This window comes from Abramis brama (genome assembly GCF_963993115.1).
Source record: "Abramis brama genome assembly, chromosome: 15".
In the NCBI taxonomy this organism is placed as follows: domain Eukaryota; kingdom Metazoa; phylum Chordata; class Actinopteri; order Cypriniformes; family Leuciscidae; genus Abramis; species Abramis brama.
Window position 1 is genome coordinate 23070794 of NC_139977.1, and position 144179 is coordinate 23214972.

General features: G+C 38.3%; 4 protein-coding genes across 6 annotated transcripts; 3 read left to right on the top strand and 1 right to left on the bottom strand.

The window, feature by feature from the left end:
• Positions 1-1388: 1388 nt before the first annotated feature.
• On the top strand, positions 1389-22914 carry gsna (gelsolin a). 2 transcript variants are annotated; one of them, XM_084138286.1, is made up of 17 exons: positions 1415-1545; positions 10768-10965; positions 11280-11434; positions 11927-12088; positions 12174-12323; positions 12405-12494; positions 12586-12718; positions 12805-13109; positions 13211-13344; positions 13474-13564; positions 15552-15578; positions 16779-16949; positions 17021-17195; positions 18149-18270; positions 18378-18455; positions 18623-18683; positions 19869-22914. In XM_084138286.1, the coding sequence occupies exons 2-17, from the start codon at positions 10773-10775 to the stop codon at positions 20036-20038; spliced, it is 2217 nt and encodes a 738-aa protein (XP_083994412.1). In that variant the 5' UTR covers positions 1415-1545; positions 10768-10772; the 3' UTR covers positions 20039-22914. The 2 variants fall into 2 exon arrangements, with proteins under 2 accessions (XP_083994413.1, XP_083994412.1); XM_084138287.1 differs by lacking the exon at positions 15552-15578 and having other exon boundaries at positions 1389-1545.
• A 75-nt stretch (positions 22915-22989) lies between these two features.
• On the bottom strand, positions 22990-48538 carry stom (stomatin). Of its 2 annotated transcripts, XM_084138288.1 has the most exons (8): positions 48324-48538; positions 47357-47389; positions 46878-46987; positions 46230-46302; positions 42053-42135; positions 33017-33220; positions 29438-29572; positions 22990-25863 (listed from the first exon to the last, which is right to left on the bottom strand). In XM_084138288.1, the coding sequence occupies exons 1-8, from the start codon at positions 48382-48384 to the stop codon at positions 25675-25677; spliced, it is 888 nt and encodes a 295-aa protein (XP_083994414.1). In that variant the 5' UTR covers positions 48385-48538; the 3' UTR covers positions 22990-25674. The 2 variants fall into 2 exon arrangements, with proteins under 2 accessions (XP_083994414.1, XP_083994415.1); XM_084138289.1 differs by lacking the exon at positions 47357-47389.
• Positions 48539-73951: 25413 nt separating this feature from the next.
• barhl1b (BarH-like homeobox 1b) lies at positions 73952-86182 on the top strand. The gene is made up of 6 exons (XM_084136867.1): positions 73952-74028; positions 75937-76057; positions 77421-77534; positions 80791-81932; positions 83471-83693; positions 84725-86182. Exons 4-6 carry the CDS (start codon positions 81479-81481, stop codon positions 85014-85016), a joined length of 969 nt encoding a protein of 322 aa, XP_083992993.1. The 5' UTR covers positions 73952-74028; positions 75937-76057; positions 77421-77534; positions 80791-81478; the 3' UTR covers positions 85017-86182.
• Positions 86183-116188: 30006 nt separating this feature from the next.
• Positions 116189-123995, top strand: gtf3c4 (general transcription factor IIIC, polypeptide 4). Its single transcript, XM_084137941.1, has 5 exons — positions 116189-116567; positions 117688-119430; positions 119716-119846; positions 120765-120853; positions 121882-123995. Exons 1-5 carry the CDS (start codon positions 116262-116264, stop codon positions 121944-121946), a joined length of 2334 nt encoding a protein of 777 aa, XP_083994067.1. The 5' UTR covers positions 116189-116261; the 3' UTR covers positions 121947-123995.
• The last annotated feature ends 20184 nt before the right edge of the window (positions 123996-144179 follow it).

Sequence of the window (144179 nt, forward strand, 5' to 3'; positions counted from 1 at the left end):
ACATCATCGGTTCACTTCATCGGATCTCTCATCATTGCGAATCGGACTCTCGGTTCAGTGAATCAAGAACCGCTCTGTCAGATTCGTTAACGAGTCTTTTAAAACGGTTTTGTAAACAAGTTCAGCCGCGTAATGATCCGACCAATGTGATTCATTATGTTCTTGTATGATTCATAGTTAATTCCTTCTGACAGTCAACTTCTCCTGAGTAAAAGGGACTAAAAGAGACTACTGTTGAGAAAACTGGCTTATTTCGATGTAGTTTTGATGCGACATTCATCCTCAAACAGAAACTAAAGAGAGGCATTCATGCTAGTCGGGGTCATCGTCGAGGTCAGGGATCAAAGGTTCAGGCAAATTCAGCTTTCACAGAAAGATCCTACATGCTGGTGAATGTCTCCATCTAGTGGCTAAAGACAAAACAAGAGGAGTAAGTGGGATTCAACAAGAAATCAACATTTTTAGGTTAATGTCTTATACAGTATTACCTAGCTAATTCACACAAATGATTAAATTGAGGAACAATACTGCAACCACAGCAGAAATAAACTTGGACTTTTTTAAATTGTTAAATTGCTCCGTCCCTTACAGCTATTGATTATTTGTATTCCCCCAACCAAAGGGAGACTGACCATATTGTAAAGACAATAATATATAAGTTATCAATAATACAAATTATAAGGTGCACGCTCTTGAGTCAATAACATTCTTTAGTCAATAAAATTGCAACAAAATTTCAGTTGCACATCCTCGAAAATTGTTACAGTGCAGTTGACCCTTAATTGTGACATATTGCAACATTTAACTTATAATATATATTATAATAAATATGAATATTAATGTAAATATTATAATATAATATCATATATCAAAAACAAACAAATATCTTTAAATAGCTTTGCCTTTGGCCAACCTTTCACACACACCTAAAGAAACTAACCTAAAGTAGCCTAATTATTATCTCAGCTGTATTGCACTGAGCTACTGTATACTGTTGTATTAGGCTACTGTTGAATATTATTCATTCAATTATGTATTAATTATGTATTTATTTAGTAATTAAGACAGTTTTATATATATATATATATATATATATATATATATATGTATACATATATATAATAGTTCTATATTGTTTAGCAAGTGAAGAGATTAGGCCTTTGACATGTTATTTCGCAAAGCATTCAGTCACAGAAAATCCTTGAAAAGACCGACTGGAAAGTAACACGCAGAGAAGTGAGTATAATAAAACTACATTTAGCTGAATGTAGTAGGCTAACTGTGCTATGTTGGAGGAAAACAACGGTTACCACGGTAAACTTGTTGTGGGTGTGTGAGCGTAGTATCTGAGGGGCGCAGTAGGTGGCAGTGATTTGCCTTGTCCCGTTGTCGGAGGGGTGTGGTTTAAATGCCAGGATCACCCCCTGATGAGGATTATTTGAGTATAGTCTGTCTGAAACAGAGGGGTGTTGTCCTGTTCAAACCATTCTGCAATACCATTTACTGAATCTCCGCAGTAGACAGACTCCAGTCGTCCAGCTAAAGGTAAGTCTATTATATTTGATTTATTTGAACTTTACCCCAACCTCCTCATCCACAAAATAATGTAGTTAACTGAAATGTAACGATTTACTTTACTGCAAACAACGCAGAACTGTTACTTGCCACACAAGCGTCTCTCTCTCTCTGTGTGTGTGTAACGGAGGGACACTTTCTTACGGGACACGCCACGAACTCAAACACACTGCAGATTGAAATCGTTTCAGCAAGTGTAGGCCGTGCATCATATCGCGTATTTGACAAAACTGCTGTTTTCGTATCAGGCGCTGAAAATGCTCATCAAACAAAGCCATATATGGAGAGATTCTGAATTCTGAGATGCGCCTTTTAATTATGCGGCATACGGGATCTTTAAAAGTGCGGAGTCTGCAGGACGTTCTCTGCCCTGCTGTCACATATGCATTTGAAAGAGTAAGTTAGGCCTATTATTGATATTTCAGTCGATTGATCCTTTGCTGTAAAACCAAAGCAGAGTGGAGCAATTTATGGTTTTCAGCCTTCAAGTGGCTCTCAGAAAGAACTAATATGACTAAATAACGAAAGCAAACATATTGTTAACATCATTTTTATTTTATTTTTATGGCCATTACAGGGAACTTTAAAGATTTGGATTGCATGTCATGACTCATGTGCTGTATAGTTCCACTTTTGATTACTCATCATCAGTCCCTTGTGCACATTTGTCAACTGTTACCATAGAAACACACACAACTGAGACAAACATTAACTTTGTGGTAAAGATGCTTTAGACAAAAAAGGAAGCACTTTACATTACCTCAGGAAACAACTTCAGTGCTTGTGAAAAACTACAGCAACCTTCCAGCATAAGTCATGGCAGAAATCATGTTTATGACTATTTTAGTATTTTATGCACATATGTGTACAGTTTGATTGGTGCAGTCTGTAGCCAGGTAGATAACTTGCACAAAGACTAATAACATACTAGCTTTTTTCCATGGGTGTTCTAATCCAAACACGCCTATACACACACATACCTAGTGATTAAAAGAATAACAGAGGTCTGTGAGAGTAGGTTACACCGTGCCTCTGCAGGAAGAACAGAAAAATTGTTCTCTTTGATTTTATTTACTTCATGCAAGTTACTCAGAAACACATGTAAACATCTACAAGAATAAGACCAGCAACACAATTTTTTTGTCATTTGTAATGGCAAGTGATATGTTGTTATCATGTCATAACATTACAAAACCAGTGACAAATTTGCATGTGTTTGCTTTCATGCAGTTCTTAAAGTCAGCATGAAACGATATTGCGAGTTGGATTTTGTTTCCCTATTGTGTGACGTATATCCGACCAATCCGACCAGAAAAGAGAAGAGATGTCACTGCAAAAGGGAAGGGAAATTATTTTGATTAAAGATTATTATTATTATGATTTTAAAAATAATAATGATGTGCACAGATAAATCTTTAAAATAAAAAATAGTGCAGTACTTCATAAAAAAAAGAAAGAAAGAATTTGTCCATTTTAATTTTTATGGGGACTTTAGGAACAGCGTTCTGTTTGCTGACTGTTCAACATTACATCGGTTGAAATAGTCAAGGAAGTATCAGCCACATCAATCTGATAGAAAGGTCTTACACCTTTTATAGCTCAGACTTTGAACGTCTGCATGTTTATCTGTAAACTAAATAACAATTCTCAGAGTTTTGTGTTTTAATATGGGGCCTGGCTATAAAACAGTCAGTGCAGTCACTGTTTTATCTCTGGGTAAACACTGGGTGCAGTCAAGGGCTTAAACAAGACTTTGAATCAGACTCTGTGCTAAAATATTATCTCAGGAGCATTGTAAAATGTGAAGAAATGTCTAGATGGAAAAACTGAGTCACACCAGGAGTTCATCTGATTCAGGCATTTCTCCAGGAAAACGGAAGATGATTTTGTCAGTTCTTCCAGACTGAGGATTATGTCAAAATACATAAATTATTTTATACTACCCAGTAGTTAGGTTAAATTCAAGTTGGAGGTATATGCTGGTCATTTAACAGATTTAGGACCATCACATGTATCCATTTCCACTTCAGATTTATATTCTTTCCGACAACATTTTCCGAGGGCCACTGTGTCTGAACTTTCAGATCGGTTCAGATTACAGTCAGAATTCCGGACTTTAAAAACTGAGGAAATGCCAGATTTACAATGCTTTCTGAAGTCAGTGTCAAACTTACTTCACAACTATTGAAGTATGTATTTTAGGTATGCAAGTGCAAAGTAATCGTGCAAATTAATCCATGAGAAAGATTTTTTTTTTTTTTCTTGGTACCACCGACTCTTTTTCTTTTTTCAAAACCGATGGCTCCTCAGCTTTTGGGGTCATAAGATCATGATAAACCAGAAGTAGTACATCTGAGTAAAAACATATCAAAATTATATAAACTTATATTATAAACTTATTATTAACAAAACAATGTAGGATGTTGACTTGGTTCTTTCCATCAGATGTTGATTGAATGGAGGCAGTTCTGAAGTTCCTGGAGTTCTGGTTGTGACATTTTGTTTAGGGATGAATATGGACCAATATGAACATTTTGGCCAATATCGATAATAACCGATAATTATTTTTATTTGAAAGCCGATAATCGATATTTTGGCTGATATATCTAAATTCAAGTTTTTTTATAATTTTTGAGAGCCTGATTACAAAAGCAAAAGTCTCACAATTAAAATCCATATCCCAAGGACACAATTATAATGATGTTCTCATTATAATTTTATGTAGCCTATATGACAGACTTGCTCTGCTCATGTAGTACTTAACTGTATTTTACTTTTTTAAGTGATTCCAATCATAAAGCAATTCCAAACAGTGTCTCAGTGGAAGGAAAAACACATTATTTATCAGCTTTAATATATCGCCCACATTTCTTTATTGGGCCGATAACATTAAAACTGTACATATATTGGGCGATACCAATATGGTGGCCGATATAGTGCATCCCTACTTTTGTCAAAGGGGACATATCATGAAAATCTGACTTTTTCCGTGTTTTGGTGCTATAATCAGGTCCCCGGTGCATCTACCAACACAGAAAACGTGAAAAATGACAACCCAGTAACTTGGTTTTGTTAAGCCTTTCTCTGACGTAGGAAGGGAGTCTTATTATAATATTACCGCCCCTTAAAGGGATAGTTCACCCAAAAATGAAAATTGCCCCATGATTTACTCACCCTCAAGCCATCCTTAGTGTATATGACATTCTTCTTTCAGACGAATACAATCAGAGTTATATTAAAAAATGTCCTGGCTCTTCCCAGCTTTATAATGGCAGTGAATGGCCGTTTATGTTTTAAAGTCCATCAAAGTGCATCCATCCATGCTAAAAGTGTTCCACACGGCTCTGGGAGGTTAATAAAGGACTTACATTTACATTTATTCATTTAGCAGATGCTTTTATCCAAATCGACTTACAAATGAGAACAATAGAAGCAGCTAAACTAACAGTAGGACAACAATATGCAAGTGCTATGACCCCTCTCAGTTTAATCTAATGCAGTACATGTTAATTTTTATTGTTTTTTAATAGAAAATGTTTTCCTTCTGAAGCAAAGCGATGCGTTCGTGTAACAAAAATATCCATATTTAAAACTTTATCGACTTAAATAACTAGCTTACAGCAGACGGCCGTACGCAAGTCGACTTACGCCAAAAGAGTAACACTTGATGATGTATGGCGTAACCGGAGTAGCGTAAGCTTTAACGCCTCTCGCAGTTCAAACAAAAAGGTCTGGGCAACAAACTCAAGCTCCCCCGAGACTTAGACAGACTTCTAATTCGTGACTGGTGTTTTGTTTTTCCTCTATCCTCTTCGCTTCTGCGTTCGTCAATGCGTCATGTCAAAGGTTACTATTTCGCTGTAAATCGATGCGTACGGCCACCTGTGGGAAGCTAGTTATTTATTTTAGTCGATAAAGTTTTAAATGTGGATATTTTTCTTACACGAATGCATCGCTTCACTTCAGAAGGCCTTTATTAACATATTAAATGTATGCACTTTGATGGACTTAAAAACATAAACGAATGTCATATACACCTAGGATGGCTTGAGGGTGAGTAAATCATGGGGTAATTTAAATTTTTGGGTGAACTACCCATAGATATCATATATAAACGCTAGATGTCTTATGGCGCAGTCACTTCCGGCATCACCGTTCGGCCATCTTGTGTCAGTGCTCTGTGCATTAAGGTGAGTGATCAGCATGCACACAAATCCTCATATCTCGCTGAAATATTGACGGATTTACAAACGGTTTGGTTTCTTACAAACGTTATTAACGTGGCTATAATTCCGAATGCTTGAACATGTATGTTATAATTTTTCATATGTATGCAGTGTATGTATGTAGTGTCATAACTACATCTCTGACGTTTATAACAAACCAAACCGTTTGAAAATCGGTAGAAAATTGGGCAAGTTATGGTTATTTAAAAGTATTTGCACCATTAAACGAGTGAGCGAGCGCACTGCCGCAAGATGGCCGCCACGTGCGGACGTCGACCTCCATTGGCCAGCAGCGCGCACGAGACATCTAGCCTTTATATATGATATCTATGGAACTACCCCTTTAATCTGCACTTTTCCACCCACAGCGCCACCATTTGGTTTTCGCAAGCGACAACAGTCGTGTAACCAGTTCTAACGCAATGGCAAAGCTCTGTCGTTGGCTGCACAGATGAGCACAGAACACTATTTGACCAAAAAATGTTGCAGCTGTCTTATAAAGACTTCAGGGATCTGTGTCAACTTGTGTAAAAGTTAAACATGACGGTACATGCAAGTCGATTAGATGAATCAATGTAACTCCACACCACAACAACTACATAAACGTATCCACTAACCGTTCTGAAACGTCCAGGTGCAGTCTAAAAGTTACAACCTCTTCCTGAGTCTCTCCGTAATGCTACACTCCTACTGGTTATTTCTGAGATTTTGGATGAGTGAGATTATTTGCGTGTTTTGTTATTGTTGGAGTATCCGAAGCTTGTGTAAAGGATCATCCCTCTTCAGAACGGGGGCGGGAAGCAGCAGCTCATTTGCATTTAAAGGGACACACATGGCGTGTTTTTGCTCACCCCCCAAAAGGGGCAAATTTGACAAGCTATAATAAATGATGTGTGGGATATTTTGAGCTGAAATTTGACAAACACATATTGGGGCCACCATATATTTATATTACATCTTGTGAAAAGGGGCATAATATGTCACCTTTAAAAAAAAGAAAAAAAAGAAATGTATGCATGGATGAATCGTTCATAGTAAGATCAATAACATGCATTTACAAAATAAATAATAATAGGGTATAATTTTCATTCCATGTGCCTACTGGGTGCATACTTTATAATTCAGCAAATGCAGTATATATTGTACACCTGTTTTCATGCATCTTACTGCTTTTTGCAAAACTGTATTAAGGCCTATTCAAAGGGACTGACTGTATACAGGCGCTTCCCAGAAACAGCTCCCTCCCATTTTGACCCATAAGCAAATGTCACATGACCCTAGGCTATTTATAGTCTCCTGTGGGTTAGCAGCAGACGTCGGCAAACTCATCAGCTGCATCAGACAAGATGTTTAGTTAAGAATAGGCCATTGTATGTTAAAAATTTCATGCAATTCTCAAGAGAGAAACCCGGAGCAGTAAATTACAGACTGAGATCAGTCGTTTGCGTGAAACAATATTCTGTTTAATTAGCCTTTCTGTCGCACTGATGCTATGTCTTCAGAAGAGATGTCAGAAGATACAATGTACTTAGGCACATCAAAACATTTGGAAATCAGTTCTAGTTCACACGACATAGACTTTGGTGTACATGCTGATAAGACAGCAGCTGATGTAGAACAAATGGAGGCCGCATGTCTATTCAAGTTCATCATCAAGTGCTTGTTTCGTAGCAGGCCCCTGGTTTAAAATAGAAGCCTGTTTGTGAAGAATGTGTTGCCAAATAGCGATTTGATCTAATATTGGAGGTGTCAATGAATGCATGGTGACAACTTTATCTTGTACAGTGTTAATTCAGTGTTTAATTGCACATTGCCTTATGTTGTGTTATGAGTGTAGAGAGAAAAATAAGATCAGAATATATGGTGGATTTATGGTTTAATGTTCTTGGAAATGATGAGAGATAATGTGCATGCATAATAGCTATGATTTTATTCATGATATATCATGATATCTCTAATCAGTTGATATTCGATGTATCAGTTTATATTGCATATTTGATTGTGCACGGTCACCTATTTCCTATATTTTTACATTAAGATTTCCCACACTCACTTAATGTTAATCTTTAAAAATGAAAATCCATTTTTCACACTGCACATTGTAATGTTGTGATGCCTAAATTTAGTTTTAAAATGATCAACATTTCAAATGATATTTTTTCTTTTTGTTAAATCTTTATTGTTTAATTTGTTGAAAACATGTTTAGACAAAATGGTATAGAATTTTAATATGAAATTATTTAATAATATAAAATTAATTATTGTATGGTCCACAAATTTAATATACATCCCTTGATGCATGTTCACTACCGTTCAAAAGTTTGGGGTTGGTAATAATGCACCAAGTCTGCATTTATTTGATCAAAGAGGCAGTAAAAAGAGTAATATCGTAAAAAATTATTATAAATCGAAATCACTTTTTTTCAATTTTAGTATATTCAAAATGATGGCAAAGCTTAATTTCATCATCATTACTCTATTCTTCATGTGATTCTTGTGAACTCATTCTAATATGCTGGTTTGGTGCTCAAGAAACATTTCTTATTACTATCAATGTTGCAAACAGGTGTGCTGCTTAATATTTTTGTGGAAACCATGATCATTTTTTTCAGGATTAATTAGATATGATTAATAGAAATTTTAGAAGAACAGAATTTATTTAATCTCCTTACTGTCACTTTAGATACATTTTAATGCATCCTTGCTGAATAAAAGTATTAATATTTAAGAAAAATCATACTGACCCATAACAGGCCCTACTCATCCATTCTTTGAAAAATTACATAAGTGCTTTAAAATTGTTTGGCATTGGAACCAGTCATTACATTCCCTTCCTGTGGTTTGGTTTTTCATAATGTTAAGAAATCCTAAACCACAACATCTCCGAGTTAATTCTGATGGATGATTGGTGAATATTGATCCTTAGTAAACACCACTCCCTTCGTGGACTTTTTTTTTTCTCTGAGGAATGTCTTGTGGTCTGTGAAGAGACTTACAATGCTACCGTCTCATTTCTGAATGACTCATGCCTAAAACATTCCAAACTTCACCATGTCTCCACCCCACAAGTGGGCGGTAAGCTCAGCTGACATGATCACCATCTCAGAGGCTCTCGCCACATTAAGAGCTGGTGAGTGACTGTAAGTGAGGGCTGGTGGTATGAATGATCTGGCCAGGCTGTGTCCACAGTTGGCATTGTCACTCCAAAAGCATGACTCACAACGTTTCCGTTTTCCTGCATCCAACCCAGTTCTCTATCACCACAGAAGGAAACTCCCAGCCACTGGATTTTTATAGTTCAGAGTTTATTTTGCAGTTTGTCTACAGTGTCTACAATGATACAGTACCATTGTAACACAGTCCACTGGAGGCGAGCTTACTGAACCCAAGTGCGGTTTTTTGCAGTTTTTCCAAAACATGAGTAGAAACATAAAAACAAAGGCTTGGCAAAACAAAAAACTTAAGTATGAACAAACTCACCAACAGCAGGTTACACATAACAAAGATAAAGAAAACACAAGACCTATAAATACTAACAGACTAATGAGCTAACAAGACACACCTGAGAGCAATGAGACAATTTTCAGAGCCTGATGAAGTCGGTATAAATATGTGTTTAATACTACAAAATATGCCCGATGTTACAGTTACTGCACTTGCCGCCCAGAACAAAAGAGAACATCCCAATCGAGTGAAGGGATTGCTGAAACTGAAATGGAAGCACACATCTTACCTAATTCAGACTAAAATACATCTATTTAGCCTCACATAGCCTACTGCCTTTATTTGTAGTTCATACTGTTTTAATACCCTGTATTTTCTTTCTCATTTTTAGGAAAAGCACTTAATTACCATTGTTTATTTCTATACCAAATGTCATACACTTGCAATGAAGCTAAAAATATAAACAACTACATCATTATGTTGATATCTTATATTTTTACAATAAAACTTACGACAAACATGTCTTCTAATATCCTCAGTTGTTGCGTATACCGAGCTGCATCGAACACATTTGTAAATTACTTTCCTTGAACCCATTGTGCGAGTTCACTTTAATACAGCGTGCTGAATATACATGTTGCTGCTGATTGGACTGCAGTTCTGACACACCTACCAAACAAGAGAAAACGTATCTCAAACCCTTTTGCACACCGGTGCACGCCGTTTCCAGGAAACATGACGTTCAACCCGGAAACCGTAGCAAAAAGTTGCGCACCGTTTTGAACTTGAACGTGCCCCAGAACTGACAAACCACATGACTAAATCAACCAATGATAACATGACACATTCACAAGGGGAGCACATGGCAAGAACACATGAGGGAAAGGGAATCACATGATAGGAACCATGATTAAAGGCAAATCACAAAATAAAAGACATGAAACTTAAACAAAAACCAAAACCATGTTACATCCATACCATTCACACATCAGTACCAAAATACCAGTAAACTCTGTGATGTCAGTCATCAGAAATCAAAACATGAGACACATAATAGTTAATATACAGTAGTACTGCAGCTTCTATAGTACAAAGAAATAGCAACAGAGCCACAGCGCTGATGAGCGGAAAAGAAAGCAGGGTCTCAAGCGGCAGACGTGTCACAGCGGTCTGTTATCCGTCTAGCGCATGTTTACATAGAAAAACAATTAAAAGCAGTGGAGCGTACCATAAACCGCTCCAACAGAGCTTAATGATTGGTCCAAAAGAAGCTTCTACATCAGCACATTCTGACCTCGTACATGCTCATACCAGTTCATGACCTATTCTTTGTTCACATAGGTATAGGATCATACCGGTAATTTACTGGTATTGTTGCAACTTCTCATGCCGGAAAATTGCTAGAACTGATTTACCAGTATTTTTGAAAAGGTTGGAGATCACACATGATCTCTAAATGGTCATTTAAAGACTGAAAATGTGAAAGGGGCTAATGTCTGTGTGTGTGTTTTTTTTTCTCTAGACAGCATGGTGTACCACCCTGAGTTTGAGCGAGCAGGCAGGGAGCCTGGCCTCCAGGTGTGGAGAATTGAGAAGTTTGATTTGGTGGCAGTTCCTGAGAACCTCTATGGAGGGTTCTACACCGGTGACGCTTATCTGGTCCTTAATACTATCAAACAGCGTTCTGGCAACCTACAGTACGACCTCCACTTCTGGCTAGGTAAGAGGACAATGCTTTGCTGAAGAGATTCTGAATTTCTGACTTGTATTTTAGTGCCATTGCAAAGTACACTCTAAAAAATGCTGGGTTGTTTCAACCCATGTTTGGGTCAAATATGGACAAACCCAACTGTTGGGTTTAAAAATGTAATTTAAAATTTTAAACCAACGGTGACCCAAACATGGGTTGTTACAACCCAGCATTTTTTAGAGTGCAAATATTCTGCCTAATTTAATTTGTAAGGCAAGCTAGATGGTTTAAATGTCAAATGCATCAGCTACATTTCTTATAGATGCTCTTCCCTCAACTGGCAGGTGACTTCTGCACGCAGGATGAGAGTGGGGCGGCTGCCATTTTCACAGTGCAGATGGATGACTATTTGGGTGGAAAGCCCATCCAGTACCGTGAAGTTCAGGGCTATGAGTCCAAAGCTTTCCTGGGATATTTCAAAAAAGGGCTCCAGTACATGGTGAGTGGTCCAATCGATGACAGGACAAATGGAAAAAGACTCTGAAGTTTACAAATATTTACAACTAAGGATGTTCAAATATGATCATGTCTTCAAACACATTTAAAAGTAAAAACACAAGTAACATTTCTACAAATATCATGAATTTTTGAAAGTTTTGATAGTTGAGGTTAGTTGATATTAGTCCTTAATTCAAAGTCATGTGGTTTCAACAACACTGACTTCCATTTGAATATAACTTTGTAAAACAATACTGCTTCACTACGTAATTTTTTAAGAAATAATATAATATTTTAATATTTAAAGTTTTAATATATATATTCAGGTCATTGACTGTTGAAATTACATTTATTTATAATTTTTATTAGAAATACTGACAAATGTCATTGTCATGTCACCATTAATTTCTTTGCTACAAAATATTAATGTTAAAATATTAAGGAATAATATTATCACCAGACATGAAATTTTGATGACATCTGTTTTTTCCAGAAAGGTGGAGTTGCGTCTGGATTCAAGCATGTTGTCACCAATGAAGTGACAGTGCAGCGGGTGCTACAGGTCAAAGGTCGGCGTGTTGTCAGAGCAACAGAAGTGCCAGTCGGCTGGGACAGCTTTAACCAGGGAGACTGCTTCATCCTGGACTTGGGTAATGTGAGTATCATATGAAGAGAGTGAGGGAGATTTGATATCATCAAAATCTCAAAAATAACCCTGCTCTCTCTGTGTGGTTTTACAGGAGATCTACCAGTGGTGTGGTTCAAAGAGTAACCGTTTTGAGAAGTTAAAAGCTACGCAGCTTGCAAAGGGCATTCGTGACAACGAACGCAGTGGACGCGCTCGCGTGTATGTTTGTGATGAAGGGAGTGAACGAGAAAAGATTTTAGAGGTAAGAAAGACAAAAAAAACAACAACTTCAAAATCAACTAAGAAAACACGCTAAAAATACGATCCATCTATCTGATGGCAGGTTCTTGGAGAAAAACCAGACCTGCCTGAAGGAGTGTCTGATGATATCAAGGCTGATGCCTCCAATAGGAAGATGGCCAAACTCTACAAGGTAGCCATTGGAAATAAACCATACCAGTATGATAAATAGCCCTTGTAGATCATAAATGCATTCAGTTTATTGGCGTTTTCTTGTACTTCAGGTGTCTGATGCCAGCGGAGACATGGCCATTGCCCTGGTGGCCGCTGAGAACCCCTTCTCCCAGAGTGCACTGGAATCAAGCGACTGTTTCATCCTGGATCACGGCTCAGATGGCAAGATCTTTGTTTGGAAAGGTAAATGGCATTGACTGACAAAACAAAAAAGGGGACTTTTTTCCTTTATAGAGTTCTTTGTTGACACGCTTATGTTCATTTTATAGGCAAAGATGCCAATGTGGAAGAGAGAAAAGTTGCCATGAAGGCAGCAGATGAGTTCATTAAGAAAATGGGTTACCCAAAGCAAACACAGGTTCAGATTCTCCCAGAGATGGGCGAGACGCCTCTATTCAAACAATTCTTCAAAAATTGGCGTGATGTGGACCAGACAGACGGCCTGGGCATTGCTTATGTCTCAAACAGCATCGCTAAGATCGAAAAGGTGCCGTTTGATGCTTCCACACTGCATGATTCACCAGCCATGGCCGCCCAACACGGAATGATCGATGATGGCAATGGAGAGAAACAGGTCAGCGTGTGAGCACACACTGCATGTAACGTAACCTGAAGTTACACAACATGTTGTGTATACATATACAGTGTATGTATTTTATTTTTGTGCAACTATAGATCTGGCGTATTGAAGGTTCAGACAAAGTTCCAGTTGACCCCTCTACTTACGGCCAGTTCTATGGTGGAGACAGTTACATTATCCTGTACAATTACCGCCATGGAGGCAGACAGGGTCACATCATCTACATCTGGTATGACTTGATCTCACACAGTCAATGTAAAGCTTTGTCATGTCATATACACTGGAGCACATGCAATGTGTTTTCATGTAACAATTCAGGTGTGTTGTCCTGACTATTGATGTGTGGTGTGTCTCACAGGCAGGGTAAGGACTCCTCACAAGATGAGATTGGGGCATCTGCTATCTTGGGCGCCCAACTGGACGATGAGCTTGGAGGTGGACCTGTGCAGGTAATGCTAACAAATAAACAAATAAACCTTGTTGGATCACTTAATCACAATCATATCCATATTTTGGTACTTCATGGTGAAATTGTCATTTAGGGCTCTTTCATTACAAGTGCAACATTGATTCTCTTTTTTTAATTTGTCAACATGAAAAAGCATTCACAAACCATTTTACAATTGTGATGTGGCGCATTTCTGAGTGAAACGGTATTCTCAGTAATTCAGCAGTATTCAGAAAAAATAACTTAACTTAAAAAATCATTTAATAACACTGTTATGTTTTTTTTAGCAAATCTATTAAACTTCACGTGTAGTATTTAAAATTATTTATTTTATTTTATTTTATTATGTTTGTTTTTTAGTTTTTAGTGTTTTATTTTTAATTAATTTTTGCAAAATAGTATAGAATTTTAATATGGTCTAATTATCAGATATCAGCCACAACATGAAAATAATTATTGGCTTATAGGCATCGTCTAGAATTTGAAAGTCACCATGAAATCTACATTTTTTACGGAATAGTTTATTATACATAATTTATCAGTGCACATCATAATAATTATTTTTTTTTAATTAATGTGCCCTCGTAATCTTTATTTAAAAACATTAAAGGTCCCGTATTATGCCCCTTTTCACAAGATGTAAAATAAGTCTCTGATGTCCCCAGAGTGTGTATGTGAAGTTTCAGCTCAAAATACCCAACAGATCATTTTTTACAGTATGTTTAAATTGTCATTTTTTGGGGCTCAGAAAAACACGCTGTTTTAGTGTGTGCCCTTTAAATGCAAATAAGCAGCTGCTGGACGACCCAGGGGGCGGAGCTTCATGAGCTCGCGCTCAGTCTCTCAGGACAATTTCATCTCACGGAATGATGATAATATCAGAAACTCTCAGTAACGGTGTTCATTTTGAGTCGGACAATAATGCCTACAGAGTCAGAGTGCTGTATAGAGATGGAACAGGTATAGTTTAGTAGTTTAATTACGGTTATTATAACGTATTTGTCATCTGCTTGTATGTATCCATTATTTATTAATAGCCTACAAGTCTGCTGTTTCTGACCAGGTCCGAATGATGATCAAACATATACTGATGAGTTTAATAAAGTTTATTGTACATCACACAAAAGATGAAGCGTCAGTTTTACTTCAGAAAATCACCGTAAGAGCTGAGTAAACACAGTAAGTTATAAGAAGTGCGCAAGTACATAAACAAATTGAGGGAGCATTCCTGTGGGCGGAGGTTAGTCAAAAAACGGTTCTACTGACGTCATTAAAGAAGGAAGTAGAGGGATGTAGTCCAAACGGGCCGTTCGATGTAGGCGACTTCTGTTAAATAAAATATCTCGCTTGGCATTGAACTTTGAGCTTTATAATTTTACAGATATTATTTATACTCTAACAACAACATTACACACTAACTAAAGTTTGAAACATGGGATCACGAAGAACGGGACCTTTAACTTCCTCTCCTCGCAACAACGTCTCTGATGATGTGTGGACTGGCGAGAGGGTGGGAAAATAATCCTCTCCTAAAACTTGTCACTCAAATGGGATCACAGCACTTAGCAAACGTCAATGATCCAATCAATTCTTGATGGACAAAATCAAGGGGTTTTTTTTCACTCGGATATACATCATAGTATGGAAGAAAAGACTAATGTAATTTCCGTTTCTTGCCAACTTTAATACCCGTGCATCCCTAATTTTGATGAAAGAGTATTAAAACATTTTTTTTTAATCATTGCTGTTGAATTACATGCACTGATAAATAATGGTAAATATGACTAATTTTGATTTCATGTTGACTAAGTTCAAGCACCCTTGAACTTGGTGCTCCTGGTTCCTACTGTAGCCTTTGAAAGCTTAGTTACGTTCTGCAGTTATTGCCGGTTGCATCAGCCTTCCTTGATTTTTCCATCTGTTAAATCAATTTCCACCTCTATGTCTTTCCTTCCTGACCGTTATTCATATCCGTCATCCTGCTGTAGATGGCTGGTGCTCCCCTGACCACTCAGGTATCCATATCTCAGGATAGCATGTCCCTGTACAGAGCCTTCTTCTCTGCCACTTTTACAAGCAAACAGCATTGTTTTTACTCAGTCTTTGAGTCACATTGATAAAGCAAAAATGATCTTACACAGCATTACACAAACAACAGTTACAAATCTGGAAGGAAATTCCTAGTCATGTTTCTCTAATGCCTTTTCTGTTTCCACAGTGTAGCAGCATAAAGTCCATTATATGAATTTATACAGCTTAAGGGTTTTAAACTCGTGATTTCATTGGTGTCTGCATAATCAATGAGAATGATCAATATGTACAAATATTATCACGCTTTTTTTGTAAGGCTCTGTACACTGACATACTATCCCTATACACCCGTGTCTTTGTCTCTCAGTGTTGTTATTTCGTCATTTTTGCACAAGTAACTAACTGTCTTCCACATTTACAGATTACTTGTGGGACTGAGCATGTGAACATTAACAGAAATGCTCCATCATGCATTCACATTTATTTTTTAATTGATTCAAAGTGTGACTATGATTTATATGTTTATCTGGATTTATGCATGCTGTCATGCACAGTTAACTAGACCTAACTAGCACATTTAGCATGCTAATGTAGTTAATGTGTAAAACGCATTAGACTACAGAGAATGTCCATCATCTTCTGTATTGGTCAAGTGTGTGTGGGTTGCATTACATTGATCAAAAAAGACATTTATAATGTTATAAAATAATTCTATTTAAAATAAATTATTTTCCTTTTAACTAAGATTTCATAGGAACATGAACAAATATTAGATTATATTGCAATGAATACAACCGTATGATTCAGCAGAGATTATCATGGGAACTCTAAATGTAATGTAAAACTCTAATGTAAGTTTTTGGGGCAGAAGGAGAAAATAACCCCTTTAGTTCGACCATTAATAAAGCTCTGCTTTCTCACAAAGTTGAACACCACACTGCACTGTCATCATGCTGACCACAAAGGATGCTGGGAAATTTTGGCATTAGCTCTACATTCCACACAGTGAGCTCAACAGTGCCACCCTGTGGAATTAAATGCAATTCTCAACCAAAGCCTCTTGAAAAACCAATAGGGCAAATATGACAGTGTTATCAGAATATCTTTTTTTCCCCTTTTCATTTTGCAGAAGAATGACTGCATGTTATCTCTGTTTAATGTCTACTCACTGTGTATTTTTTCAGGTGCGGGTGGTCCAGGGCAAGGAACCTGCTCACCTGATCAGTCTGTTCGGAGGGCAGCCCATGGTGGTGCACAAGGGCGGCACCTCCAGGGAAAGTGGTCAGACGGCGCCAGCTGAAACTCGGCTGTTCCAAGTGCGCTCAAACTCCGCAGGGTGCACACGAGCGGTGGAGGTCAGCATCTGAAGTTTACAATTGGTGGGAAGTTTTAAATATCCTCCTCTAATATTTGCTGTTTCCTCCAGATTGACGCAGTGTCCTCCAATCTGAACTCCAATGATGCCTTCGTCCTGGTGACCCCAGCTGCGTCTTTCATATGGGTGGGACGAGGAGCCAGTGATACAGAGAAACGTGGGGCGCAGCAGCTGTGTGACATCCTTGGAGTGTCGCCCTCTGAGCTGGGTGAAGGAGGAGAGGATGGTGAGAACTCGTTTGACAACTGTGTCATCATTTACTCATCCTCATTTTGTGCCAAAACTGTATGACTTTCGTTTTTTCATGGACACAAAGGGAGAAATTACGAAGATGGTCACTCTTTTCCATACAATTACAATAAATTGGGACTGAAGCTTCTTTCAAGATTTAAAGTCACCATGAAATCAAAAGTGATATTGCAGTATTTATTACTTAATCATAATCTTTACTCAAAATAACTTTCCCTCCCACTTGCACTTTCTTTCTTTTTCTGATGATGTGTTTACTGGCATGAGGGCGGGACAACCTGTCACATGACATCACAGCAATAGCAAACCACAACCATCCAATCAATTCCTGATTGACAAAATCAAGTCTCGGCCTACATTTTTTTCTTGTTCGAGAAGTCGTTTCACTCAGATGTACATCACAACTGGGAAGAAAAGACTATCGCAACTTCTGTTTCATGTAAAAAAAAAAAAAAAAGGGCAAAAAAATTATTTTCATTTTGGGGTGAATGTTCCTTTTAGAATGCATCAAATTAATATTTAATTCCCAGTTCATTCTCTTATGTAAACCATCAGTGACCTGATGGAGTTTTAGGACACCATTAGGCCGCTTGATGGAGTTTTTTCGGTTCCTTGCCACTGTTGCCTTTGGCTTGCTCAGTTGGGGATATTTTGGGGATATTTAATTTTATTCTATCAATCAATAAATTCCACTAGAAACAAACTTTGTTGTATTATTTTATTTTAATACTGTGAAGCTGCTTTGATACAATCTGTATTGTGAAAAGCGCTATACAAATATACTTGATTTGATTTGATTTGACCATTTTTTATTAACTATTTTTTTATTATATCCAATTTATTATTTTGATATTTATATTATTTGTTGCATTTTCTTCTTAAAAAATGTGATCTTCATAATTAAGCTCATTATACTTGCATGCGCTGCAGGAAGCTTCTGGGACTCTCTGGGAGGAAAGGTCGATTACCGCACATCCGCCAGGCTGAAGGACAAGATGAATGCCCACCCGCCACGACTGTTCGCCTGCTCAAACAAAACTGGCCGTTTCATCGTGAGTAACGCACACAGATTTTTTTGTCTGCCCTGATTTGAATGAGAATATTGTCAGTGTAGTATGATGAAGAGTCACTCAATATGGATGCGCTGATATCCATGCAGATTGAAGAAGTACCTGGAGAAATGACCCAAGAAGACCTGGCAACAGATGATGTCATGATCCTTGACACCTGGGATCAGGTAAACTGACTACATTAACAGGATTGTTCTACATCACAAGGAGTTCTCATATATCTGTTTTATGTTGCTTGCAAAAACTTCACAACTATTTTATTAACGTAATGACTGACATTTAGGGGAATAATGAGACATCACAGAAGTTTAATCAATCTTAATGTGTTTTGCAGGTGTTTGTCTGGATCGGTAATGAAGCTCATGATGAGGAGAAAACTGAGGCGATGTCTTCAGGTGAGAATCAACACTTAAAACTTATCATAATTATAATTCACTGCATAAAGTATAAAGAGTAAGTAGAATATTGCCATACTACTTCTACTATACTAGTATGCGTAGTGTGCCAAGTATGTATATTCAAATGACCTAGAGCACTTAATGGAATACTGTATCTCTATACACTGTATCTATTTATTTTTGATAAAACTGCCAAAAGTTAATGCATTTACTGTGCAACAATGTAGTATTGTACTGTTCAGTGTCTTTGGAATCGCATCTATTGTTTCACATGCCATTGTTAATAAACAGTAAGCAATACACAGAATTTACCTAGTATACACTAAGTCAGTATTTGGTTGAAATGTATAAGGTTAATTGCTTGGATGAAAAGATATAAAAAAATATATATAACGTATATGGAGAAGAATGCACTTCCATTCAAATGTTTGGAGTCAGTAAGACTTTATTTTTTTAATATTTTTGAAAAAAAGTCTCATGCTCACCAAGGCTGTATTTATTTGATTAGTATTGTGAAATATTATTACTATTTAAATGAACTGTTTTCTATTTTAATATATTTTAAAATTTAATTTATTCCTGTGATGGTAAAGCTGAATTTTCAGCATCATTACTCCAGTCTTCAGTGTCACATGATCCATCAGAAATCTTTGGCGCTCAAGAATTATTTCTTTAAATTATCAATGATGGAAACAGTTGTACTGCTTAATTTTTTTGTGGAAACCATGATAAATATTTTTTCAGGATTTTTTGGTGAATAGAAAGAACAGCATTTACTTGAAAAAGAAATCTTGGTCACACTTTAGATTAGGGTCCATTTTCACTATTAACTAACTATTAATAACTATGACTTTTGCCTAAATAAACTCTATTACTGCTTATTAATAGTGAGGATTGGACCCTAAACTAAAGTGTTACTGAAATCTTTTGTAACATTGTAAATATCTGAACTGTCACTTTTATTCAGAAAGGATGCATTAAGTTGATCAAAATTATTCATTTATTTTCCCAAAAACCACAGACTTTTGAATGGTAGTGTGTCATGAGGCATTTTTTCAATTAATAGTATCTAGAGTTCAGCAGGTGGCAGTAATGTGAAACATTTTAATTGTTTTGAAATGGCAAAAGCAGATTGTGTCCTTTTATGAATCCTGTATTAAACTTTTCTTTTTCTCTCTCCAGCTGCACAATACATCAAGACGGACCCAGCCAACCGTGACTCACGCACACCTATTGTGAAGATTAAACAGGGCTTTGAGCCGCCCACTTTCACAGGCTGGTTCCTGGGCTGGGACCACGACTACTGGAGCACTGACCCCCTGGAGCGGGCCATGGCTGAGCTGGAGATCTGAACTTGAGCTGTCACCCCTGACCTTTAGACCCCACTGCCTTACTGCAAGCTGATCAAAGTTGCTCTTAGGCTACGTTCACACTGCAAGCCTTAATGCTTAATTCCCATTTATTGCTCAGATCCGATTTTTTTGTTTAGCTGTTCACATTGTTGTTTTAAATGTGGCCAATATCAGATTCCAGTGGGAACAGATAATGGTCCCGAACTGCCCCGCATGCATAAAAAAAAAAAAACGATAAAAAGACGTCACGCAGCACACTGTCATACGGAAGTGGCATACGGAGGACATTAGAGTAAAAGATTACGCCTTTATTTATTCTGTGATCTGCCGCGGAACCCAGCGAATTTATGCGCAGGCATAGTCGAGGATGCAAAAAAAGAGAGCAGAGTTTTTAAACATTTATGATGTTTTTGCTTGTATATTGAGCTGTCACTGTAATACTTATGAGCTCTGACACATCACTGTCCTACACTGACTATCTTTCGCAACTGTCTTGATAACTTTGGCTATGTAAAATCTTTGAAGTGACCCCCATGAGCGCAGAATTGTGATGAATGTAGATCTAGAGTGGCATGAATTCTGATATGACTGTTCAGACTGAGGTCACATTGCAAAACATCAGACCTGTATCAGATTTAGGACCACTTTATGGAAGTGGCCCAAATCAGAATCGAAAAGATCAGATTCCATGTGGTTTGTGCTGTTTACACTGTCATGACAAAAACAGATCGGAGTCACGTATGAGCAAAGAAAATCGGATTTGGGCCACGTTTTCCTGCAGTCTGAACATAGCCTTAGATACACCAATTTGATGCTTATGAGGATTTAATCATGGATTCAAAAACCAAAGCTGGTCCTTGGTCAGTAAAAAATGGCTACCTTTAAATCAAGCACCTTACTGGCCTGGGCTTCAGTCACCAAACTTTAGGCAACTTCATAAATTCGATTAGGTTCCATTTGTGCGACTGCTTTGGGCTTTATACTATACATTTCCTCTTGTCTACTTGTTCAAATAAATGAGTGTATGTTGATGTGTATGCTCCCTGTTTATGTCGTCTTTGCTGTCATCCTTACTGTCATCTTTACTATCATCTATCTGTCGTACTTACTGTCGTCTCCTATTTCTCATATGAAGAGAACAGTGAAAGACCCCACGTATCTCTGAAGAGGACTGTCTTCAGAAAGGTTTCGATGGCATATTACCTCAGTATAATGCCAACAAAGTAGTCTTTTTAAGCACAAGGTTGCTTTGTTTAAAGTGGTAACATGGGAAACCACTATATTTCTGCTGTTCCATAAGCACGTCAGAGAGTGAATTTTCATTTTTACCGTACATAATTTTTGTTCAGACAAATGCGAAAATCGGATTAAAGGTTATTTAATGTGCGTTCTAAAAATCTACACGCATGAATGAATGGAATTATCTTGTATACTTTATTTTGCTGGCTGATAAGACTTTTATTTTGTTTTCTGTTTTATATCTGTACACATTGTGCCAAGACAAGGCGACAGAACAAGAATTTATCTGAACAAGGCAATGACTGTAGACAAGGACAAATGTATAGTACAATGCACAAAGCTGTCAACTCATTTTTGGTACAAATGGAACAGATAAAATCCTCACCTTGTTGCTTATGTATTTAAGTGTTTTCTCCTTCATTGAAGCTTTTAAAGCTTTTAGGTTGTTGTCTTCGTTCTGTACACCTTATGTTGCTGAAGTGCTTGAGCCTGTATCAGAAAATATACAAGGATATTCTTATCAAAGTCTGTCAGAAACCTTTTTTTATGTGACAAGTTGTAGGATTAGTTTTGTTTTAAAACTAAAACGGAAGTAAAATGAATTCATTTAAAATAGAACACATAAACTAAAATGAACACTGAAAATATAAAAATAAAAGCCAATTCAAAATATTAATAAAATGGTATATAAAAAAAAATACTATCATGCACTCTTGAACGTTCCCGAGCTTAATATCAGTATTAACAACCACATTTTTTAATTATTTAATCAGACCTAAGATCTGCCAAAACCTAAGGCATGATTTTAACCCAAAATTGGCTTAAAATGCAAAACTTCAAACAAGATGGCCACAATTTACTGCATTAAATGTGCATTGCGATCAGGCCATGTGACGATGATGTAGCATAATATGGTTTAAAACGTTCATTGTGAATTATTCATATATTAATATTAATTATGAATGCCTGTTTTACCTGCTATGTTTATTTAGGCAGTATATTTTATTTATCTTCGGTAAGCTTTTTAATAATTCCAAACGCAGCCATGGTCATTCTAAGTGAGCAATGACATCCCTCTACATGCAGAGGGCGCTGCAAGACTTTTTCAAAGAATCTAATGCTGCCTTTATCGAAGACATTCCCATTGTCTCAATTTAGATTTTAAATATCAAAGTTTAGATTCATATGCTGAGGATGTAAGAGGATTTATCCATAATCATCTCTGCATTACAGTTTTATCAGTGTCAGTATAGTGCACTTGATAAAAGTATTTGTTAAACCATAATCAGAATGTGGAATGGAAAAGGAGCTTGTCTTGTCATTGGTTGCATATGTTTTTTTCTTCTTCTTTTTTTTCCTACAAGGCCTACATGCAATGGAAAAACTAAATGGAAAAAGGCCTGCTGTTTATTTCTTGGGGGTTTTGGATTAGATGATTGTTAACATATTGGGTCAGTTGACTGCCTAAAGATGGTGTACGAAAGCCCACAAAATGCATCTACTCATATAGAAACTTATTTTATAAGGGTTATTCCAAACTATGCTGCTTTTGCAAATCCTTCTGTACCTGAAATATAAACATAAACATTATTTCCCAGTTTTACTTCTTGTACAATAAAGAACCACAACCCCAAAAAGGTTTCCAGAGTGTTCTTCAAAGATTGATTTAAGCAACAAAAATATGAATAGGTTTCTGGGAAAATAACAACACTTTGTTTAAAAGTAAAGAGTTTATTTACTTTTAAGTCATGAGAAAGATGACACTAAGAGAACGGGACAATCACACATGAAAAATATATGATATGCACAAAAATACAGTGCAAACAAAAAACATTCAATATTAAAATGCACATAAATGTGAGCTGGCAATAACAACATGTGATATTCAACATATATCAGTTAAAAGACAGAATAAAGAATTATATATACTGTATATAGACTTGTGACTGATACAGGATGAAAAAAATATTTGAGAAATACAGTCCTAAGCAGCAGTGCAAGTGATTCACATCTTTGATGAGTCTGTAATTCCATCCTCTGATATTTGAAGCTGCAAATACTAATTACAAACACAAACATTGACCTCTATAGCCTTAATTTGTTTTCAGCTGCAGACCGACGTTATAAAAAATATTATATTTCATGCATGAAAATGTCTGGCAGATAAACTATTAAGATAGAAGATTTTTAAAATCAAGTGATAAAATATTTATGAGAAATTGATGTATAAATGCTAGATCTCTAATGCATTGTGGTTTTAAAAATCAACCAACATCATGTAAACCTGTAAATATTGATTCAGTAGTTGAAATGGATATGGCTTAAGGCTTTTATACATTAAAAGTCAGCGATAATTAAGGGTTTGAGAAAGCGAGGAAAAACTGGTTTAGGCACAATAAGCATTGCTGTCATCTGATACTATTCAAATATCCCTTTAGACAGTTTGTTTTCCATTTGGCAACCAATCGGGTTAGTTGCACATGCTTGAACACAAGCACATGCACTCATATGACCAGGAGATGTTCCATAAACTATCAACCAAAAAAAAAAAAAAAAACCACACACTGCAATAATCAATGTCTAAAAGATCAGCCAGCTCTGGCCTGTACCACTGTTCTAACCTTGTAACAACCAGAGAAATTGTAAGCAATTTCAATTTCAATTTGCAAAGCATATTCAAAGTCCAAATTTTTGGTAAAAAAACATGAAAAAAAAAAAAAAAAACTTTTTTTTTTTTTTCAGGGGCATAAATGATTTGAAATCAGTTTATTATTTAATGAATATTTAATGAGTTTTATTTTCTTTAGCTGCATCAGATTTCCTTCAGATAGAGGTTTTTACTAGGAACATCTACAGATCATACATAAAAAAAACAGCTGTGAGTGTGTATGTGGCATATGTACAGTGGGGTCCAAAAGATCCAAAGCCCATCTTGAACAACTGACAGTCATATGATTACCAATTTGCTCATTTGATTAGTGACCTCAAAACTTAAATATTTCTTCTTCTTTTCATGTGATACTTTTTCTTAGGTTGCTAAAATGTTCAGGATTTTAAGGGTGCATTAAGTGACTCCTGAGAAATGCTACTGAAAGTGGATCGGACTGAGCGCCACGACTTACAGCCAATCAGCAGTAGGGGGCGTGTCCACTCATGACGGGAGAGGATCAAATCAAATCAAATCAAATCAAGTATATTTGTATAGCGCTTTTCACAATACAGATTGTATCAAAGCAGCTTCACAGTATTAAATTAAAATAAAATAATACAACAAGGTTTGTTTCTAGTGGAATTTATTGATTGATAAAATAAAATTAAATATCCCCAACTGAGCAAGCCAAAGGCAACAGTGGCAAGGAACCGAAAAAACTCCATCAAGTGACCTAATGGTGTCCTAAAACTCCATCAGGTGACCTAATGGAGAAAAAAAAAACTAATGGAGAACCCAGGCTCAGTCGGGGGCCAGTTCTCCTCTGGCATTTATGAACTAGAGGCCGGATTGTAGTTTGAACTGTAAGATTAAAAATATTATATGAATGCCTGGCCGAAAAGATGCGTCTTTAATCTAGTTTTAAACTGGGAGAGCGAGTCCGAGCAACGAACAGTATCAGGAAGACTATTTCAGAGTTTCGGAGCCAAATGTGAAAATGCTCTCCCTCCTTTGGTTGATCTGGATATCCTAGGTATGACCAAAAGCCAGAGGAGAGAAAGAAGAGCCAGAGGCAGATTTGAAGAAAGACTGTAGAAAGAGAGATGGCTGAGAGATATTACAAAAGAGACAAGGTCAGAGGGATATCACTGGAATAAAAAGGAATCATATTTAGGCAAGAGCTTTAGGACCCAAATTATTTTAGAAAAGCTTTCCAGTGCCTGAAAATGGACGCAGAGGTTGCATTGTTTCTGCTCCAAACATGAGTAACATTTGGTATGTTTCACAGAACCAAGATATGCTGTTGTTGTAACAGTTTTGAGTGTCATTGTTTGTCTGGAGCTGGTGTGCTGCTGCCGACTAACAATGAACTCTTGCTTGTATATACTCTTGTGTAATATAATTATGTTCAGTTTTTGCTCTTCCTTTTCATTCGTTCATCATCTTCGCTTTATTTTTCGAGAAGCATTATTTTGCTTTGCATCAGCTAAGATAAAGAAACATCTACTTTTGCATTGCGTGTTCGTGCATTTTGGGGGTGGGGCAATGAAGGGAGGGGTGTGTTTGTTTGTGTTTCTCAGAAATCGCTTACTGCACCTTTTAATAGCAGATTTCAATGTGGTCTCAGACTTCTCGATCCCGCTGTCCATTTTACTCACATGAGTGGATATTATGTAACGCCAGTCTGTTCATTTCTGCATGGATGCATCTGTTTGTGTGCATGTGTGTGTGGCTGGCTTTATGTGGCTCAGTGCTTCATGAAGGACTGCATCATGTCAATGGGCAGAGGGAAAATGATGGTGGAGTTCTTCTCGGCTGCGATGGTGTTGAGGGTCTGAAGGTAGCGCAGCTGCAAAGCTGAGGGAGATTCTGCGATCACCAGAGATGCCTCCTTCAGTGCCCGTGACGCATTCATCTCTCCCTCTGCGGCTATCACCTACAGACAGCAAAAGAGGTGTGAGAGAAAAAATTATTTTTGCAAACCACATATACCGCACCAAAATTCCACCCCTTAAACCAGATTCAAATTGACACCCACTCTTTGCTCTTTATGGCATTGCTCTTTTAACCAGCTCAACTGGTTTTGCTTTATGACCCAGATTGTACATTGGACATCAAGTGATGACCTGATACAGCACCCAAATTATTTAGCAAAAAAATAGGAATCTTAATATCAATACATTATTAATTTGATCACAAAATGTATAGGTCGAACACTATGTAAAATTTAAACAAAAATAGGAAAATTATTTACGATTAATAAAATGATCGTTTTTATATGCACAAATTTAGTAAATGATTCTAAATGCCTCTTAATGGTTTCACAAAACAATTTGTGATCAGAACAAACAATGCTTATGTTGCAATGCAAGCAAACCTGTATTTAATATATACTGGGTCATGTTGATCTTTGTCTTGCATAATTTTTGAGGATAACGTCATGACAAGCAACCAGTCCACACTGGCATCTGGCTAATATTTCGGTCTAAATATATTTCTACTAAGTGACATGAATTTGTGCCAAAATAGGGTGAGTTGAGAACCACTGCTGTACATTACTTCTTATAAAAGTCAAGTCATCTTCATTTATATAGCGCTTTTAACAATGTAGATTGTTCCAAAGTGGCTTTACAGAGATACAAGGATAGTTTAAAGTAACAGAGATTGTTTTGGCTTTCTAGCAGTTCTTGAATAAAGTTATTTTCCAGCTAAAGTTAAAAGTGTGTGCTATATAGACACATATCTGCATGTGTGTGCATGCAGAGAGGAACTGTTTACTAACCAGGACAGTGGTTCACCACTTCTAGCTGTGTGGTTGGTGTAGATAGGGGGACTGATTTGAAGAAACCATACTTGTATCTGAACTAAGCACTAAAGAGTAATTGTGCACCAAAAATAAACTCATTAACTTCCTTTCCCATGTTCTTCTGAGAGCATGTGTACATTTTTAAGCGGAGCAACTTCTATTGCACACAGAAGAGGTTAACCGAGCATACAGCTGGAAATGCCAAAATACAGACTCTCACATAAATCAACAGATAAATTAGTGGAAACAGGAAAGGAGTTGTCATTTCTGGATTTCTATGAGACTATTGCAGTAGTCTTGCCTCAGAACAGTGAACGTTTACAATCAGCTCCCACACAGTACAAAACTAATTTGGTCTACAGTATGTACATGCATGTACATGAAAGAACGATTAATATGTGTTTGCCTGCTAAATCCATCCGTTATCCTAGAGTATCTTTTGTGTGTGTGTAGTGTTATGTCCAGAGCCGTAAAGGATTGTTGTTGTGCCCAGTATTGCCACCTGGCTTTAATAATCAATGGCCTGTTGTGATTGGATGGAGAGTATTTAAACTGCAACCATCATCAGAGCTGTGTTGGTGGTGGCTTGACTGTGTGCAACCCCAGACTTGATGTTGTGTTAAAGCAAGTAGTTGGTGGCTCTGTGTAAATTCAACACAAATGAGGAAAAGTTTCTTTCCTTTGTGAAATATGTGGTTCTTATTCTTTTGTAATGTTCTTATTATTTTGTGAAATGTGGTTATTAGGGCCCGAGCACCGATGGTGAGAGGACCCTATTGTTTTTGCTCCGTTTATTATTCTTCTTCTTCTTCTTCTCCAAAGTGAATCGCTTTTTAGAGGGCCTAAACATGCTCGAAAACTCATGAAACTTTGCACACACTTCAGAAGTGGTGAAAATTTACGTGTGATATGGTTTTCAAAATTGGGTGGGGCAAATTCGGTAAATTATTGCCCCCACATTTTGCCCCGGGTCTACATTTCACGCACAGGTATGAAATTTGGTACATACATGTAATGACCCAATACCTACAAAAAAGTCTCTTGGACCATAGCCCTAAACACAACAGGAAGTGAGCTATTTTGAACTTCCTGTCAGATTTTGGGCTATGCTCCAAGAGACTTTTTTGTAGGTATTGGGTCATTACATGTATGTACCAAATTTCAAATTTCATTTCAGTGGTGAAAATTTACGTGTGATATGGTTTTCAGAATTGGGGGGGGCAAATTCGGTAAATTATTGCCCCCACATTTTGCCCCGGCTCCTGGTTTCACGTACAGGTATGAAATTTGGTACATACATGTAATGACCCAATACCTACAGAAAAGTATCTTGGAGCATAGCCCTAAACACAACAGGAAGTGAGCTATTTTGAACTTCCTCCTAGATTTTGGGCATTTTTAGAGCTATTTTGAACTTCCTGTCAGATTTTGGGCAGTTTTTGTAATTTCCTAATGTTGTACTTTAACGAACTCCTCCTACAGTTTTGATCTGATCCTCTTCAAATTTGGTGAGTGTAATCTTAAGGCCTTTGCGACGTTAAATTGCGAAGATCTTGAGTTTTCGTCGAAGGGTGTGCCCTCGGCGGCCTGACAAATGTTCACCCAATTTCGGCCTTTTGGTGATATATGCATGATCAGATAAGTTCTCTGTCAATGTTGCTTGCAGTTCCGATGTTGCTAGGCAACCACAGACAGCCTGCAGTAACTTAGGCATATGATTTCCGATCTGCCCCAAACTACACATGTTTGATAAGAGTCCTGTCCTGGACACATGACCATGCTCATTATGGTTATAGCAATAGCGCCACCTGCTGGTAGCAGGAAGTGTGGCAAATACAAAACATGCTCGAAAAATCATGAAATTTTGCACACGCTTTAGAAGTGGTGAAAATTTATGTGTGATGTGGTTTTCAAAATTGGGTGGGGCAAAATGGCTTAATAATTGCCCCTACATTTTGCCCCGGCTCTACGTTTCACGTACAGGTATGAAATTTGGTACATACATGTAATGACCCAATACCAACAAAAAAGTCTCTTGGAGCACAGCCCTAAATACAACAGGAAGTCAGCTATTTTGAACTTCCTCTCAGGTTTTGGGCAGTTTTTGCCATTTCCTGATGTTGTACTTTAACAAACTCCTCCTACAGTTTTGATCTGATCCTCTTCAAATTTGGTGAGTGTAATCTTAAGGCCTTTACTAAAGGCGCCGGGTGGCGGTGGCAGGGGTGCGAGGGCCCTTTTCATCGCTGCTTGCAGCTTTAATTTGGGTTATTGTTGTGAATGTCAGTTCTGGGGCTTGAGATGGGGTGGTTTCATGCTGTTGCACACTCATTCACCACCATCCATTTTTCTGTTGCATTCTTCCCCTAGAGCCTAGACCAATCAGGTAATCGTAACAATGCAATGAGGAAAATGGTACATCAGACTTTTAGTGATCTGCTATATATTACATTTTTCATTACTCTTGTAAAAAGTATAATTTTTTACAAGTCTTTCTAAGACTACAAACAGTATTTTCAAAAAGTATTTCTTTAGACAGTTCAACCACATATTTGTAACGGATGACTGGCACTGCATTTGATAATACCAATTTTCCTCCTGAAGTCTACTTATAATGTGAAGCAAGGCATTAAAAACAGTCCTGATTTGGTTTAATATAAACGTTTCCATCCTCTTTCTGACCTGCATATCAAAAGCATGTTACCTTAGCTCTGGCCTCTCTGGATGCTTCAGCTTCGGCAGCCATGGCCCTCTGGAGCTGCTGGGGCAGTTTCACATCCTTAATCTCCACACGTTCCACTTTAATACCCCAGTCATCTGTGGCATCATCTAGCGTGGACTGATGAAAAAACAAAATCATGTCTAAACACTTCTTCTCAGAGATTCCTTAAAGCTTCATGCTTCTCAGGATTTTGAGCGCTGTGCCAAGCTGTGCCTGCCATTAAAATGTTCACCATATTTTTTTAAAAGGATGTCAGATGAAATGAGCGAACATCGGGCCACGTGCAAACTGAAGAAGGCGCTAGCAGTGAAGTCGAGCTAGATATGTCAGCATCTCAGCTGAGCTACAACGACTGCACTGCCTGAAAACATGCAATGTCTAGTTGAGTCAGGTCTAGCTGAAACCAATTCAATGCGAGTTTAAAGGATTAGTTCACCCAAAAATGAAACTTCTGTCATCATTTACTCACACTCATGTCATTCCAAACCCGTAAGACTTTAGTTCATCTTCGGAACATAAACGAAGAATTTTTTTGATGAAATCTGAGAGCTTTCTGTCCCTCCATAGATGGCAATGCAACGACCACTTTGACGCTTCAAAAAGTTCATAAAGAGATCGTAAAACGAATCCATATAAATTGAGAGGTTAAGTCCAAATTTTCTGAAGAGACACGATCACTTTATACGCTGAATAGATTTAATTTAGTCTTTTATTCACATATTAACATTCATCAACTCACATCAGTTATGGTAAGTGGAAGCTCAAGCATGTTCGCTTGCTGTGCAAGAACCAATGAGGTTCATTCTCGTGTTACGCAGCACGTTTGAGCCAGAGCCATAGAGAGAGAGAGTTGCGACATCTCCATTGACTACAATGGAACGCTTTTTTTACAGCAATGGCGGCTCGTGGAGCCTCTCAATAGTTCCCGGAAGTAGCAGCAGCGCGGTAGAACAGACCGTTTGTGATGGACTTTTATAAAAGGTAAGACGTTTAAAGAATACGTTTGTATCAGTACATCTGAATAAAATTTACTTGTATTAAAGCATGCTAGTTGATTATTGATCTCTAAATTAGTAGTTTTAGGGGACGTTATCAGATAAAAGATAGGTCATTGGATAAAGTTAGTAGCGCATAACAAACCACGAACAGCCTATTAATGGTTAAACCCGTTCTATTAATGCAGTTTTATCCTTTGTTGTGTAATAAGAGGGAAAGGCTTCTAAACAGGGGTTAAATATAACATTGGGGAGTGTGATATGTGGAAGTGATAAAATGAGAATATCTGTTTCATTCCTCATTAAATGTACAACAACAACAAAATCCTTATTTTAGATTGCATTTTTGAGTAACAAAAACATATGGGTGGAGTTTTTTAGACATTGTGTTTCTGTTGACTATTAGGCTGTCTATATTATGTTTCAGCTCAGCTGATTTTTGGATTGATGGGAAAGGGAAATGGAAGTTTATTTGTGAGATTAAAAACAATGCTTAAAAGCAGCAAGCCATTTTAAAAAACAAATCACACTAGACTAAATGGGGAATAATACTAAATACCACAACATGTAATATATACTACTACTGTATATAATTTGTCCCGTTTTTGTCTCCTTTATCTCTTTCAACACAAGAAGCTCAAAGGGATTCAGTGGATCATGAAGACTCCCTGCACTGACGCTGTACCCTCACCTTCAGTTTCAGCATATTTTCTCCTCTCTGTGTCAGACACCACAAGAACAACATAGAGGAAATGACAGACAACATGCTTGACGTGCAGTTTATTAGACATTAATAAATCCCATTGTGCTAAATCAATGCAAAAGTATATATAATATATAATAATATATATATATATATATATATAGTTATATATAGTTATATATATATAAACTGATGTAATGTATATTTTTGAGTCATGAACTTTGACTTTTTGAAATTTAAACAAGTTTCAGCTGTAAGCATTTCTAAGTGTTTAAATTCACCTGACATGGAAAGTGTACCAACCTACCCATACTTGAAAGCAGTTTTTACCAGTATTTGAGAGAGATCTACAACCCTTTGCACTCATCATTAAGGCTCCTCTGGACGATGCAGTATACTGTAATTACTATAATAAAATAACCAAATAAATAGATTTTTATAGATTAAAGAAATGTAGGTAATAAATTTATCAAATTATGTTAAAAGTAAATAATGTACATGGACACTAATGAAATAATGTGTGTGTATAATCATGTTTTGTTTGAAAATGTAATATTATACATTAATATATTATACATTAATATAATATATGTATTAATTTATACAGTAATAAGTGCATGGGGTGCATAAGCATTGTAAACATTAAGATTAATGAAATTTCATTTAATAAATTCTACATTTTACTTGTTTGCAATGGATTTAAGACAATTACCTGTTACCTGCAAGTCTCTGTCCTTGTGAAACCATAGTGAACATTATTTACGTGATACCTTTAAATAACATTCTAGTTTAAGAACAAAAAATAGTCAAGTCAAGTCATCTTCATTTATATAGCACTTTTAACAATGTAGATTGTTTCAAAGCAGCTTTACAGAGATACACGTGTAATGTATGGTAACAGAGATTGTTTTGGCTTTATAGCGGTTCTTTAATAAAGTTATTTTCCAGCTAAAGTTATTGTTCATTGATTCGCTTCCGTCGGAACGATCATTTGTTATTAAATTAGGGGCCGCTAAGACGACACCATTCTCTCTACAGACTTTAAACGCGAACCTAAATGAAATACTTCAAATACTTCAAAACAACTGCAACACGGTCTTTAACCAAGGTAACGTTAGCCAGAAATATGTTAACAAACGGCAGGCAACGCTGGTTGACCACTATAAACATTAAATACTAGCAGATTTTTATCTTTTAAAAATAACATTTCTGTAACTACAAACACATACTACATTCACATATCAGTGTATTATATACATATTGTAAATCAATTAATTTACTGACTACAAACTACCAGAAATCAAAGTTCTGCTCTCTAACTCCATCGATTTGAATTGGCGCTGAAGCACTTCCTGGAACTATCTGAGGTCTACGCGAATCACGTGACAACTAAGCATTTCGAACTTCCGTTGTCGCAACTCTCTCTCTCTACGACTCTGGTTTGAGCTTCAGCGAGAACCAATGAGGTTCATTCTCGTGTTACGCAGCACGTTTGAGCTTCAGCGAGATCCAATGAGGTTCATTATTGTGTTACGCAGCACGTTTGAGCTTCAGGAAGAACCAATGAGGTTCATTCTCGTGTTTTACGATCTTTTTATGAACTTTTTGAAGTGTCAAAGTGGTAGTTGTGTAGCTGTCAGTGGAGGGACAGAAATCACTCAGATTTCCTAAAAAATATCTTCATCTGTGTTCCAAAGTTTGACTAAAGTCTTACGGGTTTGGAACAATATGAGGGCGAGTAATTAAAATTTTAATTTTTGTGTGAACTAACCCTTTAAGCTTCGATTTTCATTTTGGGTGATCTATTCCTCTAAAAAATATAACTCTTGTTTTTAAAATATTTGTATGTGTTTAGTGTGATACCTGCATACTATGGGCAATTTCTTCACGGTCAGACAGGATCTCTGCCAGGTTCTTTGTACCCAGCACATTCCTCAGGGTGGTCTGTGCCAACAGACGAGTGGCCGCATCAGCATTGGTGATGTTGGCCACTGCCAGTGTTGCGTTTTGAACACGGTAGTAGACTACACCATCTACACTCACTGTCACAGAGTCCTTTGTCAGAACCTATGAGGAAGCACACAGCCTATTCAAAAGGGTGATATTCTGCAAAACACAAAAAAACAACTACACTAAAATCTATATTAAATACAAATATAAATAAAAATATAGCTGCAAGCAGCAATACGGGGCCAAGCCCTGCAAGGCAGAGCAAGCAACAGCCGCTGTAGCGCAATGCGGAGCCAGAAGAGCAAAACATCAGAAATTTAATGTACATCAAGCACAGTAAGCACATCAATTACAGCAGCACAGCTAGCATTTAAGCACCAACAGCAGTGCAGAGCCGGAAGGAATTTAAATTATTATTTTATACACAATTTCAAAGTCGCCCCACACTGGTCTCGAACCCACGACCACAATGGTTCGGGATTCATGACGCATGGTTGAACCACTTGCGCCACCCAGAGGACATGTTTTACAAAGCTGCAGAGGAGAGGCTTCAGTGTGTGAATGAGCACACAAAATCATGTTAACGAGATTAGCATGCTAAGCTAACTTAATGCTAATATAGCTTATGATGTGGTACATCCAATGCTGGCAAAATAGATATCCTCAGATTCGACATGACGCAAGGAATCGATAGACACCAATTTTATGATTTTGTGACAAACTGTTCACAAGTTACAGCCTCTGAACCAATTATGGGTTGACCTCATTAAGTTTGCGACATCATAACTTTTTTTTTCCAGTATAGCAAAAAAATCGGGGACAGTACTTTTATGCGGCTCAGTCCGAAGATCATTTGAGTACATGTTTGGACAAAATTAGACCAATTTTGAAGGAGGAGTAGCGAAAAAACTGTTTTACATTCACTCCAATATGGCGGCCAGTCACATTGTTGATAAATAACATATGAGATATCGTTGAAATCGGCATAAGCCAAGGAATATATTGACATAAAGAAATCAAATTTCAAGCAATGTTAGCAAAAGTTATAAGCGTTTTTTCAAAAAACAATGATATCTCTGGAACACTAGGTGGCGCTGTGATCAAATTTCTCAGGTACCTTCGGGCCATGCTAATGATGATCCATACCAAATTTGGTGAAGAAATTTCAAATAGTTTAAAAGATATTGCAAATTATGACATCATTCAAAATGGCGGACACGTGGTACATCCCATCATGGCAAAATCGATATCCACGGATTTGTCATGACCCAAGGAATCGATAGACACCAAGTTTATAATTTTCTGACAAACTGTTCATAAGTTATTGGCCAAAATATGCATTTTCCATATCTCATGACCCGTAGGTGGCGCTGTTCCCAACTTTGGCATGGAACCTCAGATCATGCTTCCGATGAAGTGTACCAATTTTCGTTTCGATTGATCAAAGTTTGGCCGAGCTATAGCTTCTGAACCAATTTTGGGTCGACCTCGTTAAGTTTGCGACGTCATAACTTTTGATCAGAGAAGAATAAAAAAAATCGGGGACAGTACTTTTATGCGGCTCAGTCCGAAGATCATTTGAGTACATGTTTGGACAAAATTAGACCAATTTTGAAGGAGGAGTAGCAAAAAAACTGCATACTGTACTTTTCAAAATGGCCACTACTGTAATGGGCGGAGTCTTAATGTAAGATATTGGTTCTAATCAGCATGATGAGATGAATCAGGTGTACTAAGTTTCATTTTTCTAGATCAAAGGGTTCAAAAGTTATAACCATTTCAATGTTGAATTTTTGAACTGCTGGTGGCGCTATAGAGTTGGACCTAGAGACTCAAAAATTGCTACAATTACTTTTCATTACCATCACTACAAGTGTGCCAAATTTCATCATTTTCCTATGTATGGTTCATAGGGCTGCCATAGACTTCAAGAGGAGGAAGAAGAATAATAATAATAATAATAATAAGAAAACTAACAGATACAATAGGTGCCATAGCCCCTTCGGGGCTTGGCCCCTAAATATAGCTGCAAGCAGCAATACGGGGCCAAGCCCTGCAAGGCACAGCAAGCAAAAGCCGCTGTAGCGCAATGAGGAGCCAGAAGAGCAAAACATCAGAAATGTAATGTACATCAAGCACAGCAAGTAGTGTAAGTACATCAATTACAGCAGCACAGCAAGCATTTTAAGCACCAACAGCAGTGCGGAGCCAGAAGAACAAAAAGAGCAGAAATTGAATATACATGTAAATGTACATCAAGCACAGCAGCGCAGCAAGCATTTAAGCACCAACAGCAGTGCAGAGACGCAAGAACAAAAACAGCAGAAATTAAATATAAATGAAGCACAGCGAGCATTTAAGCACCAACAGCAGTGCAGAGCCGGAAGGAATTTAAATGACAACTTTAAAGTCTTCCCACATGGGACTCGAACACACGACCAGAATGGTTCGGGATTCTAGATACATGGTTTGGGATTCTAGATACATTGTTTAGCAGATTGCGCTACTCAGAGGACGTACAAACACAAACTGCAGAGAGCTTCAGTGTAAGAATGAGCACAAAAAAGCAAGTTAACCAGATTAGCATGCTAAGCTAGCTTAATGCTAATGTAGCTTATGATGTGGTACATCCAATCCTGGCAAAATAGATATCCTCGGATTCGACATGACGCAAGGAATCGATAGACACCAATTTTATGATTTTGTGACAAACTGTTCACAAGTTACAGCCTCTGAACCAATTATGGGTCGACCTCATTAAGTTTGCGACATCATAACTTTTTTTTTCCAGTATAGCAAAAAAATCGGGGACAGTACTTTTATGCGGCTCAGTCCGAATATCATTTGAGTACATGTTTGGACAAAATTAGACCAATTTTGAAGGAAGAGTAGCGAAAAAACTGTTTTACATTCGCTCCAATATGGCGGCCAGTCACATTGTTGAAAAATAACATATGAGATATCGTTGAAATCGGCATAAGCCAAGGAATATATTGACATAAAGAAATCAAATTTCAAGCAATGTTGGCAAAAGTTATAAGCGTTTTTTTTAGCTTCTGAACCAATTTTGGGTCGACCTTGTTAAGTTTGCGACATCATAACTTTAGAACAAAGATGAATAAAAAAAATCGGGGACAGTACTTTTATGCGGCTCGGTCCGAAGATCATTTGAGCATATGTTTGGACAAAATCAGACCAATTTTGAAGGAGGAGTAGCAAAAAAACGCAATACTGTACTTTTCAAAATGGCTACTACTGTAATGGGCGGAGTCTTAATGTATGATATTGTTTGTGATCAGCATGATGAGAGCAATCAGGTGTACTATGTCTCTTTTCTGTGGATCAAAGGGTTCAAAAGTTATAACCATTTCAATGTTGAATTTTTGAACTGCTGGTGGCGCTATAGAGTTGGTCCTAGAGACTCAAAAATTGCTACATTTACTATTCATGGCCATCACTACAAGTGTGCCAAATTTCATCATTTTCCTATGTACGGTTCATAGGGCTGCCATAGACTCCCATTTGCGGAAGAAGAATTGTTATTCTGACAATAACAATTGCTAATATAGCTGCAAGCAGCAATACGGGGCCAAGCCCTGCAAGGCAGAGCAAGCAACAGCCGCTGTAGCGCAATGCGGAGCCAGAAGAGCAAAACATCAGAAATTTAATGTACATCAAGCACAGTAAGCACATCAATTACAGCAGCACAGCTAGCATTTAAGCACCAACAGCAGTGCAGAGCCGGAAGGAATTTAAATTATTATTTTATACACAATTTCAAAGTCGCCCCACACTGGTCTCGAACCCACGACCACAATGGTTCGGGATTCATGACGCATGGTTGAACCACTTGCGCCACCCAGAGGACATGTTTTACAAAGCTGCAGAGGAGAGGCTTCAGTGTGTGAATGAGCACACAAAATCATGTTAACGAGATTAGCATGCTAAGCTAACTTAATGCTAATATAGCTTATGATGTGGTACATCCAATGCTGGCAAAATAGATATCCTCAGATTCGACATGACGCAAGGAATCGATAGACACCAATTTTATGATTTTGTGACAAACTGTTCACAAGTTACAGCCTCTGAACCAATTATGGGTTGACCTCATTAAGTTTGCGACATCATAACTTTTTTTTTCCAGTATAGCAAAAAAATCGGGGACAGTACTTTTATGCGGCTCAGTCCGAAGATCATTTGAGTACATGTTTGGACAAAATTAGACCAATTTTGAAGGAGGAGTAGCGAAAAAACTGTTTTACATTCACTCCAATATGGCGGCCAGTCACATTGTTGATAAATAACATATGAGATATCGTTGAAATCGGCATAAGCCAAGGAATATATTGACATAAAGAAATCAAATTTCAAGCAATGTTAGCAAAAGTTATAAGCGTTTTTTCAAAAAACAATGATATCTCTGGAACACTAGGTGGCGCTGTGATCAAATTTCTCAGGTACCTTCGGGCCATGCTAATGATGATCCATACCAAATTTGGTGAAGAAATTTCAAATAGTTTAAAAGATATTGCAAATTATGACATCATTCAAAATGGCGGACACGTGGTACATCCCATCATGGCAAAATCGATATCCACGGATTTGTCATGACCCAAGGAATCGATAGACACCAAGTTTATAATTTTCTGACAAACTGTTCATAAGTTATTGGCCAAAATATGCATTTTCCATATCTCATGACCCGTAGGTGGCGCTGTTCCCAACTTTGGCATGGAACCTCAGATCATGCTTCCGATGAAGTGTACCAATTTTCGTTTCGATTGATCAAAGTTTGGCCGAGCTATAGCTTCTGAACCAATTTTGGGTCGACCTCGTTAAGTTTGCGACGTCATAACTTTTGATCAGAGAAGAATAAAAAAAATCGGGGACAGTACTTTTATGCGGCTCAGTCCGAAGATCATTTGAGTACATGTTTGGACAAAATTAGACCAATTTTGAAGGAGGAGTAGCAAAAAAACTGCATACTGTACTTTTCAAAATGGCCACTACTGTAATGGGCGGAGTCTTAATGTAAGATATTGGTTCTAATCAGCATGATGAGATGAATCAGGTGTACTAAGTTTCATTTTTCTAGATCAAAGGGTTCAAAAGTTATAACCATTTCAATGTTGAATTTTTGAACTGCTGGTGGCGCTATAGAGTTGGACCTAGAGACTCAAAAATTGCTACAATTACTTTTCATTACCATCACTACAAGTGTGCCAAATTTCATCATTTTCCTATGTATGGTTCATAGGGCTGCCATAGACTTCAAGAGGAGGAAGAAGAATAATAATAATAATAATAATAAGAAAACTAACAGATACAATAGGTGCCATAGCCCCTTCGGGGCTTGGCCCCTAATAAGAAAACTAACAGATACAATAGGTGCCATAGCCCCTTCGGGGCTTGGCCCCTAATAATAATAAGAAAACTAACAGATACAATAGGTGCCATAGCCCCTTCGGGGCTTGGCCCCTAATAAGAAAACTAACAGATACAATAGGTGCCATAGCCCCTTCGGGGCTTGGCCCCTAATAAGAAAAACTAACAGATACAATAGGTGCCATAGCCCCTTCGGGGCTTGGCCCCTAATAATAAGAAAACTAACAGATACAATAGGTGCCATAGCCCCTTCGGGGCTTGGCCCCTAATAATAATAAGAAAACTAACAGATACAATAGGTGCCATAGCCCCTTCGGGGCTTGGCCCCTAATAATAAGAAAACTAACAGATACAATAGGTGCCATAGCCCCTTCGGGGCTTGGCCCCTAATAATAATAAGAAAACTAACAGATACAATAGGTGCCATAGCCCCTTCGGGGCTTGGCCCCTAATAATAATAAGAAAACTAACAGATACAATAGGTGCCATAGCCCCTTCGGGGCTTGGCCCCTAATAATAATAAGAAAACTAACAGATACAATAGGTGCCATAGCCCCTTCGGGGCTTGGCCCCTAATAATAATAAGAAAACTAACAGATACAATAGGTGCCATAGCCCCTTCGGGGCTTGGCCCCTAATAAGAAAACTAACAGATACAATAGGTGCCATAGCCCCTTCGGGGCTTGGCCCCTAAATAGCTGCAAGCAGCAATACGGGGCCAAGCCCTGCAAGGCAGAGCAAGCAACAGCCGCTGTAGCGCAATGCGGAGCCAGAAGAGCAAAACATCAGAAATTTAATGTACATCAAGCACAGTAAGCACATCAATTACAGCAGCACAGCTAGCATTTAAGCACCAACAGCAGTGCAGAGCCGGAAGGAATTTAAATTATTATTTTATACACAATTTCAAAGTCGCCCCACATTGGTCTCGAACCCACGACCACAATGGTTCGGGATTCATGACGCATGGTTGAACCACTTGCGCCACCCAGAGGACATGTTTTACAAAGCTGCAGAGGAGAGGCTTCAGTGTGTGAATGAGCACACAAAATCATGTTAACGAGATTAGCATGCTAAGCTAACTTAATGCTAATATAGCTTATGATGTGGTACATCCAATGCTGGCAAAATAGATATCCTCAGATTCGACATGACGCAAGGAATCGATAGACACCAATTTTATGATTTTGTGACAAACTGTTCACAAGTTACAGCCTCTGAACCAATTATGGGTTGACCTCATTAAGTTTGCGACATCATAACTTTTTTTTTCCAGTATAGCAAAAAAATCGGGGACAGTACTTTTATGCGGCTCAGTCCGAAGATCATTTGAGTACATGTTTGGACAAAATTAGACCAATTTTGAAGGAGGAGTAGCGAAAAAACTGTTTTACATTCACTCCAATATGGCGGCCAGTCACATTGTTGATAAATAACATATGAGATATCGTTGAAATCGGCATAAGCCAAGGAATATATTGACATAAAGAAATCAAATTTCAAGCAATGTTAGCAAAAGTTATAAGCGTTTTTTCAAAAAACAATGATATCTCTGGAACACTAGGTGGCGCTGTGATCAAATTTCTCAGGTACCTTCGGGCCATGCTAATGATGATCCATACCAAATTTGGTGAAGAAATTTCAAATAGTTTAAAAGATATTGCAAATTATGACATCATTCAAAATGGCGGACACGTGGTACATCCCATCATGGCAAAATCGATATCCACGGATTTGTCATGACCCAAGGAATCGATAGACACCAAGTTTATAATTTTCTGACAAACTGTTCATAAGTTATTGGCCAAAATATGCATTTTCCATATCTCATGACCCGTAGGTGGCGCTGTTCCCAACTTTGGCATGGAACCTCAGATCATGCTTCCGATGAAGTGTACCAATTTTCGTTTCGATTGATCAAAGTTTGGCCGAGCTATAGCTTCTGAACCAATTTTGGGTCGACCTCGTTAAGTTTGCGACGTCATAACTTTTGATCAGAGAAGAATAAAAAAAATCGGGGACAGTACTTTTATGCGGCTCAGTCCGAAGATCATTTGAGTACATGTTTGGACAAAATTAGACCAATTTTGAAGGAGGAGTAGCAAAAAAACTGCATACTGTACTTTTCAAAATGGCCACTACTGTAATGGGCGGAGTCTTAATGTAAGATATTGGTTCTAATCAGCATGATGAGATGAATCAGGTGTACTAAGTTTCATTTTTCTAGATCAAAGGGTTCAAAAGTTATAACCATTTCAATGTTGAATTTTTGAACTGCTGGTGGCGCTATAGAGTTGGACCTAGAGACTCAAAAATTGCTACAATTACTTTTCATTACCATCACTACAAGTGTGCCAAATTTCATCATTTTCCTATGTATGGTTCATAGGGCTGCCATAGACTTCAAGAGGAGGAAGAAGAATAATAATAATAATAATAATAAGAAAACTAACAGATACAATAGGTGCCATAGCCCCTTCGGGGCTTGGCCCCTAACAATGCAAAGCTATACTACTAGTTAAAAGTTTGGGATAATTAAGATTTTTCTTTTTGATGTTTCTGAAACTTAAGATAATAAGATAATTATTAAGATAATAACTCAAAATAATATTGTGAAATAATATTACAATTTAAAATTTGAATATATTTTAAAATGGAATTTATTCCTGTAATGCAAAGCTGAATTTTTAGCATCATTACTCCAAACTTTAGTGTCACATGATCCTTCAGAAATCATTCTAATCTGCTGATCTGATGCTGATCTGTTGCTCAAGAAACATTTCTTAGTATTATCAATGTTGAAAACAGTTGTGCTGTTTAATGTTTTTCTGGAAACTGTGATATACTACCAAAAGTTTGGGATATTAAGATTAAAAAAAAAAAAAAAAAAAAATGAATACTTTAATTCAGCAAGGGAATATTAAACTGTTCAAAAGTGACAGTAAAGTCAAAATACACAATATTTCTATTTCATATAAATGCAGTTCTTTTGAACTTTCTATTCATCAGCAAATCCTGAAAACAATGTATAACAGTATCAAAAAAAAATATTAAGAAGCAAAATTTCAGCTTTGCCGTCACAGGAATAAATTATATTTAAAAATATATTAAAATAGAAATAATTTCTTTTAAATTGTAAAAATATTTCACAATATCACAGTTTTTACTGTATTTTGATCAAATAAATGCAGCGTTGGTGAGCACAAGAGACTTCTTTTAAAAACATTTTGAAAAATCATAATTATTATTTATAACTTTTGACTGGTAGTGTATATGACGAATGTCTTTAAAAGATTTAAATATTTGTCATTTGAATATGTGATTTCTGCACCAAAAAAATTGCAGAACCAGCTCCCTGTAAACTCCAACCACCTATTTGCACTTTTTGGGATGTCAAACTACAAATGGCTTGCTCATAGTACCTGCACATTAAACTGTGTAGCAAAAGCATTAACATCTTAACAAAAATTACACACTTCTACTTCCAATTTATGCTTTTCATGGGTTAAAACAAAGGCTGAAGTTAAAGATTAGTGTTTGTGTTTGTGCATGCAATCTCACCTCCTGAGGGGGGATATCAAAAGTGATGGTACGCATATCCACATTGATGAAGCTGTCTGTGCACGGCAATATGAAGAAAAGACCTGCGTGAGACAACACACAAATACAGCAAAATATTTGAGGAACATAACAGCAGCAGACACTAATAATATCAGTAACTCCTAGTAACACAGACCTGATCTTCAATAAGTGCACAACTGGCAATCTACCAAATACCACTCTCCCCGCCAACTGGACTCAGCTGACAGCCTTCACGTGTTTAATGAATGATAGCACTAGCATCTGCTTTAATTATTTACAGTAAAGAACAGTAACAACAGTTTATAGGATTAGTTTATTTTCTTAATAATGAAAATAAATAAACATACTACTAAACTACATTTATATATATATATATATATATATATATATATATATATATATATATATATATATATATATAGTGCTTAACAAATTTTTTAGACCACCACCCAATGTAAGGTTTGTGCTACAACTTCCCTAAACTAACAGTATTGATGATTACCAAAATATTTTTTTATGTTTCTGTAATGGTTAATCCAGTATGTGTAAGCTCTTTAGTCACAGTTGGCCAAGTCAAAGTCCAGCCTTGAATCCTATTGAAGAAATCTGGGATTTAGTGGATTCAAAGATAGATAGCACAAAAGTTTCATCAAAAGCAAGACCTTGGGAACAACTAGAAACTATTTGGAAGTCAGTAACAACAGAGACTGTGGAATGCAGCAAGAATGCATTCATCATTCAAATATGCTGTAATGTACGAATTTCCTAAAAAAAAATCTTACGTGTGTGTGTGTGTGTGTGTGTGACTTATAACTTTGAGTAGCTGCCATGTGATTGGCTGATTAGATATTTGCATTAACGTGCAGTTGAGCCTAATAAAGTGGCCGGTGAGTGCACATATATTATAGTAAGTAAAATTATTTAAATAACAAAAAATAAATAAAAAATGAGCAAAAGAAAAATGCTGAGTATAAAATCAAAAGGCTATGAAGAAAACCAGAACAATAAGAACAGTTTGGCAGTATGTGACGAGGAAGACAAGCAGGTCGTGTGGTATGTGTGTTTGTGTTGGTGCTTTCATTTGTCATCCCTGTAGTTTATAATCTAAAATAGATTCTTAGATTTAGATTTTCAAAGAGTCATCAGGATTTGTTAGTCTCTTCAGAGGTTTGTATAACCTACTGTGTAAAATTCCTCTCACATTCCACCCTAAATACAGCCATGGAGGAGGAGCCACTGCAGATTGTTTACAGACCCCAGCCAGCAGCCTCAAAGAGAACCAAGAAATCAAGCTTACTTTTCAGGCCTAAACTATAGTATACATGACATTTAGCCATAAAGAAGGAAGTTATTGCCCCAAAAATAACTACTGAAAAGGTAATGATAAAGAAAGTTGAGTTCACAATGAACAGCCCAGACAGCAACATAGTATCCGCCCAGATACGGCCCACATCTGGGCCGTGTGTAATCCATGTGTACCAGATGTGGGCCGGATCTGGGCCGACACTATGTTGCTGTCTGGGAGCCTTGGGCATAAGAGGGGTAAAGTATGTGGATTAACTCTAATAATAGACACTACCCTCATAAGTTCATTCCTGGAGGGAAAGCCCTGCGGATTCATATTCCAAAACACAGCACGGACAAATATATTCCAGAGACACCAACAACAATCACAGCCATAGTGTCATTAACGCTAACTTAACAAAGAGATTTAAATATCCTAAAGGAAATATCAGTGTTTGCTAAAGCAGTTAAAGAATAGTTTTGCGCAAATTAAATGTTGCATCAGAACTTTTTTTCCTGTTGCCTGAGCACAGGATTTAACATTCTACCGCCTTTTTTACATTTAAGAACCATCACAATTCAATATGCAAATAAGCACATGAAAGAAGACCAATTGAAACCGCAGTATGCAAGTAGTTCAATTATGTCATCATTGTTGTTTACACTTTGAATGGAAACGTTCCAGTAAAAGGGATAGGCTAGTTCACTCAAGAATTTAAATTCTTTTGTGGGGCACCATTGACTTCCATAGTATTTTGGTTCCATACTACGGAAGTCAATGGGGCCCATCCACTGTTTGGTTACAAACATTCTTCAAAATAACTTCCTTTGTGTTCAGCAGATCAAACAAATTTATGGGACATTTTCCAATTTGAATCTGAAATTTCTCCAAAAATAGCTTATCTAAGGGTACGGTCACATTAGCGAAATTTCAGCGAGATTTCACATGCAAAAAAGCCCACTGCGCAATGTGTCGTCGGAGTGACGTAATTTTCATGTCATTTTTGGACGTCCAAATTCGGACGTCTGAAGGGCCACACACACACACACACACACACACACACACACACACACACACACACACACACACACACACACACACACACACACACACACACACACACACACACACACACACACACACACACACACACACACACACACACACCCCCCCCTTGCTTTCCCTGGGTATCGAACCCGTGATCTTAGCGTTATAAGCACCTATGCTCTACTGTTTGAGCTACAACATCACACTTTTGTACGCGTCTCCAGTTATCACCTGATGCTGAGACGATCAAATGGAGTTTTTGGAAAATGATCTTAAATAATCTGTATTCATATGTATTAATCATGTTGATAATAACAATATTGAAATGTGTAAATAAATAAAACTATTACATAGTAATCATGTAAATTTCCTGCACCTGTCATAGACGTCCAAAAAAATTACCCAGTTCAAAGGTCCAATGTTGAACGTCAATATGACGTCCAAGTTGGGCCATGGTTGGACGTCAAAATAGTGGACCTAGTTTGGACATCGAATAGATGTCCAGAATTGGTCATGGACCGACGGACCCAATATAGACATGATCTGCATGTCTATCCAACGTCCAATGTTTAGTGGGAGGTCCAATGTCGCTTCTGAATAGTGTACTGTAGCAATGTGTGAAGCACAGCTCACACAGAATTCACTTTCAAAGCAGATTTCTGTTGGTAAACGTGGTGAATTTGCGTGACCAATTTGAACAAGATTAAAATCTGCGTGGGGAACTTATTCGCCTTCTCATGAAAGTCCAGACCGCATGGATTCCTACTGAAATGACTACATTTTGCCCACAAAATTTCGCAGAGCAAGGGTAAATGTGGGCGCAGCATAAGGCTGAATTTATCGCCAAAAGAAAGTTTGGATTGAGTCCATCTGTTAAATGGTCTGAGCTGAATGAATTTGCTGAATTTTTTAAGCAGAAGAAGAAGGTAAAGAAAAGAAAAAGGAAAAGTAGAGGATGAAGAAGAAAAGAATGGTTGAGGAGGATTATCAATACAGTGCTGTCTTGCAAGTACTTTAGCTTAAGTTACCAAACATTGAGATATATCCAGTCGCCAAGATCAACCTCTATGAAAATCCTATAATCACAGTGGTGACCACAGTGCTGTGTGGAACCTGATCCCGAATTCTTATATGTGACATCATGGCAGCAGGGCCACAAACAAAACAGATGGTTATCAGACATCTGGTCAAGTGATTTTTATGATTTAGAAGGCAAGAGTGCAGTACAGAGCAGGTTATGAGGTCTGACTAACCTGACATTAGATTTTTAGCACCTTTTCATATAGCTTTACTATTTAAGCAAGATCACTATGCAAGATAAGATCATTATGTGCCGCTGAAATAAAAGCTTGATTTAAAACGTGATGCTACCCAGGAAATATAATCTTTTACAGATGTCTCGGAAATGTACGCGTGCTTATTGGGTTAGATGCCTATTTCCTGAATATAATACATTTTTTATTACATTTGCTCATGATTTAACAAGGTAAAATGATTTAATGTGCATTTTTGTGTATATACAGTACAGTATATCGTCCTCAGCTGAATTATCCTGACACTGAAAAAGGAGTTGTTTATTCGGGTCAGCAGAAATGCAAAACAGATCACTTCTGTTTTTCTACAGCACAAGCGTGCTTTTGCCTTGTGACAAGCAGGGATTGTGGTGGACGGCCACAGCACAAATGCAAACAACATTTAACCACACACAACGACACAAGTAGTGTGATCACTGATTAAAGACATGATCATTATCACATGAAACACTTAAACCAGCAGCACTGATTAAATCAGAATGATCAAATGATATTGATTTTTTTCCTTTACCTGGTCCTTTGGCTCCTCCTCGTAAAATGCGTCCAAGGCGAAAGATAATTGCCCTTTCATATTCCTTCACTATCTGTAGGAACAAGAAGTATTTTTATCTCATAAAAAGAAAAACGGCCTCTAACATAATTTAGATGTTGCATGGCAACCTTTATGCTTTCGTCATCTCTCTTTTAAAGATAAAGATGATAAAGGCATGAAAAGGAATTGGACTACTTGGTGGGCCTGCTGTCAAAACCAAATTTATTTACGAAATCAAATATTAGGGATCCCACACCTTTTGAATTTTCCAACTGTTCATGATTTCCAAATAAAAATTGTGAAATCAGTCTATAGAGATTGCACTGATGAAGGGAAATTTCTAGCTAATGAATCATTGTGCTTGTGAATAACTAGAATTTTTTTTAAGGGATGCACAACTTATAGATATTATATTAGCTGATAGTAGATTTTTCTTTAAATTTATTAGAAATATCATTTGATATTTGAAATATCGGATATATATCAGTCAATACAATTTAACAAAACAATTTTAATACAGATACAGAAAAGGCTGTGGTTTCTGGTGGGCCATCCCTGCTTGGGATTGAACGCACTTGACAACAAGCCGTATGAAATCACACTAATTAAAGGACCACCGCTAAGTACCTTAATGCACATCCATATGGAAAGAGGCAGGGTCAGCAACGTGAGCAGAATGGAGAAAAGCACCAGGATCCATCCACACAAGCCAATGTCACTGTCTGTGTTCTCCAAGGCTGAAAGGCAAAAAAAGCACGCCTATGCATAAACTTGCATTATTTTACTATACTATAAAAAGAGATAAAAGGTCACACACAACTGCGCATTACCCTAACATAGCTCAGAAATCTGATGGGTTACATGAGTTCAAACATGCAAAAACAATATTTTAGCTTCAAGCTGAAGTGCATGCATTAGAGTGGTAGTTTACAAATGTATCTATCAAGGGACTTCTGCAGCACATTGCCAACATTAAGAACATCTTCATAGCCATTCTACCCACAATGAGAAAATCAAGAAACACATTGCAAATGAACGCTTCTCTACAGTTAAAAACAAAATTAACAAACAAAACTGCCATTGCTTTGCTTCCAAATTTCACCTACCTGGAGTATCATCAATTGTGTGACACCATCGATCTATAGAGAAATGTAACTGTAAGGCTACTGTATATGTGGCCTAAGCTAAGGCTATTAGTCTACAAGCCCATATGCCCTATAAGGGATAAGACGTGTCTTTTAGCAGATGCAAATACATCCAGGGCAAATTACATTTACTGATGGGACAGTCAGAGCAAAGTAAGATTGAGTGCTAAGGATATGATTATTGATCAGGACAGTGATCACAGTAATTGTAGAATGATTAAATCATCCCTACTTTGTACTGACTTCACAATCTTTGCATTACACTCTAGATCTTTGACCACCAACCACATGATCTGAATAAACTCCTGAACTGAATCTTAAACTCAATGCATTTTGACAGGATGTTCAACACAAATAATCAGAATAATTATAGACATTTAGAAGAAATGCAGATACATTATTGTTTTATTACTACTTTTACTATACCACACCATACTATACTATAATAACACACTATACCATACCATACTATACTGCATAAAACTATCACACCATACCATAGTATGCTACATTTTTCATTATTATACCTTTATTTTGAGAGATACATTCAGGGCCTGACAAAAATAAACAACAAAACATCAGGTCATTGTTGTGATGAATACAGAATTTCTTGGTGGAGTGCTACAGGACTATGACTATGGGGTATAATGAGCACCTGTTGTTACCCAGTTTGGCACAGGAAAAAAAGAGAGGCACACCCATGGTGCACTACCAATAATAACAGACCTTGAAGAAAAAGAAGGGGAAGCATGGACGTACTACCAATGTTTATCTATTTTCTAATGCAGTTTTTAAATATTTGTAAAGGCAACAGAGGCATCTAGTATGGCCTTTTCGTTTTACGTGAACTGAATGTTGCGTATATCCAACGCACACAACGATGCAAACACGTGATTTTAAATATAATAATAATTCAATAGTAGCCTACCTATTTGTCGATCCCTCCTTTCTTTCTCTCTCATTGCAGCTGTTTCCCTGCCATCTTCCATTGTAGGAGATATCTTTGAATTATTCAGGGTTAATATGGAGTAGATCTTCAAAACCCTTCCAGTAGGAGATCGCTTCTCAGTAGTGGTTTTCTCCACGGGACATGTCGGACTCTATGGTCGGACTCTACGTGCGCTTCAGCCCCCCTCTGAATGTAAGGGGTTGGGCTGAGTGGGGGTGGGCGGGCATTACTGTTGTCTGTGACCTAAAAACGGAAGTGGGTAGAATTATAAAGCCAGTTCGGTTCCGATGTCGTAAAAAATGCCATTCATTTTCTCCATGGGGAAATTGATTTTAAATTTTAAACGACAGACATTTAAAAGTTGTTAATCGATGATGTATGATTTTGTTGTAACTATGATTTTTTGTAAATATATGAATCGTGTTTAACAGCGGAATTCCTAGTAAAAAACAAAACAAAACAAAAACTACATAACCCATAAGTCTGCAGTTAAATCTCCACCAATCAGAGAATCGAAACAATGAACTCGCGCCAACAGAAATCTTTATCGTCCTCGCTCCCACTCCATGGCTTGAAGACCTGAGAAATGATGTGATGTGAAGTACTACATGTTTGTGTATATATGCATATTTTTTGCAGTAAACGTAAAATATATTGTTTCTATATACATAACATAATCAACTGATTTATATGTATCCATCATTTGTAAACATCAATCCATCGACCAATCACAGTCATTTGTGATTATTGGGGTAAGGCAGTTTAAAACAGATTTGAGTTGAATGTAAGGATGGATTTCCTTTTGAAAACCAGGCTCAACTCGTTGGAAGTGATGTTTAGGCTATTAAATAATTTTCTCTGATAAGTTAACGGAAAAAACCGTCATGACTTTCTGAGCCCCTTTGCGCCCCCTGGAGGAGGATTAGTGATGGGCATTCCGGCTCTTTTCCGTGAGCCGGCTCGTTTGACTCGGCTCACTGAAAAGAGCCGGCTCTTTTTGACTCACAAACGGCTCTTTAAAAAATATGTTTTAACTCGCTGAAAGTCCACCACACAACTGTGCAACGTGACTATTCACATATTTAATTGTCCATAACAACCCAAAAACTAGCCTGCTTGCCTTGCACATCTAATTAATGGGCAAAGTTATGACTGACTATTTTTCTTACCTTCTTTTTTTAACTTTTTAATGTGGATATTATTGAGCTTGTAGAAGTTTAGCTCTTGCGTTCTTCTGAACATCTTGCGCTGCAATTGCCCGATGTCATTTCTGAGTCATATCAGACCATTATCTGTCTCTCTTTTAAATGCATATTCCACAGTGGTAGTAGGCTACGATTGGCTGTTTTAAAATATAATTAATATCGAAACAAAATAACCCAGGCGGTCTCATCTAAGAGACGTTTAGGCCTCCTCCAATAGTACTGACAGCTGGGCATAGCTTGCAGGTTTGCTTAGTAGCAAACTTTTTTCATTTGTTTGGTTCAACCGCCACCCGCCCGAATTTAATTAAAATATTATTTTTCGTCACGTCATCCGCCTGATCCGCGGTTTATCCGCATCTCTAGTGTGTGTGTGAGTTTGCTCGGCACTCCCTCATGCAGTTTAATTGGTTGACATCGCGTGTATGATTGACAGGAACAGAATGTGAGGCTGATCAGACAGTCGAAACAAATGTGTGTGCGCCTTTAGGCCTATATAATTATGTTTTTGTTGGTTTTTGAATTAGTCAATTATTTTAAATGCAATTAAAATCATTCATTATTTCATTATTAGCCTACATAATGATTTAATTTCTATAGGCTATATTTTTAAAAATAGAGTCGGCTCTTCAGATATGCGAGCCGGCTCCCGTCGTTCACCTACAAGAGCCGGCTCTTAGATCCGGCTCATTCGCGAACGACCCATCACTAAGGAGGATACCATTGGCAAATGGCAACTTTTATAAGTAAGCAATATTTGCCTCCCAGTGGGAAAGAAACTGACTCAACCTGAAACAAAAATTACTATTGCCATCGAGTGTTGTAGAGTGATGTGCATACTACTCTTATTCGTCATTTGTCATTCCCATTCATTCGAGAAGAAAAGAAGCAGTTCGGTAGACGATAACAAAGTTAAGTTAAGCTGCAAAGTTAAGTGCAAAAATAGCTAGTACAGATATGTATACAGTATGTGTAATAGGGCAATAATACAACGGTAGAGAGGAGATTAAGTAGGTGTGTTAAAGGAATAGTTCACGTAAAAAAAGCTCTCATTTACTCAGTCATAATGTTGCAATTATATGAACCAGTGTCATACTGATAGAGCTATGTGAAGTGTGACATGGGCTCTGAAGATACGCTTTTCATTTGGGTGTTGTTTAGGAAAATAATGTTTTAATCCTTAAAAAATGAATGACCATGAAAAGCAACTTGAAGGAGTTATACAGGCCAATTTTTGCTACGTCACAATCATTAGAAAAATCGAATATTAGCCTACTAATAAAAAAATTACACAGTAATACATTTTTTTAATAATTTTATACAAACATAAATTAACAATTTGAAAATGCTATATAATGCAAAATGTGTCTATATAATCACATTTTGGTACCACATCCTTGCTCTGTGATTTGTAATAGAGCAATAGAGAAAAGGTGATAAATTAAAAATACTAGGCTATTATAAATCACTTCATTTCATTTTTTTTTTAAATAGAGCTTTTTTGCATTTTGCTTCAGTGTTCATCTGTTTGTTGAAAAAAGGTTTCTTCTGCTCACCAAGACTGCATTTATTCGATCAAAAATACAGCAATATTGTGAAATATTACTAACATTTTAAATAACCGTTTTCTATTTTCATATTCATATGTGATGGCAAAGCTGAAGTTTCGGCAGCCATTACTCCAGTTTTCATTGCCACAGGATTGATATTGATTAATCAATATCTCATATTATCATTTCATGGCACGCATGGGTCCCTGTGCATACAAAGTAAGTACACATTTATTTTTCATAATAACCTTATAATTTTTCTTCAATATATTATTTAACATTTCATTGTTCCACTATTGGGACCAAATTTGATATATATGAAAACATGACCAAAGCATAAAGATTTGCCCTGAGATACACAAGATATAAACTCATTTGTATGGGCATTATTTTTATTAAAAATCTTTCATTTGATTCTACATATTATGTAGAGAATCCCTGCATGCTGCCACTTTCAAGATGAGCATTCCACATATGCTCTTTCTGTGTTGATGGAAAAACACTTCTGAAACACAAATGGGTGTTGTTAATTTGTTCTCAAGTACATTGTGTGTTGTGCCAGTTAATAAATGTCCCTTTTAAAAACCTCACTCAATATCAATGCAGGGCTTTGAGGAGATGAAGGAGTGTGTGAACGAGTTACAGCGCTCATGTTCTCGTGGTCAAAGTGACCGGAGCTTACAGTCATTCCTCTCACGCCCTTCGTTTTCTGGGCGTCAATCCAGACAGCCCCTCTCACCATTCCTGTCGATCCTAGAGGTGCGATTATCCTGAGAAAGTAAGGGGAACGGATGCGCTGCTCGCTGGAGTGGTCTGGGACTCCATGGCGGCTAATCCTCTTTTAATTAGGCTAAGGAGAGAGGATATGGGACCCCCTGGCTTAGTCACAGCACATTGACAAAGCACCAAGCTGGGAGAAGTGCACATCACTGACTGCTAGCAGCCTGTTAGGGCCTTACGCTGCTTTCTCATGTGTGAAAAAATGCTCTTCCCTCACCAACGGCTACCTCGGATTTGACCTTTTCCTTCAGAGCTAAAGATTTTTCTTGAGCTCCATGTAGCCACGGAGGATGAGTTACAAAACACGCCTGATGCATTACTGCTCTCGGTTTCTCACTTGAGCTCTCATTTTCTCTTTGTTCCTCAGTAAATCGCACAGTCTCTCATGCGATCCTCTCTGTTTTTGCCCACCTTAATGATTGCTGACAGAATCTCTCCAAGGTTCTGAGGTCTATAAAAGTGTGCGGATCAATTGTGGTGCATATAAAAAATATAAAAGCCTGCTGTTCACAGGCTTCTGAACACAGTTCGATGGAGACAACAGACGCATCATGCCGAAGAACGCTTTCTATAGATGTTACACCATTCACACTGTTCCTAGAACAAAATGCCATGTTGTTTCTTAAGTACTTTTTGAATGTTTTTTCTTTTCTTTTTCAGGAATCAGGACTATTGTTCAGGCCCATGATGGTGATGCTCACAGAACCTGGTTGCATCATTCATGTGTTCTGCAACACTGAATAGGCCTATTCTATTCGCCAATGGAAAAACAGGTAAACTTGCATGAAAGAGAGCAAACGAGTATCTCAGTGCAATTGCGCTCTTAACACACAAGAGGGAGGTATTACTCCTCAAACAAATGAGACTTGTTTGGATTTTTTGGTCATTTGTAACTTGCATTTATGCCACTGTAGGGTGTACAGATAAGTGATGTGCAATTATTGTGATTTCATAATTACTAAAATCTGTGGCTCTCAATATAGCTATGTAACATTTAAATGTCCCTGTTAGTTTGATTGTAGTTAAACTAAAAGGAATGTGCCATAAATAAACGTACGCTAAGCAAAATGGCTCAGATGGGCCTAGTTAATGTTGGTTATATTAGATAAGGATCTTTGGGGTTGGTAAAAGTTATATGAAGTTTTTGATAGAAGTCTCTAATGCTCACCAAGGCACCAAGGCTGAACATTCTAAATTATTAGAATTTAGAACTGCTTTATATTTTAATATTTTTTTAAAATGTAATTTATTCCTGTGATGCAAAGCTGAATTTTCAGCATCATTACTTCAGTCTTCAGTGTCACATGATCCTTAAGAAATCATTCTAATATGCTGATTTGCTGCTCAAGAAACATTTATTATTATTATTATTATTATTATTATTATCAATGTTGAAAGCAGTCGCGCTTCTTAATAATTTTGGGAAACCGTGATACTTTTTTTCTAGATTCTTTGATGAATAGAAAGTTCTGCAGCATTTATTTGAAATTAATGCTTCTTGCTGTATGAAAGTATTCATTTCTTTCTTTGAAATCAAAATCTATCTATCTATCTATCTATCTATCTATCTATCTATCTATATGTATATATATATATATATGTGTGTGTGTGTGTGTGTGTGTGTGTATTTTAATAATATAATATAATAATATCTACTATTATATCAATTTTATATATTTGAATATAGGATTTTATTTAATAAGTATTTTTAATTCGATTTTTGTTTTTGTTTTACCTTTTTAACAGTAACTAAGAAAAAATATGAAAATGGAAAAACAGGGCAGCATTTATCATGGCAGTTTAAACAATGATTTAAGTTTATCCTTTTATTAATTTGCCTACTATTCAATTTGTTCTTTTTTCACGATTGCTCAGAAGTATGTACCTTATAGGTCAAGATAAATGCATCTTTTCTAGGTGTCATCTGAACTGCCCCACTCAAAATGTGTGCTGTCTGAATTTGGGCCCAACACATTGAAAAATATTGCACAAATCTAGAGTCTCTGTTGACACAGGTCAGATTTTTCTGTTTATAATTCCAGTTATCTGGCTGTGTGCATGGTGCTGGTTGAGGTTTTTTCGAAGGCAGAGAGATCCGATTGTATCAGATCCCGCAGGTAGCACGGTAAAAAAAAAAAAAAACACACTCTACATCCTGACCCGTCTCTTCCAGTGAAATGAGTTCTCTGTCAGTTGCAGAAGATCTAGGGCCCACACAGCTGTTCTCCCTTGAGCTGGCGTAGATGAAACATAAAAGCAGAGCCTATATGAAAAATGCACAGAGCTGTAAAAGACAATACGCTCATCAGGCTCAATACCATGCTGCTGTTGAAAAAAAGAGAGGGAGAGAGAAAGGATAGAGAAAGAGAGAGAGGGACCCGGCTGCCCCGGATAGATCCTCTTTTCAATGCAATGGGTTTGACGGCAGGTCTGGATGAATGCCTGTGCAAACATTTACACACGGTGCACCATCCACGATTGCATTACAAAGATTGATAGTTCAGTCACTATCTTACTGACTGCTGTTTTATTGGCCTGTGTGAAATCAAACGCAGCCTTGATACAGGAGATTCAGTGGAGAGGAGGAATTGTGCACTGGGGACAGCCAAACTTACAATAAAGGGCGTAAAAGGACATCTTCCACTACAGGTCTTTGTTTTAGCATGCTGAAAACAGGGTGATAATGCACGCAATGAGAGGACTGAAAAAAACTGATAGCTTCTCTTTTTCATTCAGTGTTGGTTTTAAATGATCAAGGCAGAAATCATTCTAATATGCTGATTTATTATACATTTTTGAAACAGTTGTGCTGCTTAATATTTATTTTATAACATGTGATACATTTTTCAGGATTCTTTGATGAATAAATGATTTATTTAAAATAGAAATATTTTGTAACAATATGCACTACCGTTCAAATGTTTAGGGTCAGTATTTTTTTTCTTTCCTTAAAAAAGAAGAAATTAATACTTTTAGTCATTGATACTTGTGTTAAATTGATACAAAGTGATAGTAAAGATTTATATTGTTAGAAAAGCTTTATATTCTTTTTTTATTTCCATAAATAAATCCTGAAAAAAAGTATCAAAAAAATTCCAAAAACTGTTTCCAGCATTGATAAAAACTGGGATTTGAGTATCAAATCAGCATATTACAATGATTTCTGAAGGATCATGTGACACTGAAGACTAAGTGTGTGTGTGTGTGTGTGTGTGTGTGTGTGTGTGTGTGTGTGTGTGTGTGTGTGTGAATATGCCAACTTCATTACTATTTAGATAAGCAGTATGCCAAAAAAATCTATAGTTCTACCTATTTGTGCTATCGATGGATACTTTACAATCCCATTACACTATGAGAGACTATGTCATCTTTAGATGTATTTATTCCCCCAGGCTTGAAAATTATACAATTCTGGGATCACAGAAGTCTGATTTCTTTGTTTTTTATGTATACAAGTAGCATGGAAAAGTGTATTTGTATACTTTTTATTCTGTTATATACAGTTCTCATGTCACATACTCACTCAAAACTCTTTAAAGTTTATGATTCAATAAAAAAATTGAATCAAAAAGTGCTTTTTTAAAACCTTAATAACACCATTGTGCTGTTTCCTAACACAGTGGCTCCTGAATGAAAAAAAAAAAAACACAGCTTTGGCTGCAAGGTGACCCAGAGCTTTTACCCCAAGCTTTCCAACCCACTACACCAGCCACAGCCAATCAATTCAGCCCGTCTAAGTCCATGTAGAAATGACGAGAGGCATAAAAGACACTCGTGATTTTTCCATCAATATCTAAGCAGTGGATATTAAAAGAGAGCCGAATATGAGAGGGTGAGAACTGGTTGAAAAGCGAAGCCGTTCGATTCGGCCGCCGCAGAAGGGCCAAAGTATCTCGAGTGGAAACAAGCGTGTTGATGAGGGCCAGTGACCTCCGAGAACAAGTGTCAGCGCGCGGGGAAGAAAACATGCCGCCTTCCCTCCGTCGCCGCAAATAATTTGATAAAACGCAACGGAAGAGCGCAGATTAGCCCCCGTTCTTCCGAACACATTTCTCTCCCTCCGTAAGGTGCTCACGTCGTTAGCATTTAGATAGACGAGAGCAGTAAGGCCTGCGTAATAGGCTTCTCCCATCCCTCCTGCTCAAATCAGCTGAAGAGAGGAGGATTAAATGAAAAGAATAACAGTGATGATAGCAAGGGTGGGGGAATCAGAGAGACGAGGGAGAGCGGCATGACGCTCGAGCAGCCGCGAGCTCATTAACCGAGGCCTTGACAGAATTGATGTTAGAGGTGATTGGAGATTATCACATTTAGAGAATGCTTCATCCTTCCACCTCCCTCCATTCCCATCTTTCCCCGCTCTTTCTCTCCATTTCATCCAAGTCAGCTGGCCTGCGCTCAATTCCTGGCTCCGTGGAATCCTGTGGGAGAGGGCTTACGGATAGTATCAGCACGCGCCTGCCCGCTTGATCTCCTAATTCTGCTTCATTTAAACTTCATCAACTTTTCCACTGGACCGGAAGACGAGAAGAATAGAAACAGCTTGCGTCTGTGTGTTTTTTTTTTTCCACCTCCACTATCCTTTTGTTGTCAGATCTGATATTACGCCTTCACATCTCAGCGCCACTCGCTCACACACACACATACACACACAGATTGAAACACCCCTTAACAGTATCACAAGATGGAAATTTCTACAGAATGGTTCAAGAGTACTAATCCCACATAACCCTCAACCCCAAACCTCCACCCTCCCTTTCCAATGCAGTTACCACTTCATCTGCCACCGCACACACACATGCGCGTCAGTAAATTTGGCCGCCCCTCTAGCTGATGCAGAAAATGAGATTACTTTATTTAAATGACTATTATAATAGTGTTGTGTGCCTTTGGCCCCCTGTATGAGGGGGATTTCTGCTCCACTCATTGTTAGCAATTTAGTTGAGCCGCCTCATCTGCACACACTAACAATGGTCATGTCATGCGTACAGGTTTCTGCCATCTTTCGTCTCTCCTGATCTTTTTTTTTTTTTATCCCGTCCCTGAGAGAGACAGATGTGGGGTCCCCTCTTTATTCTCGATTTACAGTCCATACGCAAGGTGGGCGATTTGCTCGCTAGGCCATACGGTGATGGGATACGCATATTGCATTTTAAATAACCTAATCCCATCTGTAATAAGAGTTTACTGCATGTCAAAGGGATGAAGACTCCTCCATCTCAGAGTAAGAGAACAGGTGTCCACTGAGAACGCCATTGAGGTTTCTGTCGACCAGCAGTTTTACTAATTCAGGTTTATCTTTTCTGAAGTATGTTGGCTTTACAAACTGATGTTGTATTCAAATGTGATTTTGTTCTGAACCTACAGCATTCAAACACTTGGCACAGACCTTCATCCCGTTCTAATTTGGTAAGTTTTTTTATTCCTAAACTATCTCAACCCATTTTTTTCTCAGAACATGTACTTTGTGGTTTTTCTAACTGTAATGCCTATAAAAGCTTTTTTTTTTTTTTTTTTTACTTCCAAGAATTTGTTGTCTTGATGTACTTTCCATTCTCAGTTACACAATTATGTTTTTTGCATGTACTTTCTTGCAGGTGTTTTCATAACAAAGTGACTTATAAGAAGGTGCACTTATCAGAGAAGTTGTAAGAACCAGATTGTTTTGTAGTTGTTTCACATTGTAAAATCTATTCTCGTAAATTTAATTGTCTCGTAAAAACTTATAGTGAATTACTATTTCTTGTTATTGTGGCTATTCCTTGGATGTGCAAATTTATGTCTTAGAATTTGATTGGACTTTATGTCTCACAATGTGACTTTATCTATTTCTTTACATTTTTCCCATTCGCAAACTTTAGGCAAAATTTTGCAGCCAAAAAAGGTCTATTGTAAATAGGGCAGTGATGTGCACAGAAGTCACTTTCAAACCAAGCAGCTTTCTGTTGGTCAACATGGTGAATCTGTCTGACCAACTTGAAGCTGTTGCGAAATCTATGTGGGGAAATCTTTGCCCTCATGCAAAATTCCTGTGCGCGTAGATTCCTATTAAAATGACTGGATTTCGCCTGTGAAAATTCACCATACAATGCTAAATGTGCTTCCATAGCCTCATACCCTGTGTAACTAGTGTGCAAAAAAACCCAAAAATTGTAAGCAAATTCTTTTTGGTTGTTTAATTGCATCATGCTTTGTGTGAAGGCTAAGGAGACTGGCACGAGAATCCCACACTGTTTCCATATCCATCAGAATTACTGTACATGTCGTTTAAGATGCGCTAAGTCAATGAATGCAGTACAGAAAGCCTCAGTGGACAACAGTAGTTCTCCCACAATCTATTAACACACTATTGTGCATTAAGAAGAAACAATATATTATGAATTAACACGAAAAAAAGGAACCAGTGATACAGGAGAAACAGACATCATCCTGCAATACTTTATATAGAATGCATATTCAATATTTAAAGATTACAGTGTGCAAGAAACCACAGGTCAACAAAACATAGTGGCATACAAAACGGAGGCGTGCGAAATGAAGCTGCATTAAGGGTGCGTAGAATGCCTGCTCTGATAGAGTGACTACCGGGCGCTGCTGTTTGTTTCAGAGCACTTCATCATAGGTGGGTTTTTCTGCAGGCCCTTGCGTCCCATGTTCCCGCTCTACCTCCCCAGGCCCCCCGCCGCTTGCGTGATCTATTGCCGTTCCGCAGCACGGGAAGCGATAAATCACCGTAATGCAGACCGCTGATGATCAGGGCTGGGCGCGAGGAGACGAGATGAATCTACGTGAGCGGGGTGGGGCGGCCCTACAGTAGAGTGTGCTGGTTACTGATGGAGTTTGTTGTTTCACAGTGTGGTACCTTTGCAGGGGTGAAGGCCCCTGGGTATTAAGTACAGCAACAAGACGTTCGCAGTTTGTGTAGTTGGGGGGACATGGATTGGGAGGAGGTGCGTGGGGACACGTAGCTGGACATGTTGAGGAATGCGACTTTGCTAGGTCGGAATTAGCCTAGAACTGATTAAGACACAATACTGCATGTTCTGGTCAGGGCAAAGCAGGGGACGAGAGAAAGATATACGGCTCTACTGGAGTAGAGAAAAAGGGGGTGGAGAAAAAAAAAAACTGCAAATATATCCAGTGGGAATAACTAATGCAGAGTGCATGTAACATTGTGCAAGTACAAACAATTAAAAACACATTTATATCAATAGCAGGATTTTAGCCTCATTTTAGCCTGAGCAGAAGCGTTGGTTCAGATAACAGGGCTCCATACTCTAAATAAATGGTTTCAAAAAAACATTTGTGACAATAATTTAAAATCTAGCCATTAAAGAGTCATTTGTTCATAAAATGGGCATTATGTTTGAGTTCATTGTTCACAGAAAACATTCGCACATGCACTTGCGAATATGCGTTTTCGTCAGATATCATCTTGTGAGGCGGCTTATTTATTTAATCTCTCATTTAATTTAATGAATTCATTATCTAGATCTTTAAAGTGCACAACAGAGTTCCTCTTATGCATCAGCGAACACAGCGTGAGTTGCGATTCATGAACAAATGACTCGGTTCTTTTAAATGAAAAGATAAACAAAATGGCTTCAGACTTGCTTGTGAATTGTTTACTGAGCCACTGAAGCGCAATTTGTTTTGAAGAGTAGGCTATGTCCGATTTGATATGAACGCGGAACTGGTTTGCAATGTGTTTACTAACTGTTCATATGACAACATGTAATATATCCATATTTAAATACAATTAATGTTCATTGCTTAAAAATTGGTGGTTAATGTTTAGCATAATGAAGTCTAATTGCAAGGTTGATTGATTGTAAAAGGGGAACTTATCATCAATGGCTCGCTTGTCATTTTCTTTTAGTCTGGAGCCTTGGAATAAGCAAGTGCGCACTGAGCTGACTTGTGAGCGGATTTCTTTGACACACCAAAGACCTTTGTGATGTGTCACTACGCACAACAAATAAAAAACAAGTCAAGTCAGACTCTTGGGATGCACAATGTCTCAATATAACTCCTCTTTAGTCGTGAAAACGCCACCAAAACCATGACCGTAACCTCACGAAGAAGACGACGAACCGCAAAACATAGCAGAGCTTGTCTGTTTAGTCTAGGTGCAGTTTCAGCGTGTTTCATCAGTGTGAAGGTGAGGAGTGGCGGCGAGGGCTTCTGTTGACATTAGTTTACACGCTGTTTGCTGCTTGTTGCACGTCTTGCGCCGGATGCCTCAAAGCTCACTTCATCAAATCAGACAGAGGCGCCATGTTGAGTTACAAAAAGAGGGGAAAATAAAGAGGGAGAGGTGTGTGGGGAAAGAAATCGAAGGTTTTGTTGGTGATGTAACACCTCAAGTCGAATTGAGATGCCTGAGGCGGATCTCAGGAGCTGCTTTAAACTTCTGGTTTTCGATTCCCACTCCCGTTACACTGAAGGGTTCGACTCTCTCAGCACTTAAAGAGAAAACTTTATTTGCGAGAGAAATTAAGCCCTGAAATTATAGGCTCATGTTGCTAAAGGGAACACTTAGCTTGACATCTTCATATATTTTAGACTGTTCGCGTATGTAAAGGCGAACAAATTATTAAAACAATGAGTGACAATGTCAAAAAATATTCTTTCACTGCTGTAAACATGCCTAAAAGTTAGATTGCATCACTGAGTATGATGTAATGTAAAATTTTCTTTTTTTTTTCAAACAAGCAAAATTGACACTCGCCAAGCAACAAATGAATAAAAAGTGGCATCAGAGAAAATCACCAGCTTTTTGGTAATTTCATTAAAAAAGTGCAACATACTACATGGTTTAAGTAAAATTTAAGAATGATAATCTGACTATTTTTTATGTAAATATGCATGATTTAAATCAACAACTAAAGCAAAGAAAAAACAACTTCTATCATTTTAGTGGAAAATGTTGGGCCATTGAAATAAATAGTTTATCTGAAATGTAATGCTTTTGTAACAGGTGCAGTTTTACAAAGAGACGGGCTCATTTCATATAGACTGTGATGCTGTGATGATCAGAAATGAAATCTTAGGGGAAACAGGTATATAATTCCATTGTCATTTGTACAAAAATATTTTGTATTAAAAGACTGCAAAATAAAACTTTAATGGCCAGGATGAAATATTTAGGCCAAATAATTCTCCCAATTTAGCTTCCATTAGCCAGTATGGCACAAAGTTAATTTTGGGCCCTGCCTTTGCCAGTAAAAAAAAAAGAAAAAGACTAGCTCCTACTCTAATCTAGCCGAAAACTGTGCAAAGTTTACAAAAACTACATTGTCAAAGGTGTTCAGGCTCAATGTTTTCAATCTTTAAGCTGGCCTAATCTTGAGAGGTGGAACACCAGCTCATCCTGCTGTTTCCCTCTTTATCCCTTCATTGTGTCGCCTACTCCTGCCACCCCTCCCGAAGCGTGCTAATTCCCTTTTGATGAGGCGTGCTAAAGAAATCCCTTTTCCATGCTTTTAATTCCCCTCTGGCTCCCTAAGCAGCGATCGGGGTAACAGATTTCAGGCCCTACGCCTTTCTCCTCGTCCTACAATAGAAGCCATCTCATTAGGACACTCGGTTTCACCTACACTGTCCACAGGCCAGGTCAAAACTGAGAAGGGCTTTCTGTTTAATACATATATCACAATAACCGCCTTGCTTTCTTTTTGTGTTATAGACTATCCGCTCCATTGTGCTTGCAGTGTCTGAGTGTTTTACCGGGATGGTAAGTAGCTCTTCCATTTCTCTCTCTGCGTCTGCGGCAGGCCAGGTTATTAATGAGCAGCAGCTGGGACCAGTGCAGGTACATGCACAGCCAGACAAAGCCCAATATATAACCGTGAAGCTATAAAAAACGAGCTGATGTAAATGAGAAAGAGCCGAGGAAGGAGGTTGGGTTGGTTTTTAGAGCGGTGCAGGATGCTGTTGAAACTGAGGAGGAGAGTCACAGGTCAGGTGAAATCGCCGGCACATAAAGGGCCACTTAGCCGGCGGAGGGCGACCCGGACACTTCCCCCGTCGACCATGGGGGTCAGGGGTCAGCCCTTGAGAGGTGTAGTGGCACATCTCTCAGACGGACTTTTCCAGCCTTGCGTATGGCACTTAGCCAAAGGTGACAGCTGTGTGAGGAGCGGGGACGTGTTCAATCAAATGGGAGGGGGCTTCTGAGCCTCGGCGCCATTCGATTAAAGTGGCCGTACATCACGGCTAATCATGACTTCGGCTGCTACCTGAAGATTATTCAATCCCGAACGCAGCGTTCGGCCCCCTTATTCTTCTTTTGTCCGGCAGTGAATCATTTCGGACCACCTTTTGGGGTCAGAGAGAGAAAATGAGCACGGAAGCATAAACAAACGCACACTTCGCAAACTAGGTCAGCTGGCAACCTGTCCGCTACATCAGTAGCGTACCAGACCAACCGACTTCAGGAGATACGCTTGGATTTCAACCCCAACGATGCCCCGGAAAGCGCTTACAATGCACTTTATAGAGGCAGGTGAAATGTATGATAGCATGGAGGGAAGTTTAAGAAGGTAAATGATATTAAGATGCAGAGAGATGATGTCAGAGCAGGCAGAAGCTCATTTGTAGTGCAGGGGCGTCGTACGGGCTTACTCAGACACATGCTCCCAATTAGCTGGCCTTCCTCATGTAAATGCCCTATAAATTATCCCCCGTGCTACAGGATTAGGTGCTCATAAAGGGAGTTAGCATCTCAATAAAGAGACAGGTTTGCTGCAAGAGCAAATTAGTGGAACGGAGAGACGGAGTGTGGGAGGGAGATGCGGTGGAAAACAGTGCGAGTTTGTGTTGATTTGTGGTGTTTATGTTTATATTTGCATATCATCTGTTTTATTATAGATCAGTAATGGGAGGGGTCACCATCAAGTTGAAGTCAGTCGGTGTGCGAGTATATGCGTGGGATTTCATTCATGTGCGTGAGATATAAACAAATGAACAATGTCATTAGCCCTGTAATACCTAGAAAACACAGAAAGACCAAACATTATAAATGAATAAACATGTCTAGGAAGGAACGGCTAAAGGATAAGGATCTGTGTATCCGCTGCCAGTTTTGGTGTAAGCGTAGACATGCATGTTGGCATTCAGCAGCTCTGGGTGCAGAAACAGACACCTGACCTGACAGTAAGGGGAGAGGTGTGCTTCAGGTGTGGGGTAAACATCAATGCCCAGAACAGCCACTGGAGAACCACACACCGATATATTTATCTCAGAGCAAACTCAGATATACGATCCCAAATGCTGGGTCATTCTACTAAATGGGTGCTATTTGGGTTCCTTGTGTATAAATTACATTAAAAATGTATTGATGATGCCAACTTTTAGTAGGCTATGTTTTGTCTGATGTTTTAAAATACATCTATATATTTGATAAAAACTAAATCACAATTAAAGCTAGATTTGTCTCTTTATTTTTTAGGGTTTAGTTGAAGTTGTTTCCCCCAAATTGTGCATTAGGTCTGTTAGGTTTCCCATTTTAAAGTAATGAACTTTGACTCATGTCAAATTAAACGATGGATCTGTCAGCCGTTACCTCAACCATTACCTTTTTTACACTTAAACACATTTATTTGCCTGTTAGAGTGTTTAAAATCACTTTTTTAAATTGAAATAAGCACCTGTTTTATAGCATGATCCAACTATGGATGGACACCAATTTAACCAGCATAAATTGTTTTGCATATTAAACTGCATATTTGTACAGTGTTGAACTTAATGCTTAGATTTTGTATTAATGCTTGAAGGAGGAGATTTATTCATGAGGTGGTTAAACCAACAAAGACGTCTCTTAAAGATTGACTAAGCATGGAATATGTTACCAAAACAGAGGCTTTCAGACATTAATTGACACAATGATGCAGTTATTTATTAAATGCAGGGAATTATTAAGCTTGGCACTGGGCAGACTGTTAATCGGGGACATGGGTTACATTACTGTCGCTCATACACTGCCAAATATTTTGAAACAACCGAAAGAAACCAAAATCTTTCTTGGCTCCTTTTAGTCTCTAAATTAAATGAAGCAAAACATATGACAACACACTTAGCTGCACACACACATACACATAAGTCATCTAATAGGGATATCCTTTTAATTATTGTTCTCTGGTAGACACACACACACATACAAGTCTGCTGCCAGCAAGACCATCTTCTTTAATTATGTTTTGTCTCCTCACGCGCACACAGACCTCCAAGGGTTTATGAATAAACGAAAGGTGTGGTTGGATTAAGTTAATGCCAGGCTCTGTTTTCAGGATCTGCTGTGTCCAGATCAGGCACCAGATGGCGCTGTGCTGGCAGTGCCAGGAGATAATGGGGACAGATCGGGCCGCATTACTGCCCATTATCTTCTAATTACTTGTGCGAGGAGCGCTGATCCTGGCGTTTGTGTAAGGAGAAGGCAGAGCCCGGATTACTCGCACTCTCTCCTCGGGGACTGCAGAGATTCAGCCAGGCTGGTGGGCTACAATGAGATCTAAGAGAGAACAATCCCTCTCGCTTCCTCCCTCCTTTCTTTCTTTCTTTCTTTCTTTCTTTTTTTCTTTCTTTCTCTCTCTATAGAACAACAGATCTCTCCATCCAGATGTCTTTGAAACAAGCAGAGCCTTCAGTGAGTGATTCTCTCACTTGCTTTCTCTGTTTCTCTTGTAGTGTACTTCATTAACCAGCGGTTCTCAACTGGTGGGTCGTGAGTCGTAACGCAAAAATGTGTCACAGGTCTGTTTTGATTTAGGCAGGGCTAAACAGTAAGGATGACTTTTACATCATATGCCATTTTTAAGCAAAAATCTTTATGATTTTGTAGCTATCATACAGGACATTTTTTAATACATTTTAAGACATTTTAATAAATGTAAAAAATTGTGCTTTAAAAAAATGATAGATAGATAGATAGATAGATAGATAGATAGATAGATAGATAGATAGATAGATAGATAGATAGAAAACCTGTGTCCCGAAGCAAAACTGGGGCTTTAGACCACACATAGTGAACCAGAGCACCTGCATAGGCAGAACAAAAAAACATCTCCTGATCATGACCTCTCGCTCCCTCACATCATGTCATCCAGTCTAGAAAGCTAACAGAGCTGCTAACCCTTCACTATCAGAGGCCACTCCGACTACTCTTAGACCTGCTTACCGGCACTCACTAATCAGACCCGAACATGGTGTAAAATCAGGTTGAAGGGCAGCTCATACATTTAAGTGGACTGAATCAGAGCGAAAGCGTGTCTCTAAAAATATAAGAGGAAAGGAAAGCAAGTGAGCGCTCCCAGAGGCCTCCCAGTGGAGCCTGCTAACTGCTCAGAGGCATATGGCTAACCATGTGCTGGCTCCCCCACGCCTGCTCTTAAGCTCCACAAGAGCCCAAAGCTCTTCACTTCATTACCAGCGTTTTGTACTGCATCCACCGTTTGCGCATATTAATATCTATCAGGCACGCAAGCCGAGGAAACGGCAGATTCAGCTCTGCCAAAGTCTTAAAAAACAGTTTCTTCAGGAAAAGAAACTCGACAAGAATCTCAGGGCACCATTTGTGGGTTTATTCAATGGTTTTTCCGGGCAGATTGCAAATTATTGAGTCAGCTAGACTGGATTGGATCCTTACAGCGGATGCGGAATGATGCGTATATGCTCACGTCCAGAAAATACAAACGCAAAAGAAAGGTGATTCTGACCTTGACTGTGTGTGTGTGTTAGACATATTGGTAGCACTTTATTGTAATGTATCCTTGTTACACGTTACATGTATTTGCTATAGGAATAACTATTAATTAGGCATAATTGCATGCAACTAACCCTAAACCAAACCCTAATCCTACCCTAACCCTATAGTAAGTACATTAGTTAATAATATTACTCCGTACGTAAATGTATAATAACAGTGTAACGGACACATTAAAATAAAGTGTAACTGACATGTTTAGTGTATAGAGTGCCAAAAATGTAATTATTTTCCTCATGTCATTTCAAACCTGATTGTCTTTCTTTCTGTCTGAGATTTTTTTTTCCGTTCGACAAAAGTCAATTGGGTTCAAAACAAACACGGAGACATTTTTCAAAATATGTGTTCTGTAGAATGGCATGAGGGTGAGTAAATGATGACAGATTTTTCATTTTTGCCTGAACTTTAAATGGATGCACACATCAGATTCACATGTCCGCTTGTGCCAGTATGTGTACGTGTCCACAAAGATGGACAGTTTACATTGCACACATACCTAGTCATGCACATGCATGAGTGTGTGTGCGTGCGTGTATGTGCCCATTGCGTCTGGTTCCTGCCTCCGACTGACATGTAATAAAACATGCTGCTGCGTTGTTGATCAATCTCAGCGGCTCGCCGGCCGCACAGCAAGGGCATGTACATGCAAATGAGAATAGCTAAATACCACTGAGGGGGTGGGAGAGAGAAGCAATCACTTCATCTGACAAACCACGGGGAAAGGAGGAGGGATGGGGGATATATATAGAGAGGTATATGCAAAGTTGAGGGAATCCAGAGAAGGACGGGCCGCTAACGAGCATATGCGCTTAATTACACAGAGCCTTATGGGGACCGTGGATGCGCACACAGGCCCTCTCTGAGTTCTTTAAAACCACCGGGGGGAGTGGCAGCGTGTTTCGTGGGACACTGAGGCCTTTGTGAGTTCATTGAGAGAGTTGGGGATGAACTCTGCCACACAGGGGCAGCAGAAACCCCCGAGGCGTAAACCATCAGGGTCACGTTACTGTTTGCTCGGGAGCATCCAAAGGGAGAGAGAAAGCGGGAGAAAAAGTGTATGCTTTTGTTTGCCAATGTGTGCATGTCTGAAACCACCCTAGTGACCATAAGGTCAGCTAATCTCAAACGCTCGAACAATCCGAAACGTACACAAGCGGAAGAAAGGGAATAAGGTGGCGAGAAGATGGAGCGACGGGTTAAGAGAGAAGGGAGATGAGCAGTCGACATGATAATGATGTGAGAACTGATTAACGCGTTCTTTCACAACTCTGGGAACTAATGGGAACTTTGCCCCCTGGCTTTCACTCTTCAAACATTGATTCCTTATGAGTCAATCCTGGTGATTCTCTCTCTCTCTTTGCATGTCTAAGTGAGTCCATAGACACATTATTAAAATACAATGGAATCAATCCATGGGCTTTTGGCCCAAATAATCTCTTTTTTAAAGCCTGCAGCCTTTTTGCCCTTATCTCTTTTCTTCTATTGCAGAATCTGTTGGAAGGGATAGTTCACCCAAAAATGAAAATTCTGTCATCATTTACTCACCCTCAAATTGTTCCAAACCTGTGTGAATTTCTCTCTTCTGTTGAACACAAAAGAAGATATTTTGAAGAATGTCAGTAACCAAACAGTTGATGCCACTGACTAATGTATTTTTCCCCCCCATACTATGAAAGTCAATGGGGACCATCAACTGTTTGGTTACTCTTTTGTGTTCAACAGAAGAGAGAATTTCACACAGGTTTGGAACAATTTGAGGGTGAGTAAATGATGACAGAATTTTCATTTTTGGGAACTATCCCTTTAACTTTGGGATGGAACGTGTATTGGGCCTGTTTGCGAGAAAATCTGGAGGTGAATTGAGGAGGAATGCAAAGGATATGTAGTAAGAGACCAATGAGCTGATTTACATTCAATCTAAACGTTCTATGAGTGATTTCTAAGGTAATCAATAAAACAAAGAAACAAGGCTGTTCAACAGGTTATGTTTTGGATGCTGGTGTGCCGGTATCCCACCAAAGTGTTTTTATATAACTGAACCAGCAAAACTAGACTACAGTTCCAACAGTTTGGGGTTGGTAAAATTTTGTCATATTTTTTATAGAAGTCTCTTATGCTCACCAACTCTGCATTTATTTGATCAAAAATACAGTAAAAACTTAATATTGTGAAATATTATTACAATTTAAAATAACTGTTTTCCATTTTAATATATTTTGAAATGTAATATATTTCTGTGATGGCAGAACCTGAATCTGAATTCTGATTCGGTGCTCAAGGAACATTTCTTATTATTATCAATGTTGAAAACAGTTTAGCTGCTTATTATCTTTGTGGAAACCATGAATAGAAAATTCAATTAATACAATTATTTTATTTAAATGAAAGTATTACTTTTTTTTTCTTTTTTTTTAAGTACTGGCCCTGAATTACTGAATTTTTTAACAGTAGTGCTGGTTGATTGGCTAGACCAGTATAAACAGCCAGCAAATTCTTGCTGTTTGTTTGTTTTGTGTGGAATTGCTTCACTCTAGTCTAAATCCAGTACTGTGCTGTACAATATAAATGTATCAAATGAAGTAGCAGGAACTAAGCTAGCAGTGTCATTCCGTGTCAAATGAACCCCCGGATACATTTTTGGAATTTGTTAATATTTTTTCTGTACAAAGACAAACATAAATAGTGATGAAAGCCAAAATATTAAATGTTACAGATGTATATTTACTGATCCACTATTTTGTAGAGGGGGGTCAAAATTACACTTTTCACCTGAGATTTGGAGCCAATTTACAGGGGTGTAAAAAATACTTTAAAAAAGATGCCAGCATCATTATTTAATTTTTACACAGAGATTGGATGGTCTATTAGTAAATTCTGTTGACGTTAGCAATCTTTGTTTCGTTATTTGTTTTCATCATGCTAACGGGGAGAGTTCAAAAATGGCAAAAAGCATTTTTTACTCAAGTTTGCATGCCTGTAACTCAAGAAGTATTAAATATACCTTCATATCCTTTTAGGTTCTGGTTCTTTCCTTTTGGTGTCTTCATTTTAAAGGCCCTCCATGGTTCAACCCCAGAGATATGGACATGTTAATGTGGCTCCATGAGTAAATTGGCTTTTTTTCTTTTGAAGAGGAATATCTGAAGAACAAATAATGTTGAAACTAGAAATGTATCTCATGTTTTTCTATCAACACAATTGCATAGAACATACCTGTCTGAGTGCCATAAATATTCCTTTTCCAAAGTTGTCATGCCTGTAACTCTAAAAGTATTCAAGATATCCTTCTAGATTTGGTACCTTGGTACAACTTGGTACTCAGAGTTATGTTTTATGCAACTCTTTTGATAGAGGGAAAAAGTTTAAACATTTATTCTTCAGACATTCGTGTTTAAATGCAATAAGTATCAGCTGTGTGCAAAGTGAACCACAATTGGTTTTCGATCACTGACAGTGAGTAAAATTGTAACAGTTTGAACATGGAGCTGCTTTGAGATCCCCATATCTATGGGACTGAACTATATAGGGCCTTAAAAAAATTAAGATTCCAAAAGAAAAGTTAATTAAGAATGACAATCTAGAAGGATATTAAGATATCTTGAATATAGGGACTGGGGCTGTCAAGCTTTAAAATGATTTAACAGCACCAGAAAAGTATTATGAAAGTGGTCAATATGACTCCTTTTCAGTGAATCAGTTGATGCAGTTAACACAGTGTTTCTGATCGATTTGTTCATGAATTCGACTGATTGATTCTCAAATTCAGATCACTGACTTATGAAAATGCCTCCATTTCACTATTTCACACAAGAAATAAACAATTGCAATTATGGTTTTCGGAAACCATGAAGATTTTAATTTTTGGGTAAACTATCCCTTTAACACTTTGCCTTTTTTCCCAGTGATGGCATTTGACCTAGTGTATGAAGAAAAACAAGTATAACAGTAATTATTGTGGTATATTAACACATACACACCTTGATTCAATTTGATATCAGTTTTATGCAGATGAGAATGAGACTTGACAGATGACAATTACAGACTTTACAATATACAATGCACTGTATAAAGGTATAAAAGTCATTTTCAGAACTCACAACTTTCAAAACTGTTTTATGGAGGTTTTGTCAACTGATATTTTTCTGAAAAGATGTTTCATCAGCTGAACAGTTGGCATGTTGTTAAACAACAGTACAGTCCATTGAAGGCAATCCATCCCTCACAATCTCATTTTCATTCTTTTCAAACATTAAATATGGTGCTACCCTGACTAAGGTCTATACATAAATCACTACTGCAATCAGAAGTACATATGTCTCTACAAATCCTTTCACCTTGATAAGTGTTTTTGTGACTGATGCCCTAGTGTCTGACTTGTTTCTATTAATCTGTAAGGTTTCCTGTGTTATTTCACTTCTTAAGTCAATTCTTCTCTGCATTTCGCCTCTGACTAAATATAACCCCACTGAAGGAAACCATATAGCAGCCAGGAATTCTGGCATTGTGATTCACAATGCATTTTTTTTAAACAAGCATTTCTGCATCCATGCCACCTCTCCTCCAATTAAACAAAGAGATGGGTAATTGGCAAATGTCCTTCAGGTTAAATTCCCTCCTCGTAACTTACCGCAGCCCACCGGTGGCTTGGCTCTGGAAAGGGGCTTTACTTTCACGGCCTCCGACAACTTATCAGTTCCGCTGAACGCTGACACCTTGACGTCCTTGACAGTGCATTATTACTTTTTCATGACGCAACCAGATGCAATTACAGCAACATTCTTGCTGTGTATCCATCCCCAACTGTCAGAAATGAGCCCAGAGTGGAGAAATATCAGAGATAAGACATCAAGCCCACCCAGTTGTTAAGAAGCAGACAGGAGAAGACTGAGAGACAGCAACTTAGGACAGGGGGGGTGGATTCATCTTACCTCTGGGAAGCTAATTCTGTCCCATGTGTCAAACGACCACGAAAATATGTGTATTTTGGTTCATTTACTTGACTTGAAAAGGCATTTAAGACCAAACGGTGAAGTAGCCAATGTTTAAAATGGTCAGTGCCACTTAAACAAAGAAAATACATTTCTCAATGACGTTCACACAGCTCTCAAAGGAGTCACTGACCTCAGGCCAGCAGCTGGCACACTCCATCAGTGTGATAACCTGGGCTTGGCATCTGTGTGTCTCTCTCCGTCTGCTCAGAGAACTGCTTTAATGGTCCAGCTCACCCATCCGACCTGTCCCGAACCAAAAATCATTCAGTATGTTGGATAAATGGCTCTAAAAGCAGAAATAATAACCTCAGACACATACGTATGCATAACAAACATTTGTCATATAGGTATACTTGTGACAAGAGATAAAAATGCAGCAATGTACCTCAACACATCGTTCTAACAATGAAGATTCAGTGCATCACTTAGAGAATTTATCATTATCTTAAAAAATAAAATAAAAAATGGATTTATGTTCAGTGAGTACACGTTAGATGGAACAGTTGTTCATGAAGATGTAATAATAGTTTAATTTTTGTAATTATTTTTTTCAAAACGTTATAAAATAAATCAATTTAATTCAAGATATATTCATGAACATATTCTCTTTCAGACAGTAAATGTACCTTGTTTTGATGATTTGTAGATATTGTACTGGAAAACAATACTGCATATCTTCTGAAAATAAGTACAATATGATCATATCGAAATATAATATAACTGGACATAGTGACCAAATTTAATATTTCATGATGCATTTGATGTAGTATTATAAATGGATTGAATCATCATCAGAGCAATTGTTTTGTGTTTAATGTGTGAATGTATTGTAATTTTTATCTGCTAGAATTATGGATGCTTTTTTTTTTTTTTTTTTACAAATTATACATTATCCATTCAAAAGTTTAGAGTCAGTATGATTTCTAATAGGATCTGAAATCCTACTGACTGATAGGATTTCAGGATCATTCTAATATGCTAATTGGTGCTCAAGAAATATTTCTGATCATCAATGATGTAAACAATTGTGCTGCTTTATTTGGCATAGAAATCTTTTGTAACATTATACATGTATCTAAGCGTTTTGAGTGCAGAGAAAAAGCGCAGTATAAATGTAATGAATTATTATTATTATTATTATTATTATCATTACACACTTTTGATCAATTTAATGCCTCCTTGCTGAATAAAAGTATTACTTTAAAAAAAGAAATGTAACTGTTGAATGGTAGTGTACATAAAATTATAGTTATAAAATGAGCTTCTAAAACCCTTTACACTGCTTGTTGAAGATAATCGTATCAAACTTTATTTTTCAGGAGAATTCACTTTCAAGGGGAAGCACTGAAAGCACTTCTGTCTTCCATAGCATCACGTTATGAATGCTTATAGCCATCATAAGCCTCCTCTTCCATTCCAGTCTCAGCAGTCCACCACAGACCATTACTCGTTTTTTTTTTTAGCTCACACTCTCGGGTTGTGGCTCATCTGAGATAAAATGCTTAAAAGAGTCGTTTTCCTCTCCTGTTCCATCAGAAGCCCATAGGAGCTCCATCTCTTTCAGGTACAGTAAAAAGGAATAAAAGATCTCTGTGAGTGGCTGTGGGAGAAGCCCATGTGAATAGTGGTTGCTAGATTTTACCTTCCTGCAGGTATTGATTGCCTCATGCCTGTCCCCTGCCTACAAGTTACAGGGGAAGATTTTGAGCGCTGCGACAGGAGAGGAAGAACAGAGGGATGGCTGAAGCTCTGGGAACTAACTTCCCTTCATGTCCCACAGGACTAAAGACTCATTGCAATGAAGACTCATCAGCTGTTTTTCCACTAGGCTGATCTCCATATTTTGCTCTATTCCTCAATTCTCCTCCGCCCTCTTCCCAATCCCTGTCTTGCGGCCTACCATCTCCTCGGCTCAGGGAAGCGCCGCCTCGACTGAAGAAGTACAGCTGACTTGTGTGGTTAATGACACCTCAGTGAGCTATTGGTTTTTCAGGGCCTCTGTGTGTTTTTCTCTCTTTCTCGCCTCCATCTTCTTTTCCTCTCCATGCCTTGACACTGTTTCTCTCTCTCTCTCTCTCTCTCTCTCTCTCTCTGTCAAGCACAGATTTATTCTGCCTGTGATGCGTGGAGAGGAGAGCAGTGCGAGTGCTCAGGGATAGGGTCAGTAGGAGGGAGGTGTGTGTACAATAAGAGATAAGATCATGGCTCCCCGGGGGCTTGTTTGGCCCTGTACCCGATCCATCAAACGCATGCTCCTGGTGCCAAGGTCAACTCTAATGAGCATTTGCTGGGGTCTTATTCTCAGCACCCCACACCCCTCTACCTCTGTCTCGCGCTCTTTCTTTCACATGTATGCACACACACACATATAGAATGTGTGAAAATCTACAAATACCTGTACAGTTCAGAAGAGCAGTTACGTTTCACCCCGTTGATAGTCCGTTACTTATTGATTTATAAACAAATACAAAAATGAGAAATAATTAAAGATTGCTTAAATTGCATTATGCATATTTAAAACTGATCTAAATCTATATTTTTTTCACTTCATATGGTATCTTGTATGGATATGTACATAATGTTTTTGGCAGCTAGAATCATATTTCATTCAGCGTATATTCAGTAACGGCTACTGAATATGCTGAATGAAATATGATTCTAGCTGTCAAAAACATTCAGTTTTCTTAACTCCAGTCTTCAGTGTCACATGAATCTTCAGAAATAAATATATACTGTATATATATAGAGAGAGAGAAAGAAATCAGAGGTGTACAGTAACAAAGTACATTTACTTGAGTACTATACTTAAGTACACTTTTTGAGTATCTGTACTTTCCTTGAGTATTAGTTTTTCTGGAAACTTTTTACTTTAACTTCACTACATTTGAAAGACAAATATCGTACTTTTTAGTCCACTACATTTCTGTCAAGGTCCTTGAGTAGAAAGTAGTAACGTCAGTCAGGGGATGATTTTAGTTGCAGGGGTTGCATTTTGGTTGGAAATGAAAGTCGGGTTGACGTCAGACTGACGCCAACATCCAACGTCGGACAGATAGTAATATTTGACCAGTAGTTTCTGTACTTTCACTCAAGTAATGAAGTTGTGTACTTTGTCCACCTCTGATAGAAATGTATAAAATTATGTATTTCAACTTAATTATGTAAAACAATTAGGTCAATGTTGATATAGTGAAACTTTTTTTAATTATAAATGAAAGTAGCACATTTAGCTGATCTTTCACACTTGCTTTTATATATTAATCAGCAATCTCATTTTAATTAAGTGATTTTTATTTCAAGGTAGAGAAGTTGATCTTGGATGCTGCCGAGAAGAGACTCCGGGTGCTTCTTTATGGTCTCTGTTCCCACTCTGTAGATCACAGTGATCATCTCTGCTTGGTGAGTGAAAGGAGAATGTGCTCTAAAACATGTGGCGTTCACTAATGAAGCAATAAAAGTCACAGTAGGGGGTGGGTGTACTGGTGAGGGGGGCTCTGGGAACCAGTCCTAACAATGACAGGTGTGATAATTATGACGTTCTGACCTCGCATATTACCTGCACATCGGATAAGATATAAACCAGATTAAATTTGAGGACTTTGGCATGTGGATGATGCACTGCGCATGTACATGTGTGCTTTAGTACCAAAATACATCATTATGATAACAAGACAGGCCATTCGTACAACCATCATGTCATCTTCATGAACATGTGTCATGTTCAATGACCAAGAGATTGTCAAAGTCACAATTATGCATCCACAATGCTGACTGGGAATGAGCTCCATATAAATGTAAAATAGGTCTGCACTAACTCCGACCACTTCCCTGTGTCTTTGGCAGGCTGACCAGACCACCTTCACGCCTACATTCCCTATGTCACTCCTGTTTCCTGCCAGTTTCCCCAATGGCTTCATAATAACATTTAACAATGATTTATCGACTTGTGAAAACCCTCCCAAATGCCCTGACAGAGGGGATAAGGATGAGGGGCAGTGCACTCTGACACCCCCTGGAGTCCGGGGTATATGGGGCATTTTTACCTCTGTCCAACAGCTTGTGTGTGTCTCCCAGTGGCAGCTGGATGGGACCACCAGCCACAGCAATGCCCACCCACCCCATTATTCTGTAATGGCTGTGCAATGGTCTAACATTGAACTCTGAACCCTTAATGAAAAACCACCTTGGCTCTGTCCCTACTCTACATTTACTTGGCCTTAAAAAAAGAACTGGCCGCAGCGCAAAGAGGCAGCAATTATAAGTGATTATGATTATTTTTCGAGAGAAAAAAGCAACAAGTTAATGCTAATTGGCTTAATGCAGTATTTATTGACTATTCTACATCAAATGTAATATATATATTACATATATATAAATATTGTAATATATACAGTATATATATATATATATATATATATACAGTATATATATATATATTAGGGCTGTGAAACGATTAATCGCGATTAATCGCATCCAAAATAAAAGTTTGTGTTCACATAATATATGTGTGTGTACTGTGCATAATTATTTTGTATATATAAATACACACACATGCATGTAAATATTTAAGAAAAATTTGTTATTTATATATAAAATATTTATATTTATTTATAAAACAAATTATATATAATATATATACAGTATATTTAAGCAAATATTTCTTAAATATATACATGCATGTGTGTGTATTTATATATACAAAATAATTATGCACAGTACACACACATATATTATGTGAACACAAACTTTTATTTTGGATGGTTTCACAGCCCTAATATATGTATGTATATATATATATATATATATATATACAGTAAAAAATTGTTACAATTTAAAATAACTGTTTTCTATTTTAATATATTATAGTCATGTCATGACAAAGCTGAATTTTCAGCATCATTACTCCAGTCTTCAGAAAAAGTTCAATAGAACAGATTTTTTATAGATAGCTTTTAAATATTATAAATGTCTTTACTGTCACTTGTGATTAATTTAATGCATTCTTGTGCATAAAAGTTTTTTTGTTTTTTTTTACTTTTAAATGTATCTTACTGACCCCAACATTTTTGAATGGTTGCATATATATTTTCTTCTAATTCTGATCCAATGAAAATGAGTTTAAATTTTTTTCAAGATTTTGTTTAGAAGACATATATGCTTATGAAGTCATATAACTTATGACTTTTAAGAAATGTGAAAAGGAGAGAGATTTAAAATCTATAGATGGAACCAAGGTGATGTATAGCCGACAAGCTCCTCTGCCTCTTTGTTGGCTCCTCACCACTATTTTTATCTCCTTCTTAGCAGATGTCTTCTTTGAAGTCCGTCAAGAGTTATAAACCACTGACCTATTGATGAACTTGGACATGGAGGGAGGATAGTGAGTGACAGAAGTCAGGAGTCTTCACCTTGAGTTTATGTGCAATTTGTAAGTAGTTCTTTCTTTGGTCTTTACTAATCAAGTTTTTTTAGAGGAAACAACAAAATATTCCAAGGTGCTCGCGTGGTTAAGTGTAAAAGTCATTAAAACATTAAAAGTGTTGATCAACGCATTAAAGAATGCTTGTGTGAACAATGGATGTGGATCCTGAAGAAGGCAGAAACAGGTTTATCAACACTTTTGATGTTTTAATGACTTATTAAAGGATTTTTACGGTTAACCATGTGAGTGCCTTGGAATATTTTGTTGTTTCATCTGATATTTGCCTCTCATGTATCCAATGAGCACCAGTGGCTGTGTGTTTATACCTCTGTAGCAAACCCAGTTGCCTTGTTTTGGGCGAGTTTTTTAGATATTGTACATTTTAATGTGATATTTTAAAGCTCAGTCAAAATTTCCATTCTCTCTAATCTGTTCGTTTCGAAATTAACAATATACGCTCCATTAAAACTAACAAGCCTCACCACTCGAAGTATCCAGTTGTTTGTTTATACCCTTGCATACAGTAGCAAACAAATACAGCATTTTCACATGAAGAAAAATCGGTTTGCTGAATACCGTGATTTCAGTTTGGTGGTGTAGAATGTGATTCCACCTGCAGAGATGAGAGGCAGAAAGGTTTTTTTGTACTTGGTGAGGTGGTTGTAGCAGAAGTCAGGTAGGGTCAGCTCTTCTTCTGCTTCATTCTCTGAGGTATCACCATATCAATATCTCTCTGAGCGTGCATTTTTGAGAAGAAACACTCGAAGTGATGAGTGCTGAACAGCCTTTAGGCCTCTAGAGACCAAATCAAACTCTGTGTTTCCTGTAACCTCAGCACCATGGGAAGTGACCACCCGCACACACACACACACACACAGAATAACGACGACCTGCTCTCCTCTATCTGACGATGTGAGCCACTGCTCCGGGTGGTTTTACACAAAGTGATGATTTCTTTGTCAAACAACCCTTCGATACACACACTCGCACATGCCGTTTTTTTCCCTGAAGCAATCCACAACCCCCAACCCGTTCAGTCCTAGCCCACTACGGCTAGGCCTCCAATTAAATCAAAAGTGGTTTGTTTTTATTGGTGTTTTGCGCTGACAAGTGGGCTATCATCCTGACGACTCTACCTGTCAGCGACCGACTGAAAATCCTCAGTTGACAATGCCCAATGCTTCCAATTAGGAGAGAATCAGACTCCTGGCGTGCAAGCGATCTTTCCACCCTCCCCCAAGGCCCTTCCTTACACCCCCCCCACCCTATCTCTGGCACCCCCATCTTTCAGCACTCGCCCCACCAGCTTCTGCCATTTCACTCTCTCATTCTTGCTCCCTTCATAATTTTCCCCTTCTTTTTTTTCAAGGTAGGTGTATCTCCTCTGCAAATTACTGACACAAAACGGGGTGGCGCACCGGCGGTCCCGAGCCTGAGTGCTGGCGGTCCCGAACCCCCTGTCAGCTTTAATGAGCCAATAAAGGTATATTTCTCCAGCGTGAATGCGCTAAAGTCTTTCTTGTGTGACAGCTGACTGGGAAATGTGAGTGTTAACCTTATAAAAGATTCAGCGGTTCTCATTATTTTCTGTCAAATCTCACACCTGATGGCTTTAAGGTGCATCATTTGCATCGCTGACTGGTCCAGGGTGTGCCCGTTTTTTTTTTTCCCCCGTACAATGTTTGTTTGTTGACTGAAGTCAACATTTCATTCCTTTTACACATCTTTTTTTTTAAATCCAAGGCATGTTTTACTCAATGTTTCAAAATGACAGCGATGCCAAAGTTTATCCAGGAACGACGTACCATTTTCCTGAACATATCCAAATATATATTTAACAAACATGGAACAGAATAAATAAATGAAATTCAAAACATTGTTTTCACCTGAGGTGAGGCAAGATCAAACGTCTTTGAAGCCTCTTGCCACTCATCTCTTCTGCCTCTTCCTCAAATCTTCAAACAATCAGAGGATGTACATTAAATACAAGTGTTTGAGTGACAGATTTTTCGAGGACGTTTCTGTGCGTCTCCATTTGGTGTGTCAGGTTCCTGATTTTCTGTCCTCTATATGAATTGTTCTTTCAACAAACTGTCTGGTGAGTTTTACTCCGGTTGCAGGATTCCAGGATTTCTGTGAAAAGTTTGGTATGGTATTGGTATTAAGTCAATCACTAAAGCTTTATCAATAAGTCATATAAGATCAATTACAATTTGGTATGACTTTTTGCAGAATTGTGTGTGTGTGTATATATATATATATATATATATGTATGTATATATATATATATGTATGTGTGTATATATATATATATATATATATATATATATATTCTAATGCATTTATCTATCTATAGCTCATAGATAAATGCATTACTCGTTAAGTTTTGCTTAATACTTACAGCTTTTACTTATTATACAAACGTTTTGGTAACACATTGGTAAAACAATTGGAGTCATTTTTAAATGTAATAACATGCAAAAAAACAAAAACTCAAGTAAATACCAGGCCATAGTGCTTTAAATTAAAAGAGTTTTTGAGCCATTCAAGGTTTCTGACTGTTTGGACAATTGAAGGAAAACCAATGCAAAGCAGAAGACTTGTACACCAAGGCAGCCGTTAAGCACTTTATCTTTATTGGTTAACTGATAAAAGATAAAGATTAGTTTTTATTAAACATTTTAAGTACATATAAAAAATTATTAAGTCTCAGCGCACCTGTTGTCGCTGCACTAAGAGGTCTGGATTTTATTTATCTAACAAATAAAGCCAAAAACATGCCACTGATAGGCTAGATAACTCCTGTCATGGCCTGCCACAGAGACTTAAGAAAAGAAAGATCGCCATCACACGCAGTGGGCATCCTTATGAGACTCTAAACTAAAGTGAGTGCGCTTGCACCCCGCCTCATCGTGACAGCTTGCAGCCGCGTTGACACCCCTTGGGAGCGGGGAGCGGATTCACTAACCTGCCGTTGTCTGCGGCCGAATAGCGCTTCCAATCTGCTGTTCTGATGGGGGGCTCGATTATTGGGACCTGTCGAAAAAACACGAGGGGCTAACTGTTTGAGAGAAAGACGTGAAAGGCAGGACAATAGTTTTTCATGCATGTTAGAGTTTTGTGTCACGCTGGGCTTTCAGAAAGAGTAGTCGCCCTCATTATTGCTCATTAACATTGCATACATTTGATAGTTGTTATGAACTAAACGACACGGTTGTTCGATAATCGCGTTTTGTGCATTGGAAAAAGAAAAGAACACTAACAGCCCTGTGTTATGGTATTAAAGCACAAATACAAACTCTTATTCTGATCTTGACGATTAATGATAGAACTAAGCACTAATAGTAGTGTAGTAGTGGCTTAATAGCCTGTAAGTAATTAGGCCTATTAGGCTACTTTCTTTATTTTTTTCATTATTACTATGGGTTGTTGACAGTAATGTTTCTACAGTTTACACAATTTAAACAAAAGAAAGCCGGTCCGATAGGCTATAAGTATCAAATTATATAAATAATATATCAAGTCAAGTGTGTAAAAAATATCCTAGGCTACTAAAATAGTTTCCTTAATACACTTGAGTGTAAACAACATAATTATTTTTATAAACATTTTTTTTTTAAATGGCCTATATATAATGCAGTTTTGCATTACAAATATCAAGAATTTAATCCATTCGACCAGAATAAAATATTTATGTGAAAATGTGAAATTATTAAAACTTTAATAATTAAAACAGTCATGAGGGTTCTCTCTGCTTTATGATTGTCATGTCACATGACACCAAGATGGCTTCCTGCATGTTGGTTATGCCACACTAACTTTGATTTGGCGGACAAATATATAAAATGTCAGATATTGGTAATCATTTATGTATTAAAACATGTATTGCATCTCTGCTTATTTATTTTTGCAAAACTTTGTATGCAAACATTCCTACTAAATTCAGCTTTTAAATGAGAATTGTTTTGTTACATTCTCACTTACAATCAGATATTTGATACTTAAATTCCCTTAATATAAATAAAATATTAAATGACTTTAATACAGAAACTTAAAACATGTTTATCATAACAAAAGTGTATTTATGTCATTTTGGGTATGAATTGGATTTCTTTGTGTATTTTTGAATAAGAATGAGTGTCACGTCATTGGCTTTAAAAAAAATCTAGATGCCTTCAGGCCAGAATTTTATGTTAGAAGTGTCTTAAAATATTATAATTAGAATTAAATAACATCAATGCTTAAATTCAACTTTTAGTAGGAACTATAAGGGAATTATATAAGAAAAATGGGAATTGTGAGAAAGTGGTCAAGACGTGACTCCGCGCGCGCTATGAGCAGAGGAGAGAAAGAACCTCCCCACTCCTCATAATAACCCCATTATAAGGCTCATCAATGATGTAATGAAAGCAAACAGTGTTGAAAATTGCCTGTAAACAGTTGGATCCCAGTCTCCTAATGAATTCAGTGTCTCTTTTAATCAAAGTGGGCGACCTGTGGGGAGGGGTTTATTGGGCGTGGGGGGGGTTCCAGTTTCATCTTACCGAGCCAGTCAACACCCCAAAACACCTCCTAACCAATGGAAGCGAGTCGCTGGGGACTCACGTGGAAGGGGTGCTCTTAAAAACCTAGCCACTGAGTTGTGCACAAGTTCATTTGTTAGGCTTTATCTGACTTTCCGTTCCCCAATGTGTGTATTTAACCTGCATTACCTCATTTGTGCTTCTGTCTTCTCGCAGCATTTTTCCCTGCGCTCTACCGTCCAACGATTTCGCATTGCATCACCTGCGCTGGCACAGAATGCACTTGCCTTTTCCATCCGGATTCCACTCTACAACTCGCCACAGCGAACTACCTTTGAACTGATGAAAATTTCAGCTGCTCAATAGCGCGAGGCTCGAGTTGCTGCCGCTTTGCTTCTGTCCGTGGTGCTGAAATGCGCGCGCCCTCTAAGTAGGCTACCTTGTGGTTTTACACTAACACTGTTACTTCAGAACAGCTTTTTGAAATAATTTGATAAATAATTTAAAACCACCATCGATGCGTCTGGCGTCTTCGAAAAATACCAGGATTGAAAAAAATTAATTAAATTTGCCAGCCTAGAGTATATTTAGGCTGTATCGATTTTTTTAAGGAGTGAGTGAGGAGCTTAAGAAGAAAAAAACTGGAGGCAGGGTCTGTGTACTCCATACAGAACCTCCTCAAGAAACCTCCTTTTTCTTTTTAAACTTAAACTAAAAGTCCTCAAGGAAGAAGAACGGTTTTTTTTTTCTCCCCCAGACAGGGGATGAATATTTCTCATTTCCGATTCCGCTTTGGATTTTTCTCCTGGATAGATCGCTATTAAATCGAGCGCCATTCACGCAGAACTTGGTTGAATGCAGATGATAATCTGAACAGAAGCTTCACGCAAGCAGCAGTGTGGAGATGGAAGCGTCCACCAACGGCTCCAGTTTTGGAATCGACTCCCTGCTATCCCACAGGCCAGGAAGCCCAGTCATCGCGAAGGGGGACAGTTTGGTAGGGGAATGCCGGTCCCCGCTGGAGTTCAGCCCCAGGTCAGACTTAGAGAGCGGTTGTTCTTCTCCTCCGTCTCCGAGGCGGGAGTGCGGTGAGGATGCGGCGCAGAGACAGGGTCACCCGCTCGTGCTCGCGTCCCATTTACAGCACGGCCCGATCTCTGCTGGATCTCAACCTCGGACTGTCACTTCATCCTTCTTAATAAGAGATATTCTGGCTGACTGTAAACCCTTAGCGGCGTGTGCCCCATACTCCAGTAACGGCCAGCCGACACAGGAGACGGGGAGACTGGCATCTAAAATCGCAGACGACTTCATTGAAAAGATCCACAGTAACTCATCGTCAGACAGTGAATACAAAGGTAAAAAAAATAACAGCTCGTTTTTAATGGTATTTTAATAGTATAGCACATGAATTATAACTTGACATATTTATATAGCAAAGAGTTCAAGCAGGCTGGCTTGCTGACTGTCCTTGCCTATGTTTTTAAAGTAATTAAGGGGTAGAAATAAAAAGAATTTTCATGATTCTTTTATTTATTTCATTCGTTCAATTATAGCCAGTTTTGCTATAAAAAGCAGATTATAGGTGGATAGATAGAAAGCACGACATAATCCTCCTTTTATAATCAAAAACCATTTACAAGCAACTATCGTAATATTCATATAAAACATATTTACTGAAATAATGCATAGTGCAAAAATATTGAATACATTTTTGTGGCTTCAGTGCATTCAATTTTGTTTGTGTGGTTATGCGCTGTTTGCAAGTGTATGTTATTGTACATTTTAAGCTTATTGTTACGAGCAGGGAAAAGGAAGGTGAACAAAGAAACATCATCAGCAAGATTAATTAAGGATTTGTCCAGGTGAAATTACATCTGAGGAAAAACAGAGTGATAGACCGTTTCCTGTGACATACCATTAGGTTGATTCCATGATGCAAACACAAAGGCCAGCACTATTGATAAATGTAGGAATATGCCATAATTTTTTTTATTACTTTTTAATATTATTACTATTATAAATAATATTATTGTTATTAGGCTATATATTTATTTTGTTATATGAGCATAATGATTTGCACGTGTTTATGGTTGTTGGTGTTCATATATTTGGCCTATTGACTGGTGTTGTCGCTACTGATTCTGATGATTTTGTTAAAGTGTAATCACAATCCTGCTCTCTTTGTGGAAGTAGGGCATGATGGGTATCATCTATTCTCCTATACCTTCAGCTATGATTCCAGATACATTTCTACTCTCACATCATGAAATTATTAGCTTGGCAAGTCTATAGGCGCGGTGATCAAAATGAATGCTCACCAAATCAAAGCCATTCCATCTCCAGAGCGCGTGTAAAGAGTGTGCGCGCCGCTTTGATTTTTGCCTTTTCTACCCCCTTATATTTCAGGGATTTGATGCAATTTGTCCCAGTGCTAATCAGATTTGTAACGCACGGGGTCGGTCCGCTCTTTATTTCGCTCTTATCCCCGTCCCTGTGAAGTTTCTCCGGTCTCGGTTGAAAGGTTTCCATCCCTTGTGGCTCAATTAGCCGGATTATTGTGCTCCTTGAGATACGACTCAACTACTCGACTGGCAAGGTCTCTCGCGTCGTGTCCCTCTCTTTCTGGGTTCAGAGAGAAAAGAGTTTGGTTTAGATGGGAGATAGGGGTAAATTAAATATCACAGCCCTCGTGTATTCCAAATTCTGAAAATAAAAATCTGAAAACTGCTTGAAAGAATTACAGGCACGCACGAGAACATCAAGGGTTTAGCATAGAATATGTGGAAACCTTTGACAGCATAACGACTTGTCAATACTGAAACACATGGTCTGGCTAACTAACTCGTGTTAAAGTGGATTAATCAATGCCCTTCCGTTATATGTGATGTTTCAGTGAAAGAGGAGGGCGACAGGGAGATCTCGAGCAGCAGAGACAGCCCGCAGGTTCGCCTGAAGAAGCCTCGGAAAGCGCGGACCGCCTTCACTGACCATCAGCTCGCCCAGCTGGAGCGCAGTTTTGAGCGGCAGAAGTACCTGAGCGTGCAGGACAGAATGGAGCTGGCAGCATCTCTCAACCTGACCGACACGCAGGTCAAAACCTGGTACCAGAACAGGAGGTGAGCATGTGGCCAGCTGGAAACAGAAATAAATGCACACATCCCAGAAACATTCAAATAATAATAATCAAATTGTAATTATTCTGATATCAATATCTAGGTAATTTTCTCGTATTGACGAAAATGTGCTTCTTGGGTATACAGGCCTATATCATATTATTTTCCCATTGATTGTGGAGTCTCCTGCCAAAAACAATAATGCATGTCAGGTGACGTTGTTGCTTCAGTTTTGCTCCACTAAAACGAAAGGAAATGCTGCAGAATTAATATCCACATTTTTAACATTTAAACATATAATAAAATATTCTAATTCTAACTTTTTCGTATTTGAAGAGGCTCTAACAGTCACATAGCCTAATTCTTATTTTATAGCTTTAGAAAGAACTACAAAATGGAACCAAAAATAAATACAGTAAATACAATCAAAATACATTAATAGTTATATTGTACATCTACAAGTGGTTTGTTTGCACATTTTTCCATTCTTGCAGCATCTAATTTCGTGCCAATCTAATAGAGTTAAAACCAAATTTGAACCAAATGATGCATGCGTCCTCGACAAAATAAAATGACTCATTATTGATAAAAACTAATTACTAAAATATGTGTCATTTGATGCCTGCTTTTTACCTTATATACACAATTAATGTGAATTAAATGTCTAAAAACTTTCCCATAACTCTCAGCACTTATGACCCTCATATGGAGAGGCATTTAATCTAATTTCATTTTATAAACCTTTCAGATGTAAAATACTGTTTTCTTTTTTTGTCCTTTCTCTCCTTAACGTTGAATTGTGTCGTTAAAATTGTTATTCATACAGATACTTAGAAATAGGAGATACATCACAGAGGATTCTGTTTTTATTTCTATGAACTTTCTCTGGGTTTTATGTTTCGCTTGGGAATAGTAGTGCAATACGGTGATATTTCTTTTCTATTGTCACATATTTGTATGAGTACATAAAACACTAGTCATTGAATATTTTTTCTATACTAACATTATTCTCTTTACTCTTGGAAAAAAAAAAGGACGAAGTGGAAGAGGCAAACGGCGGTCGGACTGGAATTGTTAGCGGAGGCTGGGAATTATTCTGCGCTGCAAAGGATGTTCCCCTCGCCGTATTTCTACCCTCAAAGCCTGGTGTCGAACCTGGACCCTGGAGCAGCGCTGTACTTATACAGGGGACCCTCGGCGCCCCCGCCGGCGCTGCAGCGTCCTCTCGTTCCCCGGATTCTCCTGCACGGTCTCCAGGGCGCCAACGAGCCGCCGCCTCTGCCCCCCCTCTCCGGCGTGCTGTCCAGACCAACGCCACCGCGATGAACGCCGCGATTCGGACTCGGTGCAATACATGGCAGCTCTGAACTCCACCATCAAAGAACAATTTTATTGGTGACAAAACATTCGAAATATATTACAAAGCCACAAAAACAAGCTGAGACACAAAAAGTGGTTAGAGACATTTTTTTCAACTTTATTTAATTATTTATTTTCGTTTTTTTTTTTTTTTTTTTACTTATATGTTTTTGTTTACCCTAAAGGTTAAATCTGGAGAAAACAAATACAAACAGTGAGGCTACTGAACGCAATAATAGCGGGACATGATAGCCTACTTACAGGGACGCTTCGTTTCACAAATTATTGTTATTATTACTTTATCTAGCCAATATTACAAATGTGAATTGTTGGTGAATCCCTGACGCAAAGATTATTTAAATGGTAGATTCATATTTAATTATCCTGAGATCAAATCCAGGTCACACGTTAATAAATCGTGGGCTTTGTAGTGACCCTCTAAAATGTACAAAGGAAAAGAAGTGTAAATAAGAATATTTTGTTTTATGTTGAAAGACAAATCTCGAATTTTCTCTTTTTGTATCATATTTCCAAGCCTTACGTTAACAGGTGAGATTGACGTGAGCAGCACATTAGAAATCAAAACGTCTCTACAAAATGAAAAAGCAACTTAAATAGTGTCACTTTTCTATTTGACAAACAGTTAAATGGTATACGGAGTTCCATACCTAAACAGAACAAGCAAGTGGATTGGACGAGATGGATTATTAATCGATTATCAATCGATTATTTTTGTGCTGCTTTTTTCGTTTCTGTAATCCTGCACAACTGCCAGCAGTATCACTTTGATGATTATGATGATGATGGGAAAACGCCAAGTCCTCGTTTCAGATCACTTTGTGATCTATAAGACGTCAAGGAAATGAAGTGTTCGCCCAGGCATTGTGCAATAACTCTGTATAAAACCGTTGAAATATCTTGTCATTCTTTTTGGTGAAGCTGTATATTGAGAATAATGATTTGTGAAGTAATGATTCTCGTAATCCCAAATGATTTTCGTTCGTGCCCCCGTGTGCTTAGCGGTGTGAACTTCTGGAAAACTCTTAAAACTGCTGGATGTGCGGGGGAGGGTGGTCTTTACGCAAGGAGAATTACTTTTATAAATGTGCTAATAAAGATCTTTCATTAATTTACCACTGACTGAGAATGTGGAGGTAGCCTATACAAATACTGGATAAATACACACTCGTGTTCTCACAGACAATTCAATTATTCTAAACCAACAGTCAATATAAAAGGTATGCCGGTGCATAATGCGCGCGCCAGACCTGAACACTGCCACATAAAAATTTATGAATTAAGAAAAATCATATTTCAAAAACTTACCACTGCACTTTGCAACAAGGAAAATAACTTGCAACCATTGTATGTGTCATTATGAACATAAAATGTGCTGCGACCAATGAAGAACATTTGACGTTGACGTTTGCTACGTGAAATAAAAAAAAACCTAAAACAAATGCATTCTATAATCATTCTTATTTTTTAACTACCTGAATGATAATTCTAACCTATTTCAGGAGCAATCTTTAAGTAATTCCATGATAAAATATTACATATGATGTATACCTGGAATAAGTGCCAACACATAATTATAATTTTATAATTTATTTAATTTTATAGGCTACATTTTATATTTTGGAGGATAAAATAAATGGAATAAATAGTCATTAAAATAATGATTTATTTGTACCTCCATATCTGAAATCCAAAGACTTCATGTTTATCTTGAATAGCATAAATTGTCTTAGTGTTTTAATTTTAAAAGTCATAAAGGACTAAGTCTCAGCATGAAACACACACACACAAAAAAAGATTAAGACCAAAAAAGTAAAACCAATAAAATACGCATATTAGTTGCACTGCTTAGCCTACGTCAATTCATTGCTTTTGAAATGTATCTGGATTTTTACATAGTAATTTAATGAAAAGGAAAAGTTTGCTTATGAAAATAAACGTAAACAACGCCAGTGATAGCAATATCATAAAATTCGAACTCGGAGAACTCTATTACTGGCAAATGTGTTTGAATAATTTTAAACATGACTGTCAGACATTTTGCTCAAACCCCACACTATTTGGTTAGCATCGTGGATTTAATTTGTCGAACCTATACAAAAAAAAAAGAAAAAGAAGAAGTTAATAAGAATGTCGCACCCAAGTAAGCGAACGTTCACCAACCTAACCTTTCAGAAACGCCTGGAGATTTAGGGAACTTAATTCTACCTTCATATTTTCAAGTTAGACGCGACTACCTCTTATTAATAGGTCATACTTTAAATATCATTTTGATCATGAATCATATGAGCCAGTTTCAATACAATTTTAAACGATGTTCCTTTTAATGGCAGCATGATAAAAAGGGAAATACTGAGAGATTGGGCATTGGGCATCTCGCTCTCTCTCACGCACACACTCAACACTTGTCAGCCTCCATTGTCTTGTGTCTACAGGAGTAAAGTGACAGACTTCTTTGCACTCTTATAACAGCGTCACCATGTCGTTTCATTTAGTTTTCATAAACAATATGTGGATGAAATATTAATGGTCACCTAAGTGTGTAATTGTTTAAGTGCCCTAAATGATCCCATTTGGAAATGGATTCTTTCCATAGCCTTTCTTGAGAGTGTTGGTTTGCTGCTCTTTGCCAAACGCTCCCAACAGCTGGTCACCGGGCAGTGCTGACTGCGGCTCGGATCAGCAAGGGGACATCTGGTCAGCGGCATCATGACGGGACCCCCCCTTCATCCCCCCTCCGTGAGCCTAAGACTGACTTTAACCCAACCATGAGACCGGTCCACAGAGCTCAGGGTTTAGGGGCTGCTCTGACAGGGCGACTGAATGGGAAATTAACGAGCAGACAAAAGACCTTAATAGCTTTTAATTGAACGTCGATAACGTGTGATCGGTCGGGCTCCTGCAGCAAACTTTCGCATAGCACATGTCATTCTGCGGGGCCCCTGCCCACGAATCACTCAAGGAGAGAGAAAGAGGGAGAAGACATTTTCAACATCATTTCACTAAATGTTTGTTATTGAGGTTGGGAAATTAGCAACAAAATCATTTAAAATAAATTAAAAAAAAGCAAAATTTCAAAGTTATTTTTGGCATGCTTATTTTGCGTAAAATATTGCAAACCCATCAAAAATAGATGACAATAAAAGTGGCAATAATGTTAATACAATAATTGCAATAATAATATGAAATACAAGAGAATCAACTAAAATGTTCAGCAAATTCAAGATCACAGGCGGACAGAAAAAAAAAGACATATCAATTCAGATCAAACATTTAAATTATCACATGGAGGCTGATGACCCCCCTCAATATTTATGAAAAGGGTTATTCTTGCGAAGTGCGCAGCTGATTGCAAGAAAAGCTCCTCCGTCTTGTTAATAGACGCAGAGATTTTTGCATGTGAAAGGATAGTGGTAAATCCCTCGGCTCTTACTGAGGATTGTCCCCGGCTCAGGGTTAATGAAGTGCGGATAGAGTCTCGCTGATCTCCCGACAAACAAAAACACAACACGGAGGGCTTAGAGCCGCAGGATCAGTGACTCTGATTAAGCTCGTTGACTCAGAATAAAAACCAAACAAAACAGCCTTCAGATGAAATTAAGAGTCAATCAAAGTGCAATTTGCATCGTGATTTGGGCGACTGTCTTTTTCCCATGTTTTCTTTTTTTTGTGTGACGATTGCTATTTTTTGTCACGTAGCTTTGAGAAACGAAATTCAATAGGCTATAAGAAAAAGGAACATCTGCATCCTTTTCTATTTATCTACGTTTCTTTTCTGGACATTAAAATAAACCTGCTCTACATTTAATTAACATTTAATAACTTAATAATTATTTATAATAATAAATAATAAAAATAGCAATTATATATATATATATATATATATATGCACACACATATACTGTATATTAATTATTTATCATGACATATATATCTCTATATATATGAATTATCATGATATATACATACATACATATATATATATATATATACACATTTCTTATTTCTTATCTACATTTATAATTATTATTATATTTCTAAACACATTATGTTATTGCTATTTTTATTATTTATAATTATAAATAATAATTAAGTTAATACATTTTAATTAAATAGACAGTTACAATTAGAAGCTTGTAAGACATGGAAATATGGAAAAGGTAGTTATTTTTAGCCAAAGTGCTTAGTGTTTACATTTTATTTCCATTCACTCAAACGTTTTATTTAATTTAAAAGAATATTATTTGTAATGATAGTAGTCATGATCGCACTATATGTTAAATCTTCATAATCATAGTTCAGGTGTGGAAAGAGATCTGGGAAACTGGGCCAGCGATTGGGCAAGGAGATCAGTGGCACCTGCTGCAGCGTCACGACACCCGTGACCCTCAGGGGAAGGTGGCCCGGGACACTGTCACTGTGTTACCCTACTCACATTTGTCCTCTGCATAAACTTAGTTGGTCAGAGAGACAAGGGGAAATGCTGGAAAAACTGTTGGAGTAAAAAAAAATATAAAAAGTGCATAAGCAACACTCATAACACATTTAGGAAATGGGGGGGACAGCGAAACAATAGAAAGAGATAGAAAGCAGACAGCGAGCGGTTTCCAAGGTACTGTCCTGGGTATCAAATCCAATCCTTGCCTGAAGGTATACTAAGGGTGGAGGTATAAAGGCCTCCGAGTGAGGTAGCAAGATAACTCAGTAATCATTCCTCCAATAAAACCCAAAGCATTTCTAAACTCGGGTCAGGGGCAAAAGGATTGACATACCAATCTTGGCAAATAATGAAAACACTCTTCCAGTAGTCCGAGAGAGGAAGTAGCAGGAAAGAGCGATAGAAAAGAATAGTGGACATAAAAGGTGCTTGTTGCAGGAATCCCCTGCTGTCAGCAATAACAGTCATGTTCGTCCCAGCAGGGGACAATGTAAAGAACACTGGTATTAGGTGACAGGCTGATTATCTAATCAATAAGGGTGGACTGTCGTAGAGCCGGTAACCCCCTGCCTGCACTGTTCTATCACACACATGAGTGAACAAGCGGAGAACTGTCCCATGGGAGTGTTCGCTACCCTGCGGATGTAGACAGCGCTAACAACATCCACCCCCAGGCCTAGCAGAGGGCACTAACTACATCTCTCTCCATCACCCCCATGCTCTATACTGCCACCCAATGGCTGGGAGAAAAACAACCCTGTGGATAAATAAATATTAGCACTAAACAATAGTTCATTACAACTCGGTACAATCGCACAAGCCATTCGGTTGGCATTTGTCAAAGATGTCTATTATGCATTAGAATATTAAAAATAACAAGTTTAATAATTAATATTGTTGGTCTCTTTACTAATAAAGCCTCGTGGATTTCGACTACTGTAACACTGTCACAATTCCAACATGTACATGTGAAGAAGTTCTTCTGTGTTTGGGCTCATTTAAAGTGGATTAGGTTTGAGAAAGAGGAAGTTTCTGGAGAACCTTTGTCAACCCCTGGGTCAGAGCGGTGGACCCGCTGAGCCCCCGAGTCTCATAAACATAAAGGAAGGAATAGGTATGAATAAAGGATGAGGAAGGGTATACATGTATTTTTAACACCCTTCCGTGTGAAGGCTGGCAGGAGAATGCATTTTGGGTTTCTGAGGAGGAAGGGGGCAAGGGGAGGGGTGGGTGCAGGGTGTGCAATGTGTTTTATTTGTTTTGGTTTCTTTTCTTGTCTTTGGTGTTATTGTGCAGAATACAGCTGTAAGGAGTGTGAGATGAACTTGAAATGTGAATATATATATATATAATACTAAATAAAATAAACCAGATTTGACAAAATGTATATATAAAACAAATGTAAAAATTTAATATTATTTTTAATATATATATATATATAGACAATATATATTAAAAATATTACATTTATATATGTAATATATTTATATACAATATTTATATCTACAAAACAAATTTACACACACACAAACAAACATATGCACAGTATATATATATATATATATAGGCCTATATATATATAAAATTTAAAAAAATAAAGGCAGTAAAAGATGTGATAAAGATGTTGAGTCAGGGTTTGTTTAACACTTACTCAGAGACTTTAGCAGGGCTGCCAGTGGCAGTCTGCGGGAAAGCCCACAGGGAAGAGTCACACAGACATTGCATCTGCTCTTCAATTCTATTTCCATTTACTTCTTTTACAAAAAAAAAAAAAAAAAAAAAATGAAAGCATGTATTTTATAGCAAAGTACTTTCAGGTACATAACAACGTACAACCTGAAGAGTGACCAAAATCATCTCTGGGCTGTATGGAGAGAAGTGGTGCACAAGAAGGACATGGCCAGAGATATTTATTTGTTTCAAATAGCTCGTAATTGGACATGGGAGTAGAAAGAATGGACACTACATCCAGTGACCAACCCTTGACTCCTTCACTCACCACCGGGACCCTCAGGGCTGGCCTGGCAGCTGCCTAACTGAGCGGTGACTCCAGGCCAGGGCAGGGACCAGGGGCTAACAAGGAAATGATGGAGTGCCTGACCAACTGGGAGAGAAAAAGATGGAAAGGAAAGCAGATTAGCCAAGCTAACACTGACAATGACTCCTTTTCCAACAAGTCAACTACGGTTAGAAAAAAAACAGTAACATTCTGTCTGACAATAGGGGGAAAGCCACTAGCTTGAGTTTAGTATTAACAAACGTACATTTGATCATCAGAGAACCTGATATTATAAATATTTACATACATCAGAGAGATGTGGGAATTTGCAGACGATTGTCTGCCAGATCAGAATGCAGATTTTCATGGCTGAGACAGTGAGAAAGAGGCAACGGCAGCTTCTGTCGGAGCGAGAGGCTTCCCACATTTGAAGTCAGTTGAGAGTGGCAAATGAAATAAAGACGGAAAAGCGTGATGGCACGTAAGGCTCGGAGACGGGTGGGGGAAAAAAGGCTTCAAATGGTTATCAATAAAATTGCCTGTGCCAGGCGCTGCAGTTTAACCTCTTTAGTGCGTTCGGCTTCTCCTAACGGGACGTGACGTGTGCTGTGGGTGCGCTCTGCTTCATGCCTGTCTTCACAAAGCTCCCTGTCGGTTTGATGGGTTCACAGCTTCTCCTCACACAGGTGCAAGTTCCTTTGGAGTCCCACAGACTTCGGCACAAGACATGACATAAAGCAAGAGCCTCTCACACCCCAGCAGAAGAAAAACAGACATGAAAGGGGGACGAGATTGACTCTCTGACTTCAGGTTGTTGTTGATTTGATTTGTATCGAGAGAGCAGCACAATGGCCAATGCATCAGATGCGTTTCACGTTCCTCATTCATTTTATGCATTCATTTTATGCATACTTACTGTATATATATATATATATATATATTAATTATTTATCATGATATATATAATTTAGGTTGAAATGACTTAATCATCCTAGTTGATTGTACTTGAAAATTTAAGGCAGCAGCTTCTTTTTTTACAGTGTAAACGTTTTCCAGATTTACACTATTTTCAAGTTTACAGATAAATATAATAATGAACATATATATACTGTATATACTGCATACTTACTGTATATATATTATTTATCATGACATACTGTATTTATATATATATATATATATATATATATAATAGATATTATATTTTATTAAAAAACATTGCAATATATATAGGAGAGAGCGAGAAATCAAAATTCATATATAATATATATACTATATATATATATATATATATATATATATATATATATATATGAATTATGATTTATTGCTCTCTCTTGCCTTGCCTTGCCTAAAATATAATATCTATTTATATATATATATATATATATATATATATATATATATATATATATATATATATATATATATATATGAATTATCATGATTTCTCGCTCTCTCCTATATATATTGCAATGTTTTTTAATAAAATATAATATCTATTTTTTAACTATAGTTATGGAAAATAATAATGATGATCCATCCTGTGTTTATATTAAAGCATTACATTAATAAACAAAAATCGTGTTGCTAGAAGAAAACTTAATCTGTATCGGTCATGAAAAGGCAATATCTGTCAGTCAAAGGTCAATTATTTTTTGATCAGGATAGGGCAAGAAAAAATGACCAGCTACACATTTAGATATAAATCAATAACTGCAATATGTAAAATGACTGAATTACAACTTTTCTTACGGTCATTTCCTTCTAATAACAAGGAAAAACTCTAGTCTGTTTAATATATGTGAGGTGTTGAGGTAGAGAGAGTGAAAGAATAAACACAGAAACAGTGGGAGATGGGAGAGAAGCATTGTGTTTGCCAGGACTGTGGCATTAGTATCATGGCTGGAGAGTGTGACACAGACTCAGCTCTCTTTGATCCAGCACAGAGGCAGATCTCCACTGACCTGAGTGTGCCAAGACTGAGTGTTCAACCTCCCACAACACTGAGGGTGTGCTGAGCATCCTTTATAATTCACACAAACACACCTGTTCATACAGAAACATGCCACACTCATGCACACACACACACACACACACACACACACACACACACACACACACACACACACTCACAATACAAACATATTAGGATGCACACATACACATAGCACAAAAAGCCTGTCGCTTATATGACTGTCATTCAATCTTTAATTTAAATCATGTGAAAGCTTCATAAAATATATACAAGAAGTAGTAGTTAATTGGCTGACACCTTGTCTACACTGTGTGTACAAAACTAGATCAGCTCTCGAAGCTGTCTACATTGGATGGGGACGTTGCGGTGCATTGCGACAGCTGACGGACGCCCCGTTTCTATTTTTGACGCTCTACACAGCTATTCTTCCCACTTTATTGTCCCCGTCTGTCTGAAGTAAAATGATTTTATTTACAAATATCCATATTTATATCTGAATTTATGAGTATGAATTTATTCTCTATATATCTTCTTGTACTCTCCTGGGCAAAAAAAAAGGGGCTTAGCCCAAAATGGCTAAACACTAAGCATTTAATTGTCTTATTGGTCAGGAAATTTGCCAAATTTAAAGGGGTAGTTGAATATGATTTCACTTTTCTAACTTTAGTTAGTGTGTAATGTTGCTGTTTGAGCATAAACAATATCTGCAAAATTACAAAGTTCAAAGCAAAGGGAGATATTTGCTTTAAAAGAAGGTAAGGACTACAACAAACGGCTGGTAGGGACTACATGAGCTTCCTCCCGGGTTAGTGACATCACTAACCCCAAAATTTACATAAACCCGCACCTGGGAACGAGATTTATAGATTATCAAGACAGAATATGCTAATCAATGACTAGAAGATAACTACACATAAGTTACATAAAATTAATCAACTAACCATTCAGAAATGTTGTACATGTTGTCACTTCTTCTCGAGTCTCTCCATCTTTCTGACTTCGGTTTGAACATAAAAGGCAAAAAGTTTTTGAAATTTCAGTGCATGTCTGTGTGAGGTAAAAGGACACAAGCTCTTGAAGCTCCGCCCCCTGTGCCGGGAGCAGCAGCTCATTTGCATTTAAAGGAACAGACACAAAGCGGTGCGTTTTTGTTCACCCTCAAAAAGTAACAACTTTAACATGCTATATAAAAATATCTGTGGGGTATTGAGCTAAAACTTCACATACACACAGGGGGGGGCATCAAAAACGTATTTTACATCTTGTGAAAAGGGTATTATACCACCCCGTTAAACAAATGTACCACTTAAAAAGCAATCGTCTCAGAAAAACATGAAAGACAGATTGATGTTTTTGGCAGAATATGGGAAGTTGTGTGTGGAGTGATGAATCACAATGAAACACGAGTTGCATGATGAGGCTCCAGAGTGGTGTCTTCAAAAATCTGGAGAGAAATATAATACTAAATGCATCTCTACCACAGCGAGGCATCGAGGAAGAGTGTCATTGTGAGAGGAACCTTTTTAGCTGCTGGTATTGGTGAGCTACTTCACTGTGAAAAGTCATTTAATACTTTGGAGTAAAGAAGAATATTGCCGAATGGCTTGCTTCCCACAAATTTACATTTTCATTTACATTTAATCATTTAGCAGGTGATTTTATCCAAAGATAGAAACAGAAGCGATCAACTCAACAGTAGGGCAACAAAATGCAAGTGCTGTGACTAGTTCCAGTTAGTACACAGATATAGCAAATTATTTTTTTTATTTATTAATAAATAGATATAGATTAGTAAGTGTTAGTATTAATGGGTCAAGTGTTGATGAAAAAGATATGTCTTCAGCAGTTTCTTGAAAATGGCTAAAGACTCTGCAGCTCGGATTGAGATAGGCGGGTCATTCCACCAGCTTGGAACAGACCAGGTAAAGGTCAGTGAAAGTGATTTTGTGTGAATGGGCAGTTCTAGCAATGTGGTCTGTGAAGTTGAACTGATCACAAGTTTACTGGCTGTCCTGGATGGAGTTATGGTTGACGAACCTATAGCGGAATGGAGAAGTTGTGATGAAGTGTTGGGTTGGCTGAGACCACAAGCAGTTCTGTCTTCGCAGGGTTGAGTTGCAAATGAAAAGATGATATCAAAAGAGGAATGTTCAGATGTTATTTTTCAACAAGACAGTGCTTAAATAGCAAAGACAACCAAAAAGTGGCTTAAGGACAAGTCCATCAGGTTCATGTTTTGGCTTGGTCAGAGTCCAGATTTGAACCCTATAGTAAATATTTGGTCTCACATTAAACTTAAATGAACTGGGAGACATTGCGTGGAACAACAGTAACTCTTCTTCCTGTAAAAAGCTGTGTGCCTGAAAAGTTGAAGAACCTGATTTCACCAAGTGCAACATGTTCCTGAATCAACATCTTTGTTGATCCTGAAGCAACATTCCAAATAACCAATCAGATTTGAGGGACAAGTTTACAGTTTATGTCAAGTTTAGGCTTACAACCAGGGTTAGGTGCTTCTACATCAGTGTTATTCACCTATCATTTCCCTCTGATTTTAGGGATAACGCGTCTAACTCTGCAAAATCAGGGCGTGCAAGGCTATTCTGTGCTATTCTTTATCTACAGTATTTGTGCAGTTCTTGCTAATTTGCTGACCAGTGACTTGTGATTAAAATGGTTATCTTTTGATTGTATAGCCTTTTTTATAGTGTTTTTTAAAGAAGTTGCAGCAATATTAAATGATGTGTATACTATGTCATTTCACTATTCTAAAACATTTTGCATTTATAACAAAGGCATTCATCTGTTTTACTGTTTCTGAAGTGCAGTCTAGAGTTCAGAGCTGATTGGAGCATCCACTGACAATCTCAAGTTGACCAAGCTCTTCTGGTCTAGACACTAAGGGTGATGAAAAAAGAACAGTATTTTAAAATATTGCAAATATTGTTATTGAAAAATATTATCAAGCTAAGGATATATACACTACTGTCCAAAGGTTTGGGGTGAGTAAGACTGTTTGATTAAATAATAATAATAATAATAAATTAATACTTTTATTCAGCAGAGACATATTCAATTGTTCAAAAGTGGCAGTAAATACTTTTACATTGTTACAAAACATTTCTATTTAAAATTTTCTTTTTTCATTTTGCTGCTATTCTAAACCTTTTATTCATTAATAATCCTGCAAAAAATTATCACAATTTATGCAAAAATATTAAGCGGCACAACTGTTTCAACACTGATTACAAGAAATGTTTCTTAAGCAACAAATCAGCCTATTAGAATGATTTCTGAAGGATCATGTGACATGCTGAAAATTCAGCTTTGCCATCACAGGAATAAATGACATTTGAAAATATATTAAAATAGAAAACAGTAATTTTAAATGGTAATTTATGCAGTGCTACTGTATTTTTGATCAAATAAATGCATCCTTTGTGAGCATAAGAGACTTCTTTAAAAAAAAAAAAAAAAAACATACCCCAAACTTTTGATAAGTAGTATATTTTTAGTTACATTTTTCACATTAATATTTTGTGGGAAAAGGAAATTTTACTACCATTTTGGTCAATTATTCCTATTCAACCAAAATCCAAACTTAACATGCAAAGAACATGCAAATAAAATAATTATGCAAAGCACTGAGGTCCATTGGAGAGAAATGTGAAAAAAGATCTGAATATATCCCTTTTGAATAACTAATCAAATCACAATACTATGATAATTTAACCCAGATAGTAATATCTTATGGTATTGCCAGGCACATCAAGTAGACATAGTTTTTACATCATGTCAGTGATTATCTAGAAAAAGTGCTTGAGTTAGAGTTAGAACAGTGATACGGGCAATATATGGCACTGTTAAGACACAGACACACACCTGATGTGTGGAATAGGGAAAGAATGGAGCGGCAATAGATGAAAACAACAGAAGAGCAGTGAAAGTGAGGAGCAGGAGGAGGAGAGTAGGGGTAAGATAGAAGATAGAAGATCTGGAGAGACAAGGTTGAGCAGTATGATAGGTTAGGAAAAAACCCACACCTATTCCCTCACTCATATGGAGCAGCAAACAAACACTTGAACAATACACAGTATAAAGCGCTGCTGTGGGTCCTCAATAATTACTGCCATCTTAAGGAGCCACTGAGGACACCCATGAGGCCTCTGAGTGAGAGAATAGACCCGACCTTCAGACAAAAAAGGCAGAAAGGAGAGCAGGGTGCTCTCCGATATCCCTACCTACAGCTGCCAGCTCCATCTCTATCTCTATGACTCTAAGGTTACCCCCACACACACTCATTGTTAGCAGTTATCAGAGTGTCATTTTGGGCATTGTCTGGGTAATGTAGGCCAGGGCAGTCCTAAATAATGCTCTAATTTTTCAAATCAATTAGAAGTGCAAATAATGTACATATAAATGTCATAAAGTCTGCCATTCCAACGCTATCTCACGACCAATTCGTACGAGGTGGCTTATTCATACAACCTCACTCGTACGAATTCGTACGATTTGTCTAAACCCCAGTGATTTAGGGGCGAGGTCAGGGGTAGGTCATTCGTAGGAATTCATACGAATTGGGCAAATCGTACGAATCCGTACAGGTGAAGTCGTATGAATTTGTACGAATTAGCCACCTCGTAAAATACGTACGAATTGCTGTGAGATCGGGTTGGCCATTCCTACCTGCCCAAACCTCTCTAATAAAGACATAAACCAAAGGAATGTTCAAGAAATATTTCAGCATTGGCTATGACTGGGCCAACCGAGTCCTCTCCGGTCAACTGCTACAATAGGATCAAGAACCGGATCAGTCTGATTCATGAACAAATCATTCAGCTTTGTGAACTAGTTGAACTGATTCACTGAAAAGATTTGACTTGGAAGAAAGATTCATTCACGAATCGGATCATTTGCCATTCATGGTTGTGTAAAATTCAAAGTTGAAATTGGCCACACCCCGCAGGAAGTTGAATTGGAATTTTAGGAAGATTGACCCTGATTGATACTTCTCTGTTAAACTCTCATGAACACTCCAAGGAATGCAGCAGAATAGCATTTTTGGCTGAATTAACTGAATAATGCGTTCAGCTACTAATTAATATATGAATAATACCACATTTAGAAACTTTATATATTCTGTGTGGAGCTATGATCAACAAAGGCAACATGCTGTCACTCCTCACAGGATTTAAATGGAAGGGACAAAGCATTAGCCATGAGCAATACAGCAATAGGGATTTGAGGGACATACATGAGACCTTTTTCCTCACACTCCTCTCTACTGTCTATTTTCAGGGCTCATAAACGCACCAGTGAATTCTGACTCATTAACTATAAGCCACAAAGTTTACCAGAGAGGAAGAATTCATACAAGAGATTCGGAGAGAGAAAAAAATCAATGAAAGAGAAACTTATTGTATCATATGAGATCCATTCCCTGGGTATTCTGGACAATAATGACTTAATATAACGGTGACGCTGTGGCATTTGCTCTATTTTCCCACTGTTTTCTTTGCTTATGATTGAGCAGGCCTATTTTCGCACGTTGTGACAGGTGCTTAAAACCAAGAAAGCTGACGTCTGTTTGATCAAAATTTATGTGAAATTTCTCAAGGCCACTGGGGGAATCTGTGTTTATGAACTGTAATAAAAAGAGTCATTTTGACAATTCGACCTCTGTGCGGTGGATGTGGAGGGGGGCGGAGGAATTGGTTTCTGTTTGCCAGTGAATAGAGAGGAGAAATATTCTTGTCTTTTACAAGCACTAAAATACAGGACATGAGGGTGGGAGGGCTGTACATTACCGTGTTCTTGAGCAAGGCTTATTGAGCAGAAGTAATTTAAATAAAAGGAGTTTCTTTAATCTTACAGTTTGTCTAAATCGCTTTGGCACTATTTTTTCCCCCCTCAAAACAATAAATTCAGATTTCTGAACGATTCAGGGTTTTTTTTTTTTGTTCACATCAGATTTGAATTTATTATTTGATTTAAGCAAATTGCATGTGTTTCGGCACATGTGTGCAAAAAAGTACAATTTGCACAATAACTAAATGCACATGGCTTGTTGATCAAAACTGGTGAGTTGATTCAAACTCTGACATGGAATGTTTGTAATGTCTGTTAAATTGGAAAATAGCCTGTCGTTGTAATGAAATAGGAATCACAATGTTATAATCAACCAATCAAGTTTGGAAGCATATGGAGTCTGCCCGGCACAATCACAACCATTTTTGAACATGGAGGAACGGCACAACCCTAAACAGCAGCAGCTACTGCAGAACTGTATAATACATTTGTATTCAGTACATTTATTTTTGTAGAAATGTGTAACATGTAAACTGAAAATTCACAGTTGCTTGCTGTGGAAGAGCAACAGGAAGATATGTAAGAATGTGTGGTGGTGGTGGTGGTGTTAGGGGAAAACATAATAGAGTGGGTAAAAATGAACAAGCAACTGTGAATTGCACTGTATGATGTTCATTTTCCTTTGGTATGCTAGCTACAGTATTGACTTTTACTAGTGCACTTTTACCTTCTGATGTAATCTGTATCTAAAAAGAGCATTCAGCTAGACAAAACTGACATTCTTTTATAGTATAGAAAGCAGTCAATGTCAACAAAAAAGTAGAAATTTGGCCAATTTCCTGACACAATAACTAAGTTTTGAAGCATGAATTAAAAGTTTTGGGTGAGTTACTACATTTTGCAGACATGCAATAGAGTTCTGACATTCCAGCAAAGAGCTGTGACAGTGGCACTTATAGTTTAGAGAATGTTTAGATAAATGTGCCATTTTACGAAAAAATGATTGAAAAGATTGGGAAAAACTGTAAAATACAACACAGTAGTCATGACTACTGACACGGAATAAAATTAGTGATGAGAAAAACGACAGTTAAAAGTGTACAATAATTACAAGAAAAATCCGGTAGTTAAAAAAACCATCAAGGACCATTTTCCAACCATAGAAAATCAAAAGTTTGCCCTCCAACCCAAAACAGTTGGCTAAGGAATAGACATGTCTAAGAAAAATAAAATAAAATAAAATAAATCTTTTAATTAAAAAAAATTGTAAAATAATTAAAAAAATAGAAATGAGATAATTAACTATTTATTTTTAAACTTAAATATATTTTTTCTTTCAAAACCTAAAAATGTTGTACAGTAAATGGAGGAGAAGTGATCAGTAAATGACAGATGACAGTCACTAGATGACAAAGACATTGAATTTGGAATGGAAAAATGGAAACTCTCAGCGCATCTTCAGACTCTCTGTGATTTGTGCTAGAAAAACACACATTGCTACATAATCTGCCTCAGGTCATGGAAACTGATGCAGAAATGAGAGAGTGATCCAGCAAGCTTTGCTTTGACAACAGTATTCATGTTCACTACTCTACTCAAACCTGAGGTGTCACAAAATCAATGCAGTCTTCTGTAGATCGCTGTTTGCTGCTGAACAGGAGTATTACAGCATTGCGGGTAAGCTGAAGGCCTGAAAAAAACAATAAATCATTACATCTGTCAGGCATAGTATATGGGAAGCAACGTGAATTTAGATAATTATGATTACTATAAATTATAATCATTGTCACGCACATAAATGTGAACAAATTCAAGCACATGTTCATAATCATCATATCTATTATACGCTGCTCACTGGTTATTGACAGCTGTGCACTTGTGAACACATATAGCAGGCAGAAAAAGAAACACACACACACACTCAAAGGCGCGCACAGGCACACAAATACACAAAGGGAAAGAGGAAGAGAGCTAGATTATTGAAGTAGTATCATGCAGGAATATTAAAGAAGGCTCTTAAGATTTTAATAAGAATAAAATGAAACAGTAACCACCAAGGGGCCAGCAGGGTTAATCCCTTCAATATTACAGGAAAAAAAACAGCGAGGATGGAGAGGGGAGAGGGGAGAAGGGAGGGGGGTGGAGAGGCAAGGTGGAGGATACAGGCAAAGCGAGAAAATGCAGTTGCCTGAAAATGCAATAAAAAAGTAATGGTTGCCTTGGAATAAACACAGCGCCAGAACCACAGCATAGGTAACACACACACACACACACACACACACACACACACACACACACACACACACACACACACACACACACACACACATTTAAACATGGATGACTTGATCTGACATGCATGCATGGATGGATGGATGGATAGAATGATAGATTAAAAGGTAGAGCAGACACACAGACAGACAGATAGATAGATAGATAGATAGATAGATAGATAGATAGATAGATAGATAGATGGATGGTAGAACAATGATATTCGAATGTATTAGAACAGTGTATACCTACACAGTGAACCCAGATGCCTGCTCCTCCAGCTCTTCCTAAAGTCAAGTGCACAAACACACACACACACACACACACACACACACACACACACACGCACGCACGCACCGGCAGCAGATGGTATTAGACAGTTGGCAGTGGTAAGTGAGCATGAGTATCTGTTTACTAATAACCCTTTAATTACTTCAGCTGGTGGATGGGATAAAAATGCCAGACTCAAGCAGGAGAACGTCTTCAGGTGATGAGAGGGCTACATACAACACAGCCTCCAAAGACATTTTATGGAAAGAATTCCCACTATGAAAGTAAAGCAACTAGATACTTAAAAAAAGACGGTATATCTGAAAGTGTGTGAGAGCACGCAGCCACCGCAAACTTCACATTCAGTAATATAACATGCGGGAGATATATGGTACCCCATAGAACGGTAAATGTCAGGAGAAATCCATTCATCTCCCGGGATAACTTTTAACCCTCTCCATTTTGTTAGTCTGAACCCACCTTTTGGGCAAATATGTTACAAAGATGTGCTCTCTCTCTCTCTCTCTCTCTCTCTCTCTCTCTACGGTTGTGCCGGTCTGCGTGGACTCTTCTCGTCTCCGTTTCAGCTGGAGAACAGGGAGCGCGTCGCGTTCACCGGCTGCCCTTTAGCTCAGCCGTGCTGCAAAAGCATACATTTTAATGATGAGACCTTTTCTTTTAAATAACTCCTCTACAGGAGAAAAATAAATTGCTGTTCAAGAGGAAATATTACACTGGGCATTGTGGGATTGAGAGGGATTGAGCGGAACGGGCCGTGTGACCCATACATCACAGCCAACCTGTATAAATTAAGATATAAATAGCTTTATACAGAGAAACTTTACCTTGGGTCCTCTTCCGAAGGAGTGTGTGTGTGCAAGGCCTTGCGCACAGACGGAAGAGTGTGTTTGTGTATGTGTAAGAGGGGTAGAAGGGAGAGAGTGTGTTTGTATGTGTGTATGACACAGAAAATCCCCCTTGGAGTGCTGGGCAAACAGAAAGCAGGCCGTATAAAGGCTGAAAAGACCTCGCTTGGTTATTGTATATTCCTCGCCTGGATCCCCGTAAAGACCCCCATAGCCCTGCACTGTCACCGGGGCCACTGTGTCATCACGGACAGCCGGCTTTAGATGGAGCCCTGGCGAAGGCTCCAAAAGGAAATTAAAAGGGGATTATGGCTGCCTGACACGCTGAAGGGATTCGCTAGGCCTGGGTTTTATTTAGTTCTCGGTGCTGTGCGCTGCCTGAAGTGTGAGGAGGGACCAGGGTAGGTCTGTTCAAAGCCTTCACTCCGCTCTGCTTATCTACCAAAACTGATGTAATATTTCAGAACGGCATATATGTGTTAGGCCCACGGGAAATGCTTGCATTCCATCTGCACCTGCAAGTTTATCGAATCCATCGCACACAAGAGAAAAGAAATTGCTGTTTAAATAAACATATAAGTGAATTCCAGCTTCTCAAATTTTGATTTCATTGACGAATAAAGAGGTAAACACAATGTCAGTTCAAAGCACTACAGCTGAAGAATTAAACTGATGCATGTTTTTTTTATTATCCTTTTGATAAGATGCACAGCCTACTTTGAATGTGCTCTAACTCTGGATAAAACCAAGTGCAAAATGAATAAATATGAAATATAAAAGATTTCTATTTCTATAGACCTCCTGCAGTCTGTTCACTGACCATCTGATGCAAATTGGACACAAAATGGTAAGAGGCGGTCAAAATAGGCAGTTCCAATCTAACTGGCTGACCTTACGGACTTCCGGGAGAAGGACACGCAGGTTTTTTTTTTGTTTTTTTTTACCAGTCTGCCCGGAAACAAAGTCATGTTTACAAAGTATACTGATATAATGATAAATGGGCTTATGAGGATGAAATAACCACTGGATTTACTGAAATTTGTACGTGTAATGGCATTTAATTTAACCAGACAATTGACAGCACCCATTGAAAAAAAATAGTATGGAAGACAATGGGTGCTGTGACTGCTGTCAATTGTCTGGTTACCAACATTCTTTAAAATATATTCTTTTGTGTTCAACAGAAGAAAGAAACTCATACAGGTTTGGAACACCTTGAGGGTGAGTAAGTAAAGACAAAATTTAAATTTTGGGGTGAACTATCCCTTCTGCAAGCTGAATTTCAAAACTATGTTTTGTCTGTTAAATAGTCTGTTTTAAATGATTTTGGATGGAAAGAAATTCTTATCTTAAATACAATAGGCTAGTCTCAGCAAAGAATTTGTTCTCTCTACTGTCACTCTGACAGAACGCTTTGTGGGTCTTTGCGCCTATTTGTGTGTGCGTGTGTGTGTGTGTGTGCGTATGTGTGTGTGTGTGGCAGCATTATCAATTATCCAGTGCGCAGTCTCACTCTAGCTCGGTGTTAAATTAAGTTGTCAGTGCTGTCTTCACAATTTCCCCTTCACAGAGGTAGACGCTGATGGGGCCTGACGGCCGCTTGGTGGTTCTCCTCGCCGGCTGCCGGCCCGCATCGTGCCTGCAATTCATCAGCGCACATCCAGAGCGCAGTCCACGAGCCAAACTCTGCCAGCCAGCCGGCAGCATGGCCAACCCAGCCCAGCGTACTGCTGCCTGCGACGGATGGGAAGAGAATGAGCTAGATCACCTTCCAAAAAACACATAGCAAAGAGGGATTGGAGTTTGGCCTACTCCGATAGTGTGTCTAGTCTTTGTGTGCATGCTTGTCAAAGATGTAACCAACTGTTCAAGATTTGGGGGACCAAATATAAAAGTTGTGATTATTATAAAAAATGATACATTTTGATTGGATGAGCTCTGTTTCATTGTAAGCTGACTATAAATGCACACCGTTGACTGCATAATCCAAAAGCTTTATAAATTATAAAGAGGTAGGTAGGCAACAAGTCACCAAATGCAATATTTGCGTAACATCTTGTCTATTAAGATGCATTTATCTGGCTGGCACTGACTATCCCAAAATCTTATCTAAATCAAAATCTTAAAAGGAAAAGGGTGCTTGAAGGGATATTTATGAATAACTCATGACTTAATTTCTACTGGGAAATAAGCATTACAGTCACTAAATATCTTTGAAGCTTATTTGAATTTGTTTTAAGATTATTAGACACTGGCGTCTTGAAAACCTGATTCCTTAGAAAGTACCTTAATACAAAAACACTCCATGCAAATCATTATTAGAGTCGGCATGAAATTAAAATTCCTATCTATTTTCAAATAGCACCTTATTGAACATTGTGAACGATTCATCCATGCATGTTTCATTTTCAAAAGAAACATTTTAACCTATTTTATTTACTTTGAATCAAAATGTCATAACTCGATCTTCCTTTTCAGATCTGTCTCCAGCCCATTTAACAACCAATGGACATGTACGCCACAATACGGAAGATCTGTCACTTCTATGAATCTGTTTTATAGCAACTTTACCTGACAAGGCAGTAAGGCAGATGCCTAAGGTTTCAGACACAGCCAATAATCAGCAAAGGCAAATATAATAACTATAAGTTTTTATAAAAGTAATAACCCACTTAAGGCAGTTACAGTGATTTTGCTATAGTTAGGTGGGCACCACAAAAGTTTTATTAATTGACAGATAACTTGAATATTGCAGGTGATGTATCCACCCTCAATGGTGCTTGTGCATTTCTTCTGCAAAGTCTGTGTTTTCCTGGTTATGACAGGGAGGTGAATAAAGAGTAAGAAAAATGAGATTTTAGATGTGTATGCATGAGAGAAAGCAAGCAAAAGAAAAAGAGAGAAGGGGGTATGAGAGCGCAGTTTGTGGACAGCAAAGCCCATGAGACACATAACTTGGCAGCTTACCTGCTTAAAGGGCACTGGCAGGAAAGCTGGACAGGCATATATGTCACCCTCCCTCTCTTTCTCTCGCTCCAGAAGGCTGAAGGACACAGGAAGAGTCTGGGCACAGCGCAGCCAAGCAAGCAGCCAGACGGCCGGGCCGCAGTAATAATGGAGAACTGTATAACAGCGGGGCACTAAGCTCTCTGTGCTTAAGTATTTATTTGTGATGAATAGTAATGACGGCACACTTACAAAGCACTTGTTTAATATGGAATGGCCTAAGGGGCGGGTATCATTCGAGCAAATGAATCTCACTGCGCCTCCCTCAGCCCTCCATAACATGTGCTGGCCCTTTTCACTGTCCCTGCCCCAAAGTTAAATAAAACATTTCATGCCATTTTCAGTTATTAACCTACTTAATTGAGAAAAAAAGTCAATGATTTATTTCTATTTGGGCTCTGCTGCTACACAGCTGTCACGGACGGGTGGTAACCTAAATAATCAATTGATGCGCTTTTTGGTCTCTGGGAGTTGATTGGACGCCACTATAAAGGAAAAGAGCTTCTATTGCTGTACTTCAAAAAAAGCCCCAAAAGCTTCATCACGCCACGGCTGTTAAATATGAGCGTCGTCAACCCCTACTGAGATTTATTACGAGCGCCTCGCAGAAGAACAAACAACAGACAGTTTAGCTAACAGTTTGCGGCACAGTACTGTTACTGCCATGCAAATAAGGATAGATCAGCTTTTCAACAAAAGGCTGTTAAACACCCCCTTCTGTTTACAAGCCCTTCTGATGTGAACACCCATCATCAAAAGGCAGAAAGTCACCAGCTGTGGTTTAGCACTGGCTACTCAAACAGTCATGATCTCGTGTTGTGACACTAAGCCATCATTGGCTCGGCAGGAAGTCTCACATTGGAGTGGTAATGCGCGAAACAGTGCTGATCTGTTTTGTGTTTTTCTCATTGAAGTAGTATTTCACAGAAAAATGGAGATTCTGTCATCATTTACATTTACACAGAACACATTTTCACACAGCAACCAGTGGGTGTCATGCTTTAAAAAGTACACAAAAAGCACCATAAAATACTATAAATGTCACCGATGCACTCCATGACTCTAATGCTATACTCCAAGTCTCATGTAACCATGCACGTTAGTATTGTGTGAGGAATAAAACAAAATCTAAAACGCTGAAAATCTTTGCTTAACTCTATTGTTTCTTCCAATGTAACTGATAGGGACACAAAACATTTGAATAATCAGAAGAATGAATGAGATTTGAGCAACAGTGGAAGGGAAAATTATACTACTTATATTACTGTATATATAAAAGTAGTATAGTATAATAGTAGAAAAGAGCACTTATTCCGCTAAACTTCTACTGTATTCAAACGGTAGAAAAAAAGTCATATGGGTTGGGAACAACATGAGAGTAAGTAAATAATCACAGAGGTTTAATTTTCAACTGAGACACTGGTCCTAAATCAGTGTAAAAACACAAATCGATGGTGTGATGGTTGACACAGATTACACCCATTCTCACCTGACTCATTACTGCTACACAGGAGAAAAGCCCTGTGCTTAATCGGCCACTCAAACGTTCCTGGGCCATGTTTAAGAGGTGCCACCTGGCCAAGAGAGAAGAGGGAGCAAAGCAAACAGAGAGACAAGTGGAGAGCAGAGAGGAAATGGAGCAGAGGGTTTCAGTGCCTTCATTTGCCAGTGTTTCTGTCCACCCCCCACTGCTGGGAGAGGATAGAGAGGATAGAGGCAGAGAGAGAGAGCGAGAGAACTATGCCATGCTGCAGTATGCCCACAGTGTGCCAAGGACAACAGAGCAGAATTAACCCCTGAGTGGAGGCAAGAGAATGTGTGATTCTCTAAAATCTGGGTTAGACCCTTTCACTTGGATCAAGCTTGTACTGCTAAATACTGTGCAACATAAGGATGAAAATCTATTGCCTATATTATCTGATATGACCTTTTCGTGGGTTAATTAACATTTCAAGTCCTCTAGGATCTGACTTTGCCAAACTCAAATATGTTAGATATGACTAGGTACGTGGGTTAAGTCTATGAATCTTTATACCTAAACACTGCTGAAAGCTTTTGATTGACTGACAAACATAATTTTCGTTATAAAACAGATCAGAATTTAAATTTATTTGAAGCATCATTCAGCTCACGGCCACATTAACACCTCAGAAATGTGCATTCATTTCCAATATTTCAGCTGCCTATCATCAAATATTTCTTACATTTGATGTAGTTAATCTATCAAAGTTTGTAGTTATACTGCATATTAAAGTATTAAATAATTCACTATTCTGGGTAATGTGCTATATACTGTAAGCCCCTATAGCTGTAGTTTTGTACATTTCAGGTTCACTTTACAATTTAAAGGATTAGTTCACCCAAAAAAGAAAATGATGTCATTAATTACTCACAACTCATGTCATTCCAAATCCGTAACACTTTAGTTCATCTTCGGAAAACAAATAAAGTTATTTTTTTGATGAAATCTGAGAGCTTTCTGTCCCTCCATTGACAGCTACGCATCTGAAACTTTGACGCTTCAAAAAGTTCATAAAGAGATCTTAAAACTTGTCCATATGAATCGAGCGGTTTAGTCCAAAATGTTCTGAAGAGACTCAATCGCTTTATATGATGAATAGATTGAATTTAGGCTTTTATTCGATTTTATTCAAAAACATTCATCAACTCACAGATCAGTTATGGTAAATGGAAGCTCAAACATGTTCGCTTGACGTGCGAGAACCAATGAGGTTCATTCTCGTGTGTTACGCAGCACGTTTGAGCTTCAGCAAGAACCAATGAGGTTCATTCTCGTGTTACGCAGCACGTTTGAGCTTCAGCAAGAACCAATGAGGTTCATTCTCGTGTTACGCAGCACGTTTGAGCTTCAGCAAGAACCAATGAGGTTCATTCTCGTGTTACGCAGCACGTTTGAGCTTCAGCAAGAACCAATGAGGTTCATTCTCGTGTTACGCAGCACGTTTGAGCTTCAGCAAGAACCAATGAGGTTCATTCTCGTGTTACGCAGCACGTTTGAGCCTCCGTAAGAGGTTTGTTTTTGAGCGTCAAGAAGGTTCGGTTGAGCTTCTGTTAACGTTTACTGATCAATGTTTATATGTGAATAAAAGCCTAAATTCAATCTGTTCATCACAAAGTGATCGAGTCTCTTCAGAAAATTTGGACTAAACTGCTCAATTCATATGGATTAGTTTTACGAGCTCTTTATGAACTTTTTGAAGCATCAAAGTGTCAGTTGCGCAGCTGTCAATGGAGGGACAGAAATCGCTCAGATTTCATCAAAAAGATCTCCATTTGTGTCCCGAAGATGAACCAAAGTCATACGGGTTTGGAACGACATGAGGGTCGTTCCAAAACATGATTAATTAATGACAGAATTTTCAATTTTGGGTGAACTAACACTTTAAAGAACACAATTACTTCAGTTAGTTCCCTGGGAATCAAACCCACAGTCTTGGCATTGCTAGCATCATGCTCCATCAACTGAGCAACAAGAACACCATGTTAAAAGCCTCTCAAACCTAATCTAATGTGTCAAACTAAGTAAACACATATTCATATTTCAACCATTTGAATGTCACAGGATGCCCCTTACCTAAACAAGGTCCCTAAAATGTGCCTGCTTAAACTCAACACAATGTGACTACACAGGAAGCTAGAAAGATTCCACATGCCCCAACCACCAGAAATCAATGAATAATTAACAAGGCCCTTTTCAATCCATGTTGCTGTCCATCAAAGATTGTGACAGTTAATCCTTTTCTTATATAAATAGCTCTTTGGTGTGGATGGGTAGTAGCCGCATGGAGCTCTATCCCGTCTGTCCCTGAAGTGGCCGCCAGGATAAGCTGTGTGTGTGTGTTGGATTGGCACATGGAGCTGCCCAGGGCCTGCCGCTGAGCTGGCGGCCAGTACAGATGGAGGGCAGGGTTAGGCAATGCCAGCTTGTCAGTCGGATTAAAACGACTCATTTATTCACTGAAGTATCGTGCAAAGCGACGGGGCCAAAGCAGGGTTGCGTGGAGTGGATGAGCAGGAGCTTTACAGAGCGGAGGTGAGTGAGGAGGGTGGCTAGGGGGAGTTTGTAAGTAAAGGATGATTCTAAACTAACTGCCCCTTTAGACTTCTCTGTCCATGTCTATCTCCACCACTCACTCTTCATTTTTGTTTTGTTGTTCTTTTTCTTTCGTGGGATGCCAGAAGCCATTACGGTGGTGTGCGGAAGGGGGCCAGCAGGGTGGCGTCCTCCAGTGCCTGGGTGACAGATTGCTGCTCCGCATTGGTGGCGGAGGAGGCAAGGGCGGTTGGCGATTGGCTCTGATGGTCAGGAAGTGGGCACTGAGGGATGGCAGAGCAGGAGGAGGAAGAGAGAGCAGGGAGACAGAGAGGGTGGGGATGACAAGACCTGGCTGTGTGACCTTTAGCACTAGGTGAGTTACTTAAAGGGCCATGAACTCTGTTTTCTTTATGGCTGGGCCTGGCACCAGAAGGCAGTGACGTGCATCAGGACTTATGAAGAGGACATGGAGAGGTAAAAGGTTAAGTGCCAACCCACAGCCAGCATCTTCTCAGGGCATTACATTATTGCCGGTTTCTCCTTTCTTAGGATTTTCCTGAGAGCAAATACAACTGGCTATCTTCTGAGGTTGTCAGCAATATTAACTCAAATTATTACAGGACACTTATTACAGTAGTGACAGGGATTGTCCAACTGGTATCAGCCTCTGAAATTCAGTCCCAAATTACACACTTGACATGTACTTGGGGACGTCTAGGGTACATGTAAAGTTTAGATTCAGAGAAGGACTAAAAAAGCTTAGGGCGGTATCTGGGACAGGGTCTAAGTGAGACACTTTGAGGGACAATATTTTGTTAGTATGGCCGCAATGACTTTCACCGTATTCCGCTCAATCAGCTTGCCAAAAATGGCACAGCTTGACTTGCCAAGTGGCATCATTTCAAGTGCTCATAAAAATTGGGCTCTTGCACAAAAATTATGAAAGATTGCAAAAATGTACTTCTTTTGCTGTATTAAATGTAGCTGGAAAGAGTTGCAGGTGCAGGTTTATTGGAGACGTAGCTTTATTTTTCTTGTGTCTGGTCTACTGTCTGTCCCTTAAAGCCTGTTGAGGATGGCAGTGCCAGAGTAATAAGGGGAGAAGGTGTCAGAGACAGGTTAACGGTGGGATCGGTCAATGCCAGCAACCTTGTGCCTCTCAAATCCCCCTATCTCGTGTCACTGGCAGGCCAAGAGAGAGAGAGTAAGAGCGAGAGAGAGAGAGCGAGTCAGGGTGGTACACGGGGGGTGAAGCTTGGAAGGGTTTTATCGGGTCTAATTACTCCCGATAGCTGTAATTTACAGGTTGGCAGCAGGGGGAAATCGGCAAGATTCACACTTCTGCGGGTCAGCATCTGTCGCCATTACGGCACTACGCTCGTCGACGGCCGGTCAGCGAGCCGGAGGAACAGTAAACAACAAACCGCGTGTGACAGATTAGCGGCGCAGGCTAAAGGACCTTCCACTGACACATCATTTCTCTCACTCCGCGAGTTTGTTTCGCGGCAGCTGTCACCAATAAAACAGAGAGACAGGAGAGAAGGGGGGAGAGATGGGGGAGGTTGGCTTTTGTTCCAGATCCAGGGAGGTGGGTGGCAGGAGAGGAAGGAGAGTGACCTGTTTAGCAGTCTGGCATGAGCATGAACGGGAATATTCATACAGGAAAACGAGGCACCATTATGTCAAAAGGACATTTTTTGCTGACTTTCTCATAATGATCTACTTTCTTTTTTTAGGGGTTGTAACAAATTGCTACAAGTTCCATTTGTGCACAGTGTGTGTGGTATAATATATAAAAGAAGTGAGCTTGAGCATTTGCTCTGGTTATGTGAACTTTCTGAAGCCTCATCTTGCACTGCTCCACCTGGCCACGTTTTATCCATTAAAACATAGAAAAACGTACAGCAAGCCACAATTTGAGCCAAGTGTACTGATTTGCCCCACTGCAGTCCACTCACTTTTCCGGCCTTGATCCACATTCTCTCTATTAGCCTCATTGATGGATTCTGGCAAGGAAACTTTTCCTTGAGCTCCCTTTGAAGGACATTCTGTTGTCCTGCTGGGCGTGTACTACCACCCTCAAACCACAACGGACTATACATCATCATCATCATCACCTTGATTCAGAATAGAGAAGCTTGTTTATTGAACTTTAGAGTCACCTGTTGATCAGACCACACCTTCTAAAAGTGATCCACAAAGATCTGTTGGGCACCACCAATCCTCCATTTTAAAAAATGGGAGTCTGGACCTAGTTCTAAACATCTATTCTAATTACACTTTATATATTTTAGCAGATGTAACCAATGGAAAATGCGTCAACAAAACTTGTCAAGGACACTCTCCAGGCCTGAATTTTCACAGCTGCAACTATTTGGCTCTGCTCATTGGCGGGTTCACACAGGCCGCTCCAAGTGCTGTCCAATCACCAAACCCATCCATTACTTTGTCCGGCTGTGGGCAGAGCCCGGTGAGGACCTGTCCTCTTTAATATCTAACAGCAGAGTGGTGGCTCTCTGTGCCAGCCTCCAGAGTCCCACTGTTCCCACAAGTGCCATATGGGCGGCCCGGCCTTATTGCATTAGCACAGGCGAGACAAGCAGGCAGAGGCCCTGGTCCTCCGGCTCTCCCCTAGCACTGCCACAGGGCATGCCCTGCCTACAACCAGCTGCCAGGACCAGGCAGAGAGACAGTCACAGTTCACTATCCGACAGAGGAATAGTCAGGAACCCTTTACAACTTTGCTTTTCTTGGACCGTTTTCTGAGGACAGAAAAAACGGGGTTATAGATGTCTATATAAAGGATACAAACATTTACATGTATTCATTTTCTTAACCTTTTATCCAAAGGAAAGAAACGAGGAGAGAAGTGCTGATATACAAAGTTCCAAAACTGCTAGAACGGAGTTTCACATTGGGGTAAAACAATATACAATACAAAACAGTATAAATGGCATTATAGAGCAGCACCCGTAAATAACATTATTTGTGCATAGCAGCAAGGGATGCTACAACACAAAAGAGCGAAGGAGAGGTCAATAAATTACATAATTTGTTCATAAGTCAATGTGTCCTGTTCGCTATAAATAGGCCCTTGATTGTACTATATACAGTGCCTCCCCACACCGGCAAGTCTTAGAAAAAAAAAAAACCAAGCACTTACAGTCCCCAAAGTAAAGACTGCTTGCCACTGGAGATATCTGAACAGGTCTTCCACCTGGTCTGGGGACAGAAGAAGGGAGAGAGTTCAGATGTTCAGATGTTCTGAGGATCGCATGGGAATGTCAGACTGTGTTTCAGCCTGTACCTGCCACAGGACCTGAGGCCTGTTTTAATTAATCATAAAGCACTATGAATTATTAATCTATTATCACTGTGCATACATGTGATCATTCATTTGTTTCTTTTGCTGTTTTTAACACCCTTAAGTCCCTGTTTCTGTTAATATGCCGCAATTCTGGGGAGAACTAAAGGTATCTTGACCTGACAGCACACTTTAATACAGGACAAGATGCAGTACAAAATTACTTAGATGTTCTTATTTCACAAACTCTCCAGTGAGAGCGTATACAAACACAACAAACAGGTCAACTGATAGATGCGCTAAGGAGTGAACAGCGTAGTTGGAAGTATGTGAAGCGAGGAGACTCCCAATAAACCCAAATATTACATTTGAAAAGTTTACATTTGCACAGCACTTCCATTTGCAATAAGCAATCACGCATAGTACTCCCGGAAAAACTTGCGATCTCGAAAAGTTTGCAGCGCTCAATGACATATTTAAGCAAGGACTCTTCAAGCAGCGCCCGGGGTGTTTTTGTGCCACACTGATCAGACATCATTGAGCTCTCATTGAGGAGAGATTTGGCTTTGGCCTGGCTTTGTGGCCTGTGATGACTGACAGTAGGAAGGAAGGTTTCTCCTACCCACAGGCGCCCCATCGAAGCTTCAGCTCAGGAGGACACAACAGATCTGAGCGAGAGCAACACCTGTCAGGTAAGCCTTCACAGTTGACGGCACATGAGGTATGCAAAACCCTCTGCTCTGACGGCTAATCTCCGGTGAGCCATCGTGCGGGGCACCGCAGGCCTCCACAAGGAGCCACCGGGGGCCAGAGCGCAGTAAACTTGCCTCTTCTGCATCAGACAGTGCTCATATCCTCCCACAAGAGCAGCAAGAGGCAGAGGAAAGAGAGAGAGGGAGGCACTGATGTGCTCTAAATACATTTCATTATCATCATTATGATTATATCACTGAATGTGTGTTTTTGTAATGCGCCGCAGCACGTCTCCCCAGGGTGCTGTCTGCACAGCTGAATAATTAAAACAAGTATGATGAACCATCCGTCACAGTTTCCCATAAGAGTTCGGCAGGATATGTGCAAATGGCTCAGTTGAGGAGAGGTCTGCAATTGAAACAATAAAAATGCTCAGGTTAGAATCTACTAATGCAGCTCTGATTGCAAATAATTTAGTACAAGCAGTAAAACAAAACGATGATGCAAGCACACTGTTGCACTGTATACTAACTCAGTGATAATACATCGATCATTGTTTTAATTTCAGAAAAATAAGGAAAGAATTGCACTGAAAAATCTGTTTTCATTATATAATTATTATTATTAATCATCAAGCCCTCAATGTGCATACTAAAACAATGAGGTTTCCTAAATTAACACATACTGTCATTAATTTAATACAAATCATATTTGTTAGCTGTAATCATATTACAGCATCTTACCAAGTGCATTTTGGAGAAAGCAAATCTCACACTGTTTGCAAAGACAAAACAGCACATCCAATCAGCCAGGAACAAACAAGATGAGGCACATTGTGTTCTGATATGCCAAGCAACCCTGTAGGACTAGACCTGCTTAAATGCGTAAAGTGAATCTAAGAGACAAGTACGGATGAATGTTTAATCCAACAATCCCACAAACCGGTGTCAAAACCCCTGTGACAAAACCCAGAAAATGATGCACAGCAGGTCACTGAAATATTCATACTATACATGCTTCATTAAGACTGAAATACACAAAGGCCCCGCATTCAAATTATTATTGAAACAAATGACAGATAGATGCAGGGAAGAGTAAAATATTACTGCCACAATTACATGTTTGTTTCATAGATTTGTACCGATTTGTTTTATTACAGGGGAAACCTCCACATTGCTAAATACTTTTGACAACTCAGTTACTTTGCGTCTTGTGAGTGGAGTCTCTGCCAAAGACTGCATTCAGATAGGAAAGAGGACACACTGCTCCTTTTCAACCTTTCCAGGTGGGAATACTAGACAGATCAAAGCATGTGTCTGTTAATTACACATATCCTGCAACTTGGTCACGCAGTTAGGGCTCCTGACCGTTCTCATATGTTCCCAACCAATTAATGATCTTTCTCCTGTCCCTCTGACATCAGATGAATAGTGTCTGAGTTTTCAGCTGATGGATTATGTCAGTTTATCAAATGACAAATGCTTTACAATTTAGATTAATATCTGTAATTTAAACACTTAGCACAGCTGAGACTGGCTCGCTGCCCAATATTAAGAACATTAAAAATCATTAAGGGGATAATATATTGTGTTTAGAGGTTCCTACAATATATTATTCAAAAACAGGTTCGCTGAGGATACCGGGTGTGTTGTACCACATTTAGTTTTAACACCTGTGCCTGTAACTTAAATAATATTCTCAAATTTATCAGCTATAAATTATTGAATTTTACAATGAACACATCATTTCATATCATTATTATCACCCATCACCACTACCCTCCCTCATTTCATTTTAAGCTTCATTTTAATGAAAAATGGTAAACACATATTGTGGCAATGTGGTAACATACAGGATATTTTAATTATAAAGCAACTAAAATTGGATACAAGATTATACACATAAAACATAGTCCAAAAGCTCTAAAACAATGTGAGATTTGCCAGCTGTGGAAAATGTAGGATATTTTGTGCAATCTCTGCTGGTCCGGCAGACACACAAAGTGAAAAGGTATAACCCTCCTTGTCTGATTCATTTCTAGATTTATTTATTTTTAAAAATCATGTAGATTAAAAAGCTTGTGTGGATGTTATATATCAAAATGAAACAACAAAAACTAATGGTGTTACAACTCCTCAATATACTGCATCTTTCCCACACAGCGAACACATGTAGGCTACTGACTGACACTTATTGGGGCCTTCAGTAATATGAAATATTAAATTTAGTTAAAACGAATAATAATGTAGTGTGATATAATAATAACAACATAGTGTGATAGAATCGTATAATATATAGTTATTTAGTTATTTGTTATAATAATAACAACATATAGTTATTTATTATTATTATTATTATTATATAGCCTAAACAAACAACCAACCACAATTGTTTCCAGAGTGACTGTTGTCAATCTGGCAACCCAGCCCATGCCGCGCTCGTGAAATCCCTCCTCCTCCGGTACCGTAACTTCCTGGAGACGGGCTTTATTTTTATACAGAAAAATGGCGGCTTTAGGCTCAGATAGTAACTCTGAGAAAGCACACACCGCATCTGAAGCCCAGTCGGGACGGGACAATGATTTTTGGGCTGGACAGGGTCCTGTGGTGCTGCGCGATCCAGCGATTAAACTGCTGAGTCCAGTTAGCGGTCTGGAGCCCCTGTCGTGGGCAGAAGATCACAGACTGGCGGCCTCCAGCACTAACAGCGTGTCTCTCGTGGAGCTGGTGTGTGACATACACAGTCTCAGTCAAAATCTGGTGCTGCATCGCACTCACATCCCCGTGCCGGACACCGCTTGCGAGCTCAAGGTAACTACTGTGCGCGCGCGCGTTCTCGTTGCTTTATGGTACCAACTCATGTGCACTGTTGCAACCATGTTGCCAAGCCTAAGCCATGTTTTGACGTGACATGACATCTCAAAATATGCAAAATAAGTTAATCATCTGCGTTAATCATCGGTGAGGAATAATCCTATTTAATCCTTAATTTTCCCAGCACAAACTGCACGCCTTTCTATGTCAAAATATTTTGTGCAACACTGTATTTTACTCATAACAACTGGGGAACTAAACAAAATATTCAAACATTCAGGAGCATAATTGATTTTCTTCCCCAGTCAATTGTGGGGAGTGATAATCCAAGAAAAAAATGCATATTTATTTTTCCGTCTACTTTAATTGAATGTAACATAATATTTTGTATATATTATATTTAAAACATCACATATTTTATAATGTGAATCAATCAATCATTTTTTTATTATTTTTTTTTTTAAATAAGCCTCTGTGTTTTCCCACTGGTCACAACTGTGATCACTGACATATTTATGTGTCCTGTGATCATGATCTATGAGTCAGAGCGATCTTAATTAATAACAGACTTTTTAAATTTTATATGTACTAAATATGGTAGTGGAATCTGTATTATGACATGTATTTTAAATGCTTCTTTTTATGGAGCTTTGAAACAGACATCTTTCAGAGAGGCAAACTGGAATTAAACAGATCTGGTCATGTGACTTTATACCAGACATGTACAAATGTTCACACGAAGTATAGACAGTCTGCGTCTTTCAGTCTTTCATTTATAGTTGACCATTCTGTGTAAATACATCAACAAATCCCAGTAAATTTAGTTAACCCCAGTTTGTTTACAAATGTTACTGTTTGGATTATCCCACCAAAAACATTTGTGACCAAAATGTACTAAAAAGAGTTGATGTGTTTTACACACTGTTTTGAACTATAAATGAAAATGAGACTTGATTTCATGTGACCATTTTTACTAATCATATGAACAGATTGTAATCCCTCCATGACTTTATATAAATAAAAGACTCTATAAAATGATGTTTTCAAACTTATTTCTATGTGTTGAAATATGTGTTATTCACAATTCCTTTAATGTCGTCTTTATATTTTGTTACAGGTGGGCCCAGAAAAGGAGGTGCAGACTGTTAAAGAAAACTTTGCAAAGAGTAAAGATCCAGTTGTAGGCCAAATGATAATGACAGACCGAGTCATCAATCCTCAATGTGGACGCCTCCATGGGGTGAAGTACACCAGCTGGTCACCATTAGGCTGCGACAAATACGGCCGGTGTCTTCTTGCTTTCTTAACGCTGGACAATCGTCTCACAATCCACAGCAGTCATTTGCGTTTGCAGTGGATGCCTCTCATGGACCTTACAGAACTTTATGGGGAAATGTTAAAATCCAGGAACTACTCTGCTCAGAGCGACGGCTCACCTCCGAGCTCCATTAAAGACTTGGATGAACTGCAACGGCGGTATAGCATGCAGACGCCAATGCGCATGGAGTGGTCTGGGCTGTGCAATATGCAGCAAGTTCAGACCGATAATGCATGTAAAGATGTTAGCACTGTGCTTTTGGCTGTACTTATGGAGAATGGAGATGTGGTGGTGTGGCAGTTCAGCTTGCCCCTGCAGGGAAAGGATTCGGTGGTGTCTTGCAACACCATCAAATCTGGAGTGTCTTCGCCAAGCGTGCTCACCTGGTGGGAATATGAGCATAGTGGGCGGAAAATGAGCGGACTTATCGTCGGCAGCTCAGTTGGACCTGTAAAGATCCTTCCAGTCAACCTCAAGGCAGTGAAGGGTTACTTCACCCTCAGGCAACCTGTGGTTTTGTGGCAGGATAAGGACCAGATACCCGTCCACAACATCAAATGCATTACGCTCTTCCATCCGCACCAGAAATGCAACTGCAGCCTAGTGATTGCTGCACGAGGTCCTTATGTATTCTGGTGCTTGTTGCTGATCTCCAAAGCTGGTCTCAACGTTCACAATTCCCATGTCACAGGTCTTCATTCCACCTCTATCATATCCATGACAGTCAGTCATAACAACGGGACCATTTTCACCTGCTCACTGGATGGCAAGGTAAAGAAGCTCACGGCTGTTTTCACGGAAGTTGCTGTTGAGTTTAAACAAGAGGAGATCGTTCTGCCAGAGGGAGTTGCAGGTCGACGGATACATGGCATATCCGTCAGTCCAAACGGTGCCTACTTGTCTCTCATCTCGAACGAGGGCATGATCAATGGGCTCCACCCCGTCAATCGCACCTACCAGGTGCAGTTTATCACCCTTAAGACTCCAGATGAAGCGGCCGCTGAGCTGCTCGAATCTCAGATGCACAATCTCTTCAGAAAGACCGACTTGCTGGACTTGCTGCGATGGCGGATACTGAAGGACAAAAGCATCCCTTCGGACCTCCAGAATAATCTAGACGAAAAGCTTCAAACCTCAGGGTCCACCTATTTATGGCGTCTTAAGCTTTTCCTCCTCAGAGCGCTCTACAAGTCCATGCAGAAAAGCCCTTCGGAGGCCCTGTGGTGGCCGACCCATAGGGATAGTAAAGTGTTTGTTGTGGATGAGGATGCAGGTGGAGGTGATGAAGGCGAGATGGCGGAGATCTCTGCTTTTGAGGAACTCAGGCAGGGGGATACCGAAAGGCGGCCCAGTGAGGAACAAATGAGGGAAATCGGCAGCAGGATCGAGGAGGTGGAGTCCCAACTGATTCATGAGAACATGAAGAAGGTGCTGGGCGAGGTATACCTGCACACCTGTGTCACTCAGAACACATGTATACCTACCAAAGGTGTGTGTGACTTCCTCACAAATGACCCTGCAAATGAAGACCGTGCGGCTAAGGTACGAATGTATTTGCTTTATGCACTCGCTGTGGTGAGCATAAGAGACTTCTTTCAAAAACATAAAAACATTTTTATTCAAAATTATTCCAAACTTTTGGAAGCATTTGCATTTAAGGTCAAAACTGGATGATCAAGGTGTAAAAATGTAGGTGTTATTGTGCTTGTTTTAATTGGTAAATAAAAATATTTGTGCAATGAATGAACTTTTTCGAAATACACCATAAAATTATATTACCCTGAATGTCAATTTCTTTTTTTCCTATTTGATGTGTGACCTTCACAGGTGCTGATAGGTCATATCATGAATAAGATGAACAAACAGACATTTCCAGAGCACTGCAGCCTCTGTAAAGAAGTTCTGCCTTTCACGGACTGCAAACGGGCAGAGTGTAAAAATGGGCACAGATGGCTAAGGTATGTAACCATAAATATGTTGTGATATGTGTCATGTTATTATAAAATCCTAACTTTTTACAGCTGGTTCCATAATACTTAAAGGAATAGTTCACTTAAAAATTTACATTCTGTCATAATTTACTCACCCTCAAGTTGTTTCAAACCTGTATGAATTTCTTTCTTCTGCTGAACACAAAGGAAGATTTTTTGAAGAATGTTTGTTACCAGACAGTTGATGGACCCCATTGACTTCCAAAGTAGGAAAAAAAAATACTATGGAAGTCAATGGTGTCCATCAACTGTTTGGTTTCCGACATTCTTCAAAAAATCTTCTTTTGTGTTCAACAGAACAACTTGAGGTGAGTAAATGATGACAACATTTTCTTTTTAAGTGAACTATTCCTTTAAGATATATTTTGCAGTGTTGGGTAAAGTGACACAGTCTTCTTGGCTCAAATCCGACACATTGCACACTTTGATGAACAGATTAATTTTTGATAATTTGTGTAATTTTAGGTATTATTCATATTCTGCTCTTAATCCTTATGAATACCAGAATGTAAAGCCCAAACAAGAGCCTAGAAGACTACAAATACTTTGTAGGTCTAGATTAACGTGCCATGAACAGACATAAAAAGGGTGGAAATTTCACTAGTGGTATAAAATCACCTTTTCTGCTTTGGACTATACAGTATGTAGTTGTTAAACGGGTTTTGAGTAGATTTGACCCACTTTCAAGCCTCTTGTATTACATTTCATCCATCGGCATGACTGAAAGGAGATTACTGCCCCTAATGGCCTATCAGGGAAATAGTTGCTTCATTGCTGTCATTCTGATCTCTGCCAAGTACTGATCTAAACCTTCCCCTGCCGTTTCTGTTCATGTGTCTTACTGTCTATTTCCCTCTTTCTTTCTTTTCCTTCTTCCTCCCTAAGGTGTGCGCTGTCATATCAGGCCTGTCAGGGTGTGACATACCGCCGCTGTCTATTGCAGGACAGTATTGCCTCAGTAGCAGAGCCCGAGGGTGAGCCATAATGCTGTATCATATCTCCATTCAGAACCACATCGCACCACACACTTACACTTTTACTTGCACACACACAAAACAAGAACTCTGCTGCCCCACAGCAGTGCAAGCTTCGGATGTCAAATGTACTGGTACTCTGGTACCAAGTCGATACGAAAATGAAATGTTAATAGTATGTCTTCTTTTTTGCACTTGTACCAACTCTATTCTGACTGGCAGGTGGCCTCTTTCAAACAATCACGTGCACTTTTTGGTCAAAATGTCTCTCTTGGTGAGGCATTAATATATAAAAAAAAAAGTGAATGTAAAAAGTAGTGCTGGGCAACTATTAATCGCATCCAAAATAAAAGTTTGTGTTTACATAATATATGTATGTACTGTGTATAATTATTTTGTATATATAAATACACACATATGCATGTATATACAGTATTTATACATAATTTATATTTTATATATAAAAAGCAAATTTTTCTTAAATATATACATGCATATGTGTGTATTTATATATACAAAATAATTATACACAGTACACACACACATATTATGTAAACTTTTATTTTGGATGCGATTAATCGTTGCCCAGCACTAGTAAAAAGGCTTGACAAAAATGTGTTGGATTTATGCACTTGGCCTTGTAGTTTAATACTGATCAGATAACAATATTAAGAAAAAAATCTATTACTTGTTACTTGAGTAATAACTTGGAAAAACTGTTTTACTCCATTTAGAAATACTTGAATGCAACATGTCATTTTTTAAATTTGTCAATATTTATATTAATATTTAGCTTTTTTCAAATTAATGTTGTTTTTTGCTGTTTTTTCCCCATTGTTATTTATATCTATTACTGACATTTTGCTAGCTTGACAAGTTGACAATCCTGTTGCATTATAACGTTTTCCAAATGCATCATATTGCAGAACATGGGGAATAATAGACAGGCCATTATGTAGAAAACCACCTTAATTTGATGCACATGTAAATGATAATGCATAATAACAGAAAACGTCTCGCCTTTTCAGATTCAGACTGGATCAAGAAAATACTCCAAGGTCCCTGCATCTTTTGTGACTCCCCTCTCTACTAAAGCAGTGAGAAAGATGAAAAAACCCCAAAAAACCCAGCTGAGTACTGGATTCCTTTTGTGGCCTACATCCCACATAAATGACTAAAATGCCTTTTATTACTTGAAAGAGAAAGTCTATAAAATAGTCACTAATTATTTTGTAATATAAGACATTTTCCTATTAACAGATCTTTATTTTAAAGCCAAGCTTTAGCTAAAAAGAGATGTGTAATTTTTCATTTTCATGAAAACTGTGACTATATGTGTTAATAAATTATTCTATTGTATATATTTGCTGCATATTTTTAATTTGTTAATATTATGCTGCATTGACATCCTACTTTGGTATTAAAAATGCATGCTCTTCTTGTGGCTGATTTTAATTGGTTTAAATAAATCCATTTCCTAATTGGCTTTGGGAACATTTCTATGTATCCGCAAACACCAACTCCCCCATCTCCAAATAATGACTTTTCCTTGGCCCGAAGGAAGAGAAGACGACTGTACAAGGAAATGAAAAACAGGGAGACAGAGAGAAAACTGTTTTAAAACTGATCCAGGCCCTCCAAAGGGCCGAACTCTAATGAGATACAACAGTAATGAGGAATGGATCCCAGCTGCATATGTGATACCCATTTTAATTAAGATAGCGAGCTTGAGTGCATATTGTTAAATAAAGTTAGCCCCTTTTTTTTGTGGGTCGCAGGGAAGACACATGCAGGCCGTGTAATGTCAATGGCGATCAAAGATGGACTTGGGCTAGTTGGACCCTCAGAATGCTCTCCGCCATGTCCGTTCTTATCAACGGTACATCTTGTCGCCTTGCCCTGCGATCTCTCTAGTGTCACTGAAGATGATAGCTCGCCTCAGGGCTAGTCGGCAGCCCTGTCTTAGGTTTCGGATGGTATCCCGAGATAAAGATGGCCTGATAATTACACACAATTCCACTCCCCATCTCTCATTCGGTATCACTGAAAGCATTCAGTACCGTCAGAGGCCTTAAAAGTAAAGTAATCAGAGTGTTTATTTAGTTGTTCTAGGTTTTATTATTCATAGAGAGGGCCTCCTTCATTACGATGCGTTCTGAAATGTTGCCATATAATTACAATTGGTAATGCAACATGTAAGGGGTGTTTGATTATGAGGTAATAACGTGCATTATGTATTAATCAAAGAGCGACTTGAACACAAAGGCAGTGCTCAGAACCTCAAATGCCGTCTGCTGCATGTCACGGCAAATTTGTTCACTGACATATTGCGATAAGCATCTAATAACATGAATTTGAAAGCTGTTTTTAAATGATGTACTAGGAAAATGAAAAGATATTTGGATTTCAATTGTACACATAATATACAGTGCATATTAATAGTCGCAGGTGCTAAATGTCACAGATTAGATTATAACTGCTAACGTGATTGAAATTCCAACTTTTTTTTCCCCCTGCCGTGTATTTTCTTTCCTAGATATTAGATTGTCAAATGGATCTTGGCCTTTTGGTTTGAGTGCTAGCTTTGTTGATAGGTGGAGACTTCTCCTGTTGAAGAGGTTAGCTCTGTTTGGCAAGAACCTCCTACTTCTTTAATATAACGATCTGTCAAAAAACATTTCGACAATAATTACGGCCCCCTCCTCTTTCCTCTTTGTGTGTGCTCTTTCAAGACTTCAAAAGGAGGTTTCGTTCTTTTCTCTGTATGAAATATTCATAACATCTGTGTTCGTGGCTTTGTGCTTTAAACAGATAACAGACAGATTTTTATATTATTTAATCTCATTTTCTTTTGTTAGTTAACATATTTTGATATACATCACCTTTCGTTAAACGCCTAATTTGTTGAGCCCAAACAAAACGCTAAAAGTCATTCGCTCTTGCACTGAAGCTTTTCTTTTTTGTGCTACAATTTTTCAGTTTTATTTATGGACCTTTTTGTGCTTGAAGTTATTCTTGTTTTTACAACCAAAAAGTATGTGTAAATTTGATTTGTTACAAAAGTCACTCTGTATTTATTTAATGTACAGTATTCCAGAGCTCTTTGTGTACATAGTTATAATAAACTAGATTTTTACAGTTCAAATCCTTGTTTGTCTTTCATGTGTACATATCTATAAATAAACTTTTGAAATACATAGGGTGCATACAAGAGTTTTTCTAAAATTTTCAGCATATCTGATGATAATCATATGTTATCTGTTCAACTATCTATAGTGTGAATGTTGCATAACAACGCTGTACCACAATATAATTGCACTAATGTATTTTTTCATTCCGACCTTTTTATAGATCAATTATAATTATTCATTTATTTAGAAAAGAATATATTTGCAATTATGCATAAATAACTACTGTGATTTATATTTATAATTTTTTTTTGTTGATATTTTATGGTTTTAGTAACAAACGTGAAAATCACTCAGATTTATTTTGTAGGAGTTACAAGTGAATAAATGCATGAATTACTTGAAATATTAATTTAAGGAGAAATCATTTTTAATTTTTTCCCCCCAAAAAAGGCAAAGCAAAAATAGACCGTTAGAACATAATTTATAAAACACAAGGTTAAATATGTTTAAAATAATGTATATATAGGTCTGACTATAGGCCCAAAAATAAGCAATGTTTTCTGACACCAAAAAGAAGTTTCACAATATAATCTGCATGAAAATATGCATATACATGTATATGTATGTGTGATTATGAGTCATACAGGGGGGAAAGAAAATAGCTTCTAAAGCGGTAGATTTTCTAATGTGGCTTCACCTCCGTAGTGTATATACATCAATTTTCCCATCTGAATATATTTCGTCTCAAGTATGCTTTGTAGAAGTGTTCCCTCAGACTTCAGTAATTCATCAGTAATTAAGTCTGTCTGGGGGCTGTCTAGGGACCCCTGGTTTTTCCTGCAGACTCTGAAATCAGGCTGTTAACACGGCCCTTTAACGGGTACATGGACCCGCTGGGATGGAGTCAGTGACCCGTGACTGGCTGATATGAGCGTATGAGAGAGTGTGAGATGTCAATAGTCAGTCTTTCTGCTTGTTCTGCGGTGTGGAGCAGCTCAGGTGGAACTAACGCAGAACCTCACGAAGGCTGTGACCAGAGCTCTGCTTTACTGCAACATTAATTAAAGTCATTCGCTACACACTGAACACACAACCACGGATAAGCGGAAGTGCCAGGGGAGCGTGTGTCTATATATTAATGACCCTATATATTTATGTTCCTGTGTGTAATGTGATGATTAAAAAAATATTGAAGGATGAAAGTTGCCAGATTGTTAAACAGATTTGCAAATACGCAAGAAAAAAAGTCCTCTGGAATCTTCCGAATTTTACATTAGCAACTTTAAAAAAGTGCAATGAAAACTGACAATAACAGCACAGCAGAAAATGTTTTAGCATCATGCACCTGCACAGCTCTACACTGAAACTAATATAATAGTTCAGATCTACATATGTGATTCTGTTAAATCCAATGATCATTCAAAAAATGATCAAATTATAAATGTCTAATAATAATCATCATCCAGTGGCAAAGCCACATCTGATCCTGTCTGAGTGTGGGTGTTATATGTCAGACTCAAAAGGCTTACATAAAAAGAGCTCTGTTTTATTGAATAAAAGCCATGAAAGAACAGCCATTGGGCGTTTGCATTTCACACCATTTCGGCGGCTCACTTCCCCTCTGAAGATTCTCCCACTCTTTCCGAATCCTTTCATCTTGGCTTTCACCACAGAGACACAAGGAAGCCCTCATTTTGAAGACTGCTTAAAAATACTGTACGTCTCCCAAAGATCAGACAATGTCAAGATTAACCTGCCCTGCACAGAAGTCCCAGAAATGGTCGAAATGAGCAATCAAAACGGCAGGAACTCGAGACTTAACGTGACATGACAATGGAAGCGGTTAGCAGTCAGTCATTCATATGTTTTCGTGTTTAATCTGACAGGAGGTGGAAGCAGCCAGTCCAAATCTACAGCATGAGAGGAGCGGAGACAGATGGGACCCAGTCAGGATACAAACTCACGCGGATGCATTCAACTCCAACTCCAAGCATATGTCATTAGAACAGTTTCCGCATAAATTACCTGCATTTTCAAGCGACCTGCAGGTAGAGGATTAACAGCCCTTTAGATGTGATTTTAGCATCGTAAAAAGGCCTTAAATGTGATGATATGCTAAAAGTTAATAACTATTCTTGAGAAAAAAATGCATAACTCAGTCGTGTGTCTCTAAAGAGGCACAGCAGCAGCTCGAAGAAATAACTTGTGAGTGAACTGTAAATTCATTTGTCTCCACTTCAAGCAATGGTACAAAGCACTCGCTGCGAGGGAGTGAGTGTGTGCGTTTCGGTATATCGGCACTTGTAATTATTTCAGGGAAAGAGTATGAAGAATTTATAATGAGTATTTTTGTTTTTTAAAAAGATATACCGGTAATAACTACTATGCAAAGCTATTGGAATGAATATTTATGACCTTTGCTATGAAATATTCATAAAGTCAGTGTAAAAAAAGAACACAAAGGGAGAAAATGGGGAAAACGATGCGTGAGTGAGAAAAGTCATGGGAAGGGAGCCACTGCCTGGAATTCACAGGAAGAGCGACCGACAAAACCTTTGGATCATATATCTGACATTTATTAACAAAAGCGCCGGCAACATCCTCCTGGTTTTTTTAACCAACCACCCCTTCATCCCCGAGGTGGTGCGAGTTTCTTTCGTTCATACGATCCTCCCCTCTCTGTCGCTCTGGTTCTCTCACTCATCCCCAACCTCTCTCTCTCTCTCTGTTCCTCTCCGTTCCATCTACCCAAATTAAGAAATTAATGAGGGATAGATTCTTTACCGACTGCCCCTGCAATGTTTACCACTGATGAAATTATAATGCTGCCTCAGCTGTATAATTTATAAGCCAATTAGAGGAAGTGTTACTTGATTTGATGGGGAGCCGACACACAAAGTACATTTAACTAATAGAGAGCAAGAGAGTAGCGCAAGGAAAGAGATCCGGAGAGAGGGAGGGAGGACAGCTGAGGCTGACGAGTCCTTGCGCCACTCTAGGATTACGTGGCTAATTGCCCTGCTTTATCTGTCTGTCACGGATAGCCATGCATATTTCAGTGTTCCCAAAGACTTTGATTGTTTGCACTCGTGTTGGGCCTGTAACAAGCAGAGCAGTGGCCAACGTGGAGAGTAGTTAAAGACTGGCACCAGGAAGAGGTGGAAGAGGGAGGAGGGAAGCGAAGGGAAGGGTTCCGACTACAACTGACAGATGAATATTAGTGGAGAGTGAACGAACGAGAGCACCAAAGATGAATGCAAACAGAAGAACCGTCTGGTGTACTGTAATTACAACAAACTTAGGAGAAGCGGTTTGCTTTGTAGCCAAGACAAGTGCATTTGCTTGAAGTCTCAAAAAAAAAAAGTTTAATCAGTGTTAGGGTTAGGAAAAAGCAAAATGTTTGACACATCTTTATAACATGAATTTACTTGAGAAGCAAAATTGTGTAAGATGATCTTTTTTCAGAGCATAAATCTCAAATTAAGTTTATATTTTATGCTTTATTGGCTTATTATTTTCTTTTTAATACAGAAAAACAAATAAATGGGATAAGAAATTAACTTTAACTGACCTTAACTTGAACAGATTTTTATTAATATCAAATGCAAACTTGTTTTAAGTTTTAGATAAGTCTATTGGAAAACTAGAATAAAACAAAACAAATATAATAAGAAAGATAAAAATACTGTTGTTTACCCACGGTTGATTCAATAAACATAAAGTTCATGGAACTTATTACTTCTAAACAATCTTTAGCTGTTACACTATTAAAATACACATTTTCCATAACTGGAGTTTATATGCCACACATACATCAAAAGCTTAAAAATCATGAGCACTGAGCAAGACTGCAGATTTCCAATGACAGAACAAAAAATACACAATGGAATATGTTATCTATACATGATGAAGATCAGATAGATCATCCTGCAAATGTTTTCTTAGCCCAGCCACCCTGCCGGAGCGCTTCAGAGAGCCCGCAGAAGGACAGGCGTGCCGTTATCAGCCTCTGAAAACTGATCAGACATTTATGCAAAAGAGAGAAACTGGAGCGAAGGCATCCTCAATTATCTGATGAGGCAAGTTTATCTGAACGGCTCCCTTTTCTTTTCCTTTTTTGCCTGCGCGAGGATCAAATAGCAGCTCTTTACATAACAAAAGAGCTTCCTGCCTGACCTGCTTCGTTCAGCCTACTTTCTGATGCAGCTGGACTTTCCATAAGTAGAAGGACTTTTCTACTGTAAAATGCTCACTTATTCCAAAAAAAGAAACTCGTTCATTTAGATTCAGAGCTAATAGCACTACTGACATGCACAGATTATGCAAACCATTCCTGTTTGGGCCATTAAAACAAAATCCATCATCAACCACACATGGTCCTATAAGAAGTTAAGAACACACCACAATTTTTGCCATATTTTAGCAGTTTAACAGTACAGAAAGACTTTGCCATCCAGTGTTACAGACCTTTTTTTCCCCTCTCGGCTGAAGACCAATATGCTGCTTCACCAAACATGTTACTAATTCATCTCTTTTAAAGCCTGTGTAACTGGATAGCTGTTAATTAATATAGCTGTCAGTTAAAGGTCTTCTGCTGGACCAGTGGTAACATTAGCTTGACCTGCTAGTCACACTAGGCCTCTATCTGCAGCTCAATTAAGCTAATGCTATGCAAAAAAGGTCTCCAGCCATTAGTTCTCACACCGGGGCCCATTAATAGCATAATTGGGCCATTCCAAAGGGCAATTAATATGGAAGCACGCTATGATCTCTTCCCCATCGGAAGCTTTAAATGCTCCAATATGCACAACAGCAGATTTGAGGGTCCGCAGGACGACATGGTTCTAAGATGCATCTCCCTCAGGAGCATGGCTTTTCACTGGCCTAGCAAGTTAAAGAACACAAAAACGCAATAAAAAAAATTCCACGACAGCCTCTATACAGATGAAAACGTTATCAAAATGATTCCCGTCATCCGCGGAAATGACTAAAAACACTATTATGCATGCCAGACAAGTAATTGGCAATGTCACTTTATAAAGAAAGACTATGCGCCTGCGCACATATACGCATTCAAACCCGCATGCCTATAGACTAAACATGTAATACGCATGTGCACGCCGTCACCGTTTTCACAGATTCACGTTTTTGAAGTTTACACGGTGATGATAACGGTATCGCTTCCAAAACTCGTTTTCAAAAACTTGCACTTTGAAACCTACTTTAAAGTTTGCATTCTCAGGCCACCAAAACGCTGTTGTCGTGTAAATGAACAGCCAGAACGCATTAAAAGTTTTCTGTTTTCAGTTGAAAACGGTTAATAACTAATGATTTTTACAACGGAAATGAATCAATTAAAAACTTACTTAACCTAGGCAATGACTTTCTTCTATAGCTGCTGTAAAATCAAAACAATCATTGTTGCATTAATTTCCTATTATCACTGTAAAGCTGCTTGGAAACAATCTGTTTTGTAAAAAGCGCTATATAAATGAAGGTGACTTGACGTGACAAATAGGGAACTTCTACAATTTGATGCGTCACTGCACAAATTTTACTGTTAAAATTAATTCAATTAAATTGATAATTATGGTCATTCAGATTTAATGATAGGCAGATGGTAATACAGTTCTAATACTAATACTAAGTGAAAATAGCATATTTTCTTAGTGATAGATGCTATTAAGAACTAAGTGAAAATAGCGATAGATTCTATTTACATTATGTAAAAATAGCAGTATTTTCTTTGCAATAATTGTAAATAGTAGTTAGATGTTATTTATACTTATAAATAGTTGCAGATACTATTTGCACCTCAGTGTTGTTGTACATTAAGTGGTACGTAATAATAACAGTGTAAATTATTAAATGGCTGCCTTTTTGGGACAATAAAGCCTAACCTAACCCTAACTGATAAACACTTTATTATTAAACACACGCTAGACACTTTATTTCCACTTTTCGAATATTTTCTTCATTTTTATTGAAAATAAATGCCTTCCTGATCTGATAAGTGATGGGAAAAGGGAGTAGAGCGAGTTCGGCAAAAGGCGAATTCAAACTAGAGTCGATTTGTGTGAAAACTTTCTTACCTTACCCCTACACTATTGCTACTGTTGACAATCCAGTGTCCTCTGTAATTTTTCCTGGCCCAACCAGACTTCAGTGGGCGGAGTTAGTGTGAATAGCCTCTGCCACCAAGGTGGGCTATCCACACTTGTGTTTAATGAAGACTTAAGCTCAAAATGAAATCAAAGTTGATCCTATTTACTTTCTTAATAAACATTAGGTTATTGTACATGATTCATCATAGCATGTCATTAAAAAAATAAGTAAATAAATTAGAGCAACTTTTTACAATTCAATACATTTTTTAAAGCATAACATCAACTCCTACATTTAGATCTCTTTAAATTTCCTGTCGACTCTAAATAAATAATTTTCTAGTGTGTCTGAAATTCCAAATATAAAAGATATGATAAGCTACACCAATGATCTAAACTGAAACAAGCACCTCAGGACATCAACATCAAAATCTCATTGTACTTGAATTTTGACTGTTTTCTGATTAAACCTATAGATTTATCTGACTTCCTATCTAAGTTTTATTCCAGTGCAAATCAGCCCAAGTATTGAATGACTGCTTTTCATCCCTCTTATGGAAACTGTGTTTGTATGTGTATGCGTGTGTGCACGCTCTGTGGGAATTTTAACAGTCGAGCCCTGCTAAATCTTCCTGTTTCTACAGCAGAACGTCAATAAAATAAATATCCTGTGTGTTTCTTTTCTCTCCTCCAATGCCCACCCAAACGTCCTCAACCAGCAGGGCAGAGGATCTCACTCACACCTCAGGCAATCTTTAATATAATCCCTGTTTTTTTGCCAGTAAATGGCCCAAGATCTCAGGTGTGGATTTTAAACAGGCAGAGAAAAACTAATGTTAACATATGCTGTGAGTGCCAATAGCTCAGGCTCCAGCATCGACCAGCACGGTGTGTGATTAGGGTAGTGAAGCTAAGCTGATCCCAGACACCGATCGATCTTGTACACTTTCAATATGGATGCAACCCTGCTCACAGCGGCCACGTCTAGCTGCTTACATTGATTTTTTCCTCAATTATATAATGGTTGCTCTGTCCAGGATTTGAGCTAAATCACACATATTGAAGGGCTGGCATCTCTCAAAATTAAGCTTTTTTTTTTCTTCTCATATCTCTCCAGAAATCTCTCTGTGAGCGTGTGCGCGTAACCGCACATTCCTGCAATTTTATTAAAAACAAACGCGTGTGGTTGCTCTATTTAAGCCCCTGCCATCTGAAGCATCATGGACAGATTTATCATGTATGTTTCTTGTGACTTGTTTTTTTAAGGACTTATGATATTAATAGACCACAACAGTAACCACTCACTTTTGTTGCAGCTATGGTTTCCGGAAGCATCTTTCCCATTCTTTTTCTCCATAGGGATTTGAAAAATAGTTTAATAATCAACCAGTTCTTAGAGAAATATTACGAATGACAAACATTACAAATTTTGATAGGAAGCAACAAGGTATTTGAAAACTGGAAAAAGATAAAGACTTCTCTTAAAAACATCAGTTTAAGAATAGAAAGAAACCTACAAACAAATCAGTGATGTTTTGCATTGTTCGAGCATGGTACAATATAAAAATATTGACTATTGTCATTGATTATGTGAAAAACTATAAAGTTTATTGCTCTTTTGCTGCATTTTCCATAGCAATGACATCTCTGACTGGTGGATTTTGGGTAGTGTGGTTTTCTAACACACACTTTAAATATATATGATATGATACACTGACTTGTAGCTTCTACAGAACCATGTATCTTTGCCTACTAATATATTAGTGTTGATATGTTATCATTAAAAAATCTAGATTTCTAGTTTTATGTCCAGAACCAAAATGTTATTGGGAAATTATACAGGCTGACTTAAACCTGTGCCTTACACACGTGCACTGCTCACTCATTACATATACTATTAATGCTGTATAACAGCACTGTAGTGTCGCCTTCTACAGTACAGGCACAGAAAAAGAGGGTACTGGGGTCATTTTGGTAACACTAAGCCACGCAACTGTATATGGGCCGGTGTGTATGTACAAATGCACGTGAGCTATACTGCACATGTCAGGTGAGTCAGGTGAAGCATATAGTGTTCACGTTTAGATACAGTGGAAGGTTTCTTCCTATTTTATAAATGCCACAAAAAACACAACTTCTTAACAGTGACCAAAAAACAATGAGCCCACCAAGACCTCTTGCTATCAGACAAACCAGCTTAATTAACAATCCAGCTTGATCCAAAGACCCACAAACCCAGTTCACTGACGCACTGACCAACAAGTCCAGTTCACGCACACAATCTCGACCCCATTTCAGTTCACACAGCGTTCTTCAGGTAGAGGAACAAGATCATCAGCCCATGCCATCAGACACCCTTGAGCCGAGAGGAGAGGGAGCAGGTCAGGGTGTAATCGGAGTGGAGATGTTAATCTGCCCGTGTGGGTACTGGAAGGATAATTGTTGCAATGCTCAGCTCAGGTGATTGATGCCACTGATCTGGAGAAGTTAAGCCAAGATTTACAATCGTGATGCTCTGCCTTCACTCTCTCTCTCTCTTGCTCAATCTTCCTTTGATTCTTTCCACTTCCTGCTTTCAAACTCTCCTTCCTTTTGCCTTTCATCCACTCTCCATGTTTGTGTCAGCCCTTTCAAGCCTCCCTAACTCTCTCTCTCTTTCTCCCCCGGGGTAAGTATGAATATTCTCTGGCACGTCTAAACCAGAGGCAGTGCGGGGCCGGGGGAAGGGTCCGCGGCATAGCTTTAGCTGGAGTAATGAGGACTAATCCCCCGCTGACTGGGTCCTGTTTAAACAGCTCCTGCCTGAGCCACCCAGTAATAGAGTAATTAACCTCTGTGCCCTCTCCTGCCCACCTGCACTGTGCCACTACACTCCACTTTACTTACTACGCCAGACAATCCGTCCTTTCCATTTGGCCCTCCAATTGCCACAAACAAGAAAAGGGAGAGGGAGATGGAGAACAGAAGGTGGGAGAGATAGGAAGTATGACTAGAACAAAACAACACAACATGATCATCTAAAAGACTAGAAGTTATTAAAATGAGTCAGGAAACTACTCAAACAGGTGCCAAGTTGGCAACGCTATTGGTCCATAAGTATACAACCTGTGATGTGTATGTATGGAAGTGAAAGTTCCAAAAAAGGAAAACTGTCATCATTTAATCACCTTCATGTCGCTCCAAACCTGTATGACTGACTTTCTTCAGTGGAACAAAATGTCTTCTATATCTATGCCTTTAAATGAAAGTGGAATCTGATTGGTCAATCAATAATTGAATCAATCAATCAGCCAGCTATCTATCTATCTATCTATCTATCTATCTATCTATCTATCTATCTATCTATCTATCTATCTATCTATCTATCTATCTATCTATCTATCTATCTATCTATCTGCATTTATTTGATCTACAATGCAGTAAAAAAAGTAATATTGTATGATATTATTAAAAAAAACTCCAAAGTTAAGTTGGTCTGCTTAATATTTATAATACTTTTTTCAGGATTCTTTGATGGAAAGAAAGTTCAAAACAACAGCATTTATTTGGAAAAGAAATCTCTGGTGACAATATAAATGTCCTTATTGTCTTTGATAAATTTAATGAGCCCTTGCTGAATACAATTATTAATAAATAAAAAATATCAGATTGTCAGCCTATTATAAAAAATACTAAATATTTTCTTCTGTCTAAATACTCTCTTCTGTTATCATTTACTCACCTTCATGTCATTCCAAACCTGTAGAACAACTTCATTTCTTCTGTGAAAACACACACAGAAAAATATATTTTAAAAAACTTTCATTATATGGACATAAAAAGTATTTAACACATCCTTATTTTGTGTTCAAAGGAAAGTAAGAAAACTGCACAATACAAGGAATCATTGATGTATGGTTGGATGAGTTACACTTCCCACAATTTGTGTAAAGGCCTATGTCCTATTAGGTAGTATGGGCATATAGGTTATTATTATAAATTGTAAGCAATGTAAAATTAACTTTAGTTCATGGACAAAACACTCCTTACTGCTTTTCCCCTTTTATTTCTACTTCTGTTTTGGGGGACAAATGAAGTTCGATTGATGAAGGCGTGTTAAGCGCACAGTCTGTCTCTTGTCAGGACAATCCGTTTTGACAGAGCCATCCGTTTACAGTTGCTAGCTATTGATCTGGTTTTCAACACATCACACCAGGCAGTTTCCTGCAGCATGCTAACAAAAACACTCAGGTACGATCAAAAAGCCCCACACGACACGCGAGAGCTCATCTGCACCCAGCGGAAAGCCGCGTCTTCCCACACGCTCGTGCGTACGCTCTTTGGAGACGGCTAGTTTCTGAGAGAGTTAAGGGGCTTTTGCGTCTGAAGAAATCAGCCAGAGCTTGCATTAAGGTAGATGAAATCTTATGATGTGTGGTGGGTGAATGGTTTGTTTGTGTCATTAAGAAGCAGAAAGCAAACAGCGTGAACTTGTCTGAGGAAAGTCAAGATTAAGGGATGTTCAGAGACCTTCGTCTGTCAAAACTTCAAAGTTGCCATAGGCTCTCCTTGTTCTGGCGGCGTAGCAACCAAATCGCAAAAACTCAGCAGCCTCTGAGGCTGTCAGAGGCCTCCTGACACCCCCTTTATCAGGTGTACAGAGCTTTAATGCCATCCTAGATAAATAAACCAAAACTGCTGGGAACACTGGCGCCCCCTTTTAGGTTACTGATAGTAGCAACGCTACTAAACTAAAGGGGTCATGACATGGATTTTATTTTAAAGTCACCATGAAACGGAAGCTGCTACAGTATTTTCTTCCCTATTGTGACGTATATCTGCGTGAAACGGATTCTCGAACATAAAAAAAAGTAGGGTGGTAATTGATTTTGCCCATCAGAATTGATTGGATGGTTGTGGTTTGCTATTGCTGAGATCACATGTGAGTGACACTTTGTCCCAGCCTTGTGTCAGTAAATACATCATCAGAGGGAGGAGAAATTATTTTAATTAAAGATTATGAAGGCACATTATTTTTCAAAAAGATTATTAGAATAATAGTGTTCATGGGTAAATCATTTATAATAAAAATTGTACAAGAAATCATATAAAATGTATTTTAAAACTATAAAAACATAATATAATATATACATATTTTTAAAAATGCTTCAAAGTAGTTACCAGTTTTTGTTATGGCTAAAATGTGTTTCATCTAAAAATTTATGGATTGCTTATGAGAAAAATGCTTAAAGCATGGATGGGATATGGAGTCACATGTACACATACGCACGCATACACACACAGTACTGGTATTTTAATCATTATATGTATTAATAAAGTGTATTAATAAAGTGTAGTGTTAGAGACCGGGGACAGGTAATGAATAATATTTTTTTAGTGTTCTAGGTATTTTTATCATGTTTTTTTTTTTTTTTAATGGCAGGTCTTGTTAGTAGCTTGTAGTGTAGCAAACTACTTTTTTGTAAGCTAGCTACTTTAATTTTTACCTACTTTAATTTTTGAATAGCTTATATCTTAGCAAGCTATACAACACAAATAGTACTGTGTTTAAAAAGTACTGAGGCTGCAAGTTTTTATATAGCTACATTTAATCTGTTTAATTAAACTATTCTCATTTTCAGAGACAAACTGAATCAAATCCCCCATTTGAATCACCTGGGGGCTCATTGCATGCATGTCTTGCAGCGGAGGATGAAATGGCCCGGGATGAGCTTGTGCAAACAGTGCTGTCATGTTGCCTTTTCTTCACTGACAGATCAGATGCATTGTGAGAATGGAAGAAAACATCTGGAGGAGACAGATGGAAGAAACAAGAGAAAAAAGAGGCAGATAAATACAACCAGCTCTGTTTGGTGGACCCCGTTTGGTGGACCACGCTTGCTGTCTTCCATTAAAAACGCACACATGGGACAGGACAGAGAATACATTCCACAAATGCATCTTTTAAATGAGAAACAAAAGACAAGAGGTAAGACAGCAAAATAATATGCAGCATCATAAGTGAAGTCCCATAAGTCTCCTCCTCTCTTCACTGTAAGGTAAAAATAAACGTCTCTGAAATGTGTTTTTGGATTCTGCGTTGATACGTTTTGTTTCATTTCTGATTTGCTCTGTGCAGGCGAAGGGATAAGAAGCTGTTTACATTTGAAGCGGAGATCTGTCTGGCGGATTTTCGCAACGAACGGCAATCTCGCACAACAAAACTCGTCCCTTTCAGAATGCAAAAGTAGCCCAATCCCGTTTTAGAGGCGACGACACTGAGTTTATATGCTGATGATAGCAGCTGCACTTCCTCCTATAGATCTACGAGTGCAAATAAAAAGGAGAAGACGGGGGAGGGGGGGGGGGGGGTTACTGGATAAGACATTTCAGAAAGGGGCCACAAAAAAAGGAAGACTGTAAAAAGGAAAGGCAAATTAATTTTATTTCCTTTAGAAAAGTGTGGTATACCAAGGGGGTCCCTGTAACTTGTGAAAAATTAAAAGAGACGGATTCAAACTGTCCAATTTCCACATCAAACAAACGTTGGCTCTCTGCTCCTGGAGAAAGTGCTTCATACAGCACACAGCCCTCCCCCCATTCCCCCATCCCAAACCCGCTCAGCTCTCCAACCTGAACCACCAACACATTTTCTGAACACTCGCAGTATTCTTGGTTTCCTTATTAATCCCACTCTCTAATTCCCATAAGCACTGTACTGGTTACACTAGCCACTGTCTCTCCCCTGTCTAATTATACCCTTGTGAGTCTATTAATCAACCTGTGAATTATTTAAGAAGGAGAAATCTTCTGTCTGTAACTGACTTTGACAGAGGGGGGGGAAAGCAAGGGAGGGCCAAGGTAGAGGATGGAGAGAGAGAGCATAGTATGGAGGGGGAAGGAGAAAAGAGAAAGAAATACGGAATGAGGGTCTACCGTCCTGGTGCGTCCCTGAGGACTGAAGCTGGTGCAAGTCTCTGGCACTGAAACGAGGCAGATCCTCGTCAAAATACACTTTATGTTTGTTTTTTTACCCTCAATCCGCATAAGTTTTCATCACAAACATGAATTCATGAATATATGTAGCAGTACAGAATAAAGAGGGTTGGGAACAGGAGGGAACATAGAGAAGGAGAGAAATGAAGGCAAAGAAGTGAAATTTCTATTACGGGGGAATTTACACTTTCCGGTGTTTGACATCTAGACTCTCTTGTCCCCATTATCCAGTCATTATGGTAATGGTTAGAGTGTTTTTTACCACGTTGCTGTGTGTATACTCATGAGCTGAGAGGAAGAGGGCGAGTTTAATGATTCCCGTTGCCGCTACCGTCCACGCTGAGCCGATCAGGGCCGGAAGAAGCCGCTTTTAAAGTAAGATCACCATTATTTTTCCATGCGAGGTGTTCTCCGTTAGCCCCTGCAAAGTGCCTGCCAATCCCAGAATAGTAATAAATTAGGCATTAGATAAATAAATAAGACGGCCCACATCATTCTGGAATATGAGATGTTAAAGAGATGTGTGTCAAAGGTTGTGTGGATACGTTTGTTGGAGTTGTCTCCTTTATGTGCGTCGGGTTAAAGTAAGCTCCTCTCATTAGGACCTGAGCAGCGCTGCTGTCTGTGGCTGAAGCTCACTGCTCTCTGCAGGATGTTTATTAAATTAATAAAAAGTAGCTTGCGGCGAACGGAACACAGGAAAGCCCCGGGTACGGCTGTGATTGGCACCCTCGGCTGGCCCGCGCTCTCTCAGGAGGCCAACTGCATTTGCTTTAACTAACCGGCCGTGACTGAGGGCGCAAGCTGACATGTCTCTCTCTCTCTCTCTTTGGTTCTCATACCTCTTTCATTGTGAAAGGCCTCAGAATGCACTGGGAAGGCACAGTGACATTCGTGGGAAAGAGAGTGGCCCGTGTTGGGTGAGAGTCTATAATAAAAACAGGAAAAAGTTGAACGAGAGCATTGAGTGTAAATAGAAGATGCTGATTGGTGAAAAACAGAGGAACAACCACAGGAACTAGGTTTCTCTAATGTCAATGGAACATTAATTCCACCTGAAGTAAGTGTCGAAGGAAACTCTACAACCTGCATTATGTCTTGGCAGAAATTACTCAATGCAATAAAGTTGCTGCGAAAAGTATGTGATCCCTTTGAATTTGCCAGGATTGTACTTAAAAAAATTATTTGAACTAAGTCACAATAGACACAGTCTACTTAATGTCGTTCCAAATCTTTATACCATTCTTTCTTCAGGGGATCAAGAAGATATTTTAAAAAATGTATACATTTGTTTTGGACCCCATTGATTTTCATTGTATGGAAATCATTTAAACATTCTTCAAAATATATTCTTTTGTGTTCCACAGAAGAAAGAAGGTCAGATTTAGAACAACATGAGGGTGAGTAAATATAATGAGAGTATTTTCAGTTTAGGGTCATGCCAAATCACTGGGTTGAGATCAGTACAGGGAAACACAGTGCCTTTTTCTGCAACTGCACTTACAATCCTGCAAGAAAATCAGCATGAAATGGTTTTAATGAAATATAAACACTGACATGCACAGAAGTCCTGATTAGATGAATTGCAATTAGTCACACTATGATATTTACTACTATCCTTTTAGTGCAAAAAGTGTGTACCTTCCTTTCACTGGGGATCCCGTCTTAGGAGCATCTTCAAACAGACTACATTAGCGTAATTCTCCTGAAAGACAAATTTTGAAATGTATAATCAACTACTTTAATTGTTTTCAAAATAAACAATAACATAATCCAGACAATGGGCCTACTGCTCTCAAAGGAGAGAAGACAAGGGGGGTCTATTTGCATGTTAACTTTTCACTAAGAATCGTCATAGGCGGTATATAAGACAAAGATTTTCATGCAGCAGATTTTCATGTGCAAATTTCAGCTGCATGTTTGTACCCAACACATTATTATTTCATCAGCGGCCCTCACGGGACTCCGCGGTACGTTATTCTCGCATCCCCGTGGAAGTGTCAAGTCTCTGGCCTCCTTTAGGACCTCTTGAGTGTGTTTATTCTCAGTTGAAGACTGAGCGGGCCACAATTTTGCAAAGAGAGAACTCATTAAATGCTAAGACACCAGTTGTGACCAGTGTTAGCCGTGTTAGCCATGGTAATTGCATGTACACTGTCCAAGTTGACACTTGCTGGCTCTCAAGTCAACATCAGGCGTTACAGTCAATTAGCAGGCCTTAGCAAAAGCTTTGAGGTGTGGGAACAAGTTCTCATAAACTGGAACAGTCATGAGGAAAAACAGTATCCTGGTTGGCAGCACGATTGGCCATATTTGTTGGGGGGGGGGGGCTATTTCGAGCCTTTTAAACCCTTAACAAACTGAGACAAACAAATCCAAACAGCAGCAAATGCACAGAGCAAAACACACTCATTAATACAGAAAGCGAGAGCAATGAGCCAAACAAAGAGGCCCTGATAAAAGTGAATACATGCATCCAGATTGACTGTACTCTAACTCTGGCAAACATACTTTTTCACAGGCTGAGAATATGAAATTACGGCGTTGCTAATGTGCTCCCAAAATGATTTGATCAGTGGTGCTTTCAAAAGAGACAAAGATTAGATGTCATTTATCAATGTTTAAAAAATAAAAAAATAAAAAAAACCCTTATTTTAAAATAAAAACATATTATTTTGTCTTCTTAAGCAGCTAATAAGCATACTATAAATGAATAAAAATGTTACAAAACTATTATTTAAAAAAGACAAGATTATTACTGCTAAATTATGAAGTGTTTGTCTCTCTGAGAAACTGATCATGTCATAACAACGTCAAGACACTTCTTTTTGTTGGCTTAATGCAATGACTTTTCCACATACAGTTCTATTCAAAAGTTTGGACCAGTAAGATTTGTTATGTTTTTGACAGTATTTTAAAATATTATTACCTCTTAAAATGACCATTTTCTATTTGACAGTTTTTCAAAATTGCTAAGTTACTAAACCCCATTCTCAAAAACAAATACTCAATGGTCTAAACCCTAAATAAATCACTTTTTCTGCTAAACCAAAACAAGTTCAGCCTTTTTTGCAAAACTCTAAACACATTCTCACTCTCTAAAACACATTTTGCACTGTGATGCGCTTGCATGAGACAAAAGTTAAGCACAAAACCAACTGTACGAAATATAAGCCAATTCAGACAGTGTGCACAGGTGGCACAGGTGCACTGAATGTTGATATGAACAATGGATGAAAACCATGAGGGGAAGAATATGTATATGAGGTGGTGGACGAGGAGGAAGAGGATGAGGACGAGGACGAGAAAAAGCAAGGTGTGGAGAGTGTTGTCAAGGCAGGACCCGGCACACTAGAGGGTTTTTCTCCTTTGTCTGGCAAAAGAAAACGTTGTCTGTGATATGAACAAAGTCCTAAGGCCAGACCCAACACAAAGTTGAAGCCTTTCAACTTTGTGTTGAAATTAGGGGGGGGGGGGGGGTCTACCCATAATATGAAGCCTTACCTGTAAATATGAAGACACATTTGCAAGTCTGACTGATTTTTTACTCCAGTCTTCAGTGTCACATGAATCAGAATCGTTCTAATATGTTGATTTTGTGCTCAAGAAACATGTCTTGTTATTATCACAGTTGAAAAATGTTTTTTGTAGAAACCATGATGCATGTTTTAGGATTCATTTATTATTAGAAAGTTCAAAAGAATCTTTTTTTAAATGGAAATAATTTGTAAAGTTACAATGAAATCTCATTGGTCCACAATTCCACTCCACATTACCACATTAAACATAAAATATCTCCTGATTGGCTGTGATTGTGTCATGTCATTCAGCACCATCATCTTCAGTGTGGAAAGAAAAATTGTTTGTGTATCTAACAAAAACTTCTCTAATGATCCAACTTACATCTATTTTATGACAGACATAGTAAATCTATAATATAAACTGTGTGTAAACAACTTGACATCAAACACTGTTGAATAAATCTTGTGATAAAGCTTGCTGACTTGTTAACTTATCCAGAGCCGTGAAGAGAGTAGCGACTAATCTCTGTCTGCTAAAGGGCACAGCTCTGGGGAAAAGTTTCCCCTGTTCCAGTTTACCATTTTGGACTTTTTACAGCAGCTTCTGCATCTTCTCAAAGACTGAAGTTATTGCACTTAAATTGTTGGTCTTTTGCAACTTTTATTGACAGCGACAGCACAAATGACTATGCCACGGCTCCAACTAAAACATATTTTATCATTTAATATTAGTTCAACAGTATTGTAGTATCTTAGGAATGATTAAGCAGTTATTAGAGACAGTTTACCCAAAAATATATATTTTTTAATTTTTCTGATGTTTTGGACCCCACTTATTTTCATTGTATGGATAAAAACAGTTTAAACATTCTTCCAAAAATTTTGTTTTTGTTCCACAGAAGAAAGTAAGTCCCACAGGTTTGGAATGGCATGGAAACTATCATTTTAAGAATTAATTTAGAGATTGACATTAAGTTTGATAGTAGTGAAATAAGAGTATAAAAAATGATGATATCATTTTTTACAAATGACAAGTTTCTGTTGATATGAAAAATCGTGTACATTTAGCAACAAAGCAGGTGAATTAATGTATATTACAATGAAATATATGCCTTTCTCCACTGATGTAAGTTGCTGATGCTGAATGCAGCTGTCTGACTCTGTGATGGCGAACGGGAACATGGTTTGTGTAACATAAGCAACACATTATTAGCTGTTTGATAACGTAGTCAAGCAAAAGGCTAATCATATTAATTACCATTATGTGTCTGACGTTGTGCGATACATAAAATGCATTACCATTCTGATACATCGACTTGTAGACGAGCCTGTATAATTCACTCTTCCACTTCTTCTGAATCAGTTTGACAGCATTTCCACTTGCCATTGTGCAGCATTTACTACAGTAAAGTTAAGTGAGTGGATCTCTGAGCTGGTGTGAGTGAGTTGAGACGGGGCTAATTTGCATATTCATGGCTCCACATATACTAAATGAAGCAAAGTAACAGGGTTTGTTTTTTCAGTGTAAATATTTGATAAAGCTTTGCACAGGCATGGTCGGTAAGCAATTCTTTCACACCAGTCTAATGCTAACACGTGTAATGTTCTAAAGTGCTTTGGTTACTTTCAAAACAGTATTATAGTTGCATATTTTATTTATTCGCAGTGCTGCACACTTGCCCGCTAGGCATCCATATTAAGTATTACTGTAAACATGTTATTCATTTGTTTGTTTGTTTTTGTCAAAATTGTCAGGGTCAATCAACAGTATGCTCCTGCAAATAGATTGTAAATTGTACATGACCTAGAATAATCTGGGAGAAACAACAGTACATTTCTGTACCCCTTTTCCCTGGCTCTCGCAACCTTTGAAAAAAATTCAACAGTTGCCCTTCTTTAACACAATGTCCTTTTCCTTTGGTGCGCATCTTAATGACAACTAATGAGTGCCTTAAGCTTTCCTCTGCATTTGATAGCCCAAACCGCAAGCATAGACAACTTTAAGCAGGCGAAAATATTGAGGAGGTTGAGAGACTGTCGACTTCCTTATCAAAATGAATTTTTAATTAGCAATAATCAATATTCAAGGAGATGGCTATTTGCCGTTAATAGTTCTATCAAGGATCATAAATACTTAACAGTTTTTTTTAATATGTCTTTGTAGATATAGTTAATCCCTTACTGCTAAAATGCAATCAGGCAAATCAGATACTATTAATTATGAATTGAACTATTACTGCAATTCCAGCAACTCTCGAACCTCGCATTTGCAAAGTGCATGCACAACACGCTATATACAGAGTTTTGCTCTCTCCTACTGGGATAGGCTATTTCTACTGGGCAAACGATACAGGGGCTTGTTTCATATGCAGTGTCCGTCCCGCTCTCTGGGTTTCATTTATATCAAAAAGACTCAAATAGGCAGAAAGTCAGAGAGCTTCCAGAATACCATATTGTTTCCTCCTCACCTTTTCTTTGTGAATCCAGCCAGCTGAAGAACGTCTCATTAATGTTGATAGTCAAGACTCAGACACAAAGACAGAGGGAAAAAAAACAGCAAGAAATGTAGTGGGGTGGATGGTGGTAAAGCGGCAGTCTGGTATACGTGTCTTGCAGTTAACTAAAGGTACACCCCCCCCTCCCCGTCTTCCTCCCTCATACCTCCCTTAGAAAGCCCAGCAGTCACGGTGCATTAGTGCAGTGAGCGGAAAGTCACATAGTTGAGATTTGCACTCCAAAAATAGTCATTTAACGTTGTGGCAGTGGCACGGGGTGGCATCGGAAAACCTGGATGCCTGAGGACACCCCCAAATAAATCTTCTCTATACCTTCTACAAGCAGACGGTGGGAAGGAGAGAGGGGTGTTGCAATGGGCTATGTGAGGTATGGAGGATCCTGAAGGAGGCCCACAGGAGAGATGCGTCGCCTGTGGTCTTGCCTTGGGCAGGCCATGCACAGCACTCATGTGGGCTGTCAACACGGGGTTGAGAGGAGGGGCTCCCAAAAGCCTAAACCTTCACATAGCAACTTCACACTCCTAAAGATGCAGTCTGGATCTGGTAAACAATCATTGAAGCTTTGAACCTTGAAGACAATGACGTAAGAGGTAGAAGTCATTAGACTGAAGCAATTATCTCAATAGTCTATAAATAATCATTGATTAAATGTGTTATGTTGACGACCAGTGCCACTTTGAAATGGCAACCAAACTTTGCAATGGTTTACATACAGAAAATGTGATGCTTTTGATGACAGGTGGGCTGTCAATGTAGATTCAAAAAGACATCTTTGTTTTCAATCTCCTCTTACCAGCCAAGGGCAATCATAGTAGATGAGTTGAGACTTCCTATACTTGACCGGGCTGAAGATGTGAGCCTCTGGCAAGTCTAAAAAAAAAGGGAAACCATACCATCTGTTCACCCCACAATATTCAAGCATTCAGCATGCATAAGGCCTCTATAAGACACTTCATAAAACCGACAGCAACAGCGTTCCATCTCTCAATAACGTACATATTTACAAAGAGAGTTGCATCTTGCAAACATCAAAGTCTCTGAGCACTGCTCAGCGGGACATCTGGGGAACGCTGCTATGG

Excerpts from the sequence above, each read along its gene's own strand:
- gtf3c4 (XM_084137941.1), top strand. The coding sequence starts at position 116,262 with ATGGCGGCTTTAGGCTCAGATAGTAACTCTGAGAAAGCACACACCGCA. Across the intron at positions 119,431-119,715 it reads ATGAAGACCGTGCGGCTAAG|GTGCTGATAGGTCATATCAT; the intron begins GTACGAATGTAT and ends TGACCTTCACAG. Across the intron at positions 120,854-121,881 it reads CTCAGTAGCAGAGCCCGAGG|ATTCAGACTGGATCAAGAAA; the intron begins GTGAGCCATAAT and ends TCGCCTTTTCAG.
- stom (XM_084138288.1), bottom strand. The coding sequence starts at position 48,384 with ATGGAAGATGGCAGGGAAACAGCTGCAATGAGAGAGAAAGAAAGGAGG. Across the intron at positions 46,303-46,877 it reads CCATATGGATGTGCATTAAG|ATAGTGAAGGAATATGAAAG; the intron begins GTACTTAGCGGT and ends TTGTTCCTACAG. Across the intron at positions 25,864-29,437 it reads CCAGAGAGGCCAGAGCTAAG|GTGATAGCCGCAGAGGGAGA; the intron begins GTAACATGCTTT and ends TGCTGTCTGTAG.
- gsna (XM_084138286.1), top strand. The coding sequence starts at position 10,773 with ATGGTGTACCACCCTGAGTTTGAGCGAGCAGGCAGGGAGCCTGGCCTC. Across the intron at positions 13,110-13,210 it reads ATGGCAATGGAGAGAAACAG|ATCTGGCGTATTGAAGGTTC; the intron begins GTCAGCGTGTGA and ends GTGCAACTATAG. Across the intron at positions 13,565-15,551 it reads TTGGAGGTGGACCTGTGCAG|ATGGCTGGTGCTCCCCTGAC; the intron begins GTAATGCTAACA and ends ATCCTGCTGTAG.
- barhl1b (XM_084136867.1), top strand. The coding sequence starts at position 81,479 with ATGGAAGCGTCCACCAACGGCTCCAGTTTTGGAATCGACTCCCTGCTA. Across the intron at positions 81,933-83,470 it reads GTCAGACAGTGAATACAAAG|TGAAAGAGGAGGGCGACAGG; the intron begins GTAAAAAAAATA and ends GTGATGTTTCAG. Across the intron at positions 83,694-84,724 it reads ACCTGGTACCAGAACAGGAG|GACGAAGTGGAAGAGGCAAA; the intron begins GTGAGCATGTGG and ends GAAAAAAAAAAG.